This window comes from Osmerus eperlanus, chromosome 21 (genome assembly GCF_963692335.1).
Source record: "Osmerus eperlanus chromosome 21, fOsmEpe2.1, whole genome shotgun sequence".
Lineage (NCBI taxonomy): Eukaryota > Metazoa > Chordata > Actinopteri > Osmeriformes > Osmeridae > Osmerus > Osmerus eperlanus.
The window spans coordinates 5,173,779-5,285,426 of NC_085038.1; the positions used below are offsets into that span (position 1 = coordinate 5,173,779).

Consider the following 111,648-nt stretch of genomic DNA (forward strand, 5'->3'; position numbering starts at 1 on the left):
CTTGGCCTGCTTGACAGGGGTCCAAATGGTGACTGGCTGCCTGAACGCCTGTCTTGGCATCCAGTCTAAAGCAGTCTGCTTCTCCAGACCTGGTTTCAAACCAAACAACCCCCAAACCCAAGACCTTATAGCTGTGAGGTGACAGAGCTACTTTAACATGATTAAAATTATACTAATAGCATTAATATAGCACTAGGACAGTTAGATACAGCAAAAAAATGTAGACCATGTCTATTTATATGGGGTTCATTATTTGGTTGAAGCACCAAAAAGGTGGATATTTCAAAGAACGCTGGACGCTGTCGCTCTGCACTACTCTGCTCCGCCTGCCTCCTCACCGCTCCTATCTGCTCCTCAGCCTCTCCCTCAGCCTCTCCTCAGCCTCTCCCTCAGCCTCTCCTCAGCCTCTCCCTCAGCCTCTCCTCAGCCTCTCCCTCAGCCTCTCCCTCAGCCTCTCCTCAGCCTCTCCCTCAGCCTCTCCCTCAGCCTCTCCCTCAGCCTCTCCTCAGCCTCTCCCTCAGCCTCTCCTCAGCCTCTCCTCAGCCTCTCCTCAGCCTCTCCCTCAGCCTCTCCTCAGCCTCTCCTCAGCCTCTCCTCAGCCTCTCCCCCAACAGCCCGTTTAATTGTCAATACATTGGAACTTGACACCTCACTGTCTGTGTAAACGCTCTCTTCCACCTGGACATAGACTTCAGACCCTGAAGAAGTCCATATCCAAACCAAGATTCAGCCCTGCCCCAACTTCTCTCTCCAGCTGAGGCACTACCCCTAATCTAAGTTCCACCCATCCTCCATGTTTATTTATTTGTTTGTTATCTCCAGGAGAGGAGGGACCCCCTGCTAAAAAAGCACAGCTACAGATGCTTATTAACCACCAGTGTGTGTGATGGTGTGTGTGTGTGCGTGTGACCGCCACCACCCGGAGAGAGTGTTTTCTTATCAGTAAAAGGGGAGCTCAGTATTCACACCTGCCTCCTTAATTGCATGGATGAACCCTGGACGGGTCCTGGGGTGTGCCCATAGAACCAAATGCAAAGCTCCCCCACCCACCCCCCCACCACCTCCCCACTGTGCCACAGACCCCCTCTTACAGTACAACAAACAGTCCTATCAGCTCTATACTACATCTGTGAGTATATTAACCCCCACACACACACACACCCCCACCGTTACTCCTCTCAGCGAGGGTGAGCTGTAATTTATTCACATGTATTTCAAGGACAAAGACGCCCCCCCCCCCGGCTCTCAAGGCCTTGGTCGAGAGGGTGAAAGCCTCCTATTATGGGGCTTAGATCCAGGGCAAAAGAAAGACATTATGCAGAGCTGAGGCCGCAGCACCAGGATTGACACGGAGAGAGCCGACATCTCCAATTCTCCCATGGAGCCGACGCAGAGCACAGAAGGGTAATTATCTGTTGCCGGACAGCTGATTGTATGTCAATCTCGAACAATTATCTGGCATCTGTAATGTCCAAATCGTCCTCTTACATTTAATGAATAGGCGCTATCGGTGGTAATGGACTCTTTAGAAAATGGTACCAGTTTGAAAGAGCTGTTTGGGGTCACTGTGCCTGACCTTTCATGAATAGTAGAGTATGTTGTGTTGAGAGAGCGTGTTGACATTTACATCCTTTTACTGAGGAATAGAATAATTGCTGATTATGTACACTTTAGAGGATGCCATGGTCCTGCTGTGTATCCTGAGGGAGACAACAAACCCCATTGGAAGCTCTTCATTTTCATTTGAACAGGAGTCCAAGATATTACATTTGTGATAACATCAAGTTACATTATATCATGATGTGGGAATATTCTGCATGTGATGAATCTGCACACACATTCACAGATCCAGTCAAATCCAGATAGTGGGCAGCCTGTGTGTACCATTCTATAAAGCTTTGAAGTTGCTGTGCTACATCTGGTGGTCTGCTATTGTTTGTCTTTGTGTGTGTCAGACAAAGGCAATCAGGTTCTTGCTCTGGCACCATAGCCTTGAGGGCTCCCCTCCCTCAGGTGTCCCACTGAGAGGGGAGCGGAGGGGGGGAAATGGCTTCGTAAGGGCAGGAAGTGAAGAGTCCTCCAGGAACACTCCAGTCATGATGAGGCACAGTGGTGGGCTGCGTTCTCGTAACTGTTTATCAGCCACATAAGCATCCAGTGTGTCTTCAGAGCAGTTAGAGAGTCCATTTGTCGGTCTGTTTCTCGCTTTCTTTCATATTTTACTCCTCATATTCTTTCTGTCCATACACACACATTTTTAGGAGATAAGATCTTTTCCACCCTGCTAGAAGTAAAGGCCCAGTACCGGACACACTGCCAAGAACTGAGGCACAGGGTGGGAGCGAAATATGGTGAGATTAAGGCTGTTTCTGTCCTGTTCAGAAGGCTTTGTTGGTCTTATCACCTCTCTGCAGCTCACTGGATCCCACACAATCCATTAACTGCAAGCAGTGTGGCAGACAATGTGCGAGTCTTGTAGATAGCTATGAAATGTTTTGATAGCGCTTTAGTTTCGTGATGAAATACCAATTGGTCTTACAGTTTGACACGTTTGTCTCAGTGCGTCTGGTGCATTCAACTATTTTATTGCCGTGTCATCTCTACCTACATCTGCAGTTCCTGACAGTCGCTGCCAGAACTACTGAGAAGGGCACAATCTTCAATGCTGCTTTTTTCCAGCTTCCAGCTCTGCCTGACAGTCTCGTATGTCAGGAGCTCCACCTCAATGTTGAGGCGTTGTAAAACTATGTTTCCATTCAGGAATCTGGAACGGCAGCCATTTTGTCTCTCTAGGGTCTTCGACAGCCAAGACCAATTAAATCCTGTTAAGGGTAAGGGTGGGGCAGGAGGAAAGAAAGCCAAGTGAAATTGAATTAGAAACGGGCTGGCCCCGGTTCTTCTATTTTTTTGGGGGGTTCACAGTCACAGTGGGAGGAGGCCTCGGAATTCAGGAAAATGCTTTTGAACTCTCCAATCGTACCTCTGATCAATCACATTTCATCCAAGTCCATAAATGCCACTCAGATGCAATGAGAGAATGGGCAACACAATGGTCTAGAAGACCACAACCTCACAAAGGTCAGCTCAAGCCTCGACCCTCTGCCTCCATCCTTTGAGATGTATCCTGATCAATATGTGCTACAACCAAACAATCTATTACCTCTGTCATTCCCATCCCCTCATTATATAAAGTGGCCTTGCCCTCAGATCCATGCATAATCTTTCCCTAGAGGTCGCCAAAAGGTCAAACAGATGATGATTGAACAGAGTTTCTGGCAGCTATTTTAAAGAAAGATCCATAGGGTACATTCAGAGTTATTTTGGCGAAACATTTCCTTCATCATTTTTTTATCCATGTTTCGAATGGCTGTATTTGTTTTTTATCTACTAAAAATGTTGCAGTAGCAATGTACCAAGCGAAATGTTGCCTGTCACTCTCCTGTGCTGTCACCTTGCAGGGCTCAGTGTAGTCTGACTCCCTGTTAAGGTGTCGAGAGGGCTCATTCCTTGGTTTGTTTATCATGCTTCAAAATACACAGAACTCTTCTACTCCATGTCTTGGTGTCATAGTTGTGTTGTTTAAGATACTTTTGTTTGGTGATAAATTTGCAGTAGAGACTGAGGTCACCACAAAGAAAGGGTAGTTTTTCTGCACTCAAGAACACGTCCATCAAGGTTGAGTTCTTGGAAAACAACCTGCTTCTGAACATCTCCAGAGCTGGAGATGTAGAGAACCGTGGAGAACCCCAGAGCAGCCCCAGGGAGCTGTTCACCAGGAGATGTCTGGGGCTTGATGTCACCGCTGGAGGCAAGCCTATCCCCTCTCCTCCTCCTTGAGGTTTAAAACAGTCATGGAGGATCCCACCCCACTACCATGTGACCAAACCTGATGAACCCAGGGGTTACACCCAGAAAAAACAGGCCACATTCCTGCCTTTGAGTAACATCTGGATTTCCAGTGACCCAACTCCCCTTCTGTCCATCCATCCTTCCCTCTATATCTCTGTCTCCATCTAAGTATTGACTAACCTCTCATTTCATGGTAAAGAGGGGGGGTGGGGTGGGGGACGTGTGATTCGGTGTACACAGGAACCCCTGCCCACACTCCCTGGCCTGAGTGTCCCTCATACATCTCTTGTGTAATTCCTGGACCTCTAAACACCCACCCAGTAGGGAGAGATTCTTGTCCTATTTGTCTCCCACCAACCACCTCTGGAACACCCTGTCCTGGAAGCCTTTACCAGGCATGGACCTGAAAGGGTCGAGAGCATGTTGAAAAGGAGCTCAAACTACCCGTCAGGTACCAGTGTGTTGCATGTTTACACGATCTGTTATTCCGCCACCTCTGTGATCTCCTGGAAAATGAGCAGTGTGCACAAAACCATCCATCTCTAGGCACTAATTACCCAAGTAGGGCATCCCTGGGATGACTTAAAAGCACCTCAGCAGTATTAATAATGGATCAAAGACAGACTTGAGGCTGAGGGGTCTTCAATGTTAGCCATATGTATCGATCCGCACTGGGCATTTACATGGTGGGCACAGGCTCGGACCTCGGGGACAGCATATATTCCCTCTTTCTGGATCAATGCGTGTCGCTGTGTTGAGATTAATGCCAAGTCAGGGATTGTGAAGGACACAGAACAGAGGGTGCTGTTCTCAGCTGTTGTAGCCTTTGTAGCGCAGGGCTGAAGCCTTGTTTTAGAGATGCACTTCACTGGGGAGAACAACAAAGACTAACCAAGTCCACAGTAGTGATGACATCCTCTGCTGCAGAAATGCCTCACCAGCCTGGATATAAAGGAAGACTTGTCTCAGATCTGGCAGGGTTTCACAAATATTTCTGCACTGATTCGTTAGAGAACATTTTCCTTTTTCCTTCTTTTTTTGGGGGGTTTGAATGGAGCCGCCTTGAGCCGGAGTGCAAATTGAGTTTATTTGATATTTTTCTCCTTTTCTAACAGTGTTATGTTTGTCACAACACTGCCAGACTGAGGTAAAGTATGAAAATGGTGATCAGGGACCACAAATCTGATTACATCAAAGCATCCCCTCCCCAGAGATATTCTACCCTGTGTTTTGGAAAAGGAAACAAAGTAAACCACACCATCTCCCCAATATAAACAACAGGGATGGTTAGCATCTCTCCGTCGCCTGTCCCTCTGGTCAGGTGAGCATTTGGAGAGCCACGATCACTCCTATCAGTTCCTATCGATCTTTTCATGAGGACATTATTTCACGAGGATTCCCTTTTGATGAGATGATGTGACTTGATGATCTCTCTGAGCATGACTTTGTCCAGATGGCATCTGCACACATCCTGTACATCACAATGTCGTATTCATCCCCGTTGCATCCAGTGACAAGGGAATTGCGCAACGGATCAAGACAAGTTACGCTTCAAGCAGAAACGTACACAAGAATGTGCACTGGTGCCATGCAGATAGTGTACTCAGCTCTGCTTCCAAAGTTTAAACACGGTTTTATATTTAGCCCTGAGTTGTCAACAGAGGCAGCAGGATTGCACTTATCTGAAAACCAAATCAGGGTTGGGACCATCTCTATTCATTCAGGGTAGGATGCTCTGCGACTGTGTTCCTGTTATCTCATCTGTATTGCAGGAGGAAATGTCACACTGCTGCTCCCTTCCTTCTGCTGTCTCGGTGAGTTCAGGAAGTGAACTTGCCTGAACTTCCTGATGTTTCACAGAGCGGAAGCAGTGGAGCAGATTAAACCAACCATCTACCAGGGACCCCAGAGAAACTTTAACCTGTTGGCACTTTCATGTTCCTCAATGGTTTCTGTAAAATAAATCCATTACTAGCTTAGAGAGGGAGAATCACACAAATGTTTTGTTTCATCAGCAAAACTGTATCAGTTGGCAAAATGTAAGACAGTGTCAGAAAGGCTACATTGTGTTGAATCCCAGCTGTTCCCTGTCTAATTTTAGTACAATGCGGACACAGGGTGAGGAGAGACATTGTTTCTCTTTGGGAGGTCTCCCCTGCTCTGCTGTTGTTGTGATCCAGGAGGGCCTCTTGACATCCTCCAGCTGTCCCTACAGCCACAGGAACCGCAGGGCCGTCCACAGCATACCTCTGGATGTCCTTCATCCAGGTCCTTCATCGTGGCACCTCACCTCAGTCTACCATTTGTTTATTAGCATTCTGCATTTTTACCAGCAGGATGAGGGATCCACTGCTGTCGACAGGACTGAGATCAGGTCTTAGGTGGACAAAGTTGGATATGCCCTCCCACCCCCACCAACCACATGTCTCACTGTGTTTAGGTTTTCTCTCTACTGTGGTTGTTCCAGCTCTGGGTTTAATGGTCCTTGTGGTGACTATATTTCCATGTGAAGATTCCGCCCCAGTGATGCTAGGTGGGTTTATAGGAGAACTCACGTTGCTGCCGTACCATACTTTACTGATAACGCCGCAGTACATGGAAGGCTCCTCCATAAAGGAGTCAATTTTTTAATGAGTTAGCACATCCTTTCAGAGTGTGTTGTCTGTGTACACTGTGCTCAGCCATGGCATCCTACCCCGTCTCTTGTGGGATCTGAGTCAAAATAAACATGCCTTCCCATTTCACGCCCCACCAGCTCCCAGATGTTGAAATACAGGATGTGCTGACATGCATTCTGGCTCATACGGTCTTGTTGCTGAAGAAGTTATTCCCATTTTTCCCCCAAAGCTCATAATATTTCAAAGTGAATGCTTTTGGGCCCTTGTTTTCACCTAAAAAGCTTTTGACCTACAGTAATTTCTACATTTTGCACTGAAATGAAGTGAGAGCAGTTGACAAATTAATGTCTATACTTACTGTCAATTATTTCAGAGGAGTCCTAAATAGCCATGCTGATTAATGTAACTGTGAGAGAGGGAAGACAAGGTCTCTTGTGACTACTTCCTGAGGTACACAGAGCTCTCTACTAATTAAAAACCACTGGAGCTCTTGTGGACTGTTTTCCCTGATGTTCCTTTAGGAAACAGAATGAGCCTGGAACGTAAAGTTGGGATGTTGTGAACATTCTAGAAGGATCCTGTTGTGTCTTCACGGATAATGTGACACGCGCCGTGTTGCATAACCGGCGAAACTTCTGCTCTCCGTATTTGGACAGTTTAGTGTTCCCTGTCAGCCTTGTTGCTTTGATCACAGAGCAGGTCTGACACTTGTACGTATTATCCTCTTCCCAGCATTCCAGACACTTCCTACGTGCTGTTTGGTTGACGGGCTCAGTAAATTAAAAGCCAGAGGATAGCGGAGTGGATCCCTAATTAGGGGCTTATGAAGCACATTCAGCTCTGCAATGTCACAGGAGCAGTTTGAACCAAGGTGTTGGACAGCTTAGCTCCAGTCTATCTGGCTGACGAGCACCTCATGTTGTTGCTCGGGGATGTGGCTATGTAGAACTTTTTAGAATTTCGCCAACCTAGCAATGAACTGAACATTATACCATGTAAACCGTATTCTAGACTAGGGTGACTCACAATCTCAAACTATGTGGGGGCATGCGCACACACACACTCCCACACACACGGACATGGAAACACAAGCCTCTGTCGTGAGAGGTTGGCTGCAATTTTCACACCGTTGCCCTCGTTTATAACCCAGTCCCAACACATTCCCCGGCTGCTGGTCGGCTTCCGGAGCGCATCCCCGACCCCAGCCTTCATGTTACACAATGTGACAGGCCGCACTACGGAAGGACACTGTGGCAGCAAATGTTTAGCCATCAGGGCCTGAATCTGCTGCCTTTGATTTCCAAGTTCCTAACTTAAGCGTGTCAGGGGGATGACATATCTGGGGCTGTCTCCGCCGTGGATGAGTCCCGAGGTTTATGGACAAACGTTACAGAAACATTCCCTTTTACAACAGGACGTATCAGTGCCTTTAAGTGAGCTTGCGCACTTGATGAGGTCATTCAAACTGCTTCTGGTTCTGTTGTCATTCGGTAGTGGGAACTTTTCATCCAGGCACAACCACTGTCGTGAGAGGTTTGTCAAACATTGCGTATCATCATGAATATGTTTGTCATGTTCTTAAAGATATTGTTCTATGTTGTCATGCAGAGGCAGGTTTACAGTATGGTACAGTAGGCTATGCCAGAGTAGTGACCGCTGGTCGTAATTTTCATCAACAGAACAACACTTCAGTGCCTGGTTTTAGCAATGCAGGCAGATGGCATGGTTGAGGCCTGGAGGATAGAGGAATGTAGACTGACACACACACACACACACCCACACACACACTGTCAACATGATACTCAAACGAATACACAGCACTGTTCTGGTGGTCTGGCCATCACTCAGACACTTTGCAGTTGAAGACCTGGAGATAAAATGGCCAGGAGGAATGGGAGGGGGTGTTTACTTGATCTGCAGCATTCTGTCAGTAGCCCTTTAATTCTTACTCATTCACTCCCATTGGCACACTGAGCATTGTCTTGGTAACCTGTCAGGAATTAATGATGGTGTCAGTCTGTGTGTCAAATCCGTCCCAGCACAGATATATTCACCCATGCTTGGAAACATGCCAACCGGACATGGAAACCAAAAGATGCAGTGTCATTTTGCTTGCCAGTGAAGTAGAGAAAGCAGAAACTACAAGATCCTCACATTTGAGTTCAGTGTAAAAGTTCCGGAAATCTATTATGTGACTCAAGGTCCTTCCCAACATTTGATGTCATCAAGCTTGACGTGCCTGACTCAGCCTGTCAGCCTATTGTTGACTTCACAGGAAATAGATTGTGGTTTGCAAAGGCTATCTCACGCGTGCAGCTATGCCGCGATGCCTGAAGAGTTGTCATAGTTGTTTTTCTTCTGACACCCTCTTGGAAGGGAGGGGAAGCAAATCCGGATTAAGTCATGAGTTCCTTACTTTGGGTCCAAGCGGCTCTGTGTCTCAGGAACTCTGCTGAGCTCAGAGAAGCAGACTGAGAATGATGCAGCAGTTTTCTTAACAGTCCTTGTCCAATCTATATGTCTAAAAGTATGAAAGTAAAGGTTACAGCCTAGGAGAGAGAGAAAGAGAGAAAGACAGAGAGAGACAGAGAGAGGGGGATAATATAATTCCTACATTTGTCTGTCTCTTAGTGCCCTATAGCGGTGGTAGAGTTGTTGCTAGGCAGCGAGAGGGGAGCTCACAGTGAGTAGCAAAACTGGCTTTTTCCACAAGGACACGGAGCAAACCTTCTCTGTCTGTCACAACACAAAGAGCCTGCATAGAGAGACACTCTAATGAGCTTGATAACCACCTCTTGCTGAACTCCCCTTAGTGGAACAGCATTAGAGCTCACTTGTGAAACACTCAGTGGTTTCGATAATTGAAGTACAAGTGTAGTTGGAGAGTTTTGTTTCTTTGGATAACCGGGGCTAAAGTCGCACATGAAAGTGTGTTTTAATAACAAAATCACTATCAATCCAGAGATCCCCACAGGATAGAAGAGAAAAGGGTAAACTAGAGAAAATCCAGTGCGATGTGATAAAAATACAGGGACGTTATTAAGAGAATGGCAATTATGTGGTGCCATCGCAGATCTGTGATTTGACCCACATTACTGACATAGACCCCAGTGTTCTGACCAATATTATTACACATGGGCCTACCTTTTGAAGGGTTATCAGTATTTTGTAGACACAGGACACCACCATAGCCTCAGTTATAATTTGCATTTCTGTTAGATGCAATGCAATACGACTAATTATGCCAATGCTTTCAAACTGTCTTGTGGCTGTAATGTGTTTTAGAGCTTTTTCTGTGCAATGTAAACTCTCTGGAGATACAATGAATGACAAGCAGATATGATTCAAGCTAGGATTGCTTCAATTATTGGGTGTGCTCAAGCCTTCGGCGAGAGCACAACCTTTGTTCTCTCACATATATATTATTATTATTATTTTTATTTCTTTTTGCCCCCCTAAAACTGAGTCAATATTTGGCCTACATAGACAACGTAGGTGTCAAAAGTTTTGTCTTGGTAGCGATTGAGTTGCTTCTATTGGAATTTACGTTCCGTTGCATTAAATCAAAAGTCTAACTACTAACCTGAACTTCATTGCCACAGCCTAAACGTTGTCAATCTGTTCATGAAAATAATTAATTTCATCTTAAACCGTACAACGGAACGTTAAATCCAATTCAACCAACGCAATCGCTACCAAGACGAACACAGCAGTGGTCTAGTACTGTACCGTAGTAGTACAATTTACCGGGGCAGCTTCTCCACACAGGGCTATATCGCATTTTGCGTTGTTATTGACAATGATCGCTACCAGTGAGCTTTTTATGAATGAGCGATTTTCCACTAAATAAACGTCAAGCTTATTTACGTTTTGGGGGGCATATTTTCAGTTAGCAGATGGTACTGTTTGAATCGCGATTCCATCTTCTACTGCCGGGTAACGTCGTAGAATAATCTTCAAAGGGGGTTCTTTATTAATGAATGAATGCAATGAGTAGGCTAAATGCCTGAAAATATCATGAGAAGGGAAAAACTTAAAATGACGTTTAAGTCATAGAGATTAGGTCAATTTTTACACCGGTCTGCCAAATGTATTCGTTTTGATTCAACGATGAGGCTGCCTCTTGCAGGGGAAATGAGAAGACATCTATTTCATTCTACACTTCACTCGTATTTTGAGTTGTAAATGAGCAGCAAAAAAAAAGATGCTTTTAAATCTATGTAATATTTATACATAATAAGTAGGCCCTATGCATTTTTATATAAAATATACAGGAATATCAGTTGTAAAAATGGCATTAAAATCCTTGTACAACCGACGCAAGCACACCCTACAATTTCCCCAGAAATTGTACCCTCTCTAGTTTTATATTGGTTTCCTAAATACTCCAGTGATGCAAACCATATGCAGTGAAACTTTTCAAAGGCATTCAAGTCAAATAAAAGTCTATTTATTTAATGCTTGACTCCCAGGGAATAGAAGGCATTTATCCATTGAGTGCGCAGTTCAATTATACAATGCATTATCCTAAATTTACTTTCAATGTTTTTCTTTACACCCGGGTATCAGAACAGTGGAAGGAAAATGCTATTTCTACTGCCAATTGGATTTCCACAAAATACATTTTCAAATGACTAAAACGCTATTGAAAAAGGAGCACTGCGTAACATTGTTGTCTTTTTGCCAGGGCGGTGCCAGCATCAGGACCTGAGTGATGTGGAGGTTAGCGTTTCAAAGCCCAGGCCAATCTGTCACTTTAATCGCAGTGCATCTTTTCTGGGAGAGTCCTGTCAGAAACAGGCCTCTGGGCATGCCAGTGGAACTGCTTCCCTCAGCTCCCCTTAGCATTGCGGAGCTGGGATTCAACACTGACTTGATTGGAAAGTCTTGAGTTCCAGTGGTAGGTCTCTGATGATCCTGCAGAAGAACCGGCTGAAATGCTGTGTTTCAATACAGCCGACTGAGAAACGAGTCTTGTGCTCCTGAGAGTAGAGTTAGGCTTTTTGAGTAGATGTTCTGTAGCACATCTCAGGGATTTGTAGCACACGGAATGTGTGTGTGCACACCTGTGGGTGTGTATGTGTGTGTGTGTGTGTGTGTGTGTGTGTGGGTGGGTGTGTGTAACCACTGGGATGTTTCATCAGTGTCATGGCTGTCATGCAGCACTCTGAGTGTCACTGATGGAGAAGGCTTCCTGTGAGCCCTCCATAGCCGCGGGCTGATGTTCATCCTCGCTCCACAGAGGGACTCACTTTCTCTTCTAATGCAGCTTTCCACACCCAAGCATAGAGTGAAGAAAGGATTGTGAGGATTTTGCTCAAGTCCTTTTTTAAAGTCTTGGACAGAGAGTTTATTATAGATGCTTCAGCAAGTATGACAACTGACTTGCAAGGAATTTGATATTTTAAGGAATGTTGACTTTAGGTTTAGTTTTGTCTACATAGAGAACATCCATTCGTTTCAGAACATCTTTTGATAGTCTTTCGATCTTCTGATATTTAGCTTTTTATTGTATTGGAATTAAAGAGCATAACTAATATAATCTTGTCTCAGTTTCATATTCAAAGTGTATTTATGTGGGAAGCTGATTATTTAGTTGATGCTGCACATAGTTCATTCCTATACTTTCAGCAGCTGGTTTTTTGAATGTGCTCAGAAATGACAAAGTATTTTTTCTCTCAATTAGATTTTTCACCTTCAGAAATAATAGCAGACACCTACTGGGATGATGACATGATAGCTGAATTTCATTGTCACAGCTCACTGAATTTCTCATCTTGTGAGGTGGCCAAAGCAGTTTATCTGGTAACTTATTTAGATAGCTAATGAAATTCTCTCAGTAGAATTTTTGAACAGAAGTGATGCGTTAACACTTTACACTTTCTTTACTCCTACCGTACTTTTTGCAAATGATGCACAAGGAGCACAGGAGTACATATCTAACAATAAATAGGGCAACCTACTCTCTCAACTGTGACCTGTTTTTCACTTCAGAAACCTACAGATTTTACAATGAACAAATCCCTTCCCTCCATAAGATAGTAAGGGATATCCAGAGTGACTGGAGGTGCCTGTGGTGTGCCAGGCCAGACCAGGCCAGGTTGATGTTATTCACCCAGACTAAGTGCTAAACTCTAAACTGCTGACCTGCTGCAACAGGAGTCTCTGTTGTTGATGTGGGGGGACAGGATGTTGTGGTGGAACAGACGATCAGTGGGACCTGTGTTGTCGCCATACTGTGACTGGTTTCATGGAGAAAACATTCCGTCTGTGTGGAGGCCTTTAACAATGAGACTTCGTAAGAAAAGCTTTAAATGGCAAGGGCCATGCTTTCATTGAATAAAATATAATGATACTGATATAACATTAAAACTGTCAACTATACATAGTTCAACAATATAACTCTCCGAGGTGAAGAGAAGAGGATTGGCTGCCAGTTCTTTTTAGAGGTGCTGCCTCTAAGTATTGACATGACCTCCTGATCAATCAATGTCTGGCAACATTGGTGTTTACTGTCATGTTTACAAACTTGACACTTTAGGGGCAAGTTTAAATGCATAATCAGGACCGACAAAGACTGATGTGTCCACTGGGCTTCTGAGTTTGCATGACACACACACATACTCACACACACACACACACACTTTCTCAAAAGACCAGATTGTTTATTTAACTGACATGATTGATCATTGAAAGGACAAAGTCACTGGTGTGACATCTTGATGTCTTAAAGCACCTGTGTCTTTCTCCTTGCCTTATTCAGATGTACTTCAGCCTTATTTAAGCATAACATCTATTTTCTTTTATTGAGTTCATCAAGTGAAGTTACGTAAACAGGTAATGTTTAGAGTGTAGAAGGATGGTGGAGAATCTTAACATGAAAGGAAACCTGCATTCCTATGAGAAAAACACAAGAATGGATAACGGTAATTATTTCAGTTTCCCTGGAGGGGAGAAAAGAGGAAATGGCAAAGTTGTGTTAGTATTGATTATTCTGGTTGCCAACTGATCTGATGAAATCGGAGTGTATTTTTCTTCTTTGTGCCTCTTTTGTTTTCGGGATTTGAAGAGAATGTCACAGGGAGCGTGTGGGGAGTGCAGCCGTGGACCCCCCCCAAGGGGCTGCAAACGATATCTCAATGAGGTCATGTGTTCCAGAGTCTGTGAAACGGTGATAAGATGGGTTTCAGAAATGAATTAGTTTGATGAGCCCAAATTGAACGCTGCCTCCAATCGTGGCACTGCCTACGTCTCCTTTTAAGAAAGAAAGTGCACAACTGTTCTAGCTCACAGAAAACATGTCAGTCAATACTTTTTCTGAAGATGAAGATGAAATGGTTCAAATATGGGCCCAAACAGATTGTACTGTGCCCGTACACCTTGATAAATCATATTAGCTTTTTTCCTTTCTATGTAAATTCACATCTTTGCCTGTGGCACTGGAGGGTGGAGCCCATTAACTAATAGTGTTTGTGTAGCGCCGTTGTAAAACTTGTTTTGACAGCTGTGAAAACGCCCATAGACACAGACACACTGACCTACCACTGTTTGGCTAATTCATACCTCTTACCACACCTCAACATTGATGTCTGGTGCAGAAATATGTTTAAATGCCAACTCTTTACTGCATCCTGGCTAGACTGTTTAGCTATTTAGTCCACAAAAGGATTACACAAAGCTCTCTCCATTCAGGAGTTTGGACTGCTGGGTGTCCTTTTGTTTGTGACAATGAAATCCTAACCACTGGAATTATAGCGAAAATATGGTCTTGTGAGAGGCTAAGTAGAGTAAATACTGAGTTTGTCAACCATGCCCCCTGGCAACACCTATTCAACAATGTCAAGCACACAATTACTGAATGTGGAACAAATGACTGAATGAAAATACCACATTTTATTTCGTAAATTGTAGCCTTCTGCATTGACTTTATTTTCAATGGCCTTTGATAAATTGTTTCCAATAGCTCGTAAATCAAATGTTTTTGCACAGCTGTTCAAAACGAAAGGCTCTTAAATCATAGCCATAAATCTATACACCTATATTAGAAATAAACAATTTATTGGTTAAAACAAGGTAGCCACTTTACAATGGGGGCAATTAGCAAATATTTTTTACTCAACTACCTGTATAACTATGTGCATACGTATGTATAAATACATGTATGTATTGTGTACATACACTGTGTTTTTTTATAGGCCCATGTATACAACACATATGGCAGTTTCACATTGTGTTTTTCCTTAACCACTGGTGTTGTCAGAGGAGACTCTTGATAACTGTAATTTTCTCCCTGGATTGGAATTACAGAGGAGAGAAAAAAAAACCCTGGGCTGCACAGCCACCACTGCCTGGCCTGCTCATTGAGCAGACCCATCACTGGGATGGTGTCAGCGCCAAGACCACTTACCCCCCGTCGAGTCTCTGTCACACTTAATATGTGCCTGGTCTGGCAGAGTGGGCTACCCTGATGACTGTCACTGTTTATCCTCTGATATTAGCATAATGTTCGCATCAGCTCAAAGCCATCCACTGCTGCAGTGTAAGTCATAAACTCTGATTGGCATGACAAGGTTTAGCCTAGGGCAGCCAGATATGAGAGCTTGGCAATTAGTAGGACACAGTGTCATCAGTTCGATGGTGTCAAGCAGTCAGACGATATAGAGGCTGAGGGGAACAGGGGAGAGAGAGCCACTGTAATCGCTGGAATTGAAGTTCATCGTCTCCGGACCTTTGAACCTTGAGCAATCACCATGTTTTTTTCTGGGCAAGGTTGAAACCTAAACACAAACACTTAAACCTAAACATCTCCTGATGAAACCTTAAAAAATATACAAGAGAAAATGATTTTCCCTCCACACATCTCTCTTTCTTGCTGTTTTTTTCTGCATCTTAAATCTTTTAGGACACTTCAACAGAGAAATTGTGTGGCATCCTGGGATGTTGAAATCACGTTTGGAGAAGCCTTTGTCGTGTGTGGTTCGGAGCGATGTTGACTGGAAAGTTATGGCCATGGACAGCTCCCAGGGGACCCTCCCGCGGTCCTTCGTGCGGGCAGGAAGAGCATTGCAATGGAGGACACCAAGTCCCCTGACTCACACAATGGGCTCAGTAGGACAGAGGGCACAGCTATCTTTGGCAAGGTCACCACAGCGCCTGTAGGTAATTGAATGAGGCTTTGCTGTTCTGCAAATTGAAAAATGCACTCCTTTCACTGAAATGTCCACACTGTTAGACCCACTCGATTTGCAATAAATTAAAGAGAAGTCACAGTGTATTTGCATAAAGATTTTATTGAAAATGTTCTTTTTACTGAAGGATCAACTCTTGAAAAGTTGAACACAGAAGCAGTGGGGAATTTAAAGACGCAAACAAACTGACTCATAAATAAAGCCATTTTCCCAATTCCATCTCCCTCCAATGTTTGGCTGAGATGGCAGGTCCCCTCAGAGGAATTCAAGACCCAAGCTAGCTGAGGCAGTCCTGTAAGTGCACCTGAGAGAAGGGGGGGGTGTTGTTATTTTTCCTCCCTGGACCAAAGGTACATCTGTGCTGACTGCTGTCCTTTCCATAGTGAAGAGCCTCTCTATCCTATCACTAAACTGCCACAGCCAATCACGCTCCACGCTCCGCTAGCTGCTGCTCCGTTAGCTGTGGAGCTCCATCAGCTTTCAGCAAAGGTCCCTCGACTCCCCAGCCCCCCGCCGTCCACCCCTCTTTCTCATCCTTGACCCTCTTCCTCTGCCTTCTCCGCTCCTTCCCAGTGCATTGTGCTCTAACCTGGCAGAGCCGGAAAGGAGTCTCTGTTGTTGCATTGGGTTGTCCTTCATAGAGCTCTTTCCATTGGGTTGCAGCCTGGTTCAATGGTGTTCCACACAAGTCACAATTGGCAATTAAGGGAATAATGATTTCAAGTCCCTTTAGAGGCCGGGAAATAATGAGATTTCTTAGTACCTTCACTTCCTGATGAAGGTTGACTTTGTTTGCTCAATGTAATGCAGTCATATTTGTGGATTTATTTTGGGGGGGATTTTATCATTGTATTCTTTGCGTTTGATACATACAGTTTTTACTGTGTTTCTAAAGGTTTTCTTTAAGAACAAGAAGCTGATATCAGTCGGAAAAATGTACGTGCTGAATATGTGTCCTTGGGTTTGCCTGCAAACACAGGCTGCCACCCTGCAGTTTGTCACCAGCCCTGCCATGAGGGCTCGTAATGTCCTGTCAAAACCCATTTACCTCTCTCAGCCGGTATGGCTGGCACTGGGCTGCCCCGATCTGACAAGGGCCAGCTCCAGGGGAGGAGAGGGGGAGGAGAGGGGGAGGAGAGAGGGAGGAGAGGGGAGGAGAGGGGGAGGAGAGGGGCAGGAGAGGGGGAGGAGAGAGGAGAAGGACAGCAGCCCAGCTCTTCCCTGGGTTATTTCCAGGCTGCCTGTGAGTGAGAGGCAGGCGTCTGTTAACAGGATGGCCCTCACTGTAGGCTTTCACACATGTAGTCTCAGCATTCCATAGTCCAAGTCCATAGCTCAGATCCCTTCCAAACTGAAAGGGGCCAAACAGAAAATGATGGTTTATGAAACAGGAAATATTTCATTTCATAGGCGAAATCCGGTCAAATGACACCAGAATCAGTCTTTGGGGTTTTAAACGGATTCTTCTGGTCTCGGTGCCCTTCCAAAGTTTGAGAAGGACCCAGTCCTCCTGTACCAAAGTCATCCCTTATCAAGTCCAAACTCCTCCTCAGATCCATGAGAGCTTTTGGATTTGTGGAAGTGTTGTTTGCTCCACCCTGCAGGAGATTGAAGCGATCTCTGTCGCCTGCTTCATTATAGCACTTTCTCTCCCAAAGTATTGATTTGCTCAGCCTGCTCCCCTGTGATATTAGATAGGATCGGATTGGAGCAACGCTCAGGGCCCGTCTGCAGCATTCTGAGCAGCCTACCCTGAGCCCTTATCGAGGATGGACAGTGGGTTACATGTTTAGCAGTGGCTGGGGGAAGATAAACCATGTATCGACTGCTAGCCCCCTGGAAGGTGGCTGCCATTGATTGGGCAAACTGTCAATGCTTGACCTCGAAGTACACCAGGCCAATCAATATGCCCAATCTAATGGGGGAATTATTCAAGCAACCTGCCCCTAAAAATGCTCCTGTGCTTTTAAATTCACGTCATGAATTGGCTACCATTAAACGTTTGACAATTCCCAATTTTACAAAAAGCTACTCTATATTTTCACAATTTGATTCGTGGTCTTGTCCACAATTACATGACTAAAGGTCCTATTGAATGAAATATTCTAAGTGAGAAAGCATGGCATGATGTACATTGAAGATGACCTCTACTGCATTTCTCTGAACACTGCCCTGCTCTCACTTAAAATGTATATTTTTCATCTCTGTGTTTCAGCGTGGTTCTTGGGTAAATCATATAAGTCTGACCTTTCCAAGTCGCTGCTAATCAATACCAGCTGTCTCGCAACAGATGCAGGTCACCTTCTGACTCCATGTGGTCTGCAGTCCACCAGCCAAAAGACAATTATAGTCTTAAAACCGTCCAGGGGTGCCTCAGTGCTTTACTGGTTGAGTGCTTTCATCATGTAGGCTAGGGCCTAAAGGAGGGGCCCGGGTTCAATTCCAGCCTGGGCCGTTTCCTGCATGTCCTCCCCTCTCTCTCTCTCTCCCCTACATTTCCTGTTTATCTATACTTTTTATATCCCAATAAATTCAGAATTGCCTTAAAAATATATGAACTGTGTATATAAAAAAACAAAGTTGTTGTTCTGCTTTAATAGCCCATGCCTTTACGGTACTTTATTTTTGAATGTTGCTTTGCATCCAACAACAGAGTATGGTATAAATGCAGCCTGAAATAAACCCATTCAGTCATTTATTTTGCAGCCAGGTGGTCTAGCCTCTGAGAATGAGCAGTTTTCAGGAACTGATTGGGAATTACCTTTAATGAGTGCTCTTTTGGAAAGCAATGTGGTGACACCACGTGTAGCCTCGCTTTGGTCTCCCTATGCCGCTCTCAAAGAGATTTGCATTAGAGAGGTGTGACGTGAAGGAGAGCAACAAAGACATTCGACATTTGGGTATAGATTCCACTTATCTGAACTCACACTCTCCACGTTAAAGGAGCTGGATAAGCTGTTGGATAAGGCCCTTCTGTGGTTTCCATCGATAAAGGGTTTCATACACCCCCATCGGTCATCATCTGCCCTTTGAATTTTCATTTAGCTGAACACGATTGGAATACATTTTTCACATGAGCAAATGGTAGATCCATAATTCATACCGGATGGTTTGCCGAGTTGCTGAACGTAGGCCCTTTTTCCACCCAGCGGGTAGGAGGGCTGTGGAGGTTCAATGGGGACCTCATGGTGTTTTGGTCTGACTGAACACAAAAGAAGCACCTACCCTGAGGGCAATGCTGTTATGGTTATGGTCTTGATAGGTTTCTTGAAAGGGATTTCAGCCTGTTAGGCTGATGTTTTACAACACAGCCGTGAGGGGAGTTAACAGGTGTTTCCCTATCCTCTTTGCTGTCACGATTTTTGCCCTTCATCTCCCTCCCTGCCCAATGCGTATGATAAATGAAAGAGAATTGGTACCTCAGAAATATGATGACACCACAAAGGATTCACCCGAGAGATTTTGTCACAGCCTTGCAGTCTATAGTCACATCTTCTGAGTGACAGGTTTTAATATGGTGGTTTGTACTCTGACCCACCTGTGGAGAATCCTGCAGACAGTGGCCTTGTTCACTGAGCTCAGCTTCCTGATGGTAACAAGAGCAGATCAGAGACACCAGCCAAATGAGGTCAGTGCTCATTGGATCTGTTCCCCTGTCTGATTGGGGTATGGTTGGCGCGCTCACCTGGTCTGAGCCTCTGCCTGCTCCTAATGCTGTGGACCCACCTGACGCCCACTACACACACACACACACACACACACACACACACACACACACACACACACACACACACACACACATACCGCAGACAGAGGAGGCACCTGAGGTGTGGCTGTAGGGTTTGTCTGATGTGCAAAACACTAATCTCCTTTAGGGGCGAAACCCTCACACACACTGTACACACCCACACACACCCACAGACAACATTCTACTGTATTCTACTGTCATTCTACTGTAAAACTGGAGGATTTAACCAAGGTATACTCATCTCACCGCACATTTATCTTCAGGCTACGAATTAGAATGAATGAACCTTCTAACCTCTGGGACTGTGTTTCTAGGAGATGTTTTTTGCAGAGGTTTTTCCTGTGTTCTGTTCTCATCATGCTGTAGATATATTTGTCTTCAGTGTTGTTCTTAACCCCTGTGGTCCATGTGAGAGGCTCTGAAGCAGGATACTGGTCACTAGAGCTATCCAAGCCAAAGAATCGCACAACATGACACATCAATACCTGTTAGGGCTTAACATGTTCGGTCATGTACATGATAACCAAACTTCTTGTGCAATGCCTCCTGAAAAACTGTATTATTTATCAGTTTGTTGTTTGGTTTCTTGGTGGGTGAATTCAGACAAAATGTTGGTGAAATAGACCTTCACAAGGCCTTTTAGATGACCTAAAATGTGAGTGTAGGCTGTGAAACCAGATATTCTTTTATAATACCTTTGGGCACTGAGTATGAAAATTGCCCTCTTCCTATCAAAAGATGTCAGAGTTGTGGGGCCATCTCTGGCAGACACCACCCCCTCCATAGACATGACAAAGCCCATAGACATATTCTGTGTGTAATATGATATGAAGGTACAGGTTAGTTGGGTGATACTAGCCCCAGCACAAGGGAACCACTTCCACACCCTGTGAGCAAGTAGCCGTCACAAAGATGTCTCCATGACATTCAGCCTAAAACCTAGGTTCTCCCTGTTGCATTTTTCCTTTTTGAATGTTGACAAAATTGGCAAATTATTGTAACTTTGACCCAAATGTTTTTTTTTAAATAGTATTTTGTTGTTATTTAATTATGAAACAAATCAATTTAATTTAAATTGTCTACATATCAATTCATAGATTGTTGTGGCTGCTCTCCCTCAGCTCAATCTCTGCTTTCTCTTACAGACACTTCCTGAAAGAATGATTCCTCTGAGCTGTTAAACACAAAGTTTATCCCAAAGATTGAACCTCTCTCGGTTAGTGTGGCCTACTCCTTTTATGTCACTGTCAGAATAAGGTTGATAGGAGATTACAATCTCTTGGTTTGGAGGAGCCAGTAGGTGTGGATCAGGTTGAGAATGCCATCCCATCCTGAGTTTATCTGAAAAGATGGCAGAAGAGATTGTGGCTACAGAGGGTATCTGAATGCCGATGATTCTTGACAGCCAGGCCCAGTTACAAGAATAATCCCGAATAATTCTGTCCAGAGGAACACAGTTTTTGAAAACTGACTTGACTTATGGTGCTAGTATTTTGATACAGAAGAGATCATTCAGATCTTATGTTTTGACATGCAATGAAATCTACTGTAGCTGGCACTTTAAATTAACTCCACCTGGAGTAGAGGTTTCAGCTGTTCTGTATTATTATTGCACAGTTTGACATTCCACCCAAACTGGAGCATATTATCGTTCCAATTCTCTCTTTTTCACTCAGTGCATTTGAGGAGACAGAAGTTTGCTTTCCGTGAACTCACTTTGAGAGCTTTCTTTTCATGTGAGCACACATCACTATCTTGATGCAAACAGACAGCACCGGTCGGAACTGTCAAGGTTCTCTGCGCCTTCAGAGATGTCAGCAAGTCCCGCCTCGGTCCTAACAATCCAGGCGGACAGGCAGGCGGGAAGGCAGGCGGGCACGGACTAGCTGCTCCAGCTGGAGGCAGAACAAGCTGTGTCATGGATATGCGCCCAGGGACAGAGATGATGTGATGGAGATATTAGTTTTCTCGTCAGTGGAAATGATGATCTAGAAAAAAAGGATCTTGGGAATGGTGGCATTAATGTGGATATTTCCTCACAATCTCATTAAAGCATTGATACAGTTTCTCTAGATGGCTGTGGCTGCAGAGTAGACCTTGCAGACATGAAATGATGTTCTACCCAGCTGCACTAAGAAATTTAGCTTTGTGTTTAGAAAAATGACACATTTTCTTGGAAATTCTCTTCAAGAGCTGTCATGTCTGGTCCCCAGTGACATTCCTTTGAATATTGGCTTCATTTTCCTCTTGCTTCGCCATTCAAAATAACAAGTCAACTGTAAAACAAGAACTGGGTGAAAGCAGGCAATAAAAATATGCTTTCATTTTTACCCCCCTATAAAAATACTTCAAGGGCTTTTTTTTGGTCAAAACTAAAAGCAATTGCATACTCTGTTATGACAAGATGACAAATAGGCCTGCATCCCTTGGAAACAGCTCTCTAGTTGAACAAGGCAAAATCAAAGAGGGAAAACAAAGTAGAGGGTGTTTGACTTATTTTCTATCCCAGGGCTCAGTTAGCAGTGACAGGACTAGAGGTAGTTAATGGAATCTGCTGAACTGGCATCTCTGTCCTTTTACCTCAAAGAAGCTTCCTTTCCAAATGAATACAGACACCTTTCCAGTAAAAGCCACTCCTGAGAGAAACCATGCACTACCCACATATTTGGCCTGCTCCGGGATCTTGGTTAACTGTCACCCAATAGTCTGTCTTTGATGGCAGATGGCACAATAACTCACTTTAGCTTGTGTTGCTCACACATCAATCACCTCAAAGGCTTCTCTCTATCAGGAGGTGCCTCCTCTGATTTGAGTTCTGTATGTGCAGAATGGTTAACACAACAACTTGAAGTATCTCATAAAGATTAATGATACACATTGGCCCATCTATGTTGACTATCCTATAGATTTTTCTTGTTCATTAGAAACATGGCTCTAGTCTATGCCGGTTGTTCCATAGGGTCTACTTAGGCATATGGATTACTTAAGGGAAATCACGACTGTACTTTGCAACTGACCCCATAAATCAGACATAAATCAATCTGAGAAAGCATGGAAAAGGAACATTCTCTTCTCAGCTAGTATCAGCAGATGGCGAGACATGCACACTAGCTGCTCCTCTGCAGAGCACGTTCAGGAACAGCGGCCGTTGACCTGGCGCTGGTGTAAAGCTGTCTTTCATTGGCGGCTCAGAGGTGCTCTGAGAAGGTTCATCAAGCACATGTGTTTCCGGCGGCAGATGGGAGCAGGCACACGTTCCGTTCGTGTAACATTCCCGAGAGTCTCACACAGTAATTGAATCCGTGTAGTTAGTTGGCCTGACAGCACGGGCAGTTAGAGCAGAATTCTTCCGGTGTCAAATGGAATTTTCACTCACCACACAAAGGAGAGCTCTTAAAAAGGAGGATAAAATGGCAGTAGAAAAGTGCTGATTCTTGGCAGGGGCTATGCAGTAGCTTGACAGCGCAGCAATAAAAACTTGGCCTGACTCATAACTCTGTCTGGGATTCTCAAGGCTATAACCCTCACAGAAACACATCATTCACTTCACTTGGTGCTGGTGGAATAGCTGGACAGGTGTGCCACACTCAACATTCACTGGGTGTTGTTTTGTCTGAGGCAAAGAACAAATGGGTATTTCCTTTTATGTGATGATATGTTGATGGTTTTACAGTGAGGGGTGATACAGATTTTAGTTTAAGAAAGTGACTTGCTGAGTGGCCTACTGCAATTGTTCTTAAAGCTAGTGGATGCTGAGAGGCACAGTGAAAGGATCCAGGCTGAAAAGAAGAAGAACGATTAAATGATGTGTTGCCTCCATTTCTGTTCTGCTCAGAGAGGGTGTCACTCAGCATGCCATACCCAGAGAACAGGCTTGTGGAAGAGTGTTTACCTCAGAAGAGTGTTTGCCCTTGTCCTTACTGACCTGCGCTCCTCACCGGTGTCATCAGCATTGCCTTGAGACTCACTTGAGTCTATTCTCCAATTGAATATGCTAAAGCCTTATAGAAACTAAAGACAATGGTTGATTGCAATATGAGATGCAACTGCTCCATCTACAGACATTGATTAAAGAATGAATCGTGGTCTATCATATAAATAAGCTCCAATGAATGCTGATTTGCAAATATTGGTACACATTGTGAATAATTTTGCTGTAGGCCACTGTATTTATTTCAATGTTTTGCATCACAGTGTGATTTCTCAAGATTCATAATAGGTCAAGATTGATTAGCCCAGTGGGGTATGGATGAGAGGATTTCCTGAATACTTTGTTATAGTATGTTTGTCATAGTTCTCGGCAGTATAAATATGCAGTAATTTGCATTAATCAAGGGATCTTAAATAGCTGTTGAATCTCAGGGGTTAACGAACAAAAAACAAAGAATGTGTTCTCAAACTAGTAAATTCCTGTTTCAAATGTTAAGTGTAGCTGAAAAAGAAATATTTATTTTTCCACATGATCTCAATTTGAAAGTAGGCGACGGTAACCATGAGCTTATCCAATCGTCGTTTGAGAAGTGCAATTCTATTTCTAGGGATATACTGACATTTAGCGGCGTAAGATAATAGGCAGAGTTTATGAGGAAGTACGGTTTGTCCCTCGTTGGTTATAGTCATGTTGAGAACGCGCTTATGGGTGACGGGTGTGTGGTGTGTACGTGCAAGTGGAGAGCTGTTAGGTAAGAACAAAATGTTCTTTTATAAAAAATGCATTTTGTAAAAAGAAATGTAATGGCACAATTAAAACACATAACTGGGATTGTGTCGTGGTCGAATGCTTTTTGGTCATTTAAAATGTTACCCATGACTACTCACATACAGTAGTGAAAGTGACAACCCAAAACAAAAACAAGCTAGTTTGGTTTGCTAGCTGTCAGCTGTTAGCTTGATGTTGATCAGCCCGGGTAGATAAATAGTCTACAGCTAGCAGACGTTATGTGTTATATGCAACTCCCCTGCGTCAAGACAACCAACGTTATTCAAATGCTGTAACTGCAAATCTTGTACTATTTCGATGGTGCTACATGCAAATGTTTTGAAACTTCCAATCCTTCAAATGTCCAGGCCTTCAGACTGTAACGTAACATGTAGCCTAGTTAACCAGATGGCGAGTTATATCATCTGAAAAATAAGCCTAACGCTGTTTAGGTTTTATTATATTCTCTTTCAGTTCCTCGTAGTTAAAGCGAGTAGGCATAATGAAAAAAAAATTGTAAGGGTCATACACAGCATCACCACAGCTGTATTGTGTTTCCCAGGTCTTCAACGGATTAAAGTGCTAAGGAGGGATCAGGATGACTAGTGTAAGTAAAAGAGTATACTTAAAATCATCACGCAGGATGTTGTTGCAGGATCCAGGTGGTTCTGGTACCTAATGACAGCTGTCCCTATGCAGGTGATCTGTGGGCGAGTCAGGCAGGTCCTGTCTCACACTGCTGGACGCCAGGCACTGACAACCTTCCGGGTCGGACGAATCAGAACGTTTTCTGCTACGAGCTCTGATGAGCCCTACGTAGCTGTATCACACACAGACTCAGGTACTTCAGCTGCTATATTCTTCAAGTCACAGATCCAGATCTATGTTGTGAGGAAAAAATATTATAACTTAGGCGTATTCTCCGACATATTCATGTTTTAGCTTGCCAAAATGATACTTCAACTCGTTGTCAATGTAAATCTTGGCCTCCCTAGGGACTAGAACCGTGTGGCCCGATGAAAGCATGGGACCATTCGGCCCTCAGGACCAACGATTCCAGCTGCCAGGCAATGTGGGTTTCGACTGTCACCTGGAGGGTACCGCGGACCAGCGGAGAGGCCCAGTCCACAGGACAGTCCCCGACGTCCTCACTACCCCCACCAGCTCTGAGAGGCACGAGTTTGTCCTGGCTCAGTTCGTCAGTGAGTTCCAGGTAGATAAAAAAAAAAATCCCATCATCATCCTTGAAAGGAAATTGCCTTTAAGTACAAGTATTGTTACAGGTACTTTAACAGTGTATTTGTTGAACACTCACAGATGTTGTTTCCTTTCAGGTTAAAGGGGGTAACGTATTAGCAGCGAGAGTTCGCAAGGCGGAGCATTATTTTGATCATTCAAACGTGGACTGCTCAATACAATCCTGTCCAGAGCTGCTAAAGAAAGGTGCTTAATGCTAACTTATCCAAGAGTTGTATTCTCTTTTTGCTAAATACATTTGAATACAGAATGTGTTATATTTTGTGTCCACTAGAGGGTGATAAGAGCCTGTGCAAACCATCACACTCATGAAATGCTCCTCTCATAAAATAATCAGTAGTCAGTAAAGTTTTCTGTCAATGTCCAGAAAGGCTCCCAATGAGCTGATGTAATGACTACTTGCAACTCTTCTCTCTTCACATCAGACTTTGAGTCCTATTTCCCAGCGGCCCCCGCCAGTGCTATAACCGTGGTCACCGTGACTCACCGAGACACGCTGCGTGAAGAAACAGACCCAGACAAGCAGATGTTGCAAAAAGTGAGTACTAGCGCCAGAACGGTTTTCTCCTCACCGAGTTACCTCCAGTTCTCAATTCTGACTCATGCACTCATATGATGTTGTGACAGTTTGTCAGTGGTGCCAAGGAGATGTGCTTCACCCTGTGGACCGCGGGGTTCTGGGCTGACTTCATCAACCCCTCTTCCGGAGTAGCTGTGAGTGTCTAGCTGGGGTTTGGTCTTTCGTTCTTGCCTATCCCGTTTTACATTTACATTTAGTCATTTAGCAGACGCTCTTATCCAGAGCGACTTACAGTAAGTACAGGGACATTCCCCCCGAGGCAAGTAGGATGAAGTGCCTTGCCCAAGGACACAATGTCATTTTGCACTGCAGGGAATCGAACCGGCAACCTTCTGATTAATAGCCCGACTCCCTAACCGCTCAGCCATCTGACCCCCCGTTTTACCTGTCGCTCTGCATCATATTAGGTACAGACTCGTTGATCATTGTGCCATATCTACAGGCTCCATGGCCTCTGGGGTGATCTGTAAAGCGTTCCTGTCCCTCTTCCCCCTCACAGTTTTTTGGATCTCAGTCCAGCCACGCCGTCCTGGCATCAGAGGAGCAGTGGGTCCACCTGGGCTTCAATATTGAGAACCAGGGCTCGTGCAAAGTCATCAACCACGTCCTGAGAGGAACTCCGGTGTTTGTAGGAACAGTTTTTACTAACGCACCTACCAATAGTCATGTTATGGAGAGGCTGCAAGGTCACACTCATGGACTGGGAACTGGAAACTAGCTTCTTTTTAATTGCAAATCCCAATATGAGAGTACAAAGACTGTCCTTGTGCACCTAGGATGAGTCTGGAACAGAAACCCACCTACCTGTTGCATTGACACACGCACAGTAAGTGTCTTTTAGGGTGCCCAAAGGTTGTCTGTATATGAAACTATATACAACTAAGGCATCAAGAAATGTGTCACTCAACTATGTACTAAGTAGCAGGTAAGGTGGGGTACTATGATGACTCATGTGATGTCATTAACACTTGATTCATGAAGTTTCCTTTGGCAGCTATGGTTAACAAATGAGAATAATCCATTGAACTACATTTGATAAACACCAGGCTACTTTCAGTAAGAGCCAACACTTGTATGTGAGTTCATCGTGATCATGGATTTTTCACATTTTACTAACACTATGTCAACAGAAATATGACCTGTTGCTGTGATGCATGTTTTCAACAGCATTGTCTGCTTGTGTCAGAATGGAGGAAAATAGTGTCAGTGTTTGGAATGACATGAGGACCTGTTCACAGTTGATATGCAGAGCTGTGGTAGTTCTCAGGATTCTTTTACTCTATAAACCTGGCACAGACTACAAGAAATGCATTGTCGCACACAGTAATATACACAACTTGAATTTGTATACAGCTTTGGATAATCCTGTAATCCTGAAAAGCTTTTCACTGGAGTAATTAAATGAAATTACAAAAGATATGAGAACCTGTTTGTGAGGCTAATATTAAAACAACAATATGGGTAATCCAGATTGAGATTTTAAGATGAAATTTGAGGCTAAAATGTTCTTGCAAGTGTCAGACCTCAAGGATTAATCCTTTTTTTAAAAAAGAGAATAGCAAAAAATAAATGTTTAATTTTCCAGTAGGTGGTCAACAGAGGCCTGGAGGGTGGGATCTTATCTGAGAAGACTTCTCAGACTTTCAGGAAGCCTTGGCCAGAGAGATAAATTAACACCCTGCTAAACAAGAATAATCCCCTTATCAAGGACTTCATATTACACATCCAGGATTTAAAGCCCTTGAAAGGCATCATCTTTTCACTGCTTGGAATAACAGGAGGAAGAAGTGTTTTCTTAAGCCCACGTCCTGCATTAATGCACAAGCTCACCGGAGCTCCACTCCTGGGCCCAGTGGGTCAGAGGGGAGCTGAGCCGAGCATGTTTTGTATTAATTCTTTCTCTTTTTCTTTCTTATATTCACTTTTTCATATCTGTTAGTATACAGGCCATTTTGAAAACTAGATTTACAGTACTGTATAGGCAATCAAACAGTGCCAGCCAATGTTTTAATTGGACGAAACAGATATACAGCAAAAAAAAACTCTTAGTATCTGTCCACAAACTAGTTTTAGTTCTCTACTACTTCATCAAAAACATTAATTATACAACCTATATAATAGTTCAAAGTAACAAATTGTATCCACAAAATTAATATAAAAATAAATACTTTCTATGTACACGCTGCAGAGTACAAACATGTACTATAACAGACTTGTGAACATCAAATTTCAAGATGGAATCCAATCCCACACTTTCATTTCTGCACATAGTTGAGAAAGAGCATGCAAGTATGAAAAAATTTCTTTACCCACTGATGTCCCTTTAAGTTTGAATTGTGTTTTAGCTAACCTAATTAACATTCAGCTGTTTGGTATTTACTGGTACTATATTCTCTTTTAAAGGTCATTCTTTGCCAATAGCCTAGTAAACTCTGGAAAAATCAAATAAAAACATGACGGGTATAAAAAGAAATAAACAATGACATCATCTATGTGTGGTTCTATGAATTAATACTGCTCCGGTACAGTAAACATTAAATAAATTACACAACCCAAGAGATAATAATACGAGATCTCAGACCTCTACATACACCCACATGTCCTGCTAGGCTCATGGCTACCGTTGGAAGCCTTTCCATTGTCATGTGTGGCTGGCTAGTGTAATGCTGAGGAGGTTTGCAACGACAGAGCCACTGAGCAGCCAGGTGCTGGAAAGCTGCAGGGTGGCACTTCGGAGCGGGGAGGAGGTGGAGAATACTGCACCTGTCTTGTTTCTCGGCAACTGCAGGTTACAAATATTTCCTTCGCAACAAGAGATGCAGACCTAAAACCAGCGTCCAAGTCAGTAACTCGCTTTCTGTCCTTGTCTAATAATGTAAACCCACCAGCACAGAATACTTTTAAAACCCTGCAATGACAGTAGGTTTAATAAACTGTATATAGTGGTTAGCTGTGAATATTTCAGTTTGAAAGTTCTCTCACACAAAGCACGTGTCTCTTTGTGAATGGTAGGTGTGTGTCCTCACCTGGTAGCCGTCATTGTTGACGTCTGTGCAGCCGGTGGAAAGACAGTCCTCCAGGGCCACACAGCGCTTGGTCACGGACACGCTATCCCCCTGGACGTCCATCATGTGGAGTGTGTAGCAGTACCGTGTTTCTGTCAAAGACAGTGTTCTTTTTGTATGACTTTAACCAGGTCTTTCAGTCTAACAAGGAACGAGGGAGTATCACTGAATTGGCTGAGTTGAAAGTAAGAATAGAAGAAACAGTGCCTCATTGCTTTCCAGATACCTGGAAATAAGTTTGAATCTGATACTGAATGTACACCGATTTGGATGCATAGTCAACTACCAGAAGCAAGAAGGCATAATCATTCGTACAATCTGTGAATTCAAGTTTCTGACCTAATCTTGTGCTTTGTTGGATGGATAGAAGGTGAGGAGTCGGTCATTTCTAGTTGTGGTCTGGAGGAGGGTGTACAGGTACAGAGCAGGCTGACTGTAGGCCTTACCTCGAGGACAGTATACGTCTGGGGCCCAGCGGTTACACTCATAGTTATCTGCAGAGTCTTTGCATGTGAAGCATTTGAATCCACCAGGATGAGGTGTTGCTATGCAGAGAAAAGAAGAACTTATTTTTCAGGTTGCACAACATGGAATAACAATGGCTTTAACTACATGTAATCAGTTGTACGCCACTTTGGATAAAAGTGTCTGCTAAATAAATTAAATGTTAAGTGTAAAGGTAACTACACTACACTGAAGTGTAACTCAACCCCATGTCCTACATCCATCTAATTAGCTGCATGGTCCAAAATCCAAACTATAGCACATAAAACTGTCAACGAATCAAAAACAATTGACACCTCATTCATTCAATGGGGATACAAATAAAGAAATAGAGAACACCATCCACTTACATAAAATATTTTTTAAAGACATGTTGTTTGCACACAGTATCAAACAATCAATTCCGCTGTCTACATCGTCTTAAAACTCTTTAGAAAAACCATCTGTTGTGATCAAGCGGCAGTCTGTTTGCTGTTCCCATTGGCAGCCATTACATGAACAGGAACAGGCCTCTCCGTCCACGACAGCTATAGGTCTGGGGGTCACGCAAACTTCACTCACAGAACAAATCCTGTCACTCATGTGGGGCACAGACGCAGCCATGACCACCACCTCTCCCTCCTCCTCACTGCTACCCCCCCCCCCCCACCCAGCCCTCCCTGCCCCTCTACTAATCCTCCATATCCATGCCCCAGCGAAGGTCACCCTATACCCCGTATATGGTTAGCCTGGGGCCCAAATGTACACACACTTCTAGAAAAATTCCAACCCCCCCCACCCCCCACCATCCCTATGAAATCCAGAGCTGTGAACCTGATCCTAGCGATTCCTCTGACTCTCATGATGTTAGAGGCAGATTGGGCTTAAAAAAGTCTAAGTAAAAGATCTTTGAGATTTCATATGTGACTGCAGGGGCCTGTTGGGGGAAGGGGGGCTATTAGTGCGATGGTCGCCCTCCTACATGCTTGTCTCTCGGAGCGAGTGTCAGGTTGTTTTAGCCCTTAATCTGTGGATTTACATACCTCTCACGCGTCGCCAAGCCAGCTTTATCAGACTGCTTCGAGCCAAGAGGCTGAGGGCCAGAGAGCGGTCTCATGTACTCTGGCAGACATACAGTATACTATCCTCAATACAGACAGAATTAAGAGACAATGGTGTGATTCAGGACCATTCTCACTGGGGCTATGACCTTTGAGGGATTGATGTAATTGACAACACTCTGAAATTAGGCTCCACTGCTCTCGCTTTATGCAAGACAGACTTGGGAGGATTCCATTTGAACCCCTAGGACAATTAGAGTCTATGTACACTGTGTACTGTCGATGGATAATGCTGTTGTGGACAAGTGCCCCCTGGTGATGATGAATGAATGGGGTGCATGTGCATGTTTCATTGAGAGGAACCTGGGCATTATAACATAAATATAAAGACAGTATTGAAGTTATGCGATATACTGTACATGATGGATGGAGCAAGATGATGTCTTTCACTGTAAAATCACGTGATTGGGCATTTTTTGGCCAATCAGCGAGGAGTGCCAGCAGCAGGACCCGGGCCACTGTTGGCCAGGCCTCCATGGTTGGTTGAGACCCTCCACATGCAGGTGTCCGATTGGCCAGCAGCGTCTTCAGAAAAAAACATCCAGCAAGCTGTCAAGAGAGAGGGAAAGAACTTGATCTTTAACTCACATATTCAACATCACACCAGATACAACCCCAGTGGGGTGGGGATATTAATAAATTAAACATACAAGATCGATTTGTCCACCATGGTGATCAGCTGTTCATCTCAGCCATGCTGTGTTAGTCTCTAATTAAAAGAAAGGTCATGTCAACCCCCTAGTTAGTCTTCCAGCAAAATACTTATGTAGGCTTTATCTTCAGGCTTGATGGAAGGCAAATAAAGCATAAGACCTGGTTCATTACTTATCTTTTAAGGAAACATTGAACCTTGCACTTCCCAGGATGTAAAGACATTTTAAAGGCATTTTAGCTCCCAGGCCTTTTGACCCTCCTGGCCCCCTGGGTTTTCTGGATGGGTCGTCAATGAGGAAATACAGAGACTAGATTAGTATTAGCTGACAAGCCATTTAGCTCTGACCCTGGTTGTACTGTACCAGTCTGGAACAGAATGGCAGGTCAGCATATTATAGGGAGGTGGCCCCTCTCCAGACCTGCTCTCCTTCCATACTGCTGCCCCTGATGAATAGGACCACTACCCCGTGAGTAAAGCCCCCAGAAAGAGGGGAAGGGGGGGGGGGCAACAAAGCAATTTCATTCAATGATGTTGTTTTTACTTAGAAATGAAAATTATTTAGCAGAAGCCATCATAAAGGAATGAGTGAAGAGGTGAAATAAAGTCACGCATAAACCTGCCTACTTTATAAACCTTGGTTTGTACATGCTTCCATAGTCCCAAATACCATTTGAGATGTTCACGGTTTCCAACCACAAGGATGTAACGTCTTGTGACAACTTGTACATTCTAGTCTTAAGGATCTGAAGGGAACTAGTATTGCCTTGACGATTCAGCATCATGTCTCCTATTGAACTCCTATTCAACATGAACTGGATCTTTCCATCTGCCTCTATATAATTAAAAGCCCTCAAAAGGAAGGATCCTCGTTCATCTGAATAGTCCACCAGCATGCCACTTCACTTGGCAAACGTGTTATTGGGTTTTTTTTAGTCGTATGAAACTACAACCAAACTGTGTTGTTTACTTCTTCTGAGCTTACCTGAAAGCTCTTGTATAATAGTGTAACCCAAAACTAAAAAAACAATGACAAAAAAAAGAATAGTTTAAGACTATGAGGTTTTGCATGTTAATGCAACATGACAGCTTGAAGTACAGTATACTGACAAAGGTTCTAGGATGACTGGTTTGTTCAACCCACCTTACTTAGTAAGGTATGTATTTCTGCAAGATTTGTTGTCTTATTACCAGGGTTTCCTTAATTCCACTTGAATACCTGTTCTCTACTTCATTCATGAATGCACAAAATGTGGTAATCTGGTATTTCGCAAGCCCCTTGTGTGATGAGTGTGTCTATACAACTGGAGGAGGGGTAGGAGTAGCATGTGCCAACGTGTTGTTATTTATTTCCAAGCATTCTCACCATAAATAGTTGGGATGGAAACTTCAATCATTTCTTCTTTCAATTCTACTGCCAGCCCTGAAAGCTATGAACATATCCGTCATCAACTTTGTATTACCTTGATGCATTCCTTTGTAAATTAAAACGGCAGTGGTGTGTAAGGATTTAAAAAAAAAACCATTTTATTCAGGACAGATTTAAGACAGGTTGATAGATGTCTGGTGGCAGGAAATGGCTGAGGTAATTACTAGATTTGGAGCAATTGTGCTTCCTTTCCTATACAGAGGATACAGCTTAGAAACCACTTGGAGCCCCCCCCCCCCCCCCCCTGCCTGTCTGTTCCTCATTCCTCTGGCCGTCTGCCAGTAATCACACGTCGAGGTGGGACTCATACTGTAACTACTTAGATGATCAGGAAAACAGTCAAAAAAAATAAAAAAAATAACTACAGCCACAGTTTAGTAGAAGCCATTCTAATTCTAATGTCACAGGCCTTTCCCCTACATTGCTCTTACATCAGGACAGCTTCTCCACCACTGCCAGGTGGGAAAGGCAATCCACGCAATGTGATATTCCAGGTCAACAACAGCCTGTGAATGGGCACTCCTCCTTTCAGACAGAGAGATCCTGGGACTGACTCACTGAGCCAACTAGGCTGCTTTGCTGGTGTACCCAAATCATAGATTTATGAATTTCGAAAAAAAAGTCCACAATTAATCGTTGAATCTGCATCCAATATCCATTAATATACAGTACATACATGACCTGTAGACATACATGACCTGCAGACATGCTTACATACATGACCTGCAGACATGCACATGTTTGAAAGAGAGAGAGACATAAGGATACACACAGTACAGTGATACAGGTCATAGTGAAAGCTTAGTCATGCACTGATGTCTGACCATTCACTCTTTTTGCAAAACATTTTGAAAAAAAAAGAAAAGTTTTTACCATCTTTGGCAGTGAAATGGTTTGCATAGAAAGGGTCTGTCTATATAGATAACCACCCTCACTTGGAAAGTTATCGGCTAGACAGGATGTCGTCACTGACCACATACCAACTGAGTTGATACCGGGATGGAAACAGCTTCTTGACGTTCCACAGTGACATTGAAGAGCACTACACTACAGGGCATTCTGTACATGATGCTAGCTACTGGCAAGGCTCCCTTGCATGTGTGTTGGAGAGTGTGTATGTGTGTGTGTGTGTGTGTGTGGGGGGGGGGCTGGGTGAGGGAGCACAAATTGGGTCTATCCCACTCCTGCCGCCACCGACACTGGGACACAGTTAAAAGGCCAAAGGGAGCTAATTGGGATTGGAAGGGGAGTTTTTTTTCTTTCAAGACCCTTCATCTTTATACAGAACTGTGACAAAGCTCACAGATTACCAACCAAAGCTTTCACGTTCACAGGATGAGAACCGCTGCTTTCGCCTGCTTAAAATCTGAGCCCTGGGTGATGTTTTTTCCTTTTTTCAAGTGCAGTTCAAGACCAGGTCAACTTCATATACATCTGTTGTGGTTACTTTCTGTTTTCCCACGTCTACGTACTGTAAGAGCAAAATATACATGGATCAGTATCCAACTATGAGATAGACAGACGTAGATCTCGCAGCACATCCTCTGCAAGAGTTCTCTCTAGACGATTAGGAGATGTTTGATGTCAAGCCCTGGCCGCTTACAGCCCAGACTTTTAAACACCCACACATCAACAAGGCCAAGATAGAGCACACAGTCCCGAGTAGAGCTTTGTGGGAGACAAGCTGCAGTTCAAAGCAAGGGCCGAATTAAACTGTGTGGAAATTAATTCTAACCCCTTTCTTTGATCTGCATTTCTAAAGACACCAAAGTCTCTGAGAAAACTGTAGAGTGAATTGATTTTATTTTCCTTTCTCACACAAGATAGACTGTTCATTCTTCCGATAGTGAGATTTTCCATTCCAAGTATACAGTCTTTGCCTTATTTTGCATAAAATCAACCCTCTGGTTTTCAAAAGATATTACAATTGAGAACAACAAACTTGCAAATGTTCCTTTTGAAATTCTTGCTATGTCTTTGCTAAATACCTATGTAAATCACTGCTATGGATCTACAAGTGGAAGGCCACTTCTGCTGGGTCCTGAGTTGTACTGTAGAGACCTGCAGGGCACAGAGGGGGCAGAGCTCAAACACGTCTACCCATGCCCTCTCTCCCTTGTCAGACCCAACCAGCATCCATTATGCATGTCAGTTCCAAAGCATGGTTAGGAAACCATGTTTCTCACAGGCTTGGAAGAGAGACAAGCAGAAGAGCGTGTCCACAATCATCCTTTCACCTTTTTAAGGTCCTAAACGCTATAACCCCAACTCTGTTTTGGTTTGTGAATATGAGTGAGAGTAGAGAGGAGGATAGAGAGACTCACTAGACGCTCAGGCATCCCCTGTCTGTCTTACTCAAGCTGTTTCAGAGCAAACATTTCATTGTCAAATGTATAAAAACAATCTTGGCTGTTATCTCATCTAAAAACATATATACTGTTAGGCACCTTTGTGTGGCAGTTCCAACATCATGCTGAAGTGACGCTAGACATTCTGCAATAACTCTACCTAGATGTGACATGTGTGACCATCATCCACACACTGTGACATAGACAGATGTGTACGCAGACATGCCAGAGCACAAGACATGTTTTTTCTTGCACTAGGTCAGCAAAAAAGATGCAGGAATTCCAACAAACAAGTTAAATCAAACGGGCTGCCGTTAAGTAGTTTTGTTTAGACGGTGGCATTATTGGTAGGATTTCTAAAAACCTGACAAAGAAAAAAAGGTGAACAGGTAATTCCTTGTTTGGAGTGTGCGTGCTTCTAGAAGGAGGGCTCCAGTCCGAACAGTAGTCTCACAACAGAGCTGAAACACTCACAAACAAACAGTACATTCATCAGCATGCAATGCTGTAACTGTGAGAAGCCTGTACACCTGGACGGCTGGAGCTAACCGTTGATAGCAGGGGCCCCAGGCAGAAGCAATTTAAGCCTGCCATCCCTAGAGCTGTAATAACACTTTGCCTCAGCATATACAGTTAGTGACTGATGAAGTCCAGGTGTCTTGTGGTTAAAAATAATGTACATGCCAATCAATCAGAGTAGTGCTTCACAAACTGGGTTGATGCCTGCAATAGGCTATAACTACTCCATTTAATAAAAGCTGGGTGGTGGATATCCTTGCATTGTGGTGTATTGGAGCTGCTCTTGGGAGTTTGAAGTAAGACACCCAGGTTCTTTATCGACCAGGCACATATGTCGGGGCTTAGAAACTTCTGCCATGCACCTGCTGGTCTGTAAGTCAGACCGCGCTGCAATTTCAACTCCTTTGGATACAATCACTTTAAATAACGGAATGCTGACCATGGACACGACGTGTTAATAAACTCATCAATTGTATCGTAGTTTGGAGATAAGGCTACATCTACGTAGGGGTATGTTTTTACACGAATTGTTTAACGTTGAAAGGACATTCAAAATCAGTATAATAACGACTTGGCGACCGAAATATAATATGAAACAAACTTGCAATTATAGGTGAATACGTGGAACAAACCAATAAATTAGAGATTTTTTTTATTGTAATCTAACTTATTCACTGCACAATTAGTAAGACATGCAAATAAAGTGTAGATATGACTTAATAGGCTATTTCGGTACACTTACCAAAACACTTTCTTCTTTCGTTAGGGTTAGGGTTTCTCCTTTCGTCTTTATGTAACCGTAAATGTTTGACAAATACTCATTCATGTATACAAACTAGTTAGAAAGCTGTGGAGTGGATTCGTCCTTGCTCATGTTGCTTTCATGTCAGATCCTGGTTGTTCGGGTCCAATCAGACGTGTCGGTAGGCGTGCTTTACGCCCTTGTCAAATGTGTGGGCTCAAATAGAGAGTTTGTGGAGTGTGTGTTTAGTTATTGCTCATGACAGTCATGATACAAACGACGTTGTGTCCTTGGGCAAGGCACTTCACCCTACTTGCCTCGGGGAATGTCCCTGTACTTACTGTAAATCGCTCTGGATAAGAGCGTCTGCTAAATGACAATGTAAAATGTAAACGTAAAAGCAGGTCAGATGGTTTGCATGGTTGGCATCTGCTGCCTAACGAACCAAACTGTGTTCCAGACGTTCCAGAACTAAAAGCATCCATTATGAATTATGTTTGTTTATTTGTTTGTAGATAAGCATGCATGAATGTACATGCATCAGTCAAGTCTATTTGTGTTTGCATGTGTGTATTTGTATGTGTTGATGCACCTGCTTGTTTGTATATCTGTGGGTGAAAAAAGCGACTGTAGCAAAGGCTTGGTGGCCAGTGAGCGAAGACACAGCGTCTCATCTGTGTTCTGCTCCGGCTGTATCAGTCCCTCTCACTTTATCCCTGCACATGCACAGAACGCTCCTGGGGCCTGTCATCAGCAACCCGGCGGAATGCAGTCAGTTCATTTTCTTCCCTTTTTATGATCCCAGTCACAGCCACAGTAAGTAGACACGGAGGATGACTGCTCGCCGTGTATCATGAAGGGCCAACTATGACGGTTGTGTTTTTTGATTGCTAAATAATATAAATAAGTTCGTTTTGCACTAAAATACAGACGTTAGCTGAATTTCAATCTAATCATGTTTTTCATTTGGCCTCACTTGTAGTTTTTCAAAGAAGAAAACCATGCTTGTTTCACCTGATCAGTCAGTTTGCTCCCCTCAGCCCATGTTGGTGTTGCGACTGCCTTTTGGGACCCTGCTTATAGTCCTGAAACCAACAAGGCTGAAAAAGTGTTGGAATCCCTTCAGAACATCATGACCAATTAGTACAGTGACCCCTGGCTGATAGGGGAATGTTAATCTTGCAAATGTAGTGAAATACCACACAACAGTACACAAACATCCAATTCTGGAAGGTCTATGTGGACTGGAATGGCTCTGTGTGTAGAGTGTAGGCATAGGGAGCCTACAAAACATTAAACATATTCTGAACTTTATATATTCTGTCATTTCATACATTTCCAATTAGGCAACTTTTGTATGGGGAATAGGTGCTGGTACTATAGCAACACAACATACATTACGATTGTTACTAGCGTATCTTTGGTGACATGGTGAGAGACCTTGAGGACAATTCCAACAATGTCTTCTCCAAGCTGTAAGCAAGAATACTAGATATACTACCCAGCATAAGGGGGAGTACATTTGTCTTCTCGGACCCATCAAGTCAAGAGCTGACCCTTTGAACCCTCCAGACATGGAATCTCCAGTGTGAGACACACAGGAATGACTGATGCAATGGTATACTGACAAGTTTCTTGTCAAACAGTGATATTTTGGTAGCATGTGGACTAGCGTGATCCCTGCCCGGCAGGCAGATGTCCGATCTGTCATGTCGGACCCTTCAGCAGCACCTTACAAGACACACCCCCTGGAATGAAGGAATGACAGCAAACAGTTTCTCCCAGGAAGTCCTCGGCGGGCTGCCAGTGTGTTTCCCAGGTTTCATGTGCTGAGCTGAGAAAGTGGTTTGAACGTCAGGACACTTGTAGCTCTCAGCTGTCCAGTTGTTTACGAGGCGACAGTCTGCAGTCTATGAACGTGTTTCATCAGATCAAGTGGACTTCAAAATGAAAAAGAATGGTTGAGAACTGCTGTTCATCAGGCGCAGGAGAGATTCAGTATGTTTGTCCTTCTTGTAATTTAAATGTAAATGAATGAAGCCCTGCTCATTTACATTTACATTTTAGTCATTTTGCAGACGCTCTTATCCAGAGCGACTTACAGTAAGTACAGGGACATTCCCCCGAGGCAAGTAGGGTGAAGTGCCTTGCCCAAGGACACAACGTCAGTTGGCACGGCCGGGAATCGAACTGGCAACCTTCGGATTACTAGCCCGATTCCCTCACCGCTCAGCCAACTGACTCCCTGCTCATGCAAAACTAAATATTTTTTTGCTGTTGGCTCAAGGAAGCCAGTCAGTTCTTTAGAAGCGTTTCTGCCATAGTGGGACAAAAGCTCTAAAAGATAGTCAGTGTCGTACAAGCATTCCTTTTCACCAATGTTCTCCTCAGGCCAAGAAAACGTCCTTCAAGATTCCATCACAATCACCGTGTTTGAGATTCCATTGCTCAATGCAGCAGGAGAAGGATGAGCCAGTATGACATGATGTTTAAATGTCAAAAGAGCACACTTGTTCCCAGATCAGTCTGTGTGTGTGTGGAGTTTGCTGTAGAAGCAGTATGTAAAGGGATGAGGAGGAGTTTCACAGCGTTCCGATTGGCTTGCCTCCAAAGGTTAAAGCAGTGTTCGTTTGTCTGACACTGACACTTCCTAGCCTGGGAAAGCAAATGAAAAATCACTGTCAGACTGACACACACCGATCAGTGGTCTTCTCTTATCAACTAATTCCATGAAATAAGTAACTGCATTCCAAAACCCATCGTCTTGCTGGCTTTTTGGAGATTTACTTGTTGACAATGTTCCAGACAATGTTTCTTGTGACCATTGTGACAAATTCGGACACATTGTCTTTTCACCTTCCTCTCATATTCCTAAACTCGTCTTCTGTCACTCTCAGGTGACCCTGTCCCTTCATTACAATCTGGGTGAGACCCCAGCCTCTAGGTCATTGCTATTGGCAGTGGAGTCTGGTTTTCCCCTTGGTTGTCACACTGGCAGCCCCACATAAAATGAACACCAGAATCCTCAAACAAGGCCTTTCTTTGTGCACCCTTCTAGGCAGGAAATCATGATGCCTTTATTGGGCTTTTGTTCAGATAACAGGGGGACCAAGAAAGGGACTGGGGACAATGGGTTTCAGGTATCCAGGGCTTACATTCCGCAAACAGAACGGTACTTTTGTGAAGGCCCTAGTGGCATTTTTCCAGCCTGACAGCTTGGGCATTTGGGAGGCTGGCCAGCAATCAGGTAGGATCTCTTCTGCAGTTACTCAATGACATTTCCTTCATTCAGAGAGAGAGGCCTTAGTGATTGAAGAATCCATGCATGCTCTGTCTGTTCTCTGGCTAGGCAATCAAAACGGCTCAAACTGAACACAATGGATGCCACCTGCTCTGATACCCTTTAAAGGTCACTCACTGACCATGCTATTCAGCATTGAAGACAGAAACTTTAGAACATTACTTCTGCATATTAAGTTTAGCTTAATAATAACAAATATGAATTGGAGCCTAACATGTAAGGAATACGTGTTCAACCTGTACCAGAAAATAAATCTATTATTTATGGAAACCAGAGTTTGAAATTACACCATACTGTAGCTACGTATACAAACGCCACCATTGTCTTTCACGTTGCCAATACACTGGTCTATTCATGCCATTGCCCACCTGAACATAGGGACAAAAATCTGTTGTTATTCATTCAAAGAAAAGCATATGCGGTTCCGGCCTGGTCGGGTCACATTTCCTCCAAGAACAGTGTGTTTTCTTTCAAAACAGATCCTGCTTTTAAAACAGACATCACATACAGGATCTCCAAGGGCAAACAGAGATCAGATTTATTTGCTTAAATCGTGGCCACTAATCCAAGCATCTCTGGGGCTTAGAGTCCCTTTTTGGTGGGGATATGTCTAAGTGTCATCTCCATGGTGATGTCATAGTGAACTGGTCTGGTGGTACCTGTGAGGACATGTCAGGAAGATAATCAAGCAGAGAAGGAAGATGGCCAGATTTGGGTTTAGTTTGGATTTGTGGTAGTTTGCTCTTTACCAAGTACATTGTCTGCATCTGTATTTCAGTTAACCTCAGGTGAAAGTTATTTAAAAAAAGGACAGCCCCAAGATTATTAGCAGTAATACATTACCACTACTAGATAAAGTTAAATATCTTTATTTGCTCTAATTCAAACATTTAAAATGAGTTATACAACATGCACTTATACAGTAAATGTCATTATCAGTCAAGTACAGCAGGCGTACCATATTCCTTCTGAAGCCATCCATGTTCAATAGCATTGTCTATTGTAACAACTGAATGCTAAATACAGAAACCATACAACCATAAATAATTAGTCCTGCCATGATAACTGCTATCATTTGCAGATGAGCACATTTAAAATAATGTGTACACCCAAGAACATGCTGAAATACAATAACATGTAAAGCAATGTAGGAACATATTAAACTCTGAGGGTCATTTCTGAGAGAGGGCATGTTTCTCCATTGCATGTAGCCACTAAGATTTCTTCTAGTTTTTTCATGAAGGCTCAAAGGGTTGTTCAGTCAGTCAGAAACAAACAATACTGCGTGTCAAAAAGTCTCCAAGAGTTTCTAAAGGCACTAAGGTCAGCAGGTTAAGCCAAAGCCTGCTACTGTCTGCAGTGGGCAGCTTGGTCAAACATCAGTTCACATATTACTCGTGCCATACTGTGAGAGAAAGTTCTAGGTCTGTATGTAAAAAAACTTTGCTTTGCTTTGAGAGTGCAGTGTACTGTCTCCTGTCTGACTGCAGGGACATCTGATTGGCTGATCAGCATCTCAGCTGCAGGTGGAAGACAGTACCATACACCTTAACCCTACACCTAAGAAAATTCCCAATAAATCATCCCATGGTATCCCTTGGTACAGTGTGGTATTTCTATCCATTTCAAAAGTAAAAGGTATTACTAAACCAGTAAATCACAAACGACAGGTCTGTATTGTAACTAATGCTGACAATTCATGCCAAACACTGTTACTTCCCACTAACTCTGAATGATCAAGCTAGTAGTGCCCCTCTTTCTCAAGGAAGTTGTTATGTATCATGAAGGTAACAGACTATGCAACAGACTACGAAAGAGACTATGCAATACCAAACAGACAAAAAGCTTTGGAAAATGATAACAGAGACCATAACTACATATCTATTGTAAGCGAGCGCGGAAAAGGTGCAAATTATAATTGCTAAACTATTTTAATGCAAAAACACAGTGCAGGTGGAGCTCAAATGCCAATGCAATTTTTTTACAGGTGCATTTCGACGCTTCACAAGAACAACCCCTGTAGATCTACTACAGTACACTTGGAGAGCTCTCAAAGCAGTTAATGCAGTATGCGATTACATTGCACGGCCATATGTACTGTATCATGTAAATATATACAGGAGCTGAAAGAGTTAGGTGAGGAGGAGGTTTGTCTGCCAGTCAGTGAAAGATGAGACAGTCAGGTTGGCGTTCCAAGAACAGGCAGGGGGGTGCAGGTAGGTAGGGGGCCAAGGTGGTTCAGCTATGAGGTGGTCTGTACATGCAGGTCCTGGGTCTATCTGCAGTCGGAAAGAGGAACAAAGGACTGATTAATATCCACAAATTAGATACAAATTCATCAAATCCAGGGTGCTTTTTTTTTCTGGATATCAAAGCAGCCAGTCCTGTCAGTCCAAGAAACTAAGCTCTCCTGACCTCTAGTGTTCATATGTGTGCACTACAACCAACAGTTATCCCCATGCTCTGCCATCAATGTTAAACCAAGCCGTCACTAAGGAAGCCTGGGTGGGTGCCACTCCCCCCAACCTTACTTGTTGTGGTTGTACTGGTGGCTGTAGACAGTAGGGGAGGACAGAGGGTGGTGTCCTGAGCGGATGGGCTTAGCTGGAAGACAGACAGACAGACAGACAAGGCAACACCAGTCATTAATAGATACCCTGCAAGCTGTACTGGATAGCAGGACGGCTCCCACAGCTGAACCAGGGTAGATAATTCAAACACATAGTCACCGATCTGAGCAGAGTTGCCCCTCCTGGCCAGGTTCTTGGCCCTCACGGCCTCCTTGATGCGGTCCACCTCCGTCTGGTAGCGCTTGCGGTCTCTCATGGCGTTCTCCTTGGCCTCCTTCAGGGCGTTCTCCAGGGCCTTGACCCGCTCCGCCGTGGCCCGCAGACGCTTCTCCAGCTTGGGCAGTTCACAGCGCAGGTCTGCGTTGTCACGGACCAGCTGCACTCGCATTCAGATACACAGTCAGACACGCATACCATCACATGTATTAGAGCAGTCGACAGATTTAAATCATTCATTTTGAGCAATCTTCTTGTTATGTTTTATTTACCAATAGGTGGCCATATTTGTTTGATCTCATATTTGTTTGATCTCACGAACTTTGTCAGTTCACATGTAGCCAAGGACGAGTGAGGGATGATTCAGTGTGACATTACCTGCTTGTGGACTTTGGTGAGCTGCTCCAGGTTGTTCTCCAGGAAGGAGATTTTCTGTTTCTGAGCGGCGCTGCCCACTCCATCTTCACAGTCCAGCTCGGCGCTCTGAACACATGCAGAGCACACAGCAGTCAGTCAACTGAGAACCTACAAACATCCGCTTAGGACAATGACTGACCCATCACCATGAATAGCATTTTTCAAATAGATAATGTTATTTTGTGTGACATGGCCTAGAATATGTGACATGTTCTACAACATGACATGTTGTAGAACATGCATATGTACCTTCTTGACGCGTGTTGTGAGGTCTTGTACAAAGATTTTGCGCAAGTTATGCAGAGTCTGCAGCTCCTTTGCCTGTGGGAAAAAAAGAGTTTAGAGAACTTATGGTCGATAAGGACTTTCTAAATGGACGAATCCCAAAGCGGTGACATACCACAGTCTCCTCCAGTCCCTTAAGGTCTTCCTGAGCCTGCTCTTTCTGTTCATTTAGGAGCCTGAGGCACAGAAAACAAACAAGGTTGCAAATACATGTACAGATGTCTTGACTACAACAATAAAGAAGCCAGACCTTCGGAACTAGCATCAAATGGTTTCGACATAGAAAGGAAAGAATTCAAAAGAAAAACGACAATTTTGAGTTAGATCCGAGGTCAAGGGATACCTACACAAGGTTCTGAAGTTTGGCGTCTTTCTCCTGTTCCTCTGCTTTGAGTTTTTCATAATCAGACATCATCCTCGCTTGCTCCAGCAGTAGTCCTTGGTTCAGACTGGGGAGAAAGCAAGTGAGAAAGAGGACAGCAGACAGAGGGAGAGAGGGAAGGAGGGGAGGAAGGACGGAAGGGCATAAAGGTGGGAAGGCAGACGTAAGTCCTAAAGCAGAGTTCGCATTTGTTGAACGCATTCTGTGCTACCATCGTGCAATAGACATCCCGGTCACAACTTTCTTTGCACATGGAGGCGTGCCGGAAATCAGACGCCTTCAGAGCTGAAGGGTTGTGCCACTCACTCGGTGAGCTTGTCCAGCACCCTCTGCTTGTCCTCAATCTCGTCGCGCAGGCGAGACAGCTGCTTCTGGTGGGCCTCTCGGTGGCACTCCATCTGCTCCTCCAGGGTCTTCTGTGTGAGGGCCCACCAGAGGAGGTTACACACCCGCCCACGCACACCCACACGCAGCCACGCACACACCCTCCCACACACACCCACACGCAGCCACGCACACACCCGCCCACACAAACACTTACACCCACTCACATCCAGTACTAGTCAAAAGTTTGGACACATTGAATGGGAAAATGTGTCCAAACTTTTGACTGGTACTGTATACTGTACGTGCAGTCATACGTACACACACACACACCCATACTGTACATGCACATACTCACACACGTGCTTACCTTGATATCCTCCTCTCCCTGCAGCCTGCTCATGCTCTCCTTCTCCTTATCCGACACCACGTGCATTTTCTCTGAGAAAACAACAATCCATTTCAGTGATTGGTGCATTTAATAACGACGCCGAGAGCGAGACACAGTACGAGAGCCAAACGGATGTCTGAGACCTAGGGCACTCAGAAGCCATCTTAGAATCACAAGCAGAGTGATGAGCTGACCACACAGTGTAAACGCCTCCCTCGGGTCATAGCAGAGAATGACTACGATGTTGGAGGCCTTGTGAAACGGTCCTGGGTGCTGTGGGAGAGTGCAGCAGGTGCTGCGGCCAAGGCTCACCCTGAGCATGGAGCTTGGCCAGCTCCTCTGTGAGAGCATCCTGGGTCTCCTCCAGCTGTCTCTTCTTCTGCTCCATGTTCTGCATGTAGTCCGTCAGGGACTTGATCTTCGCCTGGTGCTGCAATGTCGCCGTGGCATGGGAGGACACACACACACACACAATATACCCTAATATTTGAAAAAGCACATTTGGGATATCTACTGTGCATGTCATGGTCATTTAGAAAACCAAACCTTAACTGTGGTATCTGAACTTCTCTCAACAAAATACTTACTTTCTTTTAAAACACAAAAGAATATTGAAGTAAACCCAAATAAGTATTCATCCAAGCTTCATATCGTTTTTGACATTCTTTTACTTTTGACCTTGACACATTTTATTCTTTACCCTGCCCAACCGATCCCACACAGTTTCAGGTATGCTCAGGTCAGGACTCAAGGTGGGATCAATGAGATCCTTCACCATGGCCCAGCACTTTTACACACGACTGTATGTATGTACTGTATGCTTGGCTTAGACCCTCCCGGTTACCTGGGAGATGAGTAACTGGCAGGAGGCCAGCTCCTTCTCGTTGGCCTGCATCTTGCGGCTGGTGTCTGCGTGGGCGCTCTCCAGCTGCTTGCTGCGGTTGACCAGCGACTTAACCTCTGACTTCATCTTGCTGATGTAGAGACGGGCCATGGTGAACTCTTCCTCGATAGCCACCCCGTTACCGTTCCCCTCGGAAGTCTGTTGGACACAAAGAAAGTGTGTTGGTGTTGTTTGCTTCACAAAATGGAAGAACGTTTGTAGGCGTGTGCGCATGTGTGTCTACGTCTGTCTGCGTTCTGTGGGTCGGTTAGTGTGTCTGTAAGTGCATGTATGTATCTATCTGTGGTCTGAGGTTTGGTGTGTGTTTTTGTGTGTGTGTATGTACCATCTTGACGTCGTTGGCGCCGATGATGCTCCCTATATCGCTGAGTTCCCTCAGCAGCAGGTTGAGGATCTCAGACGCTCTCTTCTTCTGGTGACCACTGAGCTCCTGGAGATGAGCCAGCTCCCTCTGCACCTCCACTAGCACCGCCTGGCACAAACACACACACACACTTGAATTACCATACAAGTTCCGTTTGTGTCAAACATAGACCGAAGAATAGACCGAATCCCTTCTATGAAATGCCATTTCAAATGTCATCACAAACATTCTTTTTGTCGTTTTAGACTTCTCACACAGGTCCCCAAAACAAGTCTCTCCTCTCTGTCCTCTCCCCTGTCTCCTCTCACTCACGGTCTTCTGGACCAGCTCCTCTGTCAGCTGGTGGTTGGAGCGGCTCCTGTCCTCCACCTCCTGGCTCTTCTGGTCGTAGTTGACGGCCAGCTCCTCCAGGGCCTGCAGCACCTCCTTCACCTCCTCCTTGGCTGCCTCGTTCTCCTGTTGCAGGCGCGTCAGGATGTCCTGCACCTTCACGTAGTCCAACTTTGTTGACGCCAGCAGCTACAAGTACACACACACACAGGAATATAGACATACAAATGCATTCTTACTACTAAAACATCCAGTAGTGCTCTTCTAAGCATAGGTACATGTAGTACTAATATATAACTGCAAGGTGGCGCTGTTGAGCTATTGCAGTTACCTCTTCCTGGTCCAGCATCTGTTCCTTCAGCTTCTCCACCAGCTGACTCTGCTGGTTGATCTCATCGTCCTGGGAAAGAACAAATAAGCAATGATCATACACATATTCAAGGTCTAATCGTCGTACGACGTCATCACCGTAACTGCTGCGTCGCCCTCCATGTCGGGCGACATCCACCCCTGGACCTGGGCCGACCCACCTTGTCGTCCAGCTGCTTGTAGAGGTTGCTGATGTCCTCCTCATACTTGCTCTTCTCCTCGCTGGAGACGGCGCTGCTGGCCAGGACCTGGTTGTCGATGACGGGCGTGTTGTCGCAGGGCTCTTGGTTCTTCTGGTCCTTGGCACTCAGCTGCTCTTCTTCCGGAACGTTCTCACCTGGGACCCGGAAGCAAGACAGAGAGGGGGAGGTCAGGGGTCAACGCTCTGGTCTTGCATGGTGACGGTAGGCTACTGCATGACTAGAGTGGTTTTGTTCAAGTCACACGCAACATGTGACACTGGTCTGGTGGCCAACTTCTGTGGGTCTGCAGTATGTGTGTGTATTAGTGTGTGTAGGCCATTGTTGCTGCCAAGGTGGGGAATGTCAAAAGCTATGTTAGTGATAATAATGCATCCCAGTGTTCCCAGTTCCCAGTTCCTCGTTTCCAGTGTTCTGGAACACTTCACTGCTCCTTACCGTTCCTCCAACGGTTGAGTTCCATCTCCAGGCGCTGGATGATGTTCTTCAGGCTCTTGTTCTTGTCCTTCTCCTTCTCATACTTCTTCTTCCACTCCTCGGCGGTCAGCTCCAGGTTCACAGACACGGTGTTCTTGATGGTCTTGGCCCTGCGTGGGGGTTAGGACGAAGGAAGTTAGAAGGAACACTCAGATAAGAGTTTTCTCAAGGCCTGGGGTTTTGCCACAGATCCAATCCAGATCGATCCAGCAGATTAGATTTTCTAATACATTCATTACCATCATTATGAAGAACCTTGGAGGTGGTATGGGAAACAGGCCTTTCCACTGGTGCTTCAAGGCTGAGTTTATCTGTGGCAGATCGCTCATCCACTAGTGAACTACCGGGTGACAGTAGGAGCTTGCGATTTACATTTACATTTACACATTTAATCATTTAGCAGACGCTCTTATCCAGAGCGACTTACAGTAAGTACAGGGACATTCTCCCCGAGGCAAGTAGGGTGAAGTGCCTTGCCCAAGGACACAACCTCATTTGACACAGCCGGGAATCGAAGCAACAACCTTCAGATTACTAGCCCGATTCCCTAACCACTCAGCCACCTGACTCCCTGTCAGGTGCCTCTGATTGTCTGCACCTCTCCTGACTTCCTCCTCTAGGTCCCTCTTTGGTGTGTGCCTGATGAGTGCTTGCATAATCAAGCCCTGACCTTTTCAGCTCAGTCTCCAGATGATGAAAACAGAAGGTTTGTCATCTCTCAACGACCCCGGACACACCCTCAGCTTAGCAAGTGACCCTTCGCCGCCACCCCGCCACCTCAACCCAGCCCCTCTCTTTAAAACGACAGGGCTTTTCTCTGTTTCTCTGCTGCGTCTCCGACGAGAGAGCTGTGTGTGTCTGCTGCGAGTGTGTGTGCTGCGAGTGTGTCTACTGCGTGAGAGTGCTGCGAGTGTGTCTACTGCATGAGTGTGCTGCGAGTGTGTCTACTGCGTGAGAGTGCTGCGAGTGTGTCTACTGCATGAGTGTGCTGCGAGTGTGTCTACTGCATGAGTGTGCTGCGAGTGTGTCTACTGCATGAGTGTGCTGCGAGTGTGTCTACTGCGTGAGTGTGCTGTGCGTGTGTCTACTGCATGAGTATGCTGTGCGTGTATCTGTGCCAGAGGACACAGAGGACAAACAGTACAGCTCTGCTCTGCCCGTGCTGGCGGAGACAGAGTAGCAGGTCTCCCTGGAGCAGAGCACTGTGCTGTGGTGCGCTCTACTGCACTGTCATACCATGTGACCTACAGCGGCTGCAGAGCTGCAGTGAAGCTCAGAGGAGAGAGGAGGACAGAAAGGAGGAGGGGGGGGGAGGGGGGGGGGACTAGACTAATGAGTCTCTGCTTGCCTTCTTACAATAAAAGTCCAGCTCAGGGATCACCCAGCCACTCAGCTAAGTAGGTTGTCATGGTTGCATAATCTACTGGAGACATGTTGATTGAATGAATTTATCTCCATCAGTTTAGGAGGGCTCTTCGATGATATGAACAGACATAATGGGACATCGATAATATTACCTTAGAGTGGCTAGTTTGTGTGGTAAGTAATGGGTTGTCTTCACTGTGGTTCACAGTCATTAGCATGCTCATAGCCACGATGGCACAATTAGACATTTAGTGGCTTAGGCCCCACCAGATTAGTGGAGTTGGAGTAGGCTAATGTTTAGAATTACCTCAAAGAGAGCTTGTCTTTATAATAGGTACTCACTTTCATTCTTAATTGTGTACAGGCTCATAATCGCGATGATTTTCGCTACAGATACCATTCCATGTAGTGTATCTCTGACCTTGCTCTACAGTTTCTATGCTGTTGTCATGGCAGGAATGGAGGGATGTTAACTAGTTTTGTAGAGAGGAGTAAGGAAAAGGAGACAGGGGGGTGGAGGTAGTGGGGCGGGGGGGCGTTCACCTCTGTCCGAACATGAGGGTGGACTTGGTCTCCGCCTCGTTGTAGACGGAGGGGGAACAGCAGATGATGATGGTGGTCCGACAGTTGCCCCCCAGGGAGTCCTGCAGGATGCGGGTCATCTTGCTGTCTCTGTACGGCACGTGGGTTTTCTAGCAAGGAGACACATCTGTGAGCTCAGACTCGTAGCAAAACAAGAACAGGGTGCAGAGGAGCCCTCCTCATTCCTCGCAGATGGAGTATCTAAGATACTAGAACTAAGAACTTACGGTGCCCTCAGCCAGAGCGGAGATGACGTTCCCAAGCGCCGAAAGGGACTTATTGATATTTTTAGCCTCGTCCAGCACGGCTCCTTCCGCCCCAGTTTTGCTGACCTTCAGGAGACATAAAACCGAGTCAGCGCCTGGCTGAGGAACCCTGTATCAGCACCTTCAACTGACAAACCCGGGCGATGGCACACAGTCGTGTTTTTACTAAATGTACTGTCCTGTACGCTTGTATGGCCTGCCCTACCTTTTCACTGCCTGCCAGGTCAACCAGGTAGAGTTTTCCGGACAGTTTCTTCTCTGTCTCGATGTTCTCCTGTTTGATGTTGATCAGGAAGATGCTGTGACTCCTGGAACTGTGCTCGTTCATGTCTGCAACAACGCAACAATGAGGCCTTCTGCTTAATGCGTACAAAAGTGAACTACGCAGCATTGACTGAACAGGTGAGAAGGTATATATACTGTGTGTATGTCTGGGTGCGAAATGCTGACAAGTTAACAGGGCACGTACTTGTCACTGCCACATGTCGGTTATTCTTGCCCTCATCGATGACGTCCATGACCTCCTCCGGGCTGGAGACGAATCGCTCTGTACAGCCCTGGAAGACCACCACAGCTTCATCAGCGGTGACCCTCTGAACCAGATGGAGAAAGTTTCTGGAGCAACGTTTTCCTTACCTTGACATAGGGCACCCTGTTTTTGTCCTCGTGTACAGCAAGGTTGGTCTTTGAAACTTAAAAATAGAAAACAAAGGTGTTCTCTTTAACACAAACACACACACACTTTTGAACATGAAAACATCGAAATCCGCCCCATTTCTTACCATCAAGCAGATCTCTGATCTTGTCGAGGTATATTTCAAAATATGAGACCTTAAGAAATGAAAAGTGAGACAATGTTTGTTATCACAATATACGCTGCCATACTGTAGACAAGAGTTTTGGATCCAAACTGAACCTGCAGTGTTTACCTTGATGTGGAACTCCAGGTTCTCGTCCATGGAGTAGATGTGGTCAAAGATGTCATGGGCGATGCGGGGGATGATGCCCATCAGCTGGGGGTCATGGAGCTTACCCTGGGGTGGGGTGGAGGTGGGGTGGGGGGTTACAGCATGGTACCAAGCATGCCCATCACCAGTGACTAACACAATGTCCATCCCCCTCCTGTCCATTTTGTGTATTAGGTTACTAGCCAATGATTCCTTATTGCCAGTGCTGATGTACTTAATGCCTCTTTAAACTTGAGGACAAATGAGACCCATAGTGATCAAAATATCCTTGGAACGCTATAAACTTACTCCAAATGAATTCTTAATCTCTGAGTAAGACCATTTTGAAATGGCCTGCTCCAATGAAATCCAATATTTTGAATGCTGTCAGAGTGACTGACTAGGTGAGTCATGGTGAAAAGTGTTTATATTCTCAAAGGTGCCTTGATGAACCTTGACCCACAATCTCTAGGTGACACTATTTATCCCCAAAACCTGCCTCAACATTTGTCTAAATACTGGATGTTACACTTAAATTGTCCTTGAACACTATCCTATCTACACATCCACATTTAAATGGCATACAATATCTCAGTTACAGGTCCCCCTGTTGAACAGTAGGGCAGGATGAAGGAGCTCACCTCCATAGTGTGTGTCTTCCCTGAGGACGTTTGCCCATAGGCAAAGATGGTCCCATTGTAGCCTCCAAGGACGTCTGTGTGAACACAACCACGGGACATGGTTTAGCTGAAGCACTTATCAGCAGGGAGATGGATCACGCCAGGGCCAGAGGACATCGACTCAGCCTACCTTTAACAATCTGCTTTGCACACGCATCGTAGACCTGCTCCTGGGCAGTGTTTGGGGGAAGGACGCGGTCAAAGACATATGGCTTGCTCTGTCCAAAACAAAGCAAATGGTGAATCGCAGAGACATACAGCAGGGCAAGGAGACAGACAGGCAGATAAGCAGGCAAACAGACACAAGTGGATGGTTCTAGAAACATCATAATATTGTTTCAGGATTACACTTTAATGGGAGCAAAAGCCTCCCAGGAGAAACCCAGGCCTTTCGTAACAAGTCTGTCAGCACATCTCCGGGGGCAACAGGAGATGTCTCTCCCAGCAGTCTTCCACAGAAGCCTCTCTTTGTCCAAAACAAATGTGATTGCATCAACGCTAAAAAGTGACAGTCATCAAAAAGAACCCCTGAGGTGTCTCATTTGTGTTGTGCTTTAGAAACTTGAAATATTTACAGATACAATTACATAAATAATGTATACACTGGAGGAGAGCTGAGAGAAAGACTACTGTGCTGCAATGTACAACACAGTGTACAGATGAGTTATTGTGCTAAATGTGTGTATTTGTCCAAAAATACTGTATTCGAGGATATTTCGACAATGTATTTAAAGATAACGCGTAGCCTCGCAATATGTAGGCCTAATTAACTGGCTGAAATGAGGCAAACAACAAGGTGGTGTGGATGTCAATCTAACCAACAAACAGTTCCGTATTCCCACCAGATAAGATAATTACGACCTACAGTCGACTGCACAGCAACAAGCTGACTGCTTAAACATAGATTAAAATCGTGTCCTGTGAGGGTTTCCTTTTCCAAAATGGAAATAACTGTCAAAGGCCTATTATATTTCGCCAACCCCAATGTTTCAAAATAAACAGTAAAAATATCAAGGCTAGCCTGTGTTGACATCGCCACAGGTGACAATGCACAACAGAATGTCATTAATGTCACATAATGCAAATTCAGCAAAGCGGAATACCGCAGCATTGTTGAAGTCCAAACTACACCTCAATGCATTGGCCCTATGCAATATTTCTATAGGATTGATCTTGTCAACTGCAGTAGACCGATGCAGGTGCTGCGCAGCCAAAACAACCATAATGGTTTGACAATCCTATAGCCTACGGATAAGGAACATTTAAAAACTCAAATTAGGCTGCATAACCTTTTGTGTAGTTTGTGGGTGGGGAGAGTTCATATGAGCACCGCAGATTTCCGCTGCATCGGTTTGATGATGAAGTTGGTTTTACGCCATTCCCGTTGGCAATGTAGGCTAAATAGGCAATGAAACAGGCTACACCATTTAAGATGAAAAGGGCCAATTAACTTACTGTTATAACCACGGTGTCCTCTTCTTTAAATTTAGGAATGTACTTATCTCCTCTTGTAATTTCGGATTCATTTAATGGCCTAAATCGGCACAATACTTTGATACCGCATTCGGCTGCGTCCGCCATGTCTGTCTTTGCGGATAAGCAAAAGCCACAGCAAAAAACTTAAAGCCGACCTAGTCTGCCAATTCTGCTAGTGTTTATCTGTTGAATAGCGTCAGATAAAACGTCCTTCATCGATGCACCTCTCGCCTTCTGGGCAGAGGCATGGGCAGATCATCTGCAGTTGTCCATTAGGCTACGTTATAGAGGTAAAATAAAAGTCGAACAATTGCCTCCGTCTAAAATCTGGCAGTAGATATCAAGTCTGTATTGAAGGGAGCGGCTTAAGATGTCCATTCAGAAGCCTACATAAGGTGCCCCGAGTTCAGAAACCGCATCATCCTGATCCTGCGCGCGTTCACCGCCCTGCATCAGCACCACTCTTGTATCACTCCCTCCGCCTCTTGGGCTGGTCATCACTATAAACTCTCAACCTTTGCGCAGTTGAATACAAGAGTTGAATTCAAAACGTTAGACTATTAACAATTGAAATACAACTTGAATAACCATTTTTACCAACAGAGAATTGGCTTATTATGTGCAAACTGTTTAATAATGTGCCCAAGTCTATGTTTATTGCTACCCATTTAATCAGGCCAGTGCTAGCTGGTACTAATTTGTGTATTTTATGCTGCAATAGAGCCATCTGCTGTCTCATCATTCACCCCAGTTCATGGTGTGTATGTGCTGTCCCAACAGCCTTGAGGAGCAAGAGTTCTGTATGAGAACCGTGAGCTTGTCTTCCAGTCTGTCCCATTTATAGAACACATTACAAAAATAAATAAATATGATCAATATGGAGCCTACACATGAACCCATACGGTTTACAGCACAGCATACATTCTAATTTGATGATTTTGAAGGACTACTGGGAAAATGTGTCAAAACATAGCATACGTGTGAGACTTGTTTCTTGTGATTTTTCACTTCACCACTAGAGGTGAGCATTGAATTAATAAAGGAAAAACACAAATCAGCAAAGAAACCAAAGCAAATGTTCTAAGCTGTCAAAAAAATCAAATTTGACATCAAGTTTTCAAGTAAGAGTGACCAGTTTTTAATATCTTAAACATCTGTGCAACATTGTTCAAATGTTACATCACTGCATGACCTGTAATGTTCACAATATTTACAAAAACATCTGGTTACACAAATCATAAAAATCCAAACAATTAGAAATTATGGACTCCAATAAACTATTACTAACACACACCAACGCAACAAGTGAGATCAAGTGCACATCATACTTCACAAAGTCTATTTTTGTAAAGTATATATTAGTGAGAAAATATATACTTAATTACAAGTTGAATACAACCCTGACAACAACATTTTTGTAAAACAAAGTTCAAAGAGCAAGCAAAGGTAATGGAACACAAGGTAAAACAATAACCTCACTGGCATATCCAAAATAAAACTAACTGCACATACTCACACGCACAATCTCAGTGAAAATAAAATGAAGACTACACTGATCATTTGAAGAAGGGAAAAAAAACATTTTTTGTTGCTGACCTGCATGGTCAAGAATACTTTCAACTGAGAAAAACAAACAAACCAATTAACACCGGGACGTTACTGGGTCTTAGTGTTACAAGGTCAGAATGGACTTTACCAAAAGAGCACATGTGTTCTCTTGACTGCAGACATCCCCATTTAAAAAATCTTGATTAGGCAAGGTATCATCTTGAAAACAAAAAAGTGGGAAACGCTTCTTGCTTGAAGTTACAGTAGTTTGATAAAACAACGTAAGAAAGTGTATTCTGCATCAAAACAACTGTGAACGAGCCCATCATTGGATGGAAACCCTCTGAAATGCGTAACCCTTGTCTACTTTGTATTGCACTTGACAAGTGTGTAGTGAATGAAATGCTCTGTAACTATAGAAAAACAAATATTACAGTAGCTAGACTGATTGCACAATCATGTACAACCTCTATTCCACTGTAGTTTTGTGATAACCTCATGTCATATTAGTATCTTTGCTTCCACTTAACACTAAAAGAACACTGAAAGCCAAGGTCTCTAGGGGCAGGTAAGAATTTCTTCATGATGCACAATCGTTAATTTCAACAAATCCACAGATGTCTTAACTATCCTAACTAACTGTCTGAAATAGTGTTATAATATTGTCATAATTAACCATACAGTTTCTGAAGCTGACGTCTGTCTGCATTCTTGGACCGTCATGGACTGGACTTACATGTCCAGGCAAGATATCAATACTCTATTTAAATACTAAACGTTCTGCAAGGAACCAATAAGATATCAGTTGTGGCCATTTTAGCAATCTTCTGCTGCAACAATTATCTAGCAGATCTGTAAAAACAAGGTCATGTGTTAAAAAGCAGACTTTTAAATAAAGGAATATTGATGTTAACTGCTAACAGAACACTGTACAAAGATTATTCCCGTGTAAAAAACGCAGACACATATAAGGCTTGAGCTTTTAACTCTTGGTAGTATTATTGCCATCTAGCATATTGTAAAGCTTACAAATAAATATGAAATACTGTACATGAATAAGTTATAACATTAAACAAACAAAAATAAAAACATTTTAAGGCCCCCAATTGAGAAATTATTTCACCATTTCTGAAAACATAGGCAGTTAGTGTTTTTTTTTCTTCACAATCTAGGCTTAGGTCGCATACTATATTGTACAGTACTCTTCAGGATGGTTACTCTATCTTCAGGAGAACTGGCAAGACAATAATAATAATTGAAAATCATAAGAAGGATGAACACAAAATCATATTGCAACAGCTGAATGGTCTTCGACTCCAATGTAGCCTGCAGTTGGGTGAGTTGAGTTAGAAGCACAGACACGTTTAGCTGGTAAAGTTCATTCTGTTTGAACATAAACGAACGCTTACTTGTGTTGAGTGGCTGTCATTTTTCAAGGGGTAACATCATGCCAGTTCACCTGCTGTTTGATACAAAAACAGCAGGTATAATCATAATTGTATAAAAGCTTTACCCTATGCATACAGTCTCAGTGACTGTTTACCGGATAAAAACCAAGACATTGGTACACCTCTGTTTTGTTTTGTACAATAAAAGATAAAATGTGCATTAAGTACGCTTGTACATGACATTATTGTACAATATTTACAAACTTTCTTAATATCATGAAATTTCCGTTTTATCTATATACATATTGAAAATGTATCAGAAATATTTGGACTGTCTATTTTCTTAAATGTAAGATTTTTTTTTTCATTTTGTTTAATATCTTATTCTAACAAAAAATAGTTATTCAGCGAGCTGTAGACAAATTGCAACCGTTGCTTACAGTTTCAAAACTGTATTTGTGATTGGCTTTTCCAGCACCTTCAAAGTCAGTCAGGGAATAAATGGAACAAGAATGTACCACTATCCATATTGTAGCACCTGGTAGGGTTCAAACGGCACAAGGCTTGGTGAACGTTGTTCCAAGGCTGAGTATAGTTCTTAGAACCACGCATTCAATGTTATCTGGAGATCTTTCTTCTCTTGGGCTTGGGCAGCTTCACCTGCTTTTCTCTCGAAGGTAACTGATGAACCTGTTAACAGAGGATTTCTACCATTAGGTCATATTCCATAAAGTGCGCCACACATTTCCCTTCAGCAGCTCAAGAGTATGCATCTGAGAGGCATGCAATCAATGTAGCTTGAGAAACCAGTTTTTCCTTTTGTTGCTAAATGTCAATGGTAATAGTAACAGTAAATGCTATCACTCTAATGCTATCTCCCAGAGCCAGGCCTCCCTGTCAGATGTGGACTGATGAGATGTGCACCGGCAGGGCCGCGGGCAGAGGTTGAGGGGTGCTGCGGTGTGTTTATGTAACCCTCTGACTGGCAACTCCCTGCTGACACAAAGACAGGCCCTCTGGCTGTCTCTGCTCAGCTTAGCTGGTGGGGACGTGCACACACAGAAAATATATATCGAGAGAGAGAGAGCGAGATAGACAGAGAGAGAGAGAGGGGGGGGGAGCAGAGCATGAGGGGGGGGGGGATACAAGGGTTGGGAAAAGGAGAGTAAAAGAAGAGAGAGAGAGGTTTGGAGAGAGAGAGACGTTCTCACCGTGCCCGACATCTTGTCCAGCTCACTCATGGCCTCGTGTATAGCAGCTTCTAAGTGATTATTCAACTTCCCAGCTCTGGTGGAAAAAAAACAAGCAATGTCACAACAGACAACGACACGCAGCTCATTGGACACTTTACAACCCTCTATTCTTAATTTAAGATCCGTATATGTTTATTGTCTGCACCTTCCTGCCACAGTAAATTCCGTGTTTGTGTAACATACATGGCGAATAAACCAAATTCTGATTCTGATTATAATGCGAAAATTCTAGCTGTAAGAATTCTATAGGCTTAGAAGACTATCACTTAACAAATCCACAACTTCCTCCATGCAGACGAGAGGAGAGGAGATGGAGAGTTCTAGGAGGAAGTGAGGGTTCCTAAGGTGAGGGAAAAAGGATGAACAAGCGCTGGTTTTTAATCTCCAGCAGTGACTGTGGTTAACTTTTCGAGCTGGGGGTGGGGGGGGCTAAGGGTGGGTTGGCAGGGCAGCTGCTGTGTAGTCACACACAGAGCACAGGCCAGGTGAGCCTGCGGTCAGTGCTATTCACCTCACCCTAGCAACCAGACTGGAGCTGGTCTGGATGGGGACTACTGAGGGGATTACATTTTTTTTTTTTTTTTTTTTTACCACAGCATACACACAAGAGTATCCTGTTTCTGTACGCTGATGCTTGTCCTTATAAGATCTGGATGTCAAGGCAGGAGAAGAAAACACCAAGGATTTTAGTATTCGTTTGATGGCAGCTTACCTTCTGTTCCGTTTCGTGGCTCTTTCAAGTGCCTCCAGGTCATGAGTGAGTGTCTTCAGTTTCTCAGGCTCCACCTGGGCGAAACAAGCAAGAGCAGAACGTCAGCCTCAACATCATCACACCGTTCTAGTGTTTCTTCCTTCACTAGCCAGACGCAAAAAGGAAAATAATCGAATATCAGTCCCTGCTGAGTGCAAACAAATCAAATACTGTACATTTCAAACCGCACACCATTTTCACAGACACAGCTAAGTGATTCTCCTCACTAGATTCCAGCTCACCTTGCCCTGGTCTTGGAGCTGCAAGCTGGTGTTGTGCACCTGTTCCTCCCCGGCCAGCTTGCCCGGCCAGGAGGGGAAGCCGCCCCACACCAGGTCCCTCATGTTGAAGCTCCTGGGCCGGTACTGGAGCAGCTCGGACGAGGGCGAGTCCGGGTGGCGCAGGTCCTCCTCGCTGCTCAGGCTCTTGGTGTCGGAGGGACTGGGCGTGCAGCCGTTGAAGTGGCCGTTGTAGTGGCCGTACTCCTTGGCCAGGGGGCCCTCCAGGCTGGTGGAGGAGCTGGGAGACTGGTCGTCCCCCGTCAGCTCCTGCCTGTGGGGCCCCAGGCTGTCTCCGTAGCTTCTCACGGAGAAGGGGGCCCCGCCGTTCATGTGGGCGCAGCGCTCCACCATCTGCTCCAGGCGCTCCTTGTAGTTGACGGTGGGCGTCCTGCAGGCGTTGAAGCGGAAGCCGTCGTCCAGGAGGGGGGGGCCGTGGTCTTGGGAGCCATCAGTCGGACACGGGGGAGCGGGGGCCAGGCTGCCCGGACGCTCCATGCAGGGGCTGCTCCTCACCTGGGTGGAGCACTCCAGGAACTCTTCCCCCCCCCAGGAGGCGCTGTGGCCGTCCAGGCCCGAGTGAGCCTCCCCCTCCCACTGTCCTCTGGGGGTGCCGCAGCCCAGGGATCGGAAATAGTCGTGGGCTTCTGGCCCTTCACCGGTGCTCTTGCCCTGCTCTGGGTTGTCCTGGGGCAGGCTTGGCCTGGCCTGCCGGGGTCTGTGCTGCTGGCTCAGGGCTGCCTCTGCCTCCTGGTGGCGTCTGTGCATGTGGATGGCCGCACCGGGGAGGCTGACCGGATCCCCTATGGAGGCAGTGAAGGCACTCATGGCGCTGAGGGCGGGCACGGGGCTGGTGTTTGTGGTGCCGCTCACCGTGGTGGTGATCACCACGTGCATGCCCTTGCTGGCGGCGTCCACCACCGCTCTGTAGATGGCGTCCACCGATTCGCCGCCGCCACCTGCCGGTAGCCTGTCAGAGGCCGACACCCCCGGGGGCGGCCCCTCGCCTGGGCCTGGCCGCTCCCCCCGCCCCTCACCAAACTGCGGGTGGGAGAGCATGCCCTGCGATTCGGTAAGGGACGCCATCCCTGCCTGGGAGTTCATTTGAGTTTGGGGGACAGGGACATTGTCAGGTAAACACACCTGAAACAAACAGATTGAGCATCGAGGCTGTTGGGTCAAATCGAACGGCAAAATTGCACTTATTGAGTCAAATGAAACAGCAAAATCGATAGCTGTGGTACAGACCTGGTAGTTCTGGTAGAGACAAGCCATAGAGTTGGAGGAGGAGCTGCAGTCTGGGTAGAGGACTTCAGAGTAGGCCGGGGAGCCCTGAAACCTGGGGAGGCCCTGCAGGCTCTGGTGGTGGAGGGACTGGTGCTGGGCCTGGCCGTGGTGCTGGTACACCTGGCCACCACCCCCCCCACTGTGGTGGAGCTGCAGGCTGCCCAGCTGGGGGCTGCGCATACCGCAGTTGAGGGACGTCGGGTCACCTGTTTGGGAGCGAAAGTGAACATGTCATCGAACACAATGTTTGAATGTCAACATACTCCCCGTTTTATGGTGACGTAATAAGACGTTGGCAGAATATCATGGAGTCAGAATATCCGTTTTTTGGACCATTTTTGTCACCACGGTGGAAAATGTGCGTAGAATGGCAGAGGAGAGATAAAGGGGAGAGATGGAGAGAGGGGAAATGTGTCTGTGTGTTTGTGTGGGATACGGCCTGTGGCTGGTCACACTAGCTGGGAGGTGACTGGGCCAGCTGGTGCAGTGCTGCAGAGTTAGAGACCTAGCTGGGCAGCTGCGTACTAAGCTCTCTCTCTCTCCTCCTCTTCCTCTCTCACCTCACTCGTTTCCTGCACGGCCAGCAGCCGGGGATCATCCACTGAGACCACCCGCTATGATATAGCGATGGTGGTTGCCGGGGAAGTTACTATGGTAACCGCGTGATGATTGGTGGTGCTGTCTGAGGCTTTCGGGGCAGCATCCTGGAGGCTGGGGGTTTGAGGGACATAATTTAACAGGCCAGGGGAGGAGGTCAGAGCCAGGGCCTGATGCTGGACTGGCTGGCTGGTGGTGTGATGCAGGGGACAGAGGGAGGGGCTGTGGGCATGAGCTAAGGGAAACATGTGACCAAGCTGGGCAGATCAGAGTCCATTTTCAGAGCGCTACAGCCATGGTTTAGCTACACTACTGGTTGTAGGTGTACCTCGGTGTTTATGAAAGTACACCTTTTGAGACGGTGGATCGATCCTAGCATGAGGGAAATGGAACCAAAGACATGAAGCCTGGACCAACGACACACAGTGAAGACTGAACTTAGCAGCACCTCTGAAGGAATAGCTTACCCACATATTTTCAATGGCGTTTAGTCTACGAAACTGAGATGTACAGACTACACGAGCCAAATACAGTCACATTCAACACTGCTGGCAGTAAGAGGGAGAAGAAAAAAAACACGTCTATTCAGTTATGTCAAACCACAGACACGTAGGGCCTAAAACCCTTCAAAGGCTGCTCTCCCAGCTCCATTCACGACCCACCGTTACTATAGCTACCAACTAGCTCAGAAAAGCTTTTTAGTATATCTGGGCTTTTTTTTTTTTTCTCCCTTTCCTTTCTTAACGAGGGAGGCAGATCCTATTTTCGTGTTGATCTGAAACTGAGCTGGTGCATTAACAAAACGAAGACGGCACCATCGATGTGTTCTTAAGCCTGGTCTCAAAATGTAAACGGGCAACATCTCCTCTTCCACGCAAAGCATTGGGAAACCTTAAGAAAATTATATTCTTCACAAGCACTGCCAACTAACTACCCCACAGAAGACTTAGCACACTTAGACCAGTGTGAAACTATTTGATTCACCCACATAAATGGGTTGAATCTGACACTGAAAGTGATTGTGAGGCTACTGTGAAGAACATAATACCCTTCTCAGTGGCCCTTACCTGGATTAGAGAGAGGCTGGCCACAGCTCCTATCGTTGCTGTTGACGGCCATAGCCGACTGGTTGGTATGACCCAGGGTGCTGTGGAGGAGGTTCTGCTGCTGGGGGTGGTGGCTTTGGTGGGACAAGGGAGGTGGGTTGATGTTGGGCTGCCCCAGAGACAAGCTGTCTGGGCCTCCGGGCCCACCAGGCCCCAGAGGGCCACAGTTCCCTAGCGATGCAGCCTGCATCTGGCTCATCATCCCTGTGAACTGGCTGTGGCCTCCTGGGTCCATGGTCTGGCAGTGCAATCCATCCCCCTGGCTGAGGAGTCTCTGCTGGGAGAGGAAACTTTGCTGCGAAACTGCTGGAGCCATGTGCCCATCGCTGTAGTGCATCTGACCTGGGCCGGCCGGCCCTGGCCGGTGGTTCCCAGCCATGTGGGAACTCTGGCAGCTCATAGACTGGAGCAGCTGGGCCATGGAAGTGTTGGGCGGTAGGCCCCCGAGCCGGGCCGCCTTCCTCAGCTGTTCTGCCGGGCCGTTGGGCATGGGCCCTCCCATGGCAGGCTTGTTGAGCATGTTATAGACCATGCCGTCGTGGTTAGGGGTACTGTTGGCCTGCTTGCGCTTGCGGAGAGGGTCTCTCTGCTGGGCCATGAGCTTGTCCCGGAGAGCGGCCCTTCCGCTCTGGCCCTCAGACATGGTCAGCAGCATAGTGGAGTTGGGGGGCAGCATGGGGTTTAAAGTGCTGTGCCCCTCCGCGCTCCTAATGGCGCCCAAAGGGCCCGGATGACCACTGCCGCTGTTACCGCCCGTGTTCCCACCCCCCGCCCCACTCCCCAGGCCATCTGCGCCCCCCAGGCCAGCACCTCCACCACTGTTGCTGTTGCCACTCTGTTTGTTTTGATTTGCTAGCTGTGCTTTGGCTGCTGCTGACAGTAAGCTGCTCGCTGGGAAGGAGGCAGCGTTCTGCTGATTCAGTATCTGGTTGAGAGGCATCCCCAGCAGGCCTGGGTGGCCCTTCTGGGGGGCACTGGTGCCCGAGGTGGGGGGGAACATGGGATTGTGCTGGGTGCTGATGGTGTTACTCATCCCAGACAGAAGCTGGCTGGGCATGTCTTTGTACTGGTGGAGTGCGTCGGGCTTGGCTGAGGGGCTGGAGGGCATGGCAGGACGGGGGGAGCCCATGGCAGACCTGGGGGAGCGAGGAGGAACCTTCATGCCACCGCCTGGAGCCTGGGGCCCCGAGGGCATGACGAAGTTGCCGTGGTCGGAGGAGGTGGAGGAGGACCGCGAGCGGTGGGGTGAAGCCTCCATCCTGCCCAGAGCCGGCCCTGCCATGTGCACTGGGGAGGTGACAGGGGAGGGGGACATGGAGGCGGTGGCCTGCTGAGTCCTTTGAGAGTGGCCCATCGGCCCAGGCTTGACTGAGGGTAAAGGTAGGTTGCTGGGCAGAGGGACAATGGCAGGGGGGATGTTTACATTCATCATTGGTACCTGAGAGTGGATACTAGGTTGGAAGTTGGAGGTGTTGGAGTTTGTGGAGCTCTGACCAATGGACTTACTGGGGATGGGGTCCAAGATGCCTAAAGGGTCTTTTTCAGAGGTCATCTGCTTTTTCTGGAGGGAACAGGAAGGAGGTATCGCTGGCGGGGGCCCAGGGTGAGGGGCTGGCTGTGTTTTGTGGTGAAACGGCATACGTGGCATATCCATACTTGGAGGGAAGTTCCCTCGGGGCTTGTTCATGACTGGGCTTTTGGCAGTGGCAGTGGGAGAGAGGGGCGTGCTAGTCCTCCCTGCCATAGCGCAGGATGGCTGGGCTGCAGGAGAGCCGTGAAGCAGCATGGTAGGTGGGGAGAGGCGAGTCCTGCTACTGCCGTGGAGGGAGCCAGGGCCTGGGCTGTGGCCTCCAGGGAAGCCACAGGGGTTGTTCCGAGGATACCCATCTGGGCTGCCCAGAGAGTCTGTCCTGGGAGACAGAGAGCCATCCCCAAACAGCTGAGAGCTGGAGGAGGGTGGACTCAGCATGGCCCCGTAGCCCGCACGGTACGGAGACTTGGGCCCCGGCTCGCCGTTCCCAAGCCGTTGCTGCCTGGGGTATCCAGGGTAGAGATCCTGATGCTGGGAGCCGCTCATCTCTTGTGGGTAGTGCCGTTGCTGGCCCGCCGCCATCATCATTTTGAAAGGGTTCTTGCAATCAGGAACCACAGGGTTGGACAGCACCTCATGGGGCCTATTCCTTATTGCTCGCTGTGTTGTGGAATGTGTGGAGGCCATTGCTGTTGCATCTGTAAAGCAGATAAGAAAACTGTTTTTTAAAACTGGGAATATAAATGGGATGGTTCTTTGATTTCTTACAATAACATAGCCAGCATATTTGTAATGGGGGGGCATCAAATGGCAGTCTAGATTAAAGAGGTGGAAAATGTGCTACATACTTGTACCTCCCCCAGGGCTGTTCAGGGTCAGAGACGGGTGTGTCCCCATACTCTTGTGTAGCGTTTCTACAGCCAGAATCTTTCTCTTGTGGATGCAGAGTTTGGTGACATCTTCATCTGCCCTCACATCCTCTGCTGTCCTCTGTTTGACCGCAGCTCCTGGATCGAAGTTAAACACCTGAGGACGGAGAGAGAGAGAAAAACAAACTTAAAACATTCCCATTCTGCGTTTGCATTTGAATACAACATTGACATTTTGGCTTCAACCTTGAAAAACCTTGGCTTCTAACTCCTCCTTAGAAGAGAAATAAACTGGATGCATCTGGATACCACATAAACAGCCTTCCACCCAAAGTAACTTTCCACCAACTAACACCACCACAAGGCCTTCCCCCAGAAATGCATGTACATCCGGTCACCAGCTTACCAATAATGAAGCCCCCTCGCTGTGCTCTAAAGTCACCCTTAATCTTTGGCTGCATTTGGACTCCATTCAAGCTACAACTGACAGAAAACACCAGCTGGTGAAAGAAGCCTTACCCTTGGAAGGATAAGTGGGCACTCCAGGCCACACTTACAGGTCCCATCTGTGAGCAGGTAGTTTTTTACCTGCTCTTGGCTCGACAGCACAGATCCACTAGGGCTGCAGGTTACAGGGGAACGAGATGAAATCAAATGATTGCCGCAAGGCGGACCACAAAGACATCAGGTTATGGGCGTTCACTTACTTATTTCCCCGTAAAAAGGTGGTTGAGGGGGTCTTACCTTATGTAGTGGACACCACTGGGATCCACCTTGCGCTGCCAGCTGATAGGGACCTGGACCGGGGCAGTCTTCCCTTCCAAACCCCCTCCCTCACGATCCTTTCCTCCATTCATTGCTCTGGTTTTGCACACAACACCTCAGAGGATATTACACGTCAGCCATTGTCTTCACAACACATGTCATCGTAGTCTTCCAATGGGGGAGGCCTGTGTGCTGCAACTTCCCTTGCAAAGTTGGATGCTTGGCAGTACGGGCTGGATCAGGGGTGAGGCACACTCCCTGCAAATGTTACCCTTTAAGGTCCTTCATAGCCACCCTACTAAATGGCAATAAGAGTTCCATAACTCTATCTTCCATTCAGGGCCATAGACACCGAATCCAATTCAGGAAGACCACGCAGCAACATAGGTGAGAGATGGAGTGAATCATGGGAAAAAAACACTGTGCTGGCCCATAACTGGCCAGAAACATGTCCATCAGTTTCAGAGATTCAGATTCTCTCTCCTCGTACAGATATCAATTTGACGACAAAAGTAGTTTTCCTTCAGTGACTCCACACCCCACGAGAGATGACATCTTAGTGTCGTGGTATTCCCATGGTTCCTGAGTAGAAATAAAAAAGCATTTGTGAAAAATAAGACACAGAAAGGATTGAAGTGAGATGTGATAACCATTAAGCGGTTTTAGCTACAGTTTACAATACATTAAAGGTTGCATTCAATCTAATCAATGCTCTGCTTAGCTACAAACAATAGACCAGGGCTCTTGTTTTTGAAGCCATGCAGCTGCCATAGGCTGGCCTTGAATGTGAGAGGGCTGCAGCGTCATACCCTGGCTAATCCCTGCCCCAGTGCTGACTCATAACTGTCTGTGGCTCTAGAGTCTAGATGGACAGGAGATCTCAAGCACACAAGATGTATCTGGAGTCCAGGTATTATGACCATTCAGTCACACGCTTAATGCTGACAGTAGCCTTCCGCTACAATTACGCTGCATGATAATTATACTCAATTGTGTGCTGTGACAGAGACGAACTGAAGGGCTTTACTCATTTTGTACAATTTTTACAAATGCAGCAGTGACTAAAAACATAGGTACTCAGTGGACACAAAAAGTCATAACATACAGAACATTTTGCAAGCCTTCATGTAGAATGACACAATACACGTGTGCAGTCATTGCACAAGCCTATGGGGTTCAGGTTAGTTTTCCAACAGACAACATTGTCTAACTTTATATATATATATTTTAGAGATGCTGCAATGGGACAATTGAGTATGGCAGTCTGACAGATATGAGTTTGAATGCGTTGCCAACTCAACGCACTAAATAGGGTCATAACAATGCCTAGCCCTATATAACAGTTGACTACACAATTGTGAATGCAGTCTCCGTGTTGTGTCCAATGCAGAAGTTGCAGGCTTCACTTCTGTGATGAGAATGTTCGTTTCTTGGTATCGAACCAAATGTACATTGGTCATTTGGTATTTCTCAGGGGGGAAATACTGTGACTTTCTCAACCCCACCTAACTGACAGTGGTAATATACTGATAAACGCCATATAATATAGCTATCAAGTTGCATTTCAATTTCAGCTACCGCGCAGTTCTTTCTTATTTTGCAGACTTGGAAATAGATATCCAGCTGGCTAGCAAGCTACAAAGTTAACTAGATAGCCAACTGTCTAGATAGCACGCTAACGAACCAAAACAATGTAGCTAGAGCTATTATTAGCTAGCTCGCTAACACAGTTGACGTTTGCTAACTTGTCGAGGCCACAAGCTAACGCGACTGAAATTTCAGATAGAGAGCACGGTTACAAGATAATTAGCGACTAGCCTAACAAGCGGGCCTTTTTGGCTTCGTAATCGTAAAGGCTTTCTGTCCGAGTGCCTTACTATACTGCCAGATCGCATTGCTCTATATCTTAGGCTAGATAGTAGAAAATGAATTACAGTCAGCTAGCCTAGCTTTGTAGCAAAATAGCAAGTTCACTTACGTTAGCAGAGTAACTAGCTAACTAACTAGCCAACACAAACCCTACTGTTGTTGGCAGGCACATACTTTCAACTTAATTCCACGGTAGAAACACTACGATTACATCCAGACTTTATAGGTCGAACAATATTTTCGGGTGAGTAAGTGTTGGATTGCTTGAGTATTTTCTTACAAATTATCCCCATCTGAGTCCGATCCAAAGAACTAGGCTAGCAGAGGATCTACAGTAGCTGATTAGCCAGCAATCGTGTTGAGCTAGCTAGGAGAGCTGCGTTGCAAAGCTAAGGGGCTAAAGAACCTAAGGCTTATGCTAGCTAATCTATTCCAAAGTAAAGTATAAAAATTACTTTCACAATTCTTCCAATATCAAACGAATTTGTTAATTGCTGTACGTGCTAATAGAGTGGGTTTCAACAAGCTGCGGTGAGCTTCTGTCTCTTTAAAAATAAAAATAAAAAGCCCAACGTTACCTATCGACAACTGTCTGGTTCTCCTAGGTTTGGGATGTGAAGATGGAGTGGCATAACGCGCTTGCGCTGCAGAGGAGTGGAAGATAAACCAAGAACATGTAGCAAAATCAAGATCTGCGCGAAGTGTGTACTTTACTCAAACACATTACACAAGTCGAAAATATTTGTTCATAGTAAATACATTACACAATTTACAATTTGATGTGAACGAATAAGAATGTGTGGTGACAACATGTTTATCACGACCACCACAACAGTTCAACTGTATCACGTACACACAGAGGACGTAACCTCTCACTTATGGAACTGACAACTCCTCTTTTAATCAAATACATATTGTCGTAGTCACCCTCAGCTATTATCATGACCAGCTGCACATCCTAGTATCATGTAATTAAATTAAATTGCAATTGTATGATCTAAATGTAAAAATAATTTACATAAATAAAACTGCAATTAAACACACCTACACGCACACAAACTACCAGGTATATTCTAGTGCTACACATTACTTAGGTTGAATATTTAATGTTTTCATACATCGTCTTAGCACTTAACCCGGAAATTGGTTGGAGTTGGAGACCTCGTTTCAGACGGATCTTAGATTGTTTTGAGTGTGACTTCCCGCGAAGACGACGTCACAGCAAACCGATATCTAGGTTAAAAGACAAACTTTATTGTTTTGCCTGCATTAGTCTGTGTCATTTATTATTTATGAACTAAGACCACTATTTGATAAAGAATGCTGCCTTGCTTTTGGCTGAGCTGCTGTAGCCTATTGGTGGTTATTTAACCAGATAGCTAGCTGTAGCTTGCTAACGCATGCAAAGTAGCTACTGTATCTAAAGAATCGACACATTAAACTAACCCGTAAACTTGCTGCTGCTATTATCACATGGAGCGCATAAAGTTGTGTGACACTACTGTTGTGATCACTGACTGTTTTCTAGGTTGGTGGAATGAGTAAACGAAAGGTAAAGGAATTGCACCTAACAGTTGGAGAATGCATCTCACAGGTTTGTATGTGTTTGGTCTATGGCAGTTTCCTAATCATCAGCGCATACCTACTCAAAAGGTTTGCTAAGCCGGTAATGTATATTTTCAGGTTCAGCGACTGTTAAGAGAGCGATTCTGTCATTTCAAACTTCCCAACGAGCCACAGGGAATGGAATCTCAACATAAGTAAGCCTGCCTGTCTCTTACCCCGAATCCAGAGCTGTAGATTTGAATCTCTGAAATCTCTCTTGGCTACTGGTCCCTGGCCACACAGTGCTGGACAGGTGGCAACTTTATGATGGATCAACAGTTGATGTGCAGAGTGGGTAATTGCATTGTCCACATCTTTAAGACATCTTCTGGAGCTTCTTAAGAGGACTGCGGTCCATGGGGAGAGCAACTCTGTAATCATCGTTGGACCAAGAGGAGCAGGGAAAACAATGGTACTACAGTGTTTCCTTATATTCAGCACAGGCTGCCTTCTTGGCCACATTAGCTTTACTTGGCTGTGCCATCAATCATTGTTCAGATCCAGTTAAATCGTCTGCAAGCACAATACAATTAATCAGAATCAGAATTTGGTTTATTCGCCATGTATGTTATATATAAACACGGAATTTACTGTGGCAGGGAGGTGCAAACACTAAACATATACGAATGTTAAATTAAGTAAAGGTACAGAAGATTAACTATTCCTAAGAACTAAACAATCTAAGAATTAACATTTGATTAGTAACTCAAATAAATATGATCCTCCTCTGACCCCCTTCTCAGCTCCTGAATTGTGTCTTGAGTGAGTTGCTGGAGGTGAATGAAGTGAAGAAGAATGTCTTACAGGTTCATCTGAATGGTAGGCAATCTACCATAGTATTCTGCACCGGCTGTCCAGCATACCATATTAACAGCTTCCTCCTGTCTGTCCAGGCCTCCTACAGACTGATGATAGAATAGCCCTCAAAGAAATAACACGCCAGCTTCACCTGGAAAATGTGGTCGGGGACAAAGTGTTTGTAAGTGTACACAACCACCCATAGAGATGCAGAATGTTATTGTTGTGATTGACCAGTGCTCTGAAGTCCAGCACAGCCTCTGTTTTACTTGGGTGATTCTCCCTGGGCAATGTTGTCTTTTATTTATTTAGGGAAGTTTTGCAGAGAACCTGGCATTCCTGCTTCAGGCATTAAAGAAAGGTACCTTTTCATAATGTATTTTGCTTATTCGTACAAGGGTACTACTGGAAACACCTGTTATATAGGTGTTTTGTAATGTGGCTGTGCTGTTTGTTGTGGACCTTCCAGTGTTACCTCTCTCTTAATGTCCAGGTGATCGTAGCAGCAGCCGTCCTGCCCTCTTCATTCTGGATGAATTTGACTTGTTTGCTCACCATAAGAACCAGACCCTTCTCTACAACCTCCTGGACGTCTCCCAGTCTGCCCAGGCCCCCGTTGCTGTGATTGGACTCACCTGCCGGCTGGTATGTCCCCCACCCCCACCCACCCTCCAGCTACCTCTTTTCTCTATCATAAGCACCTCCAACACTGTTACTTCATCTTGATTGGGCAAGATGTAAAAAAAAAAAAGGGGGGGGACAAGGGTCATCTTAACCCTTGTGTTATCTTCGGGTCGTTCTGACCCATCAGTCATTGTGACCCACCGTCGTATTGCGACAACTTTACCGCATACAAAAACAAAGTGAAGCATTTTCTTTTAACCGTTGGGCTGTCTCAGACCCCCCACATTGCGAAGGTTAAAAGAAAATTATTTTTATTTGTTTTTGTATTGGGTAAAATTGGGTAAACACAACGATGGTTCGTTATGAACCTTTGGGTCATGTGACCCGAAGGCAGCACGAGGGTTAAGTTAAGATTGAGAGTCTTAGGAATTGCCACGCAGGTGCTCAACACCCATGTTCATGTCTTCACCACCCTTGTTTGCGTCTCGGTCGTCCAGGACGTGCTGGAGCTGCTGGAGAAGCGAGTCAAGTCCAGGTTCTCCCACAGGCAGATCCACCTGCTCAGCAGGCTGAGCTTCACGGGGTACCTGGAGGCTGTGTGCACCCAGCTAAGCCTTCCCCAGGACTTCCCTGACCCCCGCTTTGCTCAGGACTGGAACACCAGCATCAAGGTTGGAGGGGAGGGGGGCACGGTTGCAAATAGATTGTGGGGAAAATATGCTGGAGGGGAAATAAAAAGTATGTGTCATTGAAGAGATGGGTTTTTTTTTCTCTCTCTCTCCCCAGACACTGTGTGAAGACAAATTGGTTGTGGATGTTCTACAAAGGCATTTCAACTCCAGCAAAGACTTTCGTTCTCTGCATATGTTACTGGTAAGGACGGGTCGTGTTTCATTTGTCATCAGATAAACATCAGTTCATTCTCACCTTGACAAAGAGTAATGCATGTTCTGGGCTGTTCTGTGCAGATGCTTACGTTGAGCCGTGTGACTGTATCAAAACCCACCATCACAGCCACAGATATCCTGGAGGCCAGTCGAGTGTGCATGGTCGACTCCAAAGCCAACATTCTCCATGGTAAAGCCCAAATGTGTCTGAGGGCTGCATTACCAAACCTCCTATGTATTAAATCTCAGTTGCGCCTGTCTCAATGAATGTCACACTTCAGGGTGGATGAGATTTCCGCTCATCTCCCTACAATGAAGACACAAGTCCCATCCAGTTGTTGAAGGAAACTTAATACTTTGCCTCTTTCTCAGGTCTGTCCATTCTTGAACTTTGTCTGATAATTGCAATGAAACACCTAAATGACATCTATGACGGAGAGCCCTTCAACTTCCAAATGGTTCACAATGGTAATCAATCAACAACTGGTTCTTCTAACTAGTTTGAAATTTCTCCGGCCATACTTTTAACTATTCCCTTTCTTTTAGAGTTCAAGAAATTTCTGCAGAGAAAATCCCATTCCATTCATAATTTTGACAAGCCAGTCGTCCTGAAGGTGCTTATGAGCGATCTCTTAGTACAACTAGTATTGATAAGGACATTAGTAAAACAAAAACAAATCCAAAATCAAACCTTAATTCATACATTTACAGTTAAATATGGTGTCTTTGGCTGTCCCTCTAAAACACTTAATCTCTTTCAGGCTTTTGAGCACTTGCAACAGCTAGAACTCATCCAGTCCATGGATGGGTCTACAGCTAAGGTCCAGAGAGAGTACCAACTCATGAAGCTTATGCTGGATCACAGCCAAATAATGGAGGCCTTGCAGAAATACCCACAATGCCCCACTGATGTGAAACAGTGGGCAATGTCTGCGTTTGGTTGATGGTTTGTTTCTGGACAGTTCCCACTCCACCTGAAAGATAAGGACCAAGCTGAAAGAGCACTTATAAGTCACTACTAAGTCATCAAAACTTTCAGAAAAGTTCCAGAAGCCTGCTTTTCTTGCACCTGCAGGGGGAGTATTGAGATAGACTGGAGACACGTCATGTTGCTTTTCTTTCAAATATCAAAACGAAAGCTTTAGTAATAGACATTGTCAACTCATTTGTATTCTAAACATTTGCCGTTTCAGTAAACCAATCATTTTGAACGCATACGTTTGTGTTGAGCTGTACATTTATCTTGAAATGGGGATAGCACCACTGTGTGGTCAATGTTGGACCTAATAACATAACTGGAAAAATTCCAGAACCAAGACACCACGTAGAGCAGTCACTATACTTTATTTCAAGGGGAATAGCTTACTATTTCTCTGTACAATATTTAACAATCACTTCTAACCAGGCCACTGAAACACTTGGTGAAATACTCACAAAGCAATTAAATTGGCAAGTCCACTGGGTAAATGTACAGTCAATTGTGCCTAATATGCACTGACTATCGGCAGATACTGAGAGTCCAAACAAACGTATTTTAGCTTTTGGACTTGTTTTAGAGGTAATGCGTTTACAGAAAAAACACTGCTGGTCAAATCCCAGGGATACATCCATGCTGCCCTGCTGGAATAGTGTACCAAAGGTATCAATGCTGTAGCATCTGGGCCAGAGCTTGGATGTCTGAGGTAAAAATCTGTTCATTCAGGTTGCCATGTGAGGAGGCTTCATCAGACCAGTTTGGAAAGGAAGAGAGCCTTATCCGGGGAAGGAAAAAGTGACTGTTTGGGCCATGATGACATAAATTAATACAATTTCAAAATACATTTATATATAAAATAAACAGCAAAAAATCTTATGGAATAATACATGTGTAATATCTTGTGATAAAAGGATAGAAACAACCCCATGCTCTTTTCACAATCTAAAAACAACATTGATATTTATTTACATAATGTGCATTATTACCATTTAAACTGAACCTGTAAAATGTTTAGTTCCAGTTTCAATGTATAAATCAACTCAGAATAAAAGGCCCATGTCGAAGTCATGGGGTGTAGAATGCCTGTACAGAGATTGATGTTGTGAAACCAGGATGTTCAAGAAGCTGTAGGGGAAAACAAATCTGCACAAAACTGAAACATTGTCAAAGATCAAGTCGCATGGCTACGTTTATTCTCTGAAAAGTATTTTTGGAATCTCAAAAGCCTTTTGATGTCACCTTCCCTCATCGCCTGCTCAACACCTCCAGGAAAGGATCTGAGAGACTTTTGAGGTCCGCCTGACGCCTCTTTATTCATGTTGTAATTACTTGAGATTGTTGGCCTACCAACAATGCCCTTATGTGCTATTGCTGTGAGCTACAGTGTTCCAATCTGCATGGTTATTCTCATTACCTTCCATCCGCCATCTCATCCGATAAGCACGTCTTCCTAACACATTCAGTAAGATCTTGCCTCGCACTGTCATCCAGTGAGGTAAAGGAATCGTTGTGTATTATTTGAATTGGCACCTGCCCTCCATTCCCCTAAGATCATGACAAGGTCAATGTTTTAATAAAAATGCTACAGATCGGTGACAATTTTGCACCTGCAGCAGTGCCGAAGTATACACACTGCACCTGCACTTGTTGCATATACAGGTTCAAACTACTGTAACTTAGAAAAGCATAGTATTGTTGGATCCCTGAACATTGTTGTGGTATCTGTTAAAAGACAAAGTGTGAGGTGAGATTTCAAATGTGACCGCACCAGTGTCAATGCTACTCAGACGAAAAACTGAGCCGCTCAAGCCTATAATGGAACACATTCACAAATAAACCCCACGGGGACTTTCGAACGTCCCGTCGCCCAGTATCCATTGCAGTAATGTGGCATAGGAATGGCACTTGGCATGAGTGTGAGAGAGAGAGGCCCCCCCACCTGGAAAGCAGGGGAGAGGCCACTGGATAGATGAAAGCTTCCTGAGGTGCGTCTCAAGAGACATCACAACAGACCTTGCACAGGCCAAGTGAAACCACCCAGAACAGAATACAGATGTCTTACCATGTGACCGTATGGATCGAAGCGCAGCTAAATGTACAGGTGTCACAGCTCATACAAGAGGATACGTATACCAAAACGATAACTGAAAAAGGCATGCTCACATCATTAGATGGACTACTCTGTAGACACAGCAAATCATAATAGGTAAGTGCTTTTTAAATAAATACTTTCAAATAATATCACTGGTAAGGGGCTAACAGTGTAAAAAAAGAAAGAAAATTCTAAAACCAAGTGCAAAGGAAGAGAAAGTTAAAAAGGAGAAATCAGCAATAAAAGGCAGAAACACTGGTGTGTATGTATGGCCATATTTCTCTTGGCATACGTCTTCAGAAATGCTGCAAGTGGGAGTGCCATGAGTCAGATCCCTTGACAAAGTTCTATACCAAACCAAAATCATCTGAATAGTAATGTGGATTGTTTGCGTTAACGAGAGCAGATGTGAAACTGAGGTATACCTTGTTAAGGGAGGTTCATGGTTTTCATAGTAGTAATGCTTCTAAATGTACACCCCCGCCCCCCCCCCCCCCTCCAAAAAAAAAACCTACAAACTAAAAAAAAGAACCCCAACTTGATACCATGTTTTTCTGTTGATATATGTACAGCAGCATTACACTAAACATTCAGAAGCTGTTTCTTATTGGCATTAAATTAGTAAGTCATATAAACACAAACAATTGTGTTGAAAACAAGTTGCCCTTTTTATACTGAAATGAACTGAGCTGGGAGATTTATTCTCTTCTTTTCATATAAAAACAAGATCCAGTCCGTCTCATATTATATTTATATATATATATACACATATATAGATATGGATCTATCCATATATATACATATATAATATAAATATGAAGAAAAATACCTGACAAAAGTTTGATTTGAATGACCGCATCCTTTTGCCCAGCACAGCTGCTGTGTGTCTGTTGAGGGACCTGGCTTAGGGTGGGTCTCAGAAGAGTCCATCAGTGGATCTCCAGGCACACATGTTACTACAACGTCAATAGAAACTAGTGTGGGAGGGCCCGGGTCTTCCTGAATGAGAGTAGTGGCCCGCACTAAAACACACCACGCCACGCCAGTCTGCGGCTGGTGGCGGCTTACCAACCAGGGTTAGCCACAGTCACGTCCGTTTAGTTTTTCTTTTTAGCGGGAGGGGGGAGTGGGAGAGACAGTGTCTGACGCAGCCAATCATAAGCTGGACTCTTTGGGCGGGAGGTCCACGTTGGTGACCATGGTGACCACCGTGACGATCTCCTCCGGGGCGATGACGTTGGTCTGCCGCTGCACCTGGATGACGCGCTCCTCCACGCAGCCGGCCGAGAGGCGGGCCTCCGCCTCGTGATCCCAGCACTCCTCGATGGTCTCGCACAGCAAGGACAGGCCCTGCAGGGCCACAGAGAGAGACAAGCACACGTCTGAGAAGCTATACTGGGAACAAACATTTTCGTGTGTATTAGTTTACGATTGGCTGGACATGTTGTGGTTGCGTGTGCTAGCGCGAGTGGCGCCCCCCCCCCCCCCTCACCGCGTGTTTCTGCCAGCACTCTCGGAGGACGGGCCGCAGCTTCTTGTGGACCACCACGTCCTGCATGTCCTCCAGGGACGGGTGCTGGCCCACCTCCTCCTCGAAGGGCAGCATGTACTCGTCCACCGGGCCTGCAAACACAGAACCAGTCAGCCACGCACGAGGTCCGATCACACACACACACACACACACACTCACGTCAGACGACCACACAGCGAGGGGCGAGAGAGAAACGAACGCCGGACGTACACACACACACAACCGCACACCGACCCACGGACAAAGTGTTGAAAAAGAGCGAGGACCTCAGGGGATCCGATTCAGCCATGTAAGTGTTCTGACAATTTGCGTTCTGCACGGCGTCAGCTTTGTTCCTGGGTCATTGATCCCCACGCTGCAGGCGGCACACAAGGCCAGCAGGTCTCTCTCTCCCTGGCACCCGGCCCGCTCAGACCCCATTAGGGACTGTAAGTCGCTCTGGATAAGAGCGTCTGCTAAATGACTTAATGTAATGTAATGTATCGAGAACCGGTTCTTATTAAGAACCGGTTCCTTGGAATCGTTAGCAAAATTCCTTAACGATTCTGTTAACGATTCTCTGTGCCGTTGCGCATGCGCAAACTTTTATAGTTTATTCAGACAGACTGCAGCAAACTTGGCAACTAGGAAGAAACGTTCTAAAGTTTGGTTGTATTTCACATGACAAAATGACAACAATGCCACTTGTAACGTGTGTAAAAAGTCTATTTCGTCGAAGGGAGGAAATACTACAAATATGAAGAAGCATTTGAACACACAGCATGGAATGAAGTTACTGGAACGTCATGTGTTCGATGCATGCAGCAGCGCAGCTAACGTTCGCGCTTCATCTCTACCTATCTAGGTAGAGCTAAACTGCTCAAAAGTGATCACAACCACTTGTTACTGTGTGAAGCAATTTGCCTTTATTGTGTGGAGTCGATCTAGTTATCTTCTGTCCCGTCGTTTGAAGCATACATTTTAGCTCCGGCATTTGTCTCCCATTAGTATTGATCTTATTGATCATGTCACGTTATCTGGGCAGCGTGTGTTATCAGCAAACGTTCGCGTGTCCCATTATTAAACTCAGCATATCGATTTTTAATCCATTATTAAACTTAGCATTTTAATTGTTTAACCTTTTAATAGTCCTGTTAAATGTGCCTGAAAACGCCTAAACAAAATACCCAAAGTACATTGAAAGCTGTTGTTGAACCATTTGGGGTACATGCATGTAAATGGTCTCTTTTGAAAGGTGACACTGAAGTTATTTCCCCTGTTGTTAGGACCCCAGTAAGTCCTACTGGTGTTGAGTAATAGAAGCTTGAACACAAGGAAACTGAAAGTTTCTATCTCCGACTAGATTTTGTTTTGAAAACAGAGGCCTGAAGAGGCCTAGAGGTGGTAGGTATTAGCTCATTTCAGAGCCAGTCAAAGCCAGTTTGAGAAATTCCTTTAGAACGAGTGTGTGTGTGGGGGGGTGCAGGACGCACAGAGTTGTAGAGGGGAGAATCGATAAGAGAATCGATTAGGAATCGAATCGATAAGCAGGAATTGATAAGGAGTCGGAATCGTTAATCTTATCAATACGCATCCCTAGACCCCATACCACCCAGCTAGGCATGGCGCGATTCATGAGCAATACACGGGGCCACGCAACAACAACGATGGGGGGGGGGGGCCTCCTCTCACCGTCTGCGGCCGTGCAGCGTGCCGCCAGCTCCCAGAGCACCAGGCCCATGGCATACATGTCTATCCTGAGGAAGGAGTCCCTCTGGAAGTTGATGGCCCCCTCCAGCACCTCAGGAGCCATGTAGCGCCTAGTCCCCACCTGGACAAGCACAGGAGGGCACGGGTTACACGTTTACACACGCATCAGTGCTGAAACGTGTTTACAGTGCAAACGGTCTCTAAGCCTGATAAGAAGTTCAGGTGATAACTTGATAGTTGGAAGCTGGCTCTGAGTATTTTCACAATAACTATTAATAGCTTTTTTTTTTCTTTTTTTTTTTTACCAACTGTCACCAGCCGAGCTCACCTGCCCGTGGGTGTCTCCGGCAGATTTCCCCGCCTCAAACTTGAGGGCCAGGCCGAAGTCTGCTATGCAGGCCGTCAGGTTGGTCTTCAGCAGCACGTTCTTGCTCTTCATGTCCCTGTGGTCGTGAGAGGAGACATGAAGGAGAGTTGCAGAGAGGGGGAAATCGAGCAGGACGGAGCGAGGAGCTAGTCTCGAGCGTACTCGAGGGGGGGGCTGTGTGGGGAGAGCGTTTGCATGCATGGATGCTGACAGGAAGGGGGGGGGGGTGACGTAATCATTCACAGTGAAGGAGTGCTAATTCTCATTAGCAGGAGTGCTGGCAGCGGCACAGAGGGGTTCTTCAGGGAAATGCCCCTCTCCTGAGACGGCACTAAATAACGCCCTTCAATCCAGCCAGGGGAACGGGGGGGCTGTGACAGGCAGACAGGCAGCTGGCAGAGTCAGACAGGCCTGGCATGAGGAGGAGGACGAGGTGGCGGTGCTGAGGGGGGAGAGCCCTGTGTAGGCCCGGGGCAGGGCCAGACAATGGGAGCCCACCTGTGCGCTATGGCTGGCTTGTGTCCGTCCTTCAGACCGGGGATGTCCTCGTGGAGATAGGCCAGGCCCCGCGCCAAGGTCTGGGCGATGTGGCACAGCTCGTTCCAGGACACCACGTTGGCCTTCAAATAATCAGTCAGCGAGCCCTGTTCAGGCACAGAGGAAATGATGCAGTCATTTAAACAACGTCTCCCCTACTGCCGTCTTAATTCCACCGCATTTTAAGTGGTTGTAGTGTCACAGAGTTACCACCAGAGGGCGTTCCAGACCTGTGGAACATCACTGACAGCCTCCCGTTCGAGCAGTGCGTGAATGAGATAACAGCAGGCAGCCCTAAAAGTAGTCTTCTTAAAAGACAGGCAACCAAAAGCTCGGCCCTGTGTGTAAAGTCGCACTAACGACTGCTTGTACAATACACCGCAAAAGAGACCGTTCCAAATATATCTGACTGACCGAGTTGATAACTTTACAGTAGTGTTGTCAGTACAGTTGACACATTATCCTGTTTAGCGGTGCCACGTTTTAACAGCCCTGACAACGACAGAGAAGGGCGGGCGGGCGGGCGACACCAGTACCTTGTCATGGTAGGCCGTGATGAGCCATAGCTCCATGTCCATGTGGTTGCCCCTCTTCTCCACGCCGATGAAGTGCAGCAGGTTCTCCTGTTTCATGCCGCTCAGGGTGTAGATCTCATACTCGTTCTGCCACGACAGCTTGTCCTGGCACGCCGCCCGCAAAAACAACACACACGTTTTACCTCAACGCAACCCACACCGGCTGCAGTGGGGGATCACTACACAGATGAGAGGGGGGAGGGGGAAAACAACTAAAAAGGACACACAATTGAGTATCGGGTGCCGAAACGAACGCCGGTGTTGTGAGGGGCTCCGTTTACAAGCTCGTTCCGGGTCGGAAACAAAAGAGCTTCGCTGGCGCCGTTTGACCGATACCTGAACGGGGAAGATCTTGACGGCCACGTGGTCGTTGAGCAGCTGGGCCTTCCACACGCAGCCGAAGCGCCCCCTGGCTTTGATCTCGATCAGCTGCAGGGGCTTCTGTCCCAGGACGGGGGAGGGCGGGGTGGTCCCTGGGTCCTGGGGAGGGAAGCGGGACAGACGCTCGTTACCCGGGCCTCAGTCCGCGTCGCTGAGCCCACATGCACCCTCCGCCAACGGGGGCGTTAGCCAGCGCCACTAAAAAGCGCTACGCTAAAGTGACGAGGGTACAAAAGTTCCATCTGAAGTGACTGTATGAGGTCGAAGGCAACTGGTGCTTACATTTGCTTTGCACAGGAGTCCAGGAGAAGGGCACACTCCAACCCTGACCAGAACGTAACTACAGCTGTAGCAATAGGAGGGCTTGACAGACAGGGTCTACGCCGTCAACAACTCATCCGATCTAGACCAGGTAGCACTGGGGTTATATTGACTTAACTGTACAAGCTGAGCTATACGCGAGCGTCAGCGAAATCAAAAGCAGACGGATCGGATCAACGATGGACTGTATATTTGAGCGTCGTTGCCAGGTAGGACTGGGCATGTTTGGCAGCGTTTGGCGAGTCAAAGAGGCTACATTTAGCGTTACCAAACCCACGTGGACGTCAGATGAGCGGAGGGCCGCGCAGACAGTATTACACATCCACACTCGATCTGGTAGACTAAAAACAAGGAGGGCGTGGCTGCAAGGAGGGATACAGTCCCGTGTATTTTTATGTGGCCGCGCTGGCTACAGGAGGAGCAACCCGATCCCGGTCGCCCGACGGGTCAAGCCTCAACTCTGCGGTGGCTTAAGGCCGGACGCTCTCATAAAAACAAAGTGAGAGGCAAGTGTTCCAAATATAAAAGTGGGTGAAGTCGGCTGGTGCCCTGGATTAAACTAATCATTTCCACGTGTGACTTTCAGGCGAAGATAAACACAGAGAGCATAGAGGGAGCAGAGAGAGAGATGAAGAGAGAGCGAGCATCAGGAGCATGAATGGTTTCTGTATGTTGGTCCGACCCAGCAATGTCATGTTGCGCCGATAACCAAATGGTTCAATGCCCACTCGAGGGCTCAGCCAGTGGAGGGGATGGAGGACTAGAGGGATGGAGTGATGGGAGGGAGGGAGGGGGGGACTAACGTCCCAAGTCTAGGGGAATGCTAGGATAGACAGTCGTCGTAAACAACAGGCGGCATTCTGACATTGACCAGGGTCACGGTGAAGTAAACAAAAAACAAAAAATCACGTTTTAATTTACCCCAAAGTCTCTATTCCAATACATGTCGTAAAGATGGCATTAGAAATGATATTCCTTTTTAATGGACACGTGTACCTGGGGGTGTACTAAAACGGTAGATGTAACTGTCATCTCCAGTTTACGATGTGTCCTTAGAAGGAGATGGGAACAATGTTGCAGTATTTTACGGGCTATATTGAATTTAAGGGTTATGAGTCTTGGCAGGCCGATGGTGAGGACTATGCGGAGGGGACGCATTCACAGCGAAGGACAATGTTTACACGAGGGCTTTCTGACCTAAAAGTGCGACGAGGACAGTGCGACGAGGAGAGAAGCCATTTTGACACCCGCAGGACAGTGCAAGGTGGCCGACCTCGAGCCCATCCTGTGGTCGGTCCGGCTCTGTCAGAGGGTGAAGGGCTGCATCGATGACAGAGACATACCTGCGGGCTGAAGCCAACTCTGTTTAACCAGAAGCTGCCGCCGACTTTCTAGGAATTGAATCGGCCTTGAAAATGAACAAACATTTCCATTGGAATGACGGGACAACGACTGAAATAGACACTGAATTTGGCTTTGTTTCCACCAGTGTGGAGGCCCCTTGCTATCTCCTGGAGAGGAGGAGAAGACTGACCCTGAGGGAGCGAGGGGACAGGGGAGGGATGGTGATAGCTGGCTTGGTTTCCATCTGCGGCAGCATTGTTCTGAAGCCCATCCATCATTCCGGCCTGTGATCTGTGTACAGGCGGGGGAAGGGGGATTGGGGCAGTGAGTGTCATCAGATCCGTGGCTGTGATCACGGGGCTGACACTCAATGGGGCGCATTACACTTTGTCAGCAGACCAGGGGAAATGAAAAAATATCTGTCGCCTGTCACTTGCACCCCACACCACCATCCTGCACCCAACACCCTCATCCCCAATCAGTCTCCTTCAGCTTTGCTTCGGAAGTCCATCCATTTAAAAAGGTAGGCGGACTATGAAATGGCTGCATCTCTCATCAGTAAGGCCCCTTTGTGTAAACTGTGTGCACACTGACGTGGTATGACTTCACTCAGTAGGCTAGAGCTCCCCATTCATAAACAGCACACACAAGCCTTCAGAGGTCTATAGCTAGCAAACAAATATCAAAGGGTGCAGAATCTCAATTTCAATATGTTTGCAATGACTAGTGATTATATTGAACATGTCACATTTACTGACATAAACAACGTCCTCTTTTTCAATGGACAAGGTGAAAGTCCCAGACACAGGCTATTTCTAGACTAGCTACTGACACCTCTCTAACCCATCTGTCAACACAAGCTGTACAATACAGAACTACATACTGTAGTTGAGCAAACTCCATTTCCCAGAGTGCATTACACCAGACATAACTGCAGAAGACAATCACAGATAGGTTTCCATGCTCATACACAGTGCATTCAATGACAGCTTTCCTTTAATCCATGCATTTGGTTCTTTGTAGTTTGCATTTTTCACAAGGGTTAGACATCCATCATGCAAAAAATAAATATTTAATAAAAAATATATCTATAATTAAAGAAACAAATACATATTCATACTGAGCATAATATAGCATTTGCTTGTAAACAAAAATAAAGAAAAAAATATATATATGAAAAAAAACATGTGAGGGGTAAAAATGGCTAAAACGCACTGAAAAAAAAACGTTTAAATTCAATTGAACTTATCTTACCTCCATCATTATATGAAAGGCGTGCTAGTTAAGAGGGGGCAAAGGAGGCAAAGAGTAGTTATTGTTTTTGAGGGTGAAATGGCTGCAGATAGTGCAGTGTTTCTCGAAGGGAGGGAAGGGGGGGGGGAGGGGGGTGATCGATGACTCTGGTTAGGGAGAGATTTCTCTCTCCTCTCCTCCCCGTCTCCCTAGCAGAGAGAGAGAGAGAGCACTGGGTTTCTGTGTGCTCGAGAACGGAATCAATTCCTGCTCAATTCCTCGCACTGGCACGTGAGAAATGGAGCCCCGATGACAAATACGTGGGCCGGGGGGCCGGCGCGGCGACCCTCGACGTCACGGGATGACGCGCGGAGCCGCGGTGGAGACGCTGGAGAACGCGGCGGCTTGCTTCCAGAGGCGCTCGGCCCTCTCTACCGAGAACCAGGAAGACGCCGCGCACGTGTTCGGCCCATGGCTGTTACCCAACACGCACCGGCAGAGTTGGGTGTCTGAGGTGACTGGATACTGGTGAGGTGACTGCTGTAGGTATGATGCTGCCTCCAAAACAGGATTCTGAACAGCGCCGCGAGGTTAACATTTCTATCGCCTCGTGGGTAATCTGTCGTCCATCCCATAATCTACCCCCCCCCCCCCCGCCCCCACCCATCTCAAAACTCAGAACAACACCGTATTAAGTGTTTGCCTTTCTAAAGGCTCATCAATAATGCACAAGGCGGCCCCTGGCTCAGGTTCCATACAGCAGGAGCAGGGCTAGATGCTAGGCAGGTCTGGACCTGCATGAGCTGATCTGTTCGAACTAGCCCCCAAGGGCACATTGACACATCGAAACATTGTATGGAGGTCCTCGGTGCTTGAGATAGATACATTGCAGAGAGGTCAGCCGAAAACCAAATAGAATGACCCCGGGCACAACGTCCATCCCTGCATCACAAGTACACGCATGTCTGCTCAACACAAGGACAGAATCTCAATGGCTAGTCAGCCCCTCCGCCACAAATGAGCAGTGCACCGACGGCGGGTTCACGCATTCTATAGTTGCCATGGCGATGTAGCCATTTCAATAAACTGTTAAGTCTTTGTGTGATGCCGGCAGGCAAAGCGGTGCATCCTGAGAGCTGAAGGCTCTTATGTAAAGAGGAGAGAGGCTACTTCAAACGGAGGCGGACGCCCTTCCCCTCAAGGATCAACAGGGTGCGTTTGTTTTGCTGAGGCCTGCTCCCCATGTTGAAAAAAAACAGCACTGGGGGTAAAAAATAAAATACAAATAAAACATTTAGGGCAGCGGTACCAAATCTGACACAGTGGTTAAGAGTAAAAGTGGGCGAGATGGGCTGGTGTCAGAGATCACCTGCACGTGGGCTGTCAGGGCCGCTGCTCCGGGGAGATGCATTATTAATTAAACACTGAATGTCCTCAGGGCCTGCCTCCAAACTGGCTTTTTATATCTCCGCAGCTCAACCTGTGGCAGAATGCGAGCGAGGGAGACCTATGGAGGCCTGTGCAGAGAAGTGTGTGCGCAAGAGGGAGGGAAAGATGGCGAGAGCGGAAAAAAAAGAAAACGGCATTATTTATTGGATCTTCCCTTATTTTTCCTTCCTTCTTGGGATTGAAGTGGAGCAGGGGATCTAGACCTCACATGAATACATGACAGCATATAGCGCGTGTGTGTGTGTGTGTGTGTGTGTGTGTGTGTGTGTGTAACGAAGCATAAACCCACTTGCACCCCTTGACCTTAAACATGTATATGAACATGTCCACCAAATTTCATCAAAGTGTGTGTGTGTGTGTGTGACCTTTCTGTGCACCGCGCCCCAGAAATAGATCACAAAAAGAGGGAGGCGGGAGGTCAGGACGCGGAGTTCTGCACGGAAAATAAGCTACCAGCCAACCCTGGGCTTTCTTCACCAAAGCACGGCAAAGGGCAGATAGCAGAGTAGGAGTATTTTGGTGACCTTTGTGACCATTGAACTAGGCTTTAGAAAAACTCCAAAACCTCATGTTCCCACCTTTGTTCTGGCTTTTTTTGTTTTTGTTTTTTTTACAGAGATATGAAAGAATATAAACGGCATATAGGGCACAACTCACACTCCTGCACACGGAGACTGCAAATGAAAAAGGACGGATTGATCGAGAGACCTGAGAAGGGAGAAGGCATCTCTTGACGGAGCTAAAGTTAGCAGTCGGACTCGGAAGAGGGGTCGGCAGAGAAGAGCAGGATCATTTAATTCAACCTCAACCAGTGTTTCTCAACATCTGCCTGTATTCTACAAAGCCAAGATGAGTAGGCGTCATCACAGATGGGCCCATCCGTTGATGTACACACAACCAATGGGTGTGTGTGTGTGAGAGTGTGGGGGGGATTCAGACATACCTGGGTGGGCACCAGGACGGGTGGGTACGCCAGCTTGTGATGGCGGTACATCCAGAAGGAGAGAAGAATGATGGCTGTGATCGCCATGATGGGCACCAGAGAGTAGAGGAGGGTGTTAAACAGCTGAGGCTTCGGGGTATACGGGTTGGAGGTTGCTGGGGCCAAGAAAAGAGGAGAAAAAGGGAGGGAAGTATTAAGATATGAAAGCTTGAAACTACATTTTTATGGTCTCCGACCATATAGAACTTGAGTAACTTGAAATACTAATCAGTTAAAACGGTTATACTATTGCTCTGCATTGTAGAACATGCAATTCTAAAATGAAGAGTGATGGTTGTAACTTCCTCCATCAAAGACAGCAATCAACAGCCAAAAATAACTGCCCCAAAGAGCCCCTTGACCCAAAAACGAGTCATTCAGCCATGTAGTCCAGCCCCCTTACCCCCCACCCAGATACATGGGAGGCCACATTGGATTTTGCCAGGCTGCCAGTGTTAACAGAACCACAGCTCTGCACAGACCTCGGTTACTGCTGTGGTTTTCAGGTTGTTGGAGGGTTGCTGGTGTGTGTCTAACTGGGTCGTGGACGGGGCCGACAGCCCCGGTGACCAGAGGAACTTACTCTGCACCGTCTGAGTGTCGGGGCTGTAGAGGAACTTACTCTGCACCGTCTGAGTGTCGGGGCTGTAGAGGAACTTCTCATTGCACATGTTCCCTTCACAGCAGCAGAAAAACACATCCGGGTTGCCCTTCCTCTCCACACACTCGCTGCTGTGGGACACAAAGAGGACACACACACACACATCACTATCACATACAAGCTGAGTGCAGGCAACCAAACACTGATCTGGGCTCTCTAGGGAGGAGGACTGGGCCTACAGTTCACAGGAGGCAAAATAGATTTGATATGTGTTACAGTGCAGGGCCTAAAATGACCCATAAACATACAGGACATTCATGATTCAAATGGTTAGTGGAGTCAACAAGGACGGGGCAGTAGCGACTAGATGGACACGACAGTAAGAGCCCTCTGCCTCTGGCATTCGATTATTTGACATTTGCAAGACTCTACGGACTGCAGTACGTGCCAGCACTAAAGCTCTACTGGCTAGGATGTTAAGTAGTTTCATTCAGGTCAAATGTTTTGGGGGCATCTAGAATGTTCTTTAGCACGCGCGTCATTAGCTAGCCGATACAATTACAGGAGAGACTCCGGCTCTGTCCCCTGTTCCTTCCGAATTGGCAAAGATAGGACAGATCATATACTGTAAACAAATGAGTTGGCATTCGCCTGGGCCACTGTGTAAGATGAACCTTCAATGGGCAGAGAGACAGTCAGGGAGGTTCCAGTAGACTGCTTGGCCTAAAGGGTTAGAACAGTGTGCGTTTAGCCTGGACCTTTCTTTACGCCCATAAATGTGTTTATATCAAAACACCACGGAACATCAACAACTTCTGAATGCTCAGAAAACATTGTACTTGGAAGAAATAGCCACTTCTAGCCTTTCACAACTATATAAATCAAAGCTCTCAAGTCTTCATTCCCCCACATCCTGCTCCATCCTCTTGTTCCAGGGCGGGGGGGGGGGGGGGGGGGGGAGACAGCCGCAGCTCCTAGCTGTGGGCCTGCCGGGCCTACCTGTCGTAGCAGTTGACGTCATCCAGCCAGCAGCCCTGCTTGAGGATCTCCACGGAGCCGGAGACGTTCATCCAGGTGGCGAAGCAGTGGAGCCTCTTGTCCTTCTCACCGTAGCATGGCTCTATGCCGCTGCGGTTGGTCCGCTCCTTCTCCCAGCTGGAGTTGAAGTAGACGCACTCCTGGGTCTCAGAGCGCCCCAGGATGGCGCCTGCACGGCGGGGAGAGCGGGTGAGAGAGTTCGGGTCAGAGGACGTTCAGAGTAAACGAAACGTTTTTATGGCTGAAAACAAAATGCAACCAGGCTGGAAAGTCATGACCTAGGTTAGCAAGTCGTTAACAGATTGCCTTGGTTGTTGTAGGGAGAACCCTGCTGTACTGTATTGTCAAGTGGGAACTAGGGAACCATGTGTGAAATAGGACTATTTTGAATGCCTGGAAATGAGCTTTAAGTAACAAAGTCGTCCGTCCCCCCTCCATCCACCATACTCCTTCAAAAAGAAAATAGAAAGGAAAAAAACTAAACTTACCATGTCTTACTTGTCACTGCCTATTACTAAAGCATGAATGGATGCAGGGCAAGCCAAACTGAAACATGCCTTTTCAAACGCTGCTTGTGTAACAGGCTAACTTTAGCAATGTCATGTATTTTTCAGCAGGATTCTGAATCTGTCAGGATTAAGTCAAAAATAAAACGCAGCTAAAGGTAAACAAGGCTTAGAGCCCGGGTCTAGCTGCAGCAGGGTTATTTCAAACACAAACACTGGCCTGCTACAACACAGAAACTGGTCTAGGCAATCGGGTTAAACCTTACCAATGCTCCTACCTAGACCTACAGGCTACTAGTCATGAAATGAGGCAATCACGCATCTCAGCATACCAATTTCCTGGGCAATGTTATATTCCCTCCTGTCCTACCCTCTTTCCCCATCTTTTTTCTCAACTTCCCCATACATGATGCCCCCCCTCATCTTGCCCCCCAACCATGGCCTTGGATGGCCAAGGCAGGGCCATCCAAGCTCCTCCTCGCTCCAAGTTCTCCCTCTGGAGCTAAGAACAGCTCTGGCTCGTGGCCTCCTAAACTATGTTCTGCGGCCCTGGCCTGGTCCTGTCCACCTGGCAGCCTGCCATCTCTAGTATCCCACAGTCCAGATGAGCGCACTGGCCGCATCGCTGCCTGTGGAGCCAGGAGAACCAGTTTCCCCTCCAGCATCGAGGGGCCTGTCGAGCCAGGAGAACCAGTTTCCCCTCCAGCATCGAGGGGCCAAAGGTAGAGCCCAAGGCCAGATGGTGCAGAGTGACCCCCCATATCGACCCTGGGCTCCATGTGAACAAAGCTCAAAGTATTGTTTAAGGAAACTAAACAACCTGCCTGAATGCACTATTATGTTTAACAAGCCATCTTAGTTGGAATGGTAGAGGGATTTAGTTTTGTTTGTTACTGAATCAATCTTCTGACTCAGTTGTCTTTTCCTAGAATCTACTAACGACAGTGAGTGCATAGCCAACGCAATGACTGTGCCAAGCAGATACAATGCCTTAAGAGCACATTCCCACCCACGTACAGCAACAAGTCAGGCTAGGCCACAGAATGACCCTTTGTTGCAGCACATTCCATGAAGTCTGAAAACGTCAAACCGGACGGCATGTTTGTTTGCAGAAAGGAACATTTTTTGAGACTTGGAAACTTCCTGGATACTGAAGGAGTATGAGTAAACAAAACAAAAAAACAGCGCTGAAAGAATAGAATAGCAAAAAATATGAGCCTTCGAATGTAGGCCGGTCTGACAAATACACGTAGTGTTTCTTGGACTTCCATGAAGTGGTCACAATCATTTAAGAAACATCTTACGGTTGGTAGACCTCGAATGTGATGTGGTGTAGTGGTTAACCAGAATAAGAACGTTAGAGGAAGTGTTTACAGAAACAGAAACATTCCTGACCACAGCTTGAGAAGCACCGGCAGCCTGTGTGAAGCTGCTGATCCCTTTCTGGAAGGATCCATCATGTTAAGATAACAACACACAATGTAGGAGGATCTCTGGTTACAAAGCAGTAGGAAGTATAGCTAGCACAAATGTTAACTCAACCGTCTACTATGTAGCTGACTGCACAGGCGGCCGACAGCAAGTCTATACGTACAGTAAGGGAAACAAGGAGGCAATCATTCTGGACCAATACAGCAGAGTTAGCTTAAGTGGGACATTGGCTACAATTCAAGCTGAGGTACAGTTGTGAATTTGCCAAAGGACAACATCTCCACTCAGTTCGGTTCAAGTCAATGCTGTAGCTGTTTGGACTGACTGGAATTTGAGCATAGTGTATCCACTGACTGGCTGCTGGAGTATGTGGCAAAAGTCAGGGCTTGGCACTCCCTCCAGTGCCCCTGCGGGCCACAAGCTACGCTGCTAACTCCTTCTGTCTGCCAGCCAAAGGTGACGTTGGGAGAAGGTAACCATGGAAGCCTGAGCATTACTGGAGCTGGAGAACTCTGCTGGCAATAAGACGGACAGGTCTCCAAATGGATGGGGAGGGAGGGAGAGAGGCAGGTCCTTTCAAAATGTAAATCCTGATGGGAGAATATACTTCAACTCCAGTACTGTCATCTGGGTTTTCAGACAGGCATTCCAGCAAAGTAGAAAAGCGTAGTAATATCAAACAGAACAGTGTGGCTTTATTTATGGAAAGGAATCTCAGGAATCGGCAGACTTGCAACGCTAACCTGACAGAAGGAACTGACAACAGCGAAGACCGAAACTACAGGCCAGCGAAATAAAAGGATTCCGTAACCGTGGCTGCACAATAACACAGACTTTGGAAATATTTCCTCACTCTGTCAGTCTATTTTCTAAATGTTCTGGTGGACTGGCCTTTAGGTAACCTACCCTCAGGCAAACCAGCTTGTTTAGGGAAACAGCACAGGAAATCAACAGCAAGGAATTCATCTCAACAGCCCTAGAGCTATCTCGAGGTAACTGAAGAGTGGTCACTGACCAAGTCCCTGGACAGCCTGGCTTGCTGAATGGAGAACCTGAATGAGCTCTCATTTTACACAAATCATTCAGCTGTTATGCTTCTGGCAGATATCTCACGGGAGCTGGCTGGCTAGTTTGCCTTCATCTGCCAAAGGACTACATTTGGACAATCTAGATTCCAGTTGTTTCCCTGTGACCTCCTCCTACCTCAAGCAGGTGTTTGGGGGTCATTAACAATGACGACAGGAAACCCTGATGTGTCTCACTCCAGACTACAACTGAACATTGCTCTCTTCACCATGTCCATACATCTGCACATAGGCAGGTTCCAAACCATCTCTTCTACTCCGAGATCTACACCGAAGCCCTAGAGTCTATGTTTTCAAGATGACATGACACCTAGTCATGTGATTATTATTATTATTCGATTTTTTTTCTCACTTTTTCCCGCTCAGAAAAGTGGAATCATAACATCACTGGTAATATATTCTGTAGCTGGAGAGCTGAAGATAGGCCACTTCACCAAATCGGCGGTTGAACCTGCAGACCTGGCCGGCCTGTACTTGACTCAGTTCCCCTCGTTTGTGGTGCAGCCCTTTAAGGCGTACCAGGCAATCCTCTCTCCACACTACAGCACACCTTCACGGGCTCTTCAACCATCCTGTATGAAGAGCCATGGAAAATCACTGGGGCTGCTTCTTTGTGCTGTAAAGGAGCAGTGTATGGCTGGGACTGCTGCAGTGTTGGGTTGCTGCTGACTATCAGCCAGCTTGCATTACTTGTGCAGAGAGTAGACTGCGGGCTGAATCGTGTGTGCGCTGCAACACACAGATTCCCTGTGCAGCGCACCGGGCTTGAGTTACAGTTATATAATGTAGGGTACAGTATGGGTGCTACTGTATGCCACCGGGGCACAAAGCCTTCGCTGCCTGGGGTAGGCTTAATCACTGTTCCTGTGACAGGCTGAGGGATGCTGCTCTTCTACAGTAAGCTAGGAGTGCTTATGGTCAAATTACAAGCAGCCACAGATCTCTCGTGATGGCTCACAAAAGAATAATCAGCGACGGCTTGTGCACACACTGCACCGTAAACAAAGGCCTTCTGCTCTCTTGGAACCCCTGTTTATCTACAAGTTCCATGTAACACCGTCCGTGACAGCAAAACCACATCCTTTAGTGGCGGAATGAATGCTGAATCGTGGTGCCAGATATAGGCTCGGCCTATGAGCAGGAGAATTGCGTTAGCTTGATCTGACTCAGCCGTGACAGGGGGCGGCGGGGTAGGTTAGCTGGTCACAAAGGCTGCAGTCTTTCCATACAGGCATTAAAACTACCAAACTCAGCAACAGTATCCAATCCCTTAATCCCCACTGGAATGTCCGACAGCCGATTGGTCTCCACCTCAATTAGGCTATACTGCTGATGGCCGGCTGTTAATGCTGCCCCAGGCTGAGCATTTGGGCTCCCACTGAACCGTCCACTGTACTGTACAGTTCGCCCATGTGCCACATTCCAGGGCTTGCACCCTAATAGGCTACAAACCAGCCTGTGAGCATAGTGTTCTTGTAGATACAAGAAAGAAAAATAGAAAAAAAAAGAACACATTTTAAACACAGGGGGGGGGGCTTGACCCACTTGCAAAATTATCTGGAATTATCTGGAGGAGGTTGGGATACTAAAATACTTGAAGGGATGAGAAACACTTAAGTGACTGGAATGCTTTAACCCTCGTGCTGCCTTCGGGTCACATGACCCAAAGGTTCACAACGAACCATCGTTGTGTTTACCCAATTTCACCCAATACAAAAACAAATAAAAATAATTTTCTTTTAACCATTGCAATGTGGGGGGTCTGAGACAGCCCGACAGTTAAAAGAAAATGCTTCACTTTGTTTTTGTATGAGGTAAATTTGTCGCAATACGACAGTGGGTCACAATGACTGATGGGTCAGAATGACCCGAAGATAACACAAGGGTTAAACAAATCACTGACTAAAAACCACTGCAGCTCAACTAAGACAACTGTGAGAGAATAGTGAGGTTATGCCACCAGGATGAACACGCTCTCTCAAATGCAGCCCCTGGTCCCTGGTCCCTTTCTGGTTCTCTAGAGCAGTCAATAAACAAAAAATCCACAGGCCAGATACTAATGGTAATACCCTACAGTATCAATCCCTTCTGTAATAACTTACTGTAACCCTCCTGACTGACCACATTTTGATCGTAACAGAAAAAGATCCATTAAAACAATGTACTATACAGGCCACATACAGGCTAGCCTACAATTTTCGCTTTGTGCTTTGGGTAACAGAAATGACTAAATATATTTCAGAAAATTCAGTTAGAACAACAACATGCAAAAAAGCCGCAAAGAGCCTAAAGACACCTGAAAAAAGAACAAGATACATTTCCTGTTATTGCCTAATCAAGGATCAAAGCCAGGCCATTGCACAGCCAGTCTGTCTAGACTGCAGGCCTCTGAAGCATATCAAGCAACATCTGCATGATGCATTTATTACACTAGAGGCCTGCTGGGTCCTCACACTAGGCTACAACCTATGACATGTCCAAGAGTTCAGTTGCAGAGCACAGGAAACCCCTTTTCTAATGGTTAAAGCCTTGCTTAAACGAGCCCATCACATTGTTTGCTTTATTACTAGATCAATATTAGGCTAATAAATGGGGATTTCTGGTGTCTCTACCAAGTAATGCATATCAAACCACCCCCGCACGGCAGTGAATAAACTCTTGCAACACTTTAATGGCAGGACACATCTGTGTTTGATATGCAATCAGAGTTGCGTAGCAATGTTTTGTGTCATCACCGAATCATAAGCAGAATCATCATCCTAATCATCACCTTGGAGGCCAACTTTGACAATATGCATTGCAGTTGTCATGGCAATGGTGTTAACTCCCCAATGTGTGTTGTCACATTGCGTTATTGTTTACGTGTTGGTGATGTTTGAAGGTGACTTGACAATACAGGACATGAAGATTTGCTACAAAGATGTATCTCTGCCCGCTGCTACAGTAGGCTACCTTTAACAAGTCCTAATGAAGGATAACACTGTATATCTACACACTTCGATGTCCAACATTTACATTACATCTATTTAATCCCTGCCAGGGAATTCACATTTAATCTGCCCCCTGACTCAAATAACAGTCTGTTTGACATTCTGCTAGAGTTATGCAATATGGTAGTTTGTGAAATCCAACTGGGAAAGAAAATATAATACAGAAAGGGGCCATAGTCTGTAGATGGAAGGGAATTTTTCACATTATCCATCTGTCACTAAGGTCCAACACTAACAGGCAGGTCTACATGGCAGCTTGCATTCAGTGTAGGGCTTCTACCGCAAGAACAGAAATATCTCATGTATGGAACTGGATATGTTTGAATCCCTGAGAGGGTGTATAACTTTGGTCACAATGTTCCCCGAGGCAACACATTCTGCTTATGGTGACAATAGACAGGAAATGCATGGACTGGAGCTCTCAGGCCCAATGGGAAAGGAGTCTTGTCATGATAAACACACCTGAGCTTTTGGAGCCTACTGCATTATTCAAGCAGGAGTTATTTGGAAAAACTGGGACACAGCATCGGGCTACATGCCAACTTCTGTACCTATCAGGAAACAGCTAAATATTGCACCTGAGAGTTTAGTCTAGTGCTTGAAGGAGAGAAATGGACTTTGGCCACAAAACGTAAGCTCTCATAAATCATAACCAAAAAAAATAAACTTTACAAACAAATATAAACACACTGAAAAGAGAAATGCAAATTCGAACAATATACACTTTCCAAGTCTTCTCCATCCTCTCAATGTATGAATTTCTCACATCCAAACCCTAAATCCAATGTTACCTCAACCTAAATGCAATGAATGAGCCTGTGTCCTTTTGGGCTTCAGGTTGAAACTGACAGCATGATGAGAGTCTACAGGCCTGAGAAAGAACAAACATGGAAAAAGAGTTGCAGCAGCTACTGTGGTTGTAGCTGTTTATCATCCACAAAGAAAACAGACCAGTTCAGACTAAAAAAATCACTCCAGTTACAAAGATTGAGCTACTAATAGGCCCTAGACCGACAGAGACCATCTTATCACCAGATAAGGGTTAGGGTAACCCATTCCAAAGATGACCCTTTACGCCTCCAAAACCATTCACTATCATGTAAACTGGAAGGTCTACATTGAGAGTCTGATCTTGATGTGAAAAGGCATTCAAACAAACTGAAAGTGAAAATCATGGACAACCCCATGTGGGGTTGTCCATGATTGGGGTGTGGGGTTCAGCGTACTAGGTAGGCATACTTACTAAGAACAATACCAGGTCTGTGATTTAGGATTAATAATGAACTTTACTGAAGGATTTATTGAAGCAAACAGTGACCTTTCTACATTTTGTGCAGAGGATTTGCTGGGCTAGACCTACTTTACCCTCAGCATATGGCTGTGTAACCTCTTTAGCTTTGTTTAAAAGAGGATCAATCTATGTGTGGACCTTTGTCCAATTTAAGGGCCTAACACCATTAGATTACTGACCAGTACAGGATAGGCTACACAATGGACTTTATAATACATTATTACTAAGATACTCAACCCAGTGTCCACAGAGTCTTGGCTGTATGCCCCTTCTCAACAATACCCCTGGACAATTAAAAAATATTTTACAAAAGTACTGTATGGGAGACAAAGTATAACTTTAGACTACAACCACAATTGGGTGATGTAGACTGCAATAGGGTTAGGGCATGGAGAAGAGCAACACCCGATTCCTCATGAAGCTTATTTAACCATAAGAGCTTACAGATATGTAGGCTAGTACTTACATTTGCTTTCTACATGCCTGAAAAGATTTGACAATTACATAATAGGTTTGTTCTGACTGAGCAGGGAAATATTTGCAGACCATGAACATAAGACCAAATATAGCCTAAATCAAGGACAACTGGTATTTATGACAACTTCACATGCCAGTGACAAGGACAAGGTGCATCCTTTGATAATGCCTACTCATCAAACCTGGGAATACAAATAACCAACCAACTTTTAGGGCTTTAAAAAATAAAATTATACATTATGCAGGGTTAGCATATTCATCAAGGACACCAGTGCACATAGTAGCTTGTAACCCTGGTCTGTGTCTTTACAATTAAGAAAGTGACGATTTATTGACCGGACGGTTGCTGACCACTGATATCTCAAACTCAATGAAAATGTCAATTCAAAGCATTCAATCGACTCACTTTAAGACACCACAGCTATACCAAACCATTGCACTACAGAATGTCTGCTACTGATAATAGACAAAGACAGACACCAGCATATCGAGCAATCTAGCAGGCTTTCCACAATCCACACCCACCTGAGGAACACGAGACGAGGAAAACGGCGAACGCCAGCTTGGTAGCAGCTACCATTTTCCATCCAAATGTAATCCTTTGATTTCGAGGAAATCACAAAGCTACAAATGTTGCTCCTCCGCCGAGTTTTGTGAATGTCTGGACAAAAACACAAACATCGCTACTGGACTGCTAACCTAGTATGTCAACATAGTCAGTGCAGTGTGTTATTGACACTGACAGCCTCCAGTTGGCAGTTGAAGTACTGTAGCTTTGCCCGAGTCCTCAGAAAATATCCCCGATGCCAGCTATGTCGCGGCAACCAGCAAGAGCTAGTACAGTAATATGTCCAGGGAATTCGAGTCCAAATGTGCAATATATCCAAACGTGGTTTACTAAGGGTGGCAGTTGTGTGCGTAACGTTAGATTCAATGTCACAAGATTACTGAAGCGAGCTAGCTACTGACTTGTTGACTCGACTCGTGGAAACACCGATCGCGGACTGGAAGCCTGGACGTTAACTCCATTCATCAGTCATTGAACAATGTTGAAAGCACGAGCCGTCAAACTTGGCCAACTAACACGCTAGTTTAGTTATTACCTAGATACGCCAATGGGTGTGTAATGTGTAAAGCTATAGTGTTACATGGGCGATATTGTTCGATGACCGAATTCAATTTAACCTCTCACAGACCCGCATAAAAACAATTGCCATAGCTTTGGCTAGCTACACTCGTTTGGGATGTTGTACTTCAATGATAAGCAGCTTGCTATGCGGCTACTTTACGCGAAAGCTCCTCTTGTAAAGCTTTGACTGAGAAGGCAAGCGCTGTGTTGATGGAACTTCTTGCATAACGTCGATTGTGCATTAGCATACGAGAATATCTGCAATTAAATATGTTCCAAACAGACACGAGTCTTTCTGTAGAGTTCCATTCCACAGGCGAAGTTCCACTTTTGTTCTGTGATCAGCGACGCAAGTTGTCACTGTCAGCTGTCAACCTCTTTCGGATGAGGCGTCCTCACGTGTAATGTTACCTACCGATATTATGGTATACCATATATCTAGGTTAGATTTTCCCCGGTACACCCGACAGCTAAAAAAACTTATGTTAGAAGGTAGCTACACGTTAACACCTCAGACTGTTATCATTTGACATGACAAGACAGGTGCTTTCTCCGAGTGAAGCATGTGAAAAATGTTTGCAAACGTATCCTCTGGCTTTTAGAAGCTCCCTGGCTGAAAAAACCGCATTTAGTTTCAACTCAATATGGCGTTTCTGAGGATTGTTTACCTTTAGTTCCTTTTTGCCCCTCCCACAAGTATGTAGCCTAATCGCATGCAAGTTTGACTGACTGTCTGCATGGCAAATGGAAACCGACAAACTAGTTTACAGCAGAACAATGATAGGATGACGACCAATCACATAAAACAAGAGTCGGACGTTTTCGTTGTGGTGTAAATTAAAGAATCTTTGCATAACCACCAATTAGAATTAGTGATGAGCATCGTTATCCGTCTTAAATTGAAATTCACAACGAGGAATAGTGTACAGTAGCTTCTATGCAGCATGACACAGTTACCTTTCCTTTCTTGCCTAAGCAGTGTAGGAGATTCATTTATGCCAATGGTTCCAAGGTGAAGCAGTGATTAAAGACTGATCAACAGTACATTTTCCTTACAAAGCAGTGGACACGCTGTTGGGATTGTTGATATGCTCAATATCCATCTCGCTCTGGATAAGAGCGTCGGCTAAATGACTAAATGTATCCATGCAGCACATGCTTTTGACTGTTTTTTTAAAAGAACAACTAAGACTGACCGGTTGTCATATGTCAACAATTTCAGTAAGTAATTGTTTTCAGGCAAATGTGCCCTTGTGGCCCATTTGATTTGTTTTATTTTGTGAAAATGTACCACCACAGAAGTAAATAGGCCCCACTAGACTACACATGGGCACATTTGGTTTTGTAATACAGTAGTATATTACTCTTACCCCTTAGGTTGTTAGTTTTGTTGAGGCATGTCCTACTTGTATTTTATGCATTTTAGAGAATGATGTATGTAGATTTATCGGAGTGATTCAGCACCTGCACTTCCTGAGGGCAATCCAGCTCTTTGAGGATGAAGTGTAAGACCATAAGTAAGTATCTGTTTAATGCCATGTGCAATACAAACAATGTTTTTCCCCAAAATGTTTTAGGATGATCCTATCTTTAACTTAAAGATGAAACATGATAGTGGCTGTAGTTGTTTGAAAGGATACATTCTCAGTTAAAGTATCAGGTAAACCGTTTGGAGTGTTGGTGTCAGTAAGCCATAGATACTTTTCCACAGATTCTTTCTCCACTGCTGCAAGACTAGTATCTCAATGCATCTCTGAAAGTAAAAAGGAAGTGGATTCTCAAGTGCTGAGGAAGTGAAATGGAAGGAATTCTAGTCCCTCCCTCCCTCACTTCTGTGTTAGAGAGGAAATAAAGGACGGCATAATGGTGCTGAGGTTTACCTTCCAGCTAATCCCATTAGGAAACTATCAGACACTAAATCTCCTCAAAGGGTATTACAGATCCCTGTATTACCTATGATGATGCTAGCTGGGGCTTAGATCTGAGCTCAGGCAGGTATTTTCATGCAGGGCTGACATGCATCTTTAAAAGGCTTTGGCCCTTTCTTATGCAGCAAGAGGAGCCTACATAATTACCATAGTTAACATTTACTTTTTACTCCTTCAAAACTTATGAGGCACATGGCATCATAACTTTTTAACCAAATTTGCATGTCGTAGTTGATTCATGGTTTAATTCTGTAAACACCAGATGAAAAAGTATTGTACAATTTTCAACCTCCTTCCACTATATTGTCTACTGGATTAACATTATTTCACTGAAAAGTTATTACAAACCACTTGCCTATTTGTATATTAGGAAGACCTCAAATATTATCTAAAAATTCCATAGCATTTTACTGCGATGCTACTGTGTATGTGTCCTGAAATTATCTGATTATTTATCGTTTGTTCTCCTCTAGTCAAGGTAGTATTTAATTTAGTGTGTTCATTTAATTATCATGTGTAGAAACAACCTATTTCCTAGCCCTCTGTCAAGATGAACAAAATATGCCCCTTTTGCACCACACCTGTAAACAAAGCCCAGTAGATGTCGACCTAATTGCTCTTCTTTTCTGGCAGCAAGCTCCGTCCGTCCTCACGTGTACTCAGATATCATATATCTCTGTGAGGAGGCTTTGATCGTGCTCAAAGTGAGTATGTCAGTCTTGCTTTAAAAGCAAAGCCAGTGTCAGTTTCAGAGTCACCAGCTATTGTTGCACTGACATCTCTGAGGCTATGTTAGCATTTAATTATCGAAGACATGAGAGTTCTGTAACAAAAAGTCATCATTTTAAACACTTGTTTGAAGCAATTACTGACAAGGAGAGACATATTTATCTACTTTTAACATACTGTAACTGACAAAACATACATTTACAAATACATGCAATGGATAGAACCACGAGAGACCCATGCTACAGTTACATTACAATACTCTGCTTTTGACTTTGTTAACATACATTTTTTAATTTGACTTGTGTTTGGTCTCCATTTCTCCAGGGCAGAAACAAAGCTTTATTTCAATACAAGGAAGCCATGTAGATACAGATACAGGCTTATCACTACAACCAAGTTGCCAACGAGATTACATCATCTTCACAGACACCACGACGCCAGTTAAAACTAGGTCTAGCACCCTAGGGTTTTAGTCTCAGACTGTAAACTACAAAGATAAACTGTAGAACAATAATACATACCTATTTAATACAATTCATACTGAAATTAAAATCCCTACCCACTGGTGCATAGAGGTTAAACGTATTTGATTGATTTTCTCCACTGTCTGAAATCCATTCTTGGACCAGTGATATTCCAACTTCATAAACATTTGCAGTTGAACACGGTCTGCATAAGGCACTCTATAAAAAAAAAAACTAAGGACAGTTGATCTGTAGCTCTTTGAGACAAGAAAGGACATTATCTATTTATCAGTTATTTTTGACTTGCGGTCTCTTTTAATATAGTCAAAATATTTTTTGAAGGCATATCTATGCATTTTCTATGTGTAAACCCAAACCTTGTTCAGTATTAAAACCATCAGGGATAGGGTTCCATTTTCAGAAACCACTTTTGTAGTTGCAGATGATAGCCATCCATTTTGAGTTTGTATATTGATGAAAGGTTCCCAGCCTTTCGTACAGTAAATTGAAAGTCAGGGATACAGTTAGAACTCAAATGCACAGACACGGTCGCACATGAACCTTTTTCATCAAGACCGACATAGTATCGTCATGGCGCTTATGTCAAACCTTTGGTTCTTTGCATCAAGTAAGATTTCTAGTAAAAGCATTTTGGCTGGAGGATATTTTACTAAACATAACATATTGTGATATGTGTTTAACACTTCATTGAACAGTATTTGCTTGGTCTGCAACTCTTTTCGCATTAGACTATTTTAAACAGGCCATTGGTACCCCCAATTAGCTGTGATTGATCAAGTGCTAATTGCGGAATGAGTGTTTAATTTGACTTGTGTTTTGTAGTATCTCCAGCTAAAACAACACACCACATAATACCATTCAACAGCATGTGGGAAAGGACTCCACAACAGAGAATTGTCTGCACTATATTCAGTGCACAGCAACTTAAAATACGCATGTGAGGCTGCTGCTGTGGGACTAGTTTGAAAAGAACACAAGATATCCCTTTGACAATCAAGCAGGCACGTATGATTATCAAATAAAACTAGCAAACTGTTGCACTCTCATCAAGCAATTTAGACTAATAACATACTGCACAATCTTAACCCTTCTCCATCACTGTTTCCTCCTACAGTATGTTTTCATGGGTTGATTTTAAAGTAAGTTCCCACTGCTGTTAGGTGACTTCATGGTTTGACAGACAGCAAGCATTGTACAGGGATAATTCCCTTGCTCAGTAAGTCAGGGACCTGCCACAAACTGGGCAGTTCATCGGATCACAGTCTGAGATGTTCCATTGAATGAGATCTGAAAGCTGCCATCATCAGCATTTGCATATTTCCAGACCAAAAGGGAATTACCAGGCCCCTCTGTGTCCGTTTGGAAAGCATGGAAAGGGTTGTTGTCTAGCTAATCTGTGGCACGAGGATGGGGTGAGGGGATGGGGTGAAGGGGTTTGGCTGGGGCAGGGACGAGGAGTGAGCTGTCACTGTGGGTAAACACAAGTCATTACATCCTGTACAGAACTGGCTTTTATATCCCAGAATTAACTTGAATTGCTGTCAGAGGCAGTGTGAGAAAGATGAATGAGTAAGTTAGACTATTGTATTAAAGTGCCTTCTGCTGATATTCTATCGTGTTGGGAGGTTTGTTTAACCTGGAAGTTAAGTTTTTACACTTTGTGTTTAAATATACTGCATGTTATCTGGAGAGACACCTTGAGAGGGTGTGGATTTCACACATTCCAAGTACTCTTGCTCATTCTGAGTTAACAGCTGAAGTTCCTCTTTTGGTATTTGAAAAGAAAACAGTTGTAGATTCTCAGCAGAATGGGCAGGCACTTTTCCAGCTCAGCTCGGTGGAAAGCACTGGCGGCTCATTCAGGAAACTCCTGGGCAGTCCGAGATCCTGCTCAGATAAGTGGCGCCAGCGCTGGTGATCTCACCATCTCTGGACGCGGCCCATTTCACCCAAACCTTCCCCACTCTGACAGTCGGCGTCTGTGAAAAATCCCAAACATTTCCTCAGGACTGGACAAACCGGTAAGCAATAGAGAGTGAGGAGGTGTGTGTGTGCCCGGCACTGAGCCTCTGGAGGGGGGGGGGGGGGTGGTGGGGAGTGGGGGATGGAAGAACCATCTGTTTCAGGCTGGCTGGGTTGTTTTGACTGGGGATGTGTGCCTCAGCTTCACAACAGGCTGCTGCCTCACAGCTGAGGCCTTTCCTTAGAGCAGTGGCATGCTGTCTAGGAAGGCCCGCATTGTAATCAGACCTGCTCCTTGTCCCTGAACACACACATGCTCTTCGAGGCACTTCATTCTTCTTGTTTCTGCCCATTTCTCTCTTACTGTAATCCCTTTCTCCATCCATTCAAGTATTTTCTTGCAACACATTTAGTCATTTAGCAGACGCTCTTATCCAGAGCGACACGTCCTTTGTATGACAGTCATCATCTACATAATAGTTTGGAGGAATGTGCTATGCTGTGTACCAAATTCAACCAAGTAAAGAGGTATATTCAGACAGGAAACAGGTGAATAGTTGTTTGACTTTTGCAGCTTTTGAAGTCCGAGACTGTTTCACAGTACCAGCTTGGAATTTTGCTCCTGGTTGACTGGTTTGCAGAGGCCCAGTTGAAATCTCAGTACTGGAGCCCCTGCAAAGGGGACCGTGGGACTCCAGCCATCTGTTCTCAGTGATTTTAAATGAGGGGAAAAGCAGAAAATCTTCCTCCTCAGACGCCAGTCTTGTTTGGAGGCGTAGGTGCAACTAAGCTCGGAGGTGTGAAGACTGGCTGAATGTGATGCGTCAGATGGCTCGTAGTGGGTGTTTGTCACCTTGTCATCGTACACTCTCTCTCAATTCTTTTGAGAAGACACAATCTTTTTCTAGACTCACTCTGGAAATGACATGATGGAGTTGGTCTCTGCTTTCTCTTTGGGTTTTCATGCCCCCCAGATCAGGGAGCTCCAACCCCCCGGAACCTGGAGACCCTTCTGCAGGTTTTCATTTCAATCCCAGTTGCAGCTAGCCTAAATCCGCTTGTCAACTACCTAGTTGTTCAAATCAAGTGTGCTAGATTAGATTAGGATTAAAAACCCGCAGGAGAGAAGGTCTGAAGTTTCGGAGGATCCATGTGCTTTTTGAGGGCACATTGGATGGAAATGTGTTGCAAAGACAGAGTTGTGGAAACCCTATTTTGGCCACAATTTGAGAGCCTTCCTTGTAAACTTCTGATCCCTGATCTCTCAGTGTCATAACATGTCTTGCTATCGCCCCAGAGTGATCTAGCGAAAGCCTAGTGGAAGGATGAGGCACGTTGTGTCTCTGTACTGCCGCAAGCCTTGCATGTTCATGTGTGAACCATGAAATATGCAAGTCTCGCTCTATCCTGCTCTTGCTCGCGCTCGCTCCCTCTCTCTCTCTCTCTCTCTCTCTCCCTCTCTCTCTCTCTCTCTCTCGCTCTCTCTCTCGCTCTCTCTTTCAAACTCTCTCTCCCGTGCTCTGGATGCATACATCACTGATTCCCATAGGAGGCTAAACTGATGTAATCAAATCAGTTGTATGATGCAACGGCGAAGTCGCTGTCTGCAGTGCTCAAGAACAGCGTGCCCTCCGTCAGAGGGATGTGACCCACTTTTCACAGTATATGAATTCAGGCCCCTTGTGTTAATGCTCCATATGCCCATGTTAATGCTTTGGTCATGCAGAATCTGTCCTTCATTTCTGTTTGGCTACTGTATGTACTGTATGCAGACTCGGCTCCAGAACTAATTAAATGGGGGGGGCATTTTTTTTCACAAGGTGGGCACGCATTTACAAAGCATGTATGAGAGTCAAAATAAGAGCAGACCTGCATATTCTGCAGGAAAGTGTAGCCATCTTGATATTTAATTTATAGCCAATGCCAGTATTTCTTATTTATACTTTAACAAAATTATTTTTTGAGGGGACACAGCATGCCCCCCCTTGGAGCCGACCCCCACTGTATGTTCCAACAAGCCTTGTGTCCTCTTCATGAACAAGACACTTTTGTTAATATTATCCTTTCCAGTGCAGCCGTTCCATCAATAGGATAGGAGACCCATGAAACTTCTAAAAAGAATTCCAAGAGAATCAAGACTCAAGAACAAAGCAACAGGCTGATCTTATTAAATATCTCAAAGGGAAAATAAAGTCAATCGAGTGTTTGTATTCAGAGATTGCCTGATGAAATATTAATTCACTTGTTGGGTGGCTCTGCTCTGATCCATCGCCGTTATACCTCTCTGTGGAGGAATATGTGTGTCAGGCTTAATGGAGAGCATTCTAATTCATCTCCTTTCAATTGCTCAGGCCCTTGTGCAGTAATTGGTGGAGGGGCAGGGGACTGGGCTGCCTGTCAATGGGGAAAGAGGCGCCGGGCTGCCCAGGGGTTTTAAGGCAACCACATACGTATCTTCCCTGCTGCACAGCCTTTGAAATTGGACACTGCCAACTGCAGACCACCAGGAATCACTATGTGAGGCATCTGACGGCTTGACTGTTTAGCACAGCGAGTGGCTCTGAGGTTTGCTCAGGTACATCAGGTCTGTATATGAATTAACCTTCACTGGAGGACTGTGTGTGGAGAAGACGCTGCGGACTGCGAAACGAAAACAGCAACACCTTTTGAATTGACCCATCTGTGTGTTTTCATGTGAAGTCATTGACCTATTCAAGACGAACATGTTTTGATCATTCCTACAATTCAACAGCATGGCTCTTTCAGAGAAAAAAAAGATCAAGAAAGATTAAAAAAAGAAAAGAAAAAATTGCCTAAATCCTATAGTGTGAAATGATCTTCACTGTAACCCTGTGAAATGAGATCTGCCCGCCAGATGCTCTGGAGCCAGTGCTTGGCCAGGCATGTCCAGTACAGATGTTCAATACGTGTATGTAGCTCAACAGCTGGCGTTTTCAAAACACGAAACGGAGCTCTCCAAGGGTGTCCAACTTACTGGTATGATGTAATGATCTTCAATAAGACACACGAGAAGGAAAACCCCAGGGCATTTCTTGAGTGCAGATCATTGTTACTGCAGGGATCCTAAAGGATGTTTTACCCCTCTGTATGCCTGCAAAAATGGGGTTTAGTAGATCATGGGTAAGTGTCTGAGTGCAGTATATAAACATGCTGAAGGAGCAGCAGTCAACTTGTCGTGGATGGTGCGCAAGCTTCTTCTTCAAGAGTTGCCCTCTCAGGCCCTTTGGCATGACCAGCTCATAAACAGGCTCTTTAGGTTTCCTGTCGACAACTGCATATTGCCAGGATCTGCTAAGGCTTGCAAAGATATTAGTAACAGTGCCAACAACTGTTTCTAACAATATCTATAGCTGTGTCTGTCCCCTGTTTTATAATCTAATCTATGACCAAATAATATTACCATACCTACGGGCCACATTGCATCCACAGTCCATCTGTATAACCTTCCCTACAGGGTCTCTCTGGAACACGGCCAACACGACCTAAGCACCTCTGAGTGTGGATCAATGTCTACCCAAGGCAGCCTTCTCCATAGGGGCATGGCGGATATCTAAGCAGAGCAGTAGCAACCGGCCGTCTGAGATTTGTGTTGGCACAACAATCAATAAGAAGCACAGCAGAGGAGGTAGGAGTGATGAGAACCACACACCTTCTACCTGGCTGCTTCCCTGGGAAATCTTTCACTGGAGCGCCTGCGACGCATAACCTCACGCCTTACTTAAACTGTGGAATGTGCCGCAGTGTTGGGTCTGCTTGAGTCACTCAACGATCTCAAGCTAACCCTTTTAAAGGGTCTCATTTATTATACTTTATTGTTCTCTTTTCCCCCTGAGCACCGTGGATGCTCATTAATGTAATGCCCGCAATCATGTACGCTGCTGTAATCAATCCGAGTTAAATCGGAAGGTAACAAAGAAGCACCTAGTGACAGATGAATGGTCACGGGGCTCCAAAGTGCTCTTTTGAGGGTAATGGTCTCGCGCATTTCCTTGCATTCGTGTGCTCCAGCCTGGTGCTTACGAACAACATACAGTAATTGAAATGAATGCCTTAGTTATACCTGTGTTTTTGTGTGTGCGTGCGTGTGTGTGTGTGTGTGTGTGTGTGTGCAGCCCGTTTGCATGGCGGTGCAGCACTCTCAAGCTGTTTGTCACCGTGGCTCCTGAAGGGCGGCTGTCTGACAGTGATGTACTGGGGTGTGTGTTCCAGCCAGGCATGGAGGAGTGATGTACACGGCTGCTAAGTCAATGAGGAACCCTCCGGGAGCAGCGGGGAGAGGGGCTCCTACAGACAGCTAATGTGTTCAGGAAATGACTAGGCCAGACATCCTGAAGATTGCCTACCTTCTCTCAGCACTTAACAGTATATGCTTTCCAGAGTGGGCTTTGCTCCTTCACTCTGATGGCGTGTCCATCGTCTGATGACGCTAAGAGGTATTCATTTACAGACGTGACCCTCCATTTGTCACCGTGGTAATCAAATAGAGAGCGTGGCTGCGTGGCTGGCTGGATTTCAGCATGTTACAAATGATGTGCTCATGCACCACATGGATATAATGGAGAGCGTAGCCACCAGGAGACCCTCCCCTCCCTGGACACAGCCCTCCCTCTCCCCTCCCTGGACACAGCCCTCCCTCTCCCCTCCCTGGACACAGCCCTCCCTCTCCCCTCCCTGGACACAGCCCTCCCTCTCCCCTCCCTGGACACAGCCCTCCCTCTCCCCTCCCTGGACACAGCCCTCCCTCTCCCCTCCCTGGACACAGCCCTCCCTCTCCCCTCCCTGGACACAGCCCTCCCTCTCCCCTCCCTGGACACAGCCCTCCCTCTCCCCTCCCTGGACACAGCCCTCCCTCTCCCCTCCCTGGACACAGCCCTCCCTCTCCCCTCCCTGGACACAGCCCTCCCTCTCCCCTCCCTGGACACAGCCCTCCCTCTCCCCTCCCTGGACAGGTACTTGTGCTTGCAGCAGAGGGATGGCAAAGAAATCTCAAACTGAATCCTCTGAGGAGGAACAGAGGGGCCATGGGCTGGCCCCCAGCTCCCAGACACTGGGCTCTGTTCTGTAATTAAGCAAATGTGGTTGCCAGGAAGCCGTTCCCCAGCTCCTGAAATAGGAATAAGGTGTTAAATGTGGAAGTAAATGCAGCCTGCGGTGAAACCCTTCCTAGAATAGTATACGTATCGCACGGATGGAGACGTGCTGTAGATGTAAATGAGAGTCATATACACTCACACATACACACACATACAAACGCACACACACTCTCTCACACACAAACACACACATACACACACACAGGCTCCTGGGTTACAGGGCAGACGAGGCTGGAGATTTAGATGGGATCCAATGATCACGCAAGTCCTCGTTCCTGTCTGGACACTTTTTAGGGTAACCCCAGACCTCCAGTATCAAGTTTCATGGGGCAGGCATCAAAACATCAATAGACCCAATGGAATCATTTACAGGGAGCATTTGGTGTAATGAAAAATAATTTATTCCCTTCCAACATCATCGGCCTTGAACACGGTCCCTAAGGGAAGCCTTATGTAATGTGTAAAATCCACAAAGCAAAAGGAAAAATCTGTGGTAACTCGCTCGAGGCCAGGACATATCTCTTCAGCTTGGTAAAGAAGGTCAATCTGCTTTCCCTAGTAACTCTAAAGGGGGACTATCTTGATACATCATGCAGAGTGTCATAAAAGTTGGATTCCTAGCCGTGTTTTTACATCTTGAATGATTCTGCAGTTCGCTTTCTTGGCTCTGTGGAGATCTTGACAATCAGCAAAAGCCTCCCCTATAAGAAAACCAAGATAGCTCAGCCTCCCCAAGGTCCTGTGTTTGCTTTCATACAAGCAGATGCAATGCTTGTACATCGATTCTGCAATATTATTAGAACGAGCGTGGCTACAGTACTGCTCATTAATAAAGCTGAAGATGAGTAAGTCTCACTCAGGGAAAGAGTTACCAAACACCATCATTACAGACTTCATTACAATGAGAGTGCCATCCTGCACAGCATGGAGCAACAGTAGAGTGCAGTGTGGGAGCCAACAATGTAAATAGCCCTGCCCAGAAAGACCTATTCGTTCACAAATATTCCTATAATGTCACAAACACAAAATACTCTTTCTACCAATCTAGATTCGGAAGAAGATTATCGAACCATTCACTTTCAGGACTTCATGCAGGCATATTAATACACATATATAATTAAACAAATCACACAGATCATCTGCAAATTCACAGGTGTTTTAAACTAGGCTTTACAATATATCAGAAGCATTTCATCTAATAAAAGCTATCGATGTTACATTTATACTAAATTGTTCCTCTGGAGAACCAGGCAGTCTCTGCAAAGCTGCTTATTGTGACCCTCAAGGTTGTGGTACAAGGGCCACTTTACAAAGTACTTCAATAAAGTGTGTTTAAACTGAACCGATTTAGAAAATGCTTTGATTTGAAATGAAATTTAAAGAGTTTTATACGGATACATTTTTTTCAGACAAAGACTGCCGGAAAACTAGTCAGGCCCTCTGTATCCTTTAACCACTATGCACCTCAATTCATCAACCAGTGTGTTAGTCATAATCTTGAGTACTTCACCGTGCAATCAACTGCCGTACTTAATTTTCCACACTTGTTAATTTGTCAGAAACCACTACTTGGCTAAAGTTAGATTTTCCTGGCCCTCACCATGCAAGATAAGAGTGTAATCTGTTTGCACTGCAAGGCCCTTGGCACTTGGTCTTGTTGGCAGTGTATTAACCCTCTGCATGTGGGGGCTTGCCAACCCGAGAGAGAAGGCCTCAGGCTCTGGTCTAATCTCATTATCTGCATCATTCCTGTATCAATATCTAGTGACGGCCAAGTAGAGGGCAGAATAAAATCCCCCCCCCCCCCCCCCCCCCCGGCACACAGGTAGCTGAGTAATACCTGGCAGTTCACTGTCCTGAAACCTGAAATGCATCCTTCCTCTTCCTTCACAAAGCTGCTTTGACTCTAATTCAGACTTTTTTAATATGATCTGCAGATAAGATTTTCTGAAGCAATACACCCAGCATCGCAACCTGATCCAAAGGAGTAAAGTTTGACCTACGGCGGTGATAATATCATTTTCCTCTCGGTCAATGATTGAGATAACTTTATGACAATGTATTAGTTCTACTCTGTCCTAAATTAACAATGGATGTACTTGCATAAACAGTGCTTGCTTTAAAGATACCTCCCCACCAACGGTAGTCATAACAGCCCTCAATTCTCACAACCATATGTGCTGGGAACAATCTGGGCTACATTAGGGGTGGTCTGGAAGGTCAAATCCTTTCACGCTGACCTTCCTCTCTACTCTGCAGTATTCTACTGTGTTATCGATTTCAACTGAACCACAGAGGAGAAGAAGCTTAGCTACTGTTTCCCCAGCACCAGAGACCTGTCATTCGGTGTTTTTCATGAGTGTGTATGTGTGTGTATGTTTGTGTATGTCTCTGTGTGTGTGGCGTGTCCAATTTCTTAGTAGAGAGAATTCTGCTAGCTTGCTGACTGTTGAGTAAGCTGAATCTGACTGTCAAATGTGTGATTGAAGTAAATAATCATGTTGTGTTCTCTGCCTTTTCTTGCCCCCTCTGCTGGTATAACCCTAACCCACCATTAACACCACATGCTCCATATTTAAGCTTTGAGTTGAAAACTCTGTTTATTTGAATGCACAACAGGTAATACAAACTGTGGTCCAGATGCTTGCTGCTAGAAAATGTGTCCTCCAAGTTTTTTCCAAATGCTTTAACTATTTCCTTGCTTGATACAACATTGATTGACAGCTATATATCTGCAGCCAGTGACGGTGTAAATTGTGGTGAGGAAGAAAATGTTTCCTTGGCACTGTGGCATCATGGCTTGCGTGTGTGCAGCTTTATTAATATTCCTAACTCTTGGCAGGTGGAGGAAGGGGTGGAGGGGAATAAGAGTGGTCTGTACAGTATAAGTGTAATGTATTTCCTGACTGGTAGACAGTATGTGGGTCACAATGTTCTTCTGCCCATATCTGAATGTTCCTCTCCATAGCCTGTCCACTGCACAGACCCCTGTACCCTACATTGTAGCTGTCATTACTTATCTAAAAAAGCAAGGTCGATAGTCTGAACTGATATGTCAAAATTGGTCATTCTCCATTTAAGAGCTCTCTGATGAAAAAATAGCAACAGTTCATCAATGGACAAGGAACACAGTCTCCATAGAAAACGTATCAGGTAACTGATGAAGAGGTTCGACATTTTGAGAGCAAAATAATCATTCTGGGAAAGCTGTGCATTCAATCAAGCCCATTTGCAGTTGTTCTGTTGGCTGGTGTTGAAGATCGATAACAACAGCCTCAACCTCTGTGCCAGATAGACCTCGCAGGAAGCCTCTCCCCAAGCTCACTCTTTCAGGTTTCATTTGCCAAAAAACGAAAATACAGCCGTTGATCAAATAAGCAGAGTGCAGGTATTGACATTAACACCACTCCTTATCCCTCCAAAGAATTAAGACATCCTCCATCACTGGGGCTGATGTGGACGTCTTAACACAGTATTGTAGTTACTAGAGCATGTCATGTAAAGCTAGGGGCTAGGGTCTGTCCCTTGGTTTAGTGTCCCTGAACAAGCTTGAAAGCTGCAGTGACAACATACTGTTCCTTACAGGGCAAGACTGTTCAATTAATGTAGAAAAAGAATGGAAGTATACAGCTCTATTGTTGGCCGCCCCCGCCAACAATAGAGCATAAGCATAAGAAGAATATACGTAAGAAGAATACATATTTACTTCCCTAATCCTGAAACTTTAACCTGCTTAAATTGATCGATAGATATTTTGCGTTCTTAAAATGCAGAGAAGAAAAATACACGTTGCCTGTGTGAGGGAACATTAGTGAATTGAATTATCCATTAAGTTATTCCTTAATTATTAAACTGATTGTAATTTGACCGGTCTGAAAACAGATTATGCAAAACAACCCTAACTAGAAGAAGGGAGTGTACAACAAAACTCTAATGGAAGCCATACTGTTATACAAAAGGCTGTGCATACAGTATACAGTAACAGATGATCATCAGATGGTTTGAAATCAGGTGAAACAAAAGGTCATGGTTGTGACTTGCCTGGAGTCATTGTAAACCAGTTTGTGAATGTCTCGCAATTACCGGTACTCCAGAAATACAAGGAAAAGCATCTGTTTGTTATCTGTACTACTACTACTACCACTACTTGAGGACTATGTGATCGCATGCTAATTACTTTGTACAATAGAAAGCGTTACCCTAGGAACGCTCGAATTGGTGGGGGTCTGAAAGGGTGCCGCAGCGGACGCTGAACGAGACAACAAAGCCCCGGAGACCGACGGCCCCCAACTCACTTATCAAGGTTTCAAATATGGTGATAAGCACTTAGTATTTACACAGGGCCGGTGGGTGTTATAGCTGAGACGGATGACGTGTCCCTCCACAATTTGCTTTAATCTACTGGCACAACATATGAGAATACATTTTAACTTGCCGAATCGATATGATTTGCGGTAGTTTCCCAAATTGTTTATAATGTCCCACGTGGTTTACCTCCAACAGTGCTGGGATTCGTCAGGGTATGTTATTAACTTTTCAACGTTGCAATCTCAGGTATGTTATTAAAAAGATCAATTAGAGCTGAAACAATCAACTCCAGTTCACTTTTCCAATAATAAAAGACTGTCCTCAACTGGCTCCAGCACAACATTTCTGTTTCATCATTGAGGTGCCCTTGCTGAGTGGCCTTGCAGAAAATTCAGCAGCCCTGACAAGTGTTTTTGTGTTCTAGCCGGAGTTTCTCCAACACTGTCACAGAGCATCCCATGGGATCTCGTCAGAGAGCGGCTCCGCTGCGTCACCCGCGGTGAAAACAATGTGACTCCCTCGAATAAAACAACGATAATGCCTTCTGACCAGTAGGAGACCATGTACACACACACACACACCCTCCCCCACCCTCTCAGACCCAACTGCACTTTATGTGTTGCAGCGAGTGCTGCTGCCCTGTGCGGAGGGGAACTGGAGACCGTGTTACTGCAGCAGGTCAAGGGGTTGTTGGGAGTCGGGATGTTCTGGCTCTCCGTGTCCCTTAGCGGCCCATAATGCACGTTGTTATTGGACACAGAAATAGCCCCGGCATTCCTGTCCCAAGCCAGAGAGATTACCATCAGGATCAGAGATGCTGATGACCGGCCCGGGAGATATACGTACTTCAACTGGGTGGGAGAGGCCAAGTGTTTGCGGGGCTGGGGATGGGCTGTGTTTGGGGGGGTTTGAGGCAGGGCAGCTATTTTCAACGGTCTACACCCTGAGCCGACTCCGCCCACTTCCACCCCCCCCCCCCCCCCCCTCACGACCACTTCTGCCAAAAGTCTGACAGGCGCCACGCATCATCACACGCCCGCTCCGCTGGCGCACCGCCAGCTTACATCACCTCATGGGCCCCTCTCCCGGCCGTGTGCACTGTCAGTGTCCAACACCCTCCCCCCGCCCCCCCGCCCCCCCCGGGGGCCCCCACTGTTAGTGCCAGTTTGTCAACGCTGCTTCATTCAGAGCACCCCGATAACACTGGCCTGGCCTAGCACCCGGCCCGCTGTTTATGAAAACCAATGGCCACGGTGATGAGGCACATTTGTTTTTGTAATTAATGTGTCTGTCCAGTAACTCCTGGTGGGCACATTATGCAGGACTCAGGTCTATTTTCAGACCCTCATGTACACAATGTACTTTCTTAAATGGCAAGGAATTCCAACCATCCAAGGGGGTACAGTCAACGGTGCAGGCTAGGGTTGTGGAAGTGACCTCACATAACCTTGGGTTTGAGGAGCACTGAAACGTAAGCCGGTAATAATGACAGCACATGGCTGTTGTATATAACACTGCTGTTTAAGAATATCACAGCCTGCTAGTTGCTACTTCTAATCTTGACAGTATGATGAAACAAGGCCCTTTTGATCATCTGACTACATGCCACTGGTGAGCTTCTGCAGACAGTTTTATGATCTTAGAACATGTGATTATGTAAGCAATTCACCCATAGTGGCCATGCAAATGAACTTGATGAACTAGCTTTTGTTGGGCTTTTGCAAGGTTTACATTAATGAATTTAAGTCGTTTTACATTCTGGAAAGGTTGACAAAGTCATTGGGTTCAATACATCTTCTACCCCAACCCTTTGACAGATAGATAGGGCATGTGCCACCTGACCAAGTTGTTGCCATTTAATATTATGTTTTCGAGATTTTCAATTGGTCACAATTGGAACTGTTGTATTGCGGCAGAGAGTACTAAACTGACTGGCAGCTCTCCTCCTCTTCTTGGCAGAAGCACTAGGGGAGGGGAGGTGAAGAAGGTCAGTGCTTCTCTTCTATCATTGTATATTTAAATGAATTTATTCTATTCGGCATTCATCCCACACAGTCATATTTCAAGGAAGAGCTGTGCTTGTTCTGCGTACTGTATAATGCACGGTGCATGCTTAGCCTCAAGCAAGAACAACCTTGTTTGCCCTGTTGCTGTGCATGTACAATATAAGGACCTGTTTTCAATGACAATAGTGGCAAGGATACTCTGCTGTGGGGGTTCATGACCCCACTCCCTTCCCCAAAATGTTGTTTTAGAAGAAAGAGGCCCAGGTGACCCCATGGTCCCCCCTGGGAGGCTGAGAGACCTTGAGGGCTGTCACTCCCGAAACCAGATACTGCAGCCAAGTTGATTGATGAAGTCCCTGCCCAGAAGCCCAATGATGAAAGATTAAACATGCCGTTGCTGTGCTGTGCAAACACTGCCCCCCCAAATAAACACCCCTGCACCTCTTCTTGATGGAAGATTAAAATAGCATTTTTCGTGTGTTGAATGTCTCTCGACAACACGCACTGAACGAGAACAAACGACAACTTCAGAGGCGGCGCTCCACTTTGATTGCCGTTAATAATTCGGCATCATGCACTCTCAGTAAACATAGAGTGTATACATGGTGATACCCCAGGTGTCGATCAGACCAGAGCTGCAGGTATGTCTCTCCGGTGAGGCGGGAGTTCAGGGGCAGGCCGCGTCACAGCTGCTGGCACCTGATCAGCCAGGCTGTCCAGCATAATGAGGCTCTCACTTTGTCCCAGTTCTGTCTGAATGGAGCCTGCCTGGCCTGGCCTGGGCTCTCTCTTCTGGGAGAGACACTGGGTTGGTCAGTGGTGGGTTTGGAGCTTTGGGTCTATCTCGGGCCCCATCTTCCTGCTAGAGCTGTAGTTTCCCTACAGACCGCTGGCTTTGGTCCCCATGAATCACGCTGAGAGCTGGGTTCATCTAAGGTGAGCTGTTTTCAGCTGCAGCACTGAGCAACCGCCCAGAGGCTCAGCAGTGTTCATAACAGGCTATGTATTACCCTAGCTGCTCTGTGGTATTTCTATGCTCAAAGGCCTCTTTATGGTCATGCGAAGCTATAATTAGTTAAAAGAAAAGATGGGTTGTTCATGTATCAAGTTGATGAAGCAAGTAGTGCTAATTTATGTGAACCTATACAGTGGACGGTTCCTTTAGAAAATTACAGTCTGGAGAATCTGGATTGCTGGCTTGCTCCAATAACATTCTATCATGTGGCCCTGGATTCATTTTGACACACAGAGGATAGTGAACACTGTGAGGGTTGCTGTAGTGATTGTTCATGGACGAGAGCAGCTGATTGGCTAGGGGTGATGTCATGCACCTGATGAATTATGCAATAGGCTCCACCCACTCCGGGCAGGCATGCAGGCAGTATGAGCTCATCGCCCTTGGACTGGGCGCTCTGATCCGACGATTCAGCTGCATTTCATCAGTGGCTACATCGTGTCTGGCCGGGGCTGGGCAGAGGGCTCAGCGTTTGCTGTGCCAAAGTGAATGACAGGCCCCCCTCACCCCCTCCCGCCCACCTCTCTCCGTTCCGTCTTTGGCCCAGCCCTCTCCTACAGTGGCCTCTGTCCCCTCCTCCTCTGTGCCCCCACACTGCCCTTCTCCACTCCCTTGTCCCCGCCGCTGGGTCTCTGATGGATTACCCAGGCCACTTGGTTCACTCGAGCTGAAGATGTGGTCTTTCGATTCCTGCTCGGTTAACACTTTAAATATTTTTCACTTGTTTGATTACCCACCTACTGCTGAGGGATGTTATACCAGTCCACACTAACCTA

The 111,648-nt window shown here is 45.5% G+C and overlaps 6 protein-coding genes across 13 annotated transcripts; 2 read left to right on the forward strand and 4 right to left on the reverse strand.

Annotated features, from left to right (window-relative positions):
• The first annotated feature begins 23,996 nt into the window (after nt 1-23,996).
• On the forward strand, nt 23,997-27,497 carry mmadhca (metabolism of cobalamin associated Da). Its single transcript, XM_062447105.1, has 8 exons — nt 23,997-24,085; nt 24,665-24,709; nt 24,802-24,943; nt 25,098-25,315; nt 25,437-25,545; nt 25,785-25,897; nt 25,987-26,073; nt 26,439-27,497. Exons 2-8 carry the CDS (start codon nt 24,701-24,703, stop codon nt 26,655-26,657), a joined length of 897 nt encoding a protein of 298 aa, XP_062303089.1. The 5' UTR covers nt 23,997-24,085; nt 24,665-24,700; the 3' UTR covers nt 26,658-27,497.
• A 430-nt stretch (nt 27,498-27,927) lies between these two features.
• LOC134007563 (ly6/PLAUR domain-containing protein 6-like) lies at nt 27,928-36,431 on the reverse strand. The gene is made up of 5 exons (XM_062447107.1): nt 36,299-36,431; nt 30,968-31,157; nt 29,451-29,549; nt 28,966-29,096; nt 27,928-28,763 (listed from the first exon to the last, which is right to left on the reverse strand). The coding sequence occupies exons 1-5, from the start codon at nt 36,380-36,382 to the stop codon at nt 28,581-28,583; spliced, it is 687 nt and encodes a 228-aa protein (XP_062303091.1). The 5' UTR covers nt 36,383-36,431; the 3' UTR covers nt 27,928-28,580.
• A 4,021-nt stretch (nt 36,432-40,452) lies between these two features.
• Nucleotides 40,453-52,610, reverse strand: LOC134007451 (kinesin heavy chain-like). Its single transcript, XM_062446916.1, has 26 exons — nt 52,124-52,610; nt 50,799-50,886; nt 50,630-50,703; nt 49,971-50,075; nt 49,824-49,872; nt 49,678-49,733; nt 49,511-49,598; nt 49,247-49,371; nt 49,003-49,107; nt 48,737-48,885; nt 46,790-46,938; nt 46,313-46,488; nt 46,114-46,182; nt 45,765-45,971; nt 45,414-45,560; nt 45,029-45,226; nt 44,497-44,614; nt 44,164-44,234; nt 43,776-43,885; nt 43,435-43,536; nt 43,203-43,263; nt 43,052-43,123; nt 42,764-42,868; nt 42,329-42,545; nt 42,131-42,203; nt 40,453-41,878 (listed from the first exon to the last, which is right to left on the reverse strand). The coding sequence occupies exons 1-26, from the start codon at nt 52,247-52,249 to the stop codon at nt 41,875-41,877; spliced, it is 2,844 nt and encodes a 947-aa protein (XP_062302900.1). The 5' UTR covers nt 52,250-52,610; the 3' UTR covers nt 40,453-41,874.
• Nucleotides 52,611-55,162: 2,552 nt separating this feature from the next.
• Nucleotides 55,163-66,004, reverse strand: LOC134007450 (methyl-CpG-binding domain protein 5-like). Of its 5 annotated transcripts, none has more exons than XM_062446912.1 (11): nt 65,965-66,004; nt 63,497-64,099; nt 63,272-63,374; nt 62,732-62,909; nt 60,314-62,581; nt 58,611-58,855; nt 57,327-58,505; nt 57,046-57,119; nt 56,605-56,673; nt 56,292-56,367; nt 55,163-55,770 (listed from the first exon to the last, which is right to left on the reverse strand). In XM_062446912.1, exons 2-11 carry the CDS (start codon nt 63,607-63,609, stop codon nt 55,699-55,701), a joined length of 4,377 nt encoding a protein of 1,458 aa, XP_062302896.1. In that variant the 5' UTR covers nt 63,610-64,099; nt 65,965-66,004; the 3' UTR covers nt 55,163-55,698. The 5 variants fall into 5 exon arrangements, with proteins under 5 accessions (XP_062302896.1, XP_062302898.1, XP_062302897.1 ...); XM_062446914.1 differs by lacking the exon at nt 65,965-66,004 and adding an exon at nt 65,667-65,942 and having other exon boundaries at nt 57,327-58,454; XM_062446913.1 differs by lacking the exon at nt 65,965-66,004 and adding an exon at nt 65,667-65,939 and having other exon boundaries at nt 62,738-62,909.
• Nucleotides 65,991-71,418, forward strand: orc4 (origin recognition complex, subunit 4). Of its 2 annotated transcripts, none has more exons than XM_062446921.1 (14): nt 65,991-66,087; nt 66,915-66,980; nt 67,070-67,146; nt 67,313-67,403; nt 67,735-67,810; nt 67,885-67,970; nt 68,102-68,150; nt 68,283-68,434; nt 68,911-69,084; nt 69,200-69,286; nt 69,382-69,490; nt 69,673-69,768; nt 69,847-69,914; nt 70,062-71,418. In XM_062446921.1, exons 2-14 carry the CDS (start codon nt 66,924-66,926, stop codon nt 70,242-70,244), a joined length of 1,305 nt encoding a protein of 434 aa, XP_062302905.1. In that variant the 5' UTR covers nt 65,991-66,087; nt 66,915-66,923; the 3' UTR covers nt 70,245-71,418. The 2 variants fall into 2 exon arrangements, with proteins under 2 accessions (XP_062302905.1, XP_062302904.1); XM_062446920.1 differs by lacking the exon at nt 65,991-66,087 and adding an exon at nt 66,486-66,623.
• Nucleotides 71,419-71,654: 236 nt separating this feature from the next.
• Nucleotides 71,655-93,969, reverse strand: acvr2ab (activin A receptor type 2Ab). 3 transcript variants are annotated; one of them, XM_062446917.1, is made up of 11 exons: nt 92,722-93,969; nt 84,378-84,585; nt 83,361-83,509; nt 82,739-82,893; nt 77,404-77,547; nt 77,029-77,172; nt 76,454-76,599; nt 75,917-76,031; nt 75,571-75,709; nt 73,861-73,991; nt 71,655-73,718 (listed from the first exon to the last, which is right to left on the reverse strand). In XM_062446917.1, the coding sequence occupies exons 1-11, from the start codon at nt 92,774-92,776 to the stop codon at nt 73,524-73,526; spliced, it is 1,581 nt and encodes a 526-aa protein (XP_062302901.1). In that variant the 5' UTR covers nt 92,777-93,969; the 3' UTR covers nt 71,655-73,523. The 3 variants fall into 3 exon arrangements, with proteins under 3 accessions (XP_062302901.1, XP_062302903.1, XP_062302902.1); XM_062446919.1 differs by having other exon boundaries at nt 83,400-83,506; nt 92,722-93,968; XM_062446918.1 differs by having other exon boundaries at nt 83,400-83,509; nt 92,722-93,968.
• Between the last annotated feature and the right edge of the window lie 17,679 nt (nt 93,970-111,648).

Bases quoted from the DNA above. Each gene is read 5' to 3' on its own strand.
- mmadhca (XM_062447105.1), top strand. The intron at 25,546-25,784 runs GTGCTTAATGCT...TCTTCACATCAG, and splicing joins TCCAGAGCTGCTAAAGAAAG to ACTTTGAGTCCTATTTCCCA. The intron at 26,074-26,438 runs GTGAGTGTCTAG...TCCCCCTCACAG, and splicing joins ACCCCTCTTCCGGAGTAGCT to TTTTTTGGATCTCAGTCCAG.
- LOC134007563 (XM_062447107.1), bottom strand. From the start codon at position 36,382: ATGAATGAGTATTTGTCAAACATTTACGGTTACATAAAGACGAAAGGA. The intron at 29,550-30,967 runs GTACAGTATATC...TTCTCTGCATAG, and splicing joins CATCTTGCTCCATCCATCAT to CAACACCTCATCCTGGTGGA. The intron at 28,764-28,965 runs GTGAGGACACAC...CGCTGGTTTTAG, and splicing joins TCAACAATGACGGCTACCAG to GTCTGCATCTCTTGTTGCGA.
- LOC134007451 (XM_062446916.1), bottom strand. From the start codon at position 52,249: ATGGCGGACGCAGCCGAATGCGGTATCAAAGTATTGTGCCGATTTAGG. The intron at 49,372-49,510 runs GTACGTGCCCTG...GCGTTGTTGCAG, and splicing joins CCGACATGTGGCAGTGACAA to ACATGAACGAGCACAGTTCC. The intron at 43,264-43,434 runs GTAGGTATCCCT...TCTGTGCCTCAG, and splicing joins GCCAAACTTCAGAACCTTGT to GCTCCTAAATGAACAGAAAG.
- LOC134007450 (XM_062446912.1), bottom strand. From the start codon at position 63,609: ATGAATGGAGGAAAGGATCGTGAGGGAGGGGGTTTGGAAGGGAAGACT. The intron at 62,910-63,271 runs GTAAGGCTTCTT...CTCCGTCCTCAG, and splicing joins GCCCACTTATCCTTCCAAGG to GTGTTTAACTTCGATCCAGG. The intron at 58,506-58,610 runs GTCTGTACCACA...TGTTTGTTTCAG, and splicing joins GTCTCTACCAGAACTACCAG to GTGTGTTTACCTGACAATGT.
- orc4 (XM_062446921.1), top strand. From the start codon at position 66,924: ATGAGTAAACGAAAGGTAAAGGAATTGCACCTAACAGTTGGAGAATGC. The intron at 67,404-67,734 runs GTACTACAGTGT...CCCCCTTCTCAG, and splicing joins GAGGAGCAGGGAAAACAATG to CTCCTGAATTGTGTCTTGAG. The intron at 69,769-69,846 runs GTAATCAATCAA...CCTTTCTTTTAG, and splicing joins CTTCCAAATGGTTCACAATG to AGTTCAAGAAATTTCTGCAG.
- acvr2ab (XM_062446917.1), bottom strand. From the start codon at position 92,776: ATGGTAGCTGCTACCAAGCTGGCGTTCGCCGTTTTCCTCGTCTCGTGT. The intron at 84,586-92,721 runs GTGGGTGTGGAT...CCCGCCGTGCAG, and splicing joins CCTCGTCTCGTGTTCCTCAG to GCGCCATCCTGGGGCGCTCT. The intron at 76,032-76,453 runs GTGGGCTCCCAT...TCACGACCACAG, and splicing joins AAGCCAGCCATAGCGCACAG to GGACATGAAGAGCAAGAACG.